The 137,733-nt window shown below is 45.5% G+C and overlaps 18 protein-coding genes and 1 non-coding gene across 31 annotated transcripts in view; 16 read left to right on the top strand and 3 right to left on the bottom strand.

Annotated features, from left to right (window-relative positions):
• Positions 1-5,960, top strand: part of Np (serine protease notopleural) — a 19,483-nt gene extending 13,523 nt beyond the window's left edge. Inside the window, exons 6-10 of the mRNA XM_031980096.2 lie at positions 36-112; positions 1,017-1,117; positions 2,101-2,372; positions 2,461-2,615; positions 3,583-5,960. Of these exons, the coding sequence (XP_031835956.2) occupies positions 36-112; positions 1,017-1,117; positions 2,101-2,372; positions 2,461-2,615; positions 3,583-3,747 (770 nt within the window). The 3' untranslated portion in view covers positions 3,748-5,960. The remainder of the gene's footprint in view (positions 1-35; positions 113-1,016; positions 1,118-2,100; positions 2,373-2,460; positions 2,616-3,582) is intronic.
• A 24,938-nt stretch (positions 5,961-30,898) lies between these two features.
• Positions 30,899-41,246, top strand: flz (transmembrane serine protease filzig). Its single transcript, XM_031980142.2, has 8 exons — positions 30,899-30,967; positions 31,870-31,957; positions 36,549-38,980; positions 39,049-39,490; positions 39,856-40,042; positions 40,128-40,393; positions 40,486-40,640; positions 41,070-41,246. Exons 2-8 carry the CDS (start codon positions 31,870-31,872, stop codon positions 41,244-41,246), a joined length of 3,747 nt encoding a protein of 1,248 aa, XP_031836002.2. The 5' UTR covers positions 30,899-30,967.
• A 2,776-nt stretch (positions 41,247-44,022) lies between these two features.
• spab (space blanket) lies at positions 44,023-49,217 on the top strand. Its single transcript, XM_031980095.2, has 6 exons — positions 44,023-44,192; positions 44,594-44,786; positions 45,539-45,674; positions 45,995-46,144; positions 46,319-46,407; positions 46,707-49,217. Exons 2-6 carry the CDS (start codon positions 44,622-44,624, stop codon positions 46,848-46,850), a joined length of 684 nt encoding a protein of 227 aa, XP_031835955.1. The 5' UTR covers positions 44,023-44,192; positions 44,594-44,621; the 3' UTR covers positions 46,851-49,217.
• A 437-nt stretch (positions 49,218-49,654) lies between these two features.
• Positions 49,655-53,271, top strand: CCT5 (chaperonin containing TCP1 subunit 5). Its single transcript, XM_031980151.2, has 7 exons — positions 49,655-49,918; positions 50,411-50,835; positions 50,906-51,098; positions 51,421-51,690; positions 52,001-52,186; positions 52,527-52,845; positions 52,922-53,271. Exons 1-7 carry the CDS (start codon positions 49,811-49,813, stop codon positions 53,053-53,055), a joined length of 1,635 nt encoding a protein of 544 aa, XP_031836011.1. The 5' UTR covers positions 49,655-49,810; the 3' UTR covers positions 53,056-53,271.
• Positions 53,272-53,549: 278 nt separating this feature from the next.
• On the bottom strand, positions 53,550-73,660 carry didum (dilute class unconventional myosin). Of its 7 annotated transcripts, none has more exons than XM_031980145.2 (21): positions 72,922-73,660; positions 63,168-63,592; positions 62,575-62,875; positions 62,178-62,495; positions 61,283-61,771; positions 60,998-61,204; positions 60,728-60,850; positions 60,257-60,555; positions 59,540-60,158; positions 59,285-59,476; positions 58,861-59,223; positions 58,475-58,774; positions 58,288-58,393; positions 57,302-57,488; positions 57,160-57,192; positions 56,693-56,891; positions 56,518-56,620; positions 56,328-56,384; positions 56,002-56,172; positions 54,776-55,731; positions 53,550-54,689 (listed from the first exon to the last, which is right to left on the bottom strand). In XM_031980145.2, exons 1-21 carry the CDS (start codon positions 72,946-72,948, stop codon positions 54,570-54,572), a joined length of 5,595 nt encoding a protein of 1,864 aa, XP_031836005.1. In that variant the 5' UTR covers positions 72,949-73,660; the 3' UTR covers positions 53,550-54,569. The 7 variants fall into 7 exon arrangements, with proteins under 7 accessions (XP_031836005.1, XP_031836007.1, XP_031836006.1 ...); XM_031980147.2 differs by having other exon boundaries at positions 56,527-56,620; XM_031980146.2 differs by having other exon boundaries at positions 57,160-57,189.
• A 64-nt stretch (positions 73,661-73,724) lies between these two features.
• Positions 73,725-82,897, top strand: LOC116428475 (uncharacterized). The gene is given in 18 exon segments (XM_076372161.1): positions 73,725-74,547; positions 74,706-75,351; positions 75,450-75,609; positions 75,839-76,102; positions 76,206-76,419; positions 76,670-76,985; positions 77,043-77,350; positions 77,469-77,840; positions 77,842-78,281; positions 78,335-78,432; positions 78,502-78,822; positions 79,013-79,338; positions 79,399-79,576; positions 79,670-81,216; positions 81,272-81,565; positions 81,638-81,959; positions 82,082-82,315; positions 82,392-82,897. Coding segments are annotated over 18 exon segments (6,342 nt in total). The 5' UTR covers positions 73,725-74,398; the 3' UTR covers positions 82,545-82,897.
• A 1,769-nt stretch (positions 82,898-84,666) lies between these two features.
• LOC143174751 (uncharacterized) lies at positions 84,667-85,892 on the top strand. Its single transcript, XM_076369604.1, has 3 exons — positions 84,667-84,941; positions 85,038-85,825; positions 85,879-85,892. Exons 2-3 carry the CDS (start codon positions 85,111-85,113, stop codon positions 85,890-85,892), a joined length of 729 nt encoding a protein of 242 aa, XP_076225719.1. The 5' UTR covers positions 84,667-84,941; positions 85,038-85,110.
• On the top strand, positions 85,777-88,953 carry LOC116428470 (uncharacterized). Its single transcript, XM_031980143.2, has 4 exons — positions 85,777-86,840; positions 87,024-87,587; positions 87,754-87,969; positions 88,122-88,953. The coding sequence occupies exons 1-4, from the start codon at positions 85,960-85,962 to the stop codon at positions 88,267-88,269; spliced, it is 1,809 nt and encodes a 602-aa protein (XP_031836003.2). The 5' UTR covers positions 85,777-85,959; the 3' UTR covers positions 88,270-88,953.
• Positions 88,954-89,109: 156 nt separating this feature from the next.
• On the top strand, positions 89,110-92,486 carry LOC116428445 (cysteine dioxygenase type 1). Its single transcript, XM_031980103.2, has 5 exons — positions 89,110-89,572; positions 91,517-91,658; positions 91,791-91,905; positions 91,969-92,138; positions 92,219-92,486. The coding sequence occupies exons 1-5, from the start codon at positions 89,340-89,342 to the stop codon at positions 92,252-92,254; spliced, it is 696 nt and encodes a 231-aa protein (XP_031835963.1). The 5' UTR covers positions 89,110-89,339; the 3' UTR covers positions 92,255-92,486.
• A 149-nt stretch (positions 92,487-92,635) lies between these two features.
• On the top strand, positions 92,636-93,557 carry Sdhaf3 (Succinate dehydrogenase assembly factor 3). The gene is made up of 2 exons (XM_031980104.2): positions 92,636-93,038; positions 93,199-93,557. The coding sequence occupies exons 1-2, from the start codon at positions 92,862-92,864 to the stop codon at positions 93,376-93,378; spliced, it is 357 nt and encodes a 118-aa protein (XP_031835964.1). The 5' UTR covers positions 92,636-92,861; the 3' UTR covers positions 93,379-93,557.
• A 372-nt stretch (positions 93,558-93,929) lies between these two features.
• On the top strand, positions 93,930-95,617 carry LOC116428444 (acyl-coenzyme A diphosphatase NUDT19). 2 transcript variants are annotated; one of them, XM_031980102.2, is made up of 5 exons: positions 93,930-94,073; positions 94,319-94,655; positions 94,736-94,971; positions 95,046-95,204; positions 95,273-95,617. In XM_031980102.2, the coding sequence occupies exons 1-5, from the start codon at positions 93,990-93,992 to the stop codon at positions 95,522-95,524; spliced, it is 1,068 nt and encodes a 355-aa protein (XP_031835962.1). In that variant the 5' UTR covers positions 93,930-93,989; the 3' UTR covers positions 95,525-95,617. The 2 variants fall into 2 exon arrangements, with proteins under 2 accessions (XP_031835962.1, XP_031835961.1); XM_031980101.2 differs by having other exon boundaries at positions 93,943-94,073; positions 94,292-94,655.
• Positions 95,618-95,708: 91 nt separating this feature from the next.
• Positions 95,709-98,119, top strand: LOC116428441 (DNA primase large subunit). Its single transcript, XM_031980099.2, has 7 exons — positions 95,709-95,822; positions 95,979-96,135; positions 96,229-96,566; positions 96,644-96,871; positions 96,948-97,085; positions 97,141-97,681; positions 97,763-98,119. The coding sequence occupies exons 2-7, from the start codon at positions 95,982-95,984 to the stop codon at positions 98,047-98,049; spliced, it is 1,686 nt and encodes a 561-aa protein (XP_031835959.1). The 5' UTR covers positions 95,709-95,822; positions 95,979-95,981; the 3' UTR covers positions 98,050-98,119.
• Positions 98,072-100,424, bottom strand: Tdh (L-threonine dehydrogenase). Its single transcript, XM_031980100.2, has 5 exons — positions 100,012-100,424; positions 99,522-99,785; positions 99,008-99,268; positions 98,387-98,653; positions 98,072-98,321 (listed from the first exon to the last, which is right to left on the bottom strand). The coding sequence occupies exons 1-5, from the start codon at positions 100,166-100,168 to the stop codon at positions 98,161-98,163; spliced, it is 1,110 nt and encodes a 369-aa protein (XP_031835960.1). The 5' UTR covers positions 100,169-100,424; the 3' UTR covers positions 98,072-98,160.
• On the top strand, positions 99,809-109,295 carry atk (artichoke). 6 transcript variants are annotated; one of them, XM_076373603.1, is made up of 10 exons: positions 99,809-100,052; positions 102,898-103,110; positions 103,182-105,059; positions 105,660-105,984; positions 106,073-106,339; positions 106,654-106,807; positions 106,972-107,184; positions 107,265-107,976; positions 108,026-108,375; positions 108,452-109,295. In XM_076373603.1, the coding sequence occupies exons 2-10, from the start codon at positions 102,947-102,949 to the stop codon at positions 108,934-108,936; spliced, it is 4,548 nt and encodes a 1,515-aa protein (XP_076229718.1). In that variant the 5' UTR covers positions 99,809-100,052; positions 102,898-102,946; the 3' UTR covers positions 108,937-109,295. The 6 variants fall into 6 exon arrangements, with proteins under 6 accessions (XP_076229718.1, XP_076229724.1, XP_076229716.1 ...); XM_076373609.1 differs by having other exon boundaries at positions 102,861-103,110; positions 108,041-108,375; XM_076373601.1 differs by having other exon boundaries at positions 102,861-103,110.
• Positions 109,080-111,177, bottom strand: Rpn8 (regulatory particle non-ATPase 8). Its single transcript, XM_031980110.2, has 4 exons — positions 110,912-111,177; positions 110,653-110,745; positions 110,399-110,577; positions 109,080-110,327 (listed from the first exon to the last, which is right to left on the bottom strand). Exons 1-4 carry the CDS (start codon positions 111,084-111,086, stop codon positions 109,812-109,814), a joined length of 963 nt encoding a protein of 320 aa, XP_031835970.1. The 5' UTR covers positions 111,087-111,177; the 3' UTR covers positions 109,080-109,811.
• A 333-nt stretch (positions 111,178-111,510) lies between these two features.
• Positions 111,511-112,635, top strand: LOC116428451 (inosine triphosphate pyrophosphatase). Its single transcript, XM_031980111.2, has 2 exons — positions 111,511-111,667; positions 111,970-112,635. Exons 1-2 carry the CDS (start codon positions 111,589-111,591, stop codon positions 112,551-112,553), a joined length of 663 nt encoding a protein of 220 aa, XP_031835971.1. The 5' UTR covers positions 111,511-111,588; the 3' UTR covers positions 112,554-112,635.
• A 1,219-nt stretch (positions 112,636-113,854) lies between these two features.
• Vhdl (larval-specific very high density lipoprotein) lies at positions 113,855-119,722 on the top strand. Its single transcript, XM_031980144.2, has 16 exons — positions 113,855-113,952; positions 114,098-114,136; positions 114,215-114,516; positions 114,600-114,740; positions 114,808-114,966; positions 115,053-115,195; positions 115,268-115,633; positions 115,701-116,020; positions 116,118-116,737; positions 116,813-117,684; positions 117,768-117,900; positions 117,975-118,205; positions 118,286-118,639; positions 118,725-118,992; positions 119,071-119,368; positions 119,449-119,722. Exons 1-16 carry the CDS (start codon positions 113,934-113,936, stop codon positions 119,639-119,641), a joined length of 4,458 nt encoding a protein of 1,485 aa, XP_031836004.1. The 5' UTR covers positions 113,855-113,933; the 3' UTR covers positions 119,642-119,722.
• Positions 119,723-120,037: 315 nt separating this feature from the next.
• Positions 120,038-120,111, top strand: TRNAN-GUU (transfer RNA asparagine (anticodon GUU)). The gene has a single exon. It is a non-coding gene; the product is annotated as a tRNA-Asn (tRNA).
• A 142-nt stretch (positions 120,112-120,253) lies between these two features.
• Positions 120,254-122,206, top strand: Phb1 (prohibitin 1). The gene is made up of 4 exons (XM_031980098.2): positions 120,254-120,415; positions 120,779-120,876; positions 120,960-121,381; positions 121,466-122,206. The coding sequence occupies exons 2-4, from the start codon at positions 120,792-120,794 to the stop codon at positions 121,772-121,774; spliced, it is 816 nt and encodes a 271-aa protein (XP_031835958.1). The 5' UTR covers positions 120,254-120,415; positions 120,779-120,791; the 3' UTR covers positions 121,775-122,206.
• Positions 122,207-137,733: the final 15,527 nt, after the last annotated feature.

Genomic DNA, 137,733 nt, shown 5'->3' with positions numbered 1-137,733 from the left:
GAAGACTCTGAATTCGACGATGCTTCTTCTTGCAGTGTGCGGAAGGAGATTGTTCCCGGAGTCCAGAATCGTCGGCGGCAGTCGGAGTTCCTTTGGAAAATGGCCCTGGCAGGTGAGTGATCGAAATCATCGAATAGAACACGTAGAAAGGAGACATACATTCGAAGATGTTGATTTACTCATGTGACTATCATTGGATATATTCACCAGTTAACTGCGTTTGACGAGTATACACGCCATCGTAAAGCTTGACATGATACTGATTCTTTCAGTGACGAATTCTTTATTCTTTCATATAAACATGTTGTTCTTTGTTTCGCTTTGATCTTTCATTGAAATATACTCTACGCGCATTCGTCCTGCATTCGATGAGTACACGCTCCATGTTATTTTATTGCGCGCAGAACGAGAGGTTTTTCCAACTAAATTCCACAGTTAACTGGTTAATAAAATACTGACGTCGTTAACGCTGGAACTACCGAGCAGTTGAATCAACTTTTCGAAATTCCTCTATAGAAGTTCCAAGCGTGCATCTATTGAGACTTCAATGGATTTGCAACTCCGTTTGCATATTGGTAAATCAGTTTCTTCAGCAGTTTCTCGGAGAAACATCTGTTGTCTTCATAATTGCAAAATGAAGAAATCGGGAATGGGCCATTTTAACCGTCTTTTGAACATTTATTTATGAAAACTACACGCCTGAATTTATTCAGAATTCAATTGGCTTATATTTCAGTTTAGGTATTGCTAAATCAGCTCCATTAATCGTTTCTTAAAGAAGTGTCAGTACCTTTGCAGTAATTCTAAAAGAAACTAGGAATCGGTCATTTTAATCCATCTAGTAGTTCTAGAGTTAACGAGACAATTACCGAGATTAGCGTTTTAGATTCGCCCGTAAAAACGTGCGTTTGCATAAACGCGACGATTAGAATAATTCATGTGTTCACGCTCGAAGCGCGTTTATTTCTATATCTCCTGTTCAACTTCGTTAACCGGGGCGAACGTTTTCTTTTCAGATCTCGTTGCGACAATGGAGAACGTCGACGTATCTGCACAAGTGCGGCGCAGCGTTGCTCAACGAGAATTGGGCTATAACCGCTGCGCATTGCGTCGAGAAGTGAGTACACCGTGTTTGCCGTCGCGATGATTCCCCGTCGATACGCACCGCCGCGACGAGACAATCCCATTATTAATTCCGGGAACGCGTAGCCGGCGGCGTCTTGAATCACGGAACGACTGCGTCGGCCACGACGATGTGTCTTTATTCGTTCCGCGGCGATGACTACGGCGAAACAGCTCGATCCAGTTAATAAGCCTAGCTCCAATCTGTTCCACGAATTTCAATTTTCCATAACCAGCGACGACATAATAGGAAACGTTCTACGAGACGCACGAAATCGATTCTTTAATCAACTTCTTGCCTTTCTTTCTTCGCCATTTCGATTACTTAGTCGTACCTATATTGCATTCGATATTCCATCGTGAAGCTTGCAATTAATTTATCCACCGGCGGCGCGAGTGAATTCGTAGAAACCGATCGGTTGGATTTACCATTTCAAGTTAGACATTACGATCGTAATTAATGTCAAATGCGAGGCCAGTTTCGATCAGTATATTATATAAATTCATTATTATCTGGAGTGTATTTAATTCAATTACTTAGTCGTACCTATATTGCATTCGATATTCCATCGTGAAGCTTGCAATTAATTTATCCACCGGCGACGCGAGTGAATTCGTAGAAACCGATCGGTTGGATTTACCATTTCAAGTTAGACATTACGATCGTAATTAATGTCAAATGCGAGGCCAGTTTCGATCAGTATATTATATAAATTCATTATTATCTGGAGTGTATTTAATTCAATTACTTAGTCGTACCTATATTGCATTCGATATTCCATCGTGAAGCTTGCAATTAATTTATCCACCGGCGGCGCGAGTGAATTCGTAGAAACCGATCGGTTGGATTTACCATTTCAAGTTAGACATTACGATCGTAATTAATGTCAAATACGAGGCCAGTTTCGATCAGTATATTATATAAATTCATTATTATCTGGAGTGTATTTAATAAGATCGTGTTATTGACGTTTCCAGTGTACCACCCAGCGATTTACTGTTAAGAATCGGCGAGCACGATCTGGCGAACGAAGACGAACCCTACGGCTACCAGGAGAGGAGGGTCCAGATCGTGGCGAGTCATCCGCAGTTCGATCCTCGTACTTTCGAATACGATCTCGCGTTGCTACGATTCTACGAGCCTCTGTTGCCTTTCCAGCCGAACGTCTTGCCGATCTGCCTGCCGGACGATGACGAGAGTTACGTCGGACGGACCGCTTACGTCACTGGCTGGGGCCGTCTCTATGACGGTACGTAAATGCACGGTACACCGTGATCGCCGTTTCGAGTCATTCTTGCGAGTAAACGAGACTCACCGGATCGGTATTCGATTTTCAGAGGGGCCGTTGCCGTCCACGTTGCAGGAAGTGGCGGTGCCGGTGATCAACAACACGATGTGCGAAGGCATGTACAGAAACGCCGGTTACATCGAGCACATACCGCATATCTTCATCTGCGCCGGATGGAAAAATGGCGGTTTCGATTCGTGCGAGGTATTTCGAATTCTCTGCTACAAGGAACCGCCCTTTATCGTCGATTTGGGCAATAACCGGATGATACCATCTGATAAAACGTTCGATTATTTTAGAAATGTCACGACAGTGGTGGAACGTATTAGTTCGTTTCAGAGTTCGCTCGTGGTATCTTTGGGAATTCTTCTTTCATTACACCACCGTCGGTTTTATCTGCGTTCGGAATTCAGTCGGTAGTAACCGTTAGATTGTATCTTTTCCTTCTTTCCGGTTGCGAATTTGTATTTTTCGATTGGAGATATAGCAAGCTCGATTTCCTGGCTTGAAGTATCTATTTCATTTTAACGCTAGGTTCACGGAACGCGTCGGTATATTTGTTAAATTTGGTCAATATTATTTGGTAAACGTTTATATCGATTTCGACGGATGCAATTATATGAGTAGCCTAATTGTCTGTTTCCAAACCTCTAATTTCCATGAACTAAATGAAGGAACCCTTTGCGACATCAGTTTCATTCACTGGTGTGCTTCTTTGTCAAGATATTTTTCAAATAGGTTACATTATTATATTACTGTCGATATTATTAGTAAGAAAAATCGTTTACACTGCTCTCTGCAAACTATCTAATTTATCAAATGCATTTCAAAAGAAATCCGGAGTGCAGAGGATTAACGTTAAATGTCATGTCAGTTACCGATGACTGCCACTGAATTACTCGAAAACAATCACAAATGTTTAATAACGCAAGTTGATAATAGTGTAATGCAAAGATTGTAACGCCAAACAGTGAATAATTGTCGCTACTGTTCTTTGTTAAGAATTTCTGTATAGTTATTCTTTTGCCATGAAAGTGCCATGAAAATCTTGATCACATTCTGTATAGTTAATGAGATCAAGATCTTCAATGCACTTAACGCGTTAAAAGAACAAGAGTACTACAGAAACGATTTATAATCCCGATTCTACAATGAAAAACCATGTTCGCAGGGCGACAGCGGAGGACCAATGGTGATCCAAAGGGCACGCGACAAGCGATGGATCCTCGCCGGAGTGATCAGCTGGGGGATCGGTTGCGCGGTGCCGAACCAACCGGGCGTGTACACTCGGATCTCCGAGTTCCGTGAATGGATCAACCAAATCCTCCAATTCTAATGATCGGGTCGGACCGGTCGTAGCCGATCGATTCACGAGATCACGCGAAGGGTCGCGATTCGATGGCGAACCGCGACTCACCCCACCGGTGTACATAATATATTATATACAAATCGATCGCGAGTATCGTTTCATCAAACTGCACAGGGAAACACGATCGAACGTAAGCCACGCGCGTGCAATATACTTTCGCCGGAGACGATTCCGTGTCGCACATGGCAATTGGACGCGCGACGCGTGTATATGATATATTAGGCGACACCGTGGTCACGCGTCAGGGGAGCCGAGTGCTATCAGTGGCTTATCAATCGAGCGAACTCCACGGACGCTCTGGCCCGGTCACTGATGCCACCACACGATACCGTGTCACAACCTCGTTGCAGCCGTTGCAGCTAGTCGACACGTCAGTGTTCTGCAGCGTCGCACCGAACGTTCAACGACGATGCACGCGACGCTGCCGTCGGAGGGGCGCGTTCGACGATCACATTATCGACGAGTCCTGGCGACCGACACGTCCCCTAGTGAAGAGTACCGTCTAAGTAGAACCGACGGACGATAACTTTGTCCTTCGATTCGTTTCGACGGACATGAAATTTCTTGCAGGATCACGCATCCTCTTTCTTTTATCGAATTGTTTATCGAATGAACGTTGAGTGGACGATTACCGTTGAGGTTTGTCGCGTTGGAGTTTAACCCTGGAAAGACTGAGAGAGTCGTGTACGTAGGGAAAGGGGTAGATGAATTAGACGTTCTTCGAGTTTCTATGGTTACTCGTCCATTGTTTTCGAATGTTTTGTAAATTGGATTGAGACTTCTTGGTCTTTCTAGGTTTAACGGTCAGCTGTTGAATACGCCAGAGGCTGACGAAAGGGGGATAACAATGATTTCTAGCCTTTTTCTAGCCCGCCATCACAAGTCTTCCGTCAGCTCTGAAGAGCCGATCAAACGCACGATCATCCCTCGTGACACGTTCCAGGTGTATCTTGCATCCTGATGTAACCGTTTCCACGCGAAAATCTGTTCGATAACTTGAACGCGTGTAGAGAAGTGTTTGTAGTAAAAACGATTCGAGTAATCGCCATTGAGTGATAACAAACGAGACACGTTCCGTATCACCTGTGATGCTTGAAATTCTTGACTAAACATCGCGGCTCGAGGTTGGGGAGCTCAATGGTCACAGAAAGAATTCGTTGCCGTTCAAAAGCGTTATCAGGCGAAATTCCTTTTGTGTTCACGGCTTGTTCGTTCCGTTTCTTTCATCGAAGTCGCGGCGGACGGGTCTATCAAGCGGTAACAAGAGATTCGTGTAAAGAAAAATTAGATTCCGATAAAAAAGCGACTTGGCATGCGATAACGAGCACGAGAACTCCGTCCCGCCCTCGATTAAAGGATCGTCGGATCGGAAAGAAGGTTTCACGCTTTCCCACGGATTTTTCCGGCGACTTTTTCCCGAGTTGTCTCTCGCCGTGATTCCCGCGTGAAATTCGACCGGGAAATCGCGGTTACTCGAACGATAATGAACGATAAACGAGCGAAAGCTCCGGGGCCATTCCGTCGCACACGATCGAGCGTCCTAACGACGGCGATCGTATGCAAAAGAATTAATCCGTTCGGGCCACACTTCGTTTCCTTCTTACAGCTCGAGCACCGTGAGACTGTTCCAGGTAAATTACTTGTACGGAAGAAGTGTCGTCGCGATTAACTGCTTGGGTTGGAGTTTAATCGACTGCTCGAGCCACGTGCGCCTGATTTCGCAATACTCAATGGAGAGCAATCTTCGATAAAGTATTCATCGCGGTTAGAGTACCATAACGCTGCATAGATTAAAGAAAACATTAGGAAAGAGATTTCATTAATGTTCAACGTCGTGTCGCAATTATGCGTGGGAGACGTCGTTCCAAGCCAAGTAATTAACGACGGAAGGAATGGCGACCGTGCTTGTCGCTCGCGCGAAATGATTTGAAATTCTTTGAATCTCTTTATTTAATTTAATTTATAAAAAGAGAAATTCATATATAAATATATAAATATATATATGTATACACACACATGTGCGTGTGCACACAGATATGTAGGCCACGTATGGATAGATCGATATATGCGAAACTAAATAATTTATTATTGTACGCGTTGCAGTCGGGGCTGCAAGCAATACGAAACTCCCCGAGCTTGTAAATACTCGATCGATTGGTGGTGCGTGTTGTACTCTATTACACTACTTGTTATTTTTTACTGTTTCGCTCTGATCCCGGCGTATCCCTCCTCCCCCCCCCCCCCTCCCACAACGACCGCCGTCCGCACGTCCAACCACATCGGTGTGTTCTTTTTTCTTTGTATTTACCAATCGAGCATTAAAACTGATGAAAAAGAGAAGGACAGTGAAGGAACAAAAAAGCGACACGGTCACCCGATTCAGATTGTTTGCTCGGCGAACCAATAACGTGGGTGACGATGCTTGCGAACCACTCCCCCGTCGAGGGTTCGAACGTTCGCCCACTCGGTACGCCCACGCCGTCACCTGTGACCAAGCGAACAATTTCAGCCACTCCACTTTTGCGGCTGAACGATCGTTATTGCGTATTGCGAATTTCAAAGCGACGGAGAATCAACCCCTATTCCCCCATGATTCGGGACGATTTTGTTCAACGTTTCCGGAAAGTTTTATGAAATAATCGTGTAGGGAGAAGAATGGTAATTAACATTAGCAAAGGCGGTTACTGATGAACGAACTTTACAAGATAGTTTAATTTACAAAAAATATTTTTCTTGGTTGACCTTTCAACCCCTATTCCCGATGATTCAGGACGATTTTGTTAAACGTTTCCGGAAATTTTTATGAAATAATCGTGTAGGGAGAAGAATGGTAATTAACATTAGCAAGTGGTTACCTATGAACAAACTTTACAAGATAGTTTAGTTTACAAAAAATATTTTTCTTGGTTGACTTTTCAACCCTTATTCCCGATGATTCGGGACGATTTTGTTCAACGTTTCCGGAAATTTTTATGGAACAATCATGTAGGGAGAAGAATGGTAATTAACATTAGCAAGATTGATTACCGATGAACGAACTTTACAAGATAGTTTAGTTTACAAAAAATATTTTTCTTGATTAACCTTTCAACCCCTATTTCCGATGATTCGAGACGATTTTGTTCAACGTTTCCGTAAATTTTTATGGAACAATCATGTTGGGAGAAGAATGGTAATTAACATTAGCAAGGGTGGTTATCGATGAACGAACTTTACAAGATAGTTTAATTTACAAAAAACAATTCTCTTGATTGATCTTCCAAACCCTATTTTCAATTCTTACGCAGAATGATAGTACTATTTTTAATTCGCCGTAATTAGTACCGGTAGATTCGTACATAATTCGAGGGTACATTTCCGAATGACTTCGATTCCCAGAGTGGATCGAAGATAGGAAATAATTAACAACGCTGCAGGCGTCCGGCCATTAATATTATATCTCACAGATGCTACGATCGCTCTGTGCGATGAAGCTGTCAGAGGAGTTGCTCGATTTTTCTGAATCGACTCCAGGAAGCGGAACGATTTTCTAAAACTTTCTAACCCGAGCGTGTGCCCGGCTCGTTAAAGGATTCATTATGAAATTCGCGAGCTCCCTCGGATGGTATGTTATTATTGCCACGAGGCTTGCATAAAGTGAACCGCGGAGATCGGTATCGGACGCAGTGTAACAGGAACGTGCATCGAGTATCCGTGATCCACTTCTAATTGGAATTCGAGTGGTTCGAGCCGCGGCTCCTGCGATGTTCCCAGTGAAACTCGGAGATTCCTGAACGCGACAGTTCGGTCGACTCGAGTCCGATCGCGGACGTCTTCGACCGACTCTAAACAAGTTTAAAACTCGAACGAGAGGATACAATGAACGAAAAGCTTCCTGTTTCTCGGCGTTAACCTGTTAATCGGGGATGACCGGTCTTCTCGTCTCATTCGATTTACGTGAAAACACTTCGTTATTTTCTCCGTTCGACCCGTAATTGCTACGCGTTATTACGTCAGACGATTCATGCGCCGGCGTAGACGAGCTCCGATCACGTTTATTGCGACAAATTCTTCGTCGCGTTAATTTTATTCGCCGCGTCCCCTCGCGTATTTACGATTAGAAAATACTCCCTGCGCGGCTCGTTAAGTGATCCTAATGGCAACAGTTCTGGCACCCGCGGGATGTTCCGGGAACGGCGCAGAAGTAATTGCCATGGATTCTGGTCGTTCGAATCGCCGTGGAAGAAGATATTCTCGCAGGATGTCAACAGGTTTCTCGTCTCGTCGGCGGAGACCACCAAAAGCAACGCGTTCTTAATTAGTGGAACGTAAAGACGGACATTATCGGCGCCCCCGGGGCGTCCGCTTAATCGTCCGCACCTCTTTTGGTAAGTCCGCTCGTGCATCAGCTGGCCGGCGAAGCGGAACTGCGAGGAACCGAGCGGCTGCCACTCCAGAACAGGTTGAACAGTTCGTTCCGTGGAATCCGCCGGCGCATCGGCTGCGTTTCCGTTCGATTTGCCGTTCGCTCGTGTCACCGGCGCACCGTTTCGCGAATAAATCATCCGACGGTTTCCCGTTCGGACCACCGGCCGAACGATACACAGATTTCTCGCCCGCGGAAGGCGAAACGTTCGTTTGAAAGTTAATAGAAACGTTCGAGATAAGTAAGCACCCGTGAACAGGAATCGATAGAGATTTAATGGGAACCTTAGATTATTTATTATCGTAGAGGATAATTATTGTAACAGAGGAAAAAGGAACGACGCTCCAGTTAGGACTGAATTACCGGTCCACCGTCGGCGAACGAGAAATCTAATACGCGCGAGGTGTGATTCAATGACTCCTTTTCGCCTCGAACAAACGCGATTTCTCTTTTGTTCCTACTCTGCCGGCACGTGCTGTCTGTAATACAATTCGAAATAGTACAATCGCTCGGAGAACAAGCCGAGAAAGCTGTGGGAAATAGATCCCGAGGGCTTCTTTCGTTCGTTTTACCCCTAGACGAGCGGCCGCTGGCCGCGAGCGCCCAGTTCTCCGGCTATCATTGCTCCGGGGGGTCTATCCGGCCAATAATTTTGATTGCACCGCATTCTGCAGTCTCGGAGCTGTACTACAAAGGCGTAAACAGCGGACTGATCGTTACCCGACAACACCTGGAATCCGCGGAATGTCTCTCGTAAATGCGGATAGCGATGATCTAGAAAATTTAGGCTGCGGTCATGTCGGACGTGTATTTGGACGAACGAAACTTCCGGCGAACCAGTCTATTCGTAAGTGAGAGATCGGCTAATATTGGAACTTGGATGCTAAACAACTTTTGTGGATATTTACCAAAACGGAAGTGATTAGGTGTGTACGCAAAAAAATTAATAAGAGTAGTTACCTAATGAGATCACAAATGTAGTGTTATTACAAAAAAATATCGAAAAATAACTATTGGAACTTGGATGCTAAACAACTTCCGTGGATATTTACCAAAAATGCGGAAGTGATTGTGTGTGTACGCAAAAAAATTAATAAGAGTAGTATGAGATCACAGATATTGTGTTATTACAAAAGAATATCGAAAAATAACATTTATTCAAATAAACTTACTTTGATTTATTTCTTGAAGAATATAGTAAGAAAATTATAATTGATACCGATAAACGGAAGCGCCTCCGCGTTCTCCGCAATTTTGGTACGACACAAGTAGAGCGCCGTAGCGCTTCAGCACTGAAACGGTTAAATAGGTTAAGCCACGAGAAGACTATTCATCTTATTTAAATAGGAGAAATCAATCAGTCCACATGTCTCGCGCTGACAGTCGGCGCAAACCTGAGATTAAATTAGAAGCGTAATGTTAGCATAGTGACGAGCTCCTGAATGTGTGCTGAAACGATTCCAAATTAGTCGTAATAACGTTGCAATTGCCCGTCGAAACGCAGCCTTGCGCGACGGCCACCTCGAATTCGTATTCCCTCGAAATCACGTGAATGGGAAGAGAGAGAGAGAGAGAGGGAGAACGAGCGGGGGGAAAAGAATTCCATTACCGGCGACACAATTGGGCGCGACGATCGGTTTGACCGGGTCTAAAAACCGTGATACTTTCTAGGCCAGGCTATCTATCTGAGAAAACGAGCGTCCATCATCCGCCGCGCTTCTTTTTTACTCGTGCCGGGGCCCGCGGACGACACGCGCGCCAGCAATTTCACTGGCGCATCGGTAATCGGCAAAAACCGGACGATCGACCTGATTATTTTGTTGTTGACCGCGCCGCGGGATCCATCGGAAGAAACGTGTGCACTCGAATCGAGCCGTCCTCGAAAACACGAGAGGCCCGAACGTCGATTTTTATCGGCGAAGTTGTCTTTCGTCGCCTGTATCGTGTGTTAATCGCAGGAAAAAGCTTGTATTCATTTGCGCCCAATCAATGCAAGTGCTTTCTCGCCTCGGTTTATCGGGAAGGATTACGATAGTATCAAAGTATCTTTCCAATTATGTTCACAGTTGATTATATTTGATTGTATTCACGTTACTCGACTTACAACGCCGTGGTGGACTCGTGATGGAAATTTTAAATTGAACGCGACAAATCTGAACGTCGTTTAGTTTCTTCGAATATAATTCCCTTATCAATCGTTAGCCTCTCGAGTGTGCGTAGACGTAGAGTCGGTATCAACTTCTATTCCGTTCCTAATCAATTATTGACGATAGTGGCTTTATCAAGCACAGTCGCGGAAGGAATCACGGGGCAAAGGTTAACATTTTTTAGATTCTATTCTCTAGACCGATGCTGTTTAGCACTCCAGATGGTTTTGTAATTTATCAGCAACTGCAACTAATTATTACAGTATCCCCAGCGAAAATGAAGAATGCAAATTAGTGCAAAATTTGGACGTGTGAAAAATCTAATAATTAGGGTAGTTCCTTTAAGATTCATTAAAATATTTAATATTATAACTGGTGCAATATTGGAGCCTACAGAGTTCAAAGAGTGAACCCTTGGCACTCGAGAGGTGCCTCTAGCTCACCAATTGATTTCATACAGTAAAATTATAAAATTTGATACTTAATATTAAACTTCGCACAATGCATCAATCTAAGAAATATTCGAACCAAACAGCTTTGTTCCTCGATGTGTGATTTCTCGTCTAGTTTCACAAAATGTCCTCTCTATCTCACGTTAAAATATTTCTAATGAAAAACTTCCGAGTGCAAAGGGTTAATGCTCGATTGTTATTTTACTTTGATTGTATTTCACGCGTTGCGATTCCTCTTCTAGATTCCTCGTCCAGTGCCAAAAACAGCGGATAGAATCTTTGAGAAAGCCGCAACGGAGGATAAGAAGATTCCGAGCGGCAAGAACACGGCTCTAGCCACCGGTAATCCTTATTGAACGCGTACCAAACGAAACGCGGGATCGATCCCTCCTCGTTCCATTATCCCCGGTCACGAACAATGTATGCCTCGTTCCGTACGCGGCCGGTCCGGTTGCCACGGTGGCGAGGAGGCAATTTATTTTAATCTCATGGAGAGAAGCGAGTGTAATTCAAGAGTGTCTGTGGCCCGAAGGCGTATCTCGCGCAACCCCCTAATTGGAACGGTAATAGAATGTAACTGTTACAAACCGCACGGAATACCGGTGTGTCCCGGTGAACAATAATCGTTTGCAATTCCTACGGTGAGGTTTATGTATCCCCGTGGCTGATCGTAAAATTACGTTTTCCCATCGGTATTCCGCGTTCCCAGGCGGAAGGGGGCGGCGAGAGGGTGCGTCGGTACAATTCAGTCGTTTAGAACGCGCGATGAATCTATTACTTTAGTATTGATTAATGCTTGCGGGACAATTAACCCTTTGAACTCTGTAGGCTCCAATATTGCACCAGTTGGAATATTAAATATTTTAATGAATTTTAAAGAAACCACCCTAAAATTATTAGATTTTTCACACGTCCAAATTTTGCACTAAGAAGGAAAATAAAGGAAAGAAATGTTATAGCATTTCTCATTTTCACTAGGAATATTACAAAAATTAGTTGCAGTTGCTGATAGATTACAAAACAATCTGGAGTGCTAAGGGTTAACACATTGCGTACTGGTAACGAGAAATCTCGTTTTTATATGAACACTCTTAGCTATATAACTTCGATAATTACGACAGCGTTTAAGGAAACATTAAATTTGATTAGAGCTAATTGTCCATTTAAAGTGTATTACATAACAATATGATACCTGAGTTTTTTTATAGATAGTGATATAAGTGGATCTCACTGAGAATCCGCAGAATTTAATTTTCTGATAATTAGCCGGTGCGCAATGTGTTAAGGCGATTAAGATGATTAAGACGTTTGCGATAGTTGATGACTGTGGTTTCCGAGAACGAATCGCGCAGCTGCTTTAGAAAGTACAGTATCGGTTTGGAAACTACGGTGTTGCTTTGGGAATTAAAATATTGCATTGAGTGTATACTAGTGTATTAATTTAGAAACTATAGTACTGCCTCGGGAAAACACTTGGAAGTTGGGATAACAAATTAATATTAAAGGTACCGTGACTGGTCGATCGGTCGGTTTAGAAATTTGATCTAACAGTAGAACTACCGACTTAAACTGACTGTAGAACATTTCCTTATGAAAACTACAAACGTGCATTTATTAAGATTCGAATTGATGTAAATTTCAGATTAGATATTACTTAGCTTCTTTAGTCACTTTTCAAAGAGGAATTCATACCTTTTCAGTAATCGTAAAAGAAAAGATCATTTTGACCTGGTAGCTAGTCTTGAAATTCTGCATTCTGCATTCTGCGATATTGTCCGAATTATTGGTTTTTAATTTTCCTTTTTCGTTCTGTTTCTATTTTCCATCGGAAACATTGATCGTCTGACCCGTCTACCTTCATTTATTAACCAGTTACTTAACTCTGCACTCGAAGCTTTTTCTCACTGACATTAGTAACTGGATGTAATTTTAATAGAGAACGCATATTAACATATAAATAAATGATACAGACACGAAAAGAGTCATATATGTATTTCACTGTCTTTTATCGGTTATAAATATTACAATACATTTAACGACAAAGTTGTACAGTTTGTAATGGCAAATTTTAAATGGCTCTGCTCCCTCGAGTGCAAAGGGTTAACTGGTCACAGTAGAAATTGGTATCCACCAACCGTCGGTACATTTAGTATTAACACACTATCGGCGGGTAACGTCATGAGCTTGACTCACACGTATAGCGGGCGAAAATTAGTAGAAGTACGAAAAAAGTGCACTTCTTAGAAAACATGTAGTATTTTCACATCTAATAGTAGGATTTCAATGAAATTTGTAAAATAGGTATCACATAGTATTTCGAAGGTGTAGATGAAATTTAAAAAAAAGATTCAATTTTTCATTTAGTTTTCTATTACTTCATTTAATGTATAACATGGACCAAATAATTGTTAATTTTTGAAAGTTTTAAAAGTTCATGTAGTAAGAGAAAAGCGTGACAATGTTTAGGAATATTTTATTATTCAGTTTCTTATATAGTAATTTCATTTACTTTGTAAGCACGAAACTTGCAGTGTCAAAATAGCACATTACATAAAATTATTAGTTTTTCTTAAAAACTAATAAATTTAGGACTACACACTGGCTTTACGAAAAACAATCAAAAACATCATTCCTGCCCAAAAATTAGTGACAATGAAAAAAAACAAGCATCGGTAAGTGTTTTACTAACACTCAGCGTACGTTCTGCATAAAAGGTATTAATACCCTTCCCGCCGATAGTGTGTTAATACGTTTGCTATGGAAGAATAATTAGGCGATATTATATTAAGCTGTACAGTACGAAATAAGTAATTGCATCGTTTCTTGAAAACACGCGTACCAACTTTCGTATAATTTTCTTATATGAATTCTACCTTGGAAACAACGATGGGAGAACCGGTGGAAGCATAAACGAAGCATTCGGAGTCAACACTGTGAAAAGCACAGCGTTGATTTGTAAAACGTGATGTTCCTTTGCAAAATGATCTGCGTAAGCCTATAAACTATCAACAGTTTACACCGATATCTTCAGGCTTTCTTCATCCTGAACATTCAGAATTCTTCAGGAAAGGAATATATCGATTAAGAATACGTTGACAGAAGCGTATCGAGTCGAATAGAAGATGATCGAACAAACGTCGTTTGAAACATTAAATAAGTATATAACTCGTACGTGTAATAAATTTAGGACTAAACACTGGCTTTACGAAAAACAACCAAACACATCATTCCTGCCCAAAAATTAGTGACAACGAAAAAAAAACAATCATCGGTAAGTGTTTTACTAACACTCAGCGTACGTTCTGCGTAAAAGGTATTAATACCCGACCCGCCGATAGCGTGTTAAGATTCGCTCACCGTGGAAGCTAACCTCCACCCACGTCCAATGACAAGGGCTGAAAGCTGCGGCAGGATCATCTCCGATCGGGGATGTCGAAAATGTCACAGGCGTGACGGCTTATGGATGGATGTTACTGGACCGGGTTAAGTGGCTTTGGAGAAAGCCAGAGAGCCTACCTCCGCCTTTTCCTTATGAAGTCACGAAACCGCGCCGCGCGGACGGCAGGCAGTAAACCATCCGCGGCCTTCACCTCGCCACTCCCCTCGTAAACGATGCAAATTTTCGAGTGAACCGCGGCCCGCCTCCGGTGACCCTAACCCATGGAAATTTACGGTACCTGGCGAACCACCTGTTCCCCGGCTCTCAATGGAGATCGCCGAAGCTGGGGTCAAAGATCTGCTAACCCTTCAGCTGCTGGTGTACACTCGCAGATGTGTGTTTAACCTGTTAACACACAGGAGGGAGATAACGAAGCACGGGAAACTTCGTACTCACATTTAAAAATAGCTCGGCAGAAATTTCGTAATGACACGTTGACAAACAAGTTCTCCGAGCGAGATACATATAATATGAATAATATATAATCGAATCACTCGATTCACTTCCTAAGATGTCAGAATACGCCTTTCGAAATTTTAGCTTATAATTATTTCCTCGGTTCAATCGTTTCTCGTCGATTGAGTTCTCTACGTTCCGTCAATTTCGTAACCGTCATTGGAAAAATCGAAAAGTCAATTCAGAATGTATAATTAATCTTGGAGAATAATATTAATTTAGAAGATGTCTGTTAACACCTTCGAGAGGTAGAAATAGTTTGAAATAGTATTAACACATTGAGGACCGGCTAATTTTCAGGAAATTGAATTTGTGCAATTTTCACTGAGGTCAACTTATGTCGCTATACATAGAAAAACTCAGGTATCATATTGTTGTGTAATATATTTTAACCCATTCACTGCCAATCACGAATATACTCGTAGCAAGAAATTGCCAGTTTGGTACAATCTTGGTTGTATTTGAAATCTATCGTAATATGAAGCAAAATAAATTGAATGAGTTGCTATAAGATTTGTCATTGTTATAAAAGAATAAGGAATATTGTATAGAATGCCTAAAATTCTCATGGCAGTGGACGTGTTAAATAGATAATCAATTTGAATTCAATTTTATATTTTTTCAATACTGTGGTAATTAGCGAAGTTGCATAGATAAGTGTCTTTATATAAGAACGAGATTTCTCGTTAGCGGTACGCAATGTGTTAACTGTGGAATTTAGTTTGAAAAACCTCTCTGCCTGCAATAAAATAAAATGGAGCCTGCACTCGTCGAACGCAGGACAAATGCACCTAGAGTATATTTTAATTTAAGACCAAAGCAAAACAAAGATTACACGTTTATCTGAAAAAATAAAGAATTAGTATCGTTTCAAGCTTTAAAATGACGCGTATACTCGTGAAACACAATTAACTGGTTAAACGCAAAACAAAAAAAAAGAAAAGTTGTACAAATGCTGATATATTAATTTATCTACACGTCATGATTTATGTACATAAGATACAAATATAAACATAAACACTGCGCACTTCTTTCATCAAAGAAATTTCGATAAAATAATATATAAATATTATGGGTCACCGATGACCAAGCAAATCGAATTACTATAATTCACTCAATCGAACGATGATTATTCGCAAACATTTCTATATTGTAAATAATAAATAATACTATCCATTGCGATGACATTCGGTTCGATGAACGCGCACTAACAATGCAATTCAGTCGAATGATTTAATAATACATTATTTCCATTTTCGTTCAACGTGGTAACTACCTTTCATCTACTCCCTCCCTGATTAGCTGATTTCTAGAATAAGGAATTGAACGCTCGACAAATGTATTTTTACACAGAACAATCGATTTCACTCGGCGGTTCTAGCACGAAGGAACGTATTTTTCAGGTTCGCCGGTGCAAAGTTGTACCCGCAAAAGTAGGGTTCCTCCGCGGCAGGAGATACCGCGGTATGACGTTTGTCCCGGGTCAAGTTGGTCCATATAAGGCTGAATGATTGATGAACGGGGTATCCTGTCTGCCTTTGCTCTTTCGACTCCGACGATAAGTCCGCCTCGATGAGCGCGGTTTCGAAAGAAATCGCGGGGCAACGAGCGAACGCCGAGAGCCGCGGTCGCGCCGGGATCCACGGGTCTGTACAGTTACCTCGGTAATGGTTTGAATCGATCGCTGAAAAGAATTGACGTGATCTCCCTCGCGGGGAATTAATGTTCCGCGCGATGGGAACCGACGCTTTTCCTTTTCTCCCCCCGGCCCCGGGTTGCCGGCTTGACGTGACGCACCGCGCAGGAACGCACGAATGTTGACCGTGATCGTGACTTTCGGTAAGTGGGTTAGAAACACCGTCCGTGATACAAACGGATTTACCTCGCCGCCGCCGCGGTGTTACGAGCACGCGTCTCGTAACATATTTCTTTTTCCGCGTTTCTCTTAATTAACGTTACGACGGCAATTAACCGTTCGCCGCGGCGTGTAACGGACGCCGGATAGAGTTACCTCCGTGTTACCTCACGAAATCGCGGAGCCGAGTGAAAAGACGCGGCCGCCGGTTACGTAAAAATAAACACCGCACGGGAAATTGGAAGTGAACTCTGGGAAACCCGGGGAAACCGTCGTCGCCTGTTAAGTTTCGGGATTTTCACGAATCAGAGTAATACGGGGATAGAGCGACGTTCGAGTGGAAGGATCTCTTGAATCATTTGAATGAGAATTTAGAAGTATAATAATTGAGAAACTTTCGTTTCGATAGATTGTATATTCTATGATTAATTGTATACTACGTAATTTTTTATTGTTCTTCTCTTTTTGCTATTCTTTTGTTTCAAGGATTTTAGTATCAAAGTATTAAGCACTATATAATAGTTCACTAGTATTTACGAAAACTACAGATCAATGAAATTGACTTTTCGAGATGTCTCTGTAGAAACTCGAGTATTGAGACTTTAATTGATTCAGAATTCAGTTTGTGTATTACTAAATAAATTTCTTTAATGAATTCTCAGAGAAATATATGTTGTCTCTAACACTAGAACTACTAGGTGGGTCAAATTGACCTGTTCCGTCGTTTGCCCAATTATTAAACAGATAACAGATGCTTTAATTGATCCACAATTCATTTTGCGTATTACTAAATCTGTTTCTTTAATGAATTCTCAGAGGAACATCTGTTGTCTCTAATACTAGAACTACTAGATGGATCAAATTGACCTGTTCCTTCGTTTTCCCAATTATTAAACAGATAACAGATGCTTCTCTGCGGAATTACTAAAGAAAATGATTTAGTAATAACCAAACTGAATCATAAATCAACTGAAACTTTAATAGTCTTATTCTTAGAGTTCCTATAGACAAGTTTCGAAATGTCGATTTGTCTGCTCCGTTCTAATGTTAATAATTGTAAAAAGAATAAATCAGACATAAGTAATTTCGACCTATCCGGTAGTTTGAACGTTAGCACCGAATCCACCGTAGAATAAATAATTGCCCAGGAAGATTCATCGTTTTCACTCGTCCTGTTCTTGCGCCACTTCCTCTTCCCTTTCCTTTTTCGCTTCCTGCGGGCGGATCCCCTGGATTTCACTTTTCCTACGTGGAACAGTGACGTCAGTCGGGAGAAGCAAGGTCAGACCATGACCCTGCCCGAGTCCGATGGCGAATTCGAATAAAATCCTTTGATCGATCTGGCCGGCGCCGCAGCGCCGACGCAACTCGTCCTCGCAACGGCCAACCCGGGACCCGAGGATCCTTGCAAAAGCTTCGCGTGTACCACTTTCCTGCGGGCCGGCTCGCACGGTGAACCGCGCGGCACCATAAGCCGCTCGACTGCCGCTTTCATTTTGCCGGACCAGATTTATAAAGCGAATCGCGGCGCGAGAATGCCAAACGATCGTCGCGATTGCAACTTCCCGAGATGGAGGACTTAACCGAGTGCCGAGCGATGCGATCGCGCTCCTCCGTTACACTGCCACTCTATCTTGGTTCGTAGAACCAAGTTGACTTCATTTATTTGTCTTTCAATTATTTACTTTTGTTGGTACCTGCTTAGAAACGGAGAAACGAAACGATCGCGCTGCAGTCTTCTTATGTAAAAATAGAAAAGCGTCATTCAGTTTCTCAACTGAAACGAAAGCGCCATCGCGCTTCTCCGTTCGTAGAATCAAGTTAACTTCATTTATTTGTCTTTCAATTATTTACTTTTGTTGTTACCTGCTTAGAAACGGAGAAACGAAACGATCGCGCTGCAATCTTCTTATGTAAAAATAGAAAAGCGTCATTCAGTCTGAACTGAAACGAAAGCGCGATCGGTGGCACTCAAACGGTTAACCGTGGAATTTTTAAAAACTCATGGGCGTGTAATACGATCAACCAATGAACGAAGAGCAAAAGGAACTTAATATATATTGAAACAAAAGATTAGAGAAAAATAAAATAAAAAATAAAAAATTACTGTTTATCCTGTCAATTTCCAAAAGTCCTTTCCGATTCGAAGAGCCCAAGCAAAATCTGCTAAACGTCAAAAACAAGATTTCTATCAGCATAATTTCCTTTGCTCGAGTTGAAAAGACCCTTCCTGAATCCTGAGCCCTTGTATGCTCGACGGATCGCGTCGGCGCAGGGCGGAAGCACTAAAGGTTCTTTTCCCCGTGTCAGCTGTACGGTACATGTTTTGCGACAAGAGGAATGGATGAATAATTAATTTCGAATTACAAGGTGCGCGGCTGTAATGGAACCGGGCATCAAGTCGAACTTATTAGAATCCATCCCCGAGGGAAATAAAGTTTCTTCCGCGCGGTGCTCGGAACACGTTCTTTAATCAGATTCCGAGGGAAATATTAAGGTGTCCTGTTTCCACTGGACGCAGCCGGCACCATTATTTCCGCGGCGTTACGAGCGACGGTGAACGTCGGCGCGTCGGTGCCGCTGTTCGCTGAAAAATCGCTGCGAATTTATGGGCCGACCTAATGCGCTCGCGATCAGCCTCGATCCGGTAATTCTGTCGTACAAGCGTCGTCGTCCAATTATAATCACGACCGACGGGGGGGGGGGGGCACCTCGAAATAAATAGGATGCCGCCACGCTCGAAGACGTGTTACGAGTGCGCGCTGAAAGGCGCAGGTCCTGACCCACTTGGGACGAGTCACGTTCCACGATCGAGGAATTGAACTTTGCCCACTTCCACGGCGTCGTGTGCGCATTACTGTCATCCGCGGACGCGTAATTATTCCGCGGGATGTGTACTACCGTGCGGCCGTAGATGTCCGACGAGATAACTCGTCGAAACGATTTCCTCGGCGGCGGACCAGAGTTCGCGAGCCGATTGAAGCCTGACACACTTCGGGGCCCCGCGCGATTTCGAATATTCCGGCCCGAGCAGATGCAAATTTCGTTCCAGTGAAAGGAGCCGGCGGAAATCTCGAGGTTCGCCGCCGATTCCGCGGCGCGTCCTTCCTCGTTCCTCGCGAAGAAATCGACACTTTCCATTCGGCGATCGCGACACGGAATAAGGAGCGTGTCGTCTCCGCGGCGTTCCGTTGGTCTCTTTGGCGGAGTCGCGGACCGATACATCATAGAGAACACGTAAACGAGGTCACCGACGAGTCCTGAATAATTCAGGCACCGAAACACCATGGAAATTTCTACGTAATTACACGGAGAGGAAATTGCTCGTCGTGTGCGAGCGTACCGGTTCGATAGGATCGAGTAATTATTGACGTTTCGACTCCCTTGTCGCCGCTGAGACGATAATCGGTGCCCGGAAACGGTATCTTCGGGTTGGAGATGTGTCTCTTTTATCCGTGAGGCGTTGGGACAGTTGTGTTAATCGTAACTCTGTCTCGCGGAAATATTGATGGGCAGGTTAGAAAGTTTTTCGCGGTTGTTCGGAGCTAGTTCCATCTGCCGCGGAGCTTGTTTGGATTCGACACGGGAGGAGGAAATGGGAGTTTCTAATTGAAATTTCATCGTTTCCCGATGGACACCCGTGTCGATGATGTTCATTCTGATTTTTATTTCTCGCGCGGCGATTGGAGTTGACGATGGGCATTCCTAGTCGGCGAACGCTAACGATATTTGTCATATGCGGCTGACACAGATAGACGCGGTGACTCCGAAATGAAGTGAAATTCGATCGATTGAGATTCCCGGTCGTGTCCCTCCGGCCGTTTTTGACCTACGTTTTCCTCGTTCCAGTTACGCGGATAAAATTCGTCAACGGGACTCGTGGAATAATAATAAGAGCGCAGCGACCTCGCGTTCGCCGCTCCGTTGACCGTTTATCGCGTCGAAACGATCGAGACACGCTCGCTGCGTCTCTCTCCGAAGATGTATCGACTGACAACGTTAGATAACGCGCAGTGAAAACTGCCCGGTTAATGGGAGATGTTCGCCGATTTCTCGGCGGGGTGGCTTCCTCTAAACATCCTCGTAATCTTCGGAGCCGATTCGTTGGCGAATCTCATTATCCCGAATTCGAGTAAACCACCTCCAGATTTCCGGCGTGAAAAGCATCGTCGAAAATCGCTGGAAGAAGATACTTAACGCTCCGACAAATAGAAATTCTCTCTGTGTACCGTAAAACTCACGGAAATGAGTCGTTCGAACTTTCATCCGTGTAAACTCCGTTATATTTAGAATCCGTGCCCCGTGATTTCTGGGTTGACCGACGAAACTTGTCGCAACCCGACGCGACGTTTGCTCGGTCGGACCCGACTCTCTCGAACCCCAATTCCACTTGCATCAATGAACCAGGGACTTTGTGCTCACGATGACCGTCGGAAAGTTGAATTATCGAGCTGAAACTAGACAGGAGGTTCAATTTACATCGACAATCAACGAAGTTCGACTTGCTTTCGACGACGCGCCAAACGTAGAAGCTCGACAATCTACCAAGAACTACAAACGTCACTTAAATCTCTAGAATCAAGTGAGTTCAGGAGTCTCGAAACAAGAAAGTAGGAAACTGAAAAATCATCCGAGAATATGGTCGAGTCCAACGACGAGACGACTCGTTGTCCCCAGTTCAAGGGTCAATCTCTCCATTAGCCTTAGAAGAAATCTCGAGTCTGGAGTCCGTCGACCTCGAAGTCCGTGGAACTTCGGAGAAGATACTCGGATACTGCGCACCCTAGCAAAATTACTTATTGTCTCGCACACTTTTATGAAGATTAACTTCGTTACATGGGACAATAATGAATCTCTGCAAGAATGCTAACGCCTAAAGCTCTCACGAGTTCGCTGAACTTCCTTCAGGAACTCTAGGGTCAAAACATCCATCCCTTCGTCAGCATTCCATCATCAGCGTCTGCTGACTTGCTACTTGTCAGCGGATCCGAGCGATCTGCGCAAGGATGTTTCGTCCCGTGACTCCTGGTCTCCTCTCATCCTGGAAAAATTCAGTACTCGAAGCTTTCGAATATACGTCGCGTCCCTCTGAATCGATCCGTGAAGTCGTATGTTCAAAGAGGGAGCCCGGATTCCTCGGAGATCGTCTTCGAGAGGTGCGCGTGGTATCGCGCGGCGGCATTTAATTCATTGCTTCCCTGGTTCGATATCGCTGCCGTCCCGTGTACCGCCCGGATCAAGTGAGTGGAGGCTGAACGCGTCGCGATACGTTTCCTGAATGGACAGATAGAAGCAGGAGCGGCGACGACGCCGATGAGTAGGACAGTGTGTCGCTGTCGTGCGCGTTGGGCCTCGTTCTTCTCCACGTGACCTGGTCACTGGCCCACTTTGATTTCTCCTGGTTCAGTCTCCCTCTCCCTCTCTCTCGCTCCGTCTTTCCCTCTTTCTCTCTCTCTCTCTCTCTCTCTCTCGCTCTTTCTTTCTCTCGGTCCTCTCTCCTTTCTCCTCTCTCCTCTCACGGTTCTTTCCTACCCTGACGACGGTGGCTCATCGTTCCTGGCTTTGACTTTGTCCCCACTTCTTCGACGGACGATCGGTCTTCCTGGCCACGACGCCGCTGCAAAGCTACCTCCACCATAAACGACCTCCACCACTGTTCCCTGTTCGTCCACCACCACTATCGGCCCCCGGCGGAACCCACGATCCTCTTCGAGAGGCGCCGCTTATGACTTAGCCATGCGATTCCAGCACATGCCGTGGCACGAGGTACAACAGCCAGACAGGTACCATCCAGTTGACTAACCGGATGGACGAACGGTGCGCGGAAGAGATCGGTATTAGGATCGCGTGAAAACACGTTCCAATCGGCACACAACCGTTCTGCCGGGTCCGTCGACTGAGAGTCCGAGTGCACCTCATCGGTGGATCGACGACGTCCGACAGCTAACTTCGTCCTGTCACGTACCGGTACCGGGGATCGTCGATTTCGAGGGTCGAGCAGATGGTCCAGGCTGCGCGATCGACTAACTGATCGCTCCTCGAAGTGTGTACGTGGACTGACGGGTCCGTCGATCGACGTTGTCTCGCTGTTGTTCCTGCTTGCCGATCGAATCGTACTGGCCGGTTGATCCGCAGTCGATTTGATGGTACACGGTTCGCAAGTCGGAACGGAAGTGGCGGAAGTTCAGTGAAGAAGTGCGACGACGGGCCGAGCAACTGGGGTGACCGACTGGTGTGAACTCCGGAGAGACAGTGCGCGTGACGGAGATCGCTCGTGGTTCTCTGCTGGAGCACGAACCGCGATTCTTCCGAGGATTTAACGCTGCGTTATGAGACGACTTTGAGGATCCGTAGGACGAGTCAGGGTTAATTCGTTGCACGGTGAGTGTCTCTAGAGTTGTTGCTATCTATCGATGATGGAACCGATTCGGTACTTGAGTCTTTATTACGATCGATCCGAAATGCAGTCGACTCTAGTCGCATTCAGTTTGATCGCGTCGAGTTGACGTGAATGATAGTCACCTGGATCGATATTGCACAGCCATTTATACTCCATCGATTAGAATGAATTAAACATCATCTTTAACATCGCGATCAGAATCATTCTCTCTGCAAAACCCATTAATCTTCAAGAACGCGCGCGTACGCAGCGAAAACACTCGTTGGATATCGAAGAGCATTAATCATGTACGTTGCCATTAGTATTTTTCCATTCAGAATGATTTTCATCTGTCCCCGAACTGCAGGCAGTATAATCGAGCAACGTTTAAAATCGCTTCTCCCTATCGCCAGGAAACACACGCTCGAAAGAGACTCATCCAGCAGCGAGCTCGCGGAGCCTTTTAATCCGACGGCGGCACTAATATGCCGCGTAATTAAATTATATTTTAATGCGTCGATTCAATAATGCATTCGCGATCTTTACGACCGCGATCTGCATACAACGTAACGCCGGCGGCGGCGATCAAATTAAACGATGATCGATGAACGAAGGTTTAATTGACCGGCGGCCAATTAAACTGGAGGCACCGGGGGTACCTGGATCGCGAAAAAATGAGCGCGGCGCCGGTTGCCGGGAACGGGTCTCTCGCTAAAATTACCGTCCATTAGTATGCACGGGTCGACGCGAAGGCCATTTCCAACTATGTCCCCCGGTTCTTGAATATACTGTTAGTCCATTCGGCTCGGCCGACTGGCAATCCGGTCGCCGGCGATATCGCGAAATGTAAAAACCGGTGGAGAATAAAAAGGGAAACAAAAGACCGCGGCGCGGGGTGAGGAAGGGAGGCTCCCGCGAGGAGCGGATCGCGGACAATACGATAAATTATTAATGTAGAAAGTTCGGCATGCGACAAAAAGGAAATCGGTCGGTTTCTGTGTCTAAGGATCGTTTTATCGGAACCAGGACGTGATCAGGAATCAGCGCGATCGTACGGAAGGTAATCTGACCGTGGAGCCGGGTGAAAGCTTGGGCTCTTTCCGACTTTGGCCCGTAGTAAACGAGGCGATATACATAGAAGATCATTTGGCATGCTCCGCTGCCTCGCCGCATCCTTCTTCCCTTTTCCTCTCCGCTCTCCCGCGTTCGTCGTCGTCCCGTTCGCGGCGAATCCGTCCGCGCGCCTCACCTTCGAGGCACGGTGCCGTTTCGTCGGCACCGGGTCCCCGAGTTGAACTGCATTCTTTAATCGGTCGCAGCTGATAACCGCCGCGTTGATCCATTAAACGCGGCTGATCCACTCGACGAGAGGTGGCAGATTTCTTTCTCACCTTGGTTTTATTGCGAACGATCTCAGGGGGAAATAAACTATTCCGATCGACCGATAACGCGAACGACATTGTGCGGAGATCGAAAAAGGAGAACCGGGAATCGAAAGTGAAGACCGATACGCGAAAGAGAACACGCGGATGAGAACGAGGACAAAAAGGAGCACGAGATTGAGGACTGGCGAACGAAGTAATGGTATGTTTATGCGACGATAAAGTACTCCAGTAAATTACCATTACTAAACGTATCGACGCCGTTACGTTTTTCTATCGCGTTAATTCTCATGTTCCATCTCCTTTCGATCGTTACCCTCGAAAGCGTCGGTAGTGCGAACAGGGGCGACACTTAATGCGCCATTACGATTTCCTCGTGGCACTTACACGAATCATTAGGCCCGGAGTCCTCGATTCAGATCGGACGGTGAACGCGCACACGCGGTGTTTCCACTCTGAAAAGGGTTAAACGCCAGGCGGTCTCAATGGGTAATTAATTAACCCATCGAATTTCAATGAGGTGGCGGCTTTACGTCCGTTCCGGTTAGCTGTGTACCAGGTTTCACCGGCTAATGCCCGGCGATAATAATTTTGACGGGGATCGATGACGCAAGCAGGCTACATTAACCTCAATTCTATCGAAACATAACCTTCGATACATCCCACGGATAAAGAGCGCGCCGGATTCCGTTATCCTAGAAAGTGCCGTCGCTTAATGAGCCTCGAATCGTGCCCGGCAGACGAAATTCACTCGTCCCACGCGTTCCTTCCACGGCGCAACTCTCCTCGACCTTATTTTTCCTTTATCCGAGATTCAAATCGTTCCTGTTCTTCAAGGATCTCGCGCGTCTCTTTGTATTTTCCATTCCTGCGCGCCGAACACGATAAGAGAACCTGATTTTTTAAGCGTAACGCCTGCACGCTGTTACGCGGAGCTCAAGAACGAACACAGTGCCATCGGAAATTCGCTGTTGCCTGGATTCCTGTAATTTTACAATGCGAAGACATGCAACATTCTGCCTCGGCTCATTACAAAGCGTGAAGCTTCCACTTTCGACTCCCGTAAACCGTTTTTTTCTACGATGTTTCCGCCTTGCGCAGCGGCCGGGAAAGTAAACGCACCTGCTCATTTTCGAAACGTTACGTTCGCCGCGCGGAGCGGTCGATCCGAAATTCGAGGCTTGGAAGTCGAAGATCCAGGCCCGCGAGGAATAAGATTTCCCGTATTGACCCCGAGCAACGTCTGACACGCAGGTAGGTACACCTGCACACGCTCGCCGCGTGTGTGCAGCGGAAAGTTAGGTATGCCACGGTACCGGGTAGTGGCAAGTCGGTAACGGTTGTCAGCGCGCACACGGCTCGTGTCACTTTTTCCAATCGCGCTGGTCGATTTGCGCGTTTAACGCACGCTCGCGATTCTTTCGCGTCGTTCAATTTCAGCCCGGCGACGAGCAGTCAAGCGTCCTTCACACTTTTCACCGAACGAAACGAGAAAAACAACCGATTCCGTCGGACGAGCGGAGTCGATCGTCGATTAATAACAGTCGTCGCGGGAGTAACGCGAATCGGACGCGAACGAAACATTCCGGAAATACGACGGAAAACGGAGCGAACAGAGTATGGAATTCTAATTGATCGTTGATGAGTATCCGCTGCGTATAATTATCGAACGCTCGGAGGCAGCACGATTTTCTAATGATCGACTTCTGTCAGCGTGACCGGGGCCGATTAGATGTTCAAACGCGTTCCGGCATGTTGCTCTCGTTGCCCCAGATCCGGGGACTACTTTTCGTCGGCTGCTTAAGATGCAGACGGCGCACTGTCCCTTTCAAGTCCCACTAAAAGGTATTGTCGCGGTGGATCCGTATTCGCGCATAGATAGAAAGTGTCCGTTCGTAACGTCCGCTACAGTCCCATTCACGACGCGAGCCTCTTGGGCTCTCTGTTTTTCCTGTTGTATGCCGTTAAGTCGCTTTATTTAGGAATCAAGTTCTTCGCCGCTCAAATGAGGCGCGGAATAATGATCAGCTACTGTTCGAGACTATCGTCTAGTTCAGTGAAGTCTAAAAATCACGATACACGGACTTCCTCGTTTTCTGTTCCACTCTTTTCGACTAGAATTGCATTCGTTCCTCTGGTTCATTATTAAATCGGAAAGACCGTTAAGACCTGTCACCGGTTATCGGGTCAGCAAACTCTACGTCGGAGAAACTAAGATAGCCCAAGTGAACAGCCGATCATCCGACACCCGATACGTGTATCGACTCTCTTTTTCGCCGATTTCGGCCCGCACCGTGAGGGAAACTATCACTTTCCGCAATTCGTACGGGAGAGACCGATAGGCGCGAGCCATTGATGTCGAACCGGCACAGCCGATCGTGCAAAACCGATCCGCTCGGGTTTTAAAGCGGATCGTTGCGCGCCCAAGTGAAAGCGCCCGCAAACGCGCGTTCCGCGGTCCGTCCCGTGCACGGAGCTTCCGTTGTCCGAGCCCTCGGCTTACTTTCCACCGGCGGTTTCGTCCCACGGAAACTGGTCTCTCGATCGGCCGGTGACCACCTACCGAATGACTCGACCGAAAAATATATCGGTCAACCGAGAGAACACACGTGCTGCCCGTAAACTACCAGATCCACCGGAGAACCTTCTCGAGCCTTAAACCCTTCGACTTCCACAGGTCCAACGAAGACTTTCAACTTTAATTTCGAATCCATTTAAATTCCAGATTGGTTAACGCTTATTCATCGCGCATACCATCTTCCGAAACGTAGCTACTATCTCTATCCCCTTTTGAAAGATTTATACAGAGAACAATGGCGAAACAGAAGAATCGAGGAAGAAAACGTTCGAAGGGAAGCTCGCTGAGTGGATCTAATCCTAGGATCAATCGGTCGGACAAAGGAGCATCACGGTTTCTCCTCGACCGCGGACGATTATAAAAGTAAACCTTGATCTTGGTCGGATCGCGGTTCGAAGACCGAGGATAAATTGGGGAACAACCGACGACGATAACGATGACGAGGTACCCGGCGTCTCTCGGTTGGCCGGCGAGGCCAAGCCAATCGGGTCACCCAGATCCAATAACGAAGAGGAGACGAACCGAAGCTTTCTCTCGCAGCTCCGCGTGTGCAAAGCGTGCGTGCGTGATCGCGCGCGCGCGCGCCGCAGGATCCTGTGCCGGTGTGTTTCACGCACCTGTATGTACCTGCACAAAGGTCCCCTCGTGCACTGACGGACGGCCAATGAACGCGGAAGAATTTTCGAGGCAGTCTCTACTCTTTGACTCTTTCCTCCCGGCGCGCGAGCCACGGGCACCGAGATCGTGACCGTGTCCGGGCCCCTCGTGAGCATACACGGTGTCCCCTTTCCGAACGCATCAGACCACCCGTTAAATATTGCACGGAATTCCTTTCCGCTTCTGCGATGCATTGTCCGCGGAACTGGACGGACGGACACGAGGAAACTCCGCGGATCTGCTTGAGCGGCGCGACGCTGAAGCATGGGCTCGACGAATGAGATCGTTGAGTTTGAGATCGATGTTTGATCGTGGTCGATGTTACGTCTTGGAAGTTCGATGCTTCTTTTGGTAGATTAGATAGAGCTGAGTGTTCTAACGTGTTGATAGATATTTTCTTTCTATGGTTTCGATTTTGAAAATTGGTGTTTGTGGATATTCATGTAGGGGTTCGATATTAATCAATGCATTCGGGTTCGTTTCTTAAGTGTGATCGATGAACTGTGTTGTGAATAATTTATTGAGAAACGAAGTGTGAATTGATAAGAGGAGAATAATATTTCATTGGAATCCACGGGAAGTTAGTAAAATTTCTGTTCGTTTAGTTCTATTTAGAATCTTCTGCGCGAGGTTCAAACGTTATAGCAAGGGGTTAAAAGAGTCGAGCAGACGTTTCGTTCCTTCGTTGGGGATTTCAATCGAATAGTAATTAGAATTCGAAGGAATTTCGTCAATGCGTAACATCTGCAGTCCAAGAATCGTCGAACAGGAGAAGAATGCGCGAGGTTACAGCTGCGTCATTCGAAGACGCGGCGATTCATCGAATACTCACGGGAGACGCGGCTCGAGAGGCTCCGCCATTGTTGCGGCGCGCTATATACTCCCGGCTCGAATAGATAACAGAAAAGGCTTCCATTCTTTCTGCTTAATGAAACGATTCATCGATAAATTCTATCTCTCTATCAGCGTTCAATCTCGCTGGCATGCCTCTCCGGCGTTCCTCGGATTTACGTCAGACATTTCCTCGCAATTTTCGGAATTCTGTCCCGTAAATACCGCTCTCGCCGTTCGTTTACAAGCGTCCGGTTATCCGCGGCCTTTAACTACCGACACGTACCGCGAACGGTTTTAGAGGAAACACGTAAAATTCGCGTCGAATAACGGGTAACCGGGGTCCGCGTGCACGCCGACCGGCTGGAAACCTCCCTCGAGCTTCAGTTTCAATTTATTACTACAGTGTTTCGCTTTATCCGCGCTTTCATACGCGGAACCCGTTTTACCTTTTAGATTTATCCGCGGAAGCGCGTTTGCGTGCTCCTATCCCCGTGAAATTCCACCAAGAGAGCCGTCTATCCGCTGCCTCGGAACCGATTATCCGAAAAACTGTAGCGCTCCACCCACGCGTCTATCAAACTTTCAACGCATCGATCGCGATGGTCGCCGGAGCTCTGAAATTGCTTAAGAACAATTACAACAAAAAGCCTGATATCGAATGAAAATATCTAGTCACCCAAGTAGATGATACTACAACTCAAGAACTATGGTATCAAATCATGATTAATTAATTCTACTATTATCGATGTTACAAAAGAATATGTAATATACAAAGCACTCCGAATTCTCGTGACAGTCAACGCGTCGAATCGTCAGAACACGACAGCGTCAATTCCCAATGTAAATCCACCTGGAAGATATTCCAGTAAATTAATCATCGAATTAACCCCTGAGTTCGTTCATCGAGATTCGACGCGCAATTTCTCTTCGGCGGAGGCTGCGACGGAAAAAGCGATGGAACTCACCGAAGGGTCGTTTCAGAATTTGGCTCAAGATGGAACAGTGGCAAGCAGCCGTCTCATTAGAGCTATTACCGCGCCGGCCGTGACTTCCTCCGCGTAGTAACTGCCATCCATTCCGCGAGCAACGAGCGGATCGTTCGCGATAATTACGATCGTCTTCAGCCGGCTCGGTTTTTGTCGCGATCGGAGCTGCCTGAAACCGAATGCCGCGGTGGTAAAGAGGGAAAGGGAGGAGGAAAAAGGGGAAAGAGAGGAGGAAAGAGAGGAACGGAATACACGGTCCGAAGGAAAGTGACTTCCGCGTGTTCGCGCGTGTGCGGCCCGCCTCGTATCGCGCGCGAAATGACAACCGAACGAAAGGGAAGGACGGCCGGCGCATTATCAACGGAGCGACGCTCCCACGATCCTCTTATCGATGATTCACCCATCGAACGGAACAAGGGAGTTTAATTAACTTCTGACCGTGTAACAGATAAACAGATACGGTCGGCCGTCCGCGCGAGTGTTGGAATCTCGATCGTCGCGGGTCTGGACGTTTGTTTTGTTAATAACCGATTAATAGACAGATTGCTGGCGTGTTAACGACAGATCGAACGACGCCGTGAAACGATGCTGTAACAGTAGATTTATTTTATTCGCTCGTTTTCCTTTTACCTCGTCCGCCGTGGTCACGGATATGTTCGCCGTAACAATCCGTCGTTATTACCGCCGGGAACAATGGACTTTCTATGGCGTTCGCGTGACACCAGCAACGATGAACGATTTTAAAGCGAATTTCATTTTTACTGCTCCATTGAACTGTCGCGGCCGACGCGCGTGTAGCGTCGCCCGTTGCGTGCGAGTAATAGCGTTTTGCTACCGAACGAGAAAGGAGAAGAGGAAAAACGCACGGCGAACGAGGAATTGATAATTAACGGTAACGGTACCTGCATCGGCCCGTGGATTCTGTGACGAGCTCCGGAGAGAACGAGTCGCTCAAGTACGCGAGCCCGTGAAAAAATCCGTGAATTGTTTAGCAAACACCAGATAATGGACAGTCAGTCTCGAGTCAGTTTTAACGTGCTCGCTGAACAGTGCCGAGCAACCTCTAAGTGAACGAGATTAAATAACAACCGTTCCTTCGAATATCAAGCCACCTTTTCCAATCAACCTCTCCTTTGTAAATTTCATCGAGCAACGGAAAGAGAAGATCTACCAATTCCCAAGGAACTCATGGAAAATGTCTGAAAAGTCTCTACGAAAGAATTCGCTTAATAGGCTTAATCACGCAATTACGTTCAATCGAATAAGGAGAGCCACAGAGAAAATGTAACTCCGTCGCTAATCACACCGGCGGCAAGAAAGGGAAGCACGTTCGAAGGATTGATTCGTTGATGGTTAGAGGATGATTCGAGCAGCTCATTCTTAAGAAGGTCAGGGGAACGGGGGAGGATAGAAGCGGCGACGGGGGAATTGGTAACTGGGTTACCGGTGTCTTCGTGAAGCAACGCTGATCAGCCACTCGCTCTCTTCGTCTTTCTCACGGCCGGCCGGCTTCCCCGCGGGTTAATGTTGCCCGGTCGTTCCACGCCGTCATCGTTCTCGCTCCTCTGTTTAGCATCGCGGAGCCGGCGAATCCGTGGAACGCCTCTGGACTGGCTGGTAACGGGATTTCGGTGCGCGTAGGGACACCGTGTGTAGCGTGTGCTCACCTTCGACGGGCACACGTGCGCGCGACCGCGTAAATCTCGCCAGGTATCGTGAGATAATCACGCCGGAGCCGCGGGACCGGTGAAACGCGCAGGTGGACCTCGATCGATTCCTCGAATCGCGCTTAGCATCTCTTCCCCCCCTAGTCTACGTGGGAGCCGGTTAATTAATGGACTCGCGCATCTCGTTTTCACGCGAATATTTACCCGTGAAACCAGATTTCGATCGAAGAAAAATTGATGAAGCTGCTTAACACCGATGTAACGACGCAGATCAGCTGTAACGATAGTTTATCTTGTTTCTAGGAGACTATTTCCAGAGCTAGATCATATCCGAGAAGTTTACACGTTTTATTGTAGATTATCGATGAGTGTAGATTGCTAGGTTTAGGGAAAAATTGAGGATTCGTTTTTCGATTGGTAGATAGTGTGTTTCGTTCGTTGAAGCTTGAGGAATAATTCGATACCAGGGTTGTTCCTATTACCGTGATTTCTCTGTACAATCAACGAGGAATTTTCCTCTTTCCTTTTCAACGATTCCTCGTCTGGATCACCTGGCGGCGGCACAAAGAATTGATTTGTAATTGAATCCCCGTGGCGCGGAGCCGAGATATTCCTGTACCGTTACCGAACATGGCGCATATAATATGAGCAGATTTGAAAGGACGATTAATGTACTCGCCATTCTCCTCGCCGCAGAATGCCGGCGGTCGCTGTAAAAGTAACGTCGAGCAACGTTCCAGCCTCCGTTCATTCAAATCGCTGCCGCGAAATGTAGGCTAATTACCCGGCGGGCGTTCGCGCGACCGACAATTTCCACCGGCGAACAATATCTCTGTTATTTTTTTGTTTCAGATGGCTGCCGGGAAGAGTGTCCAATTACTCCTCGTCATCCTTTCTTCGACGTCCGTCATTTCGCACTCTTACGTCGCCCAGGCTGCAGGTAACAATTACATTGCGTAACGGAGCGTGCCTCTCGATAACCCGCGCACCGTCTAGCCTCGCGCGGTTTTCCTTTTTAATCGGACAACTCCCTCGAATCGGCAAGAAACGATAAGTGGTGTACCGTGAAACGGCGAGGATATTCAAAGACGCAAGAAAGGTAACGAGTCCGCTCGTCTTCCTCGATTAACAATTGCACCAATGCCCCGGAGTAATGAAACCGAACCAGAACGCGTGACCTTTAACTTTTCCATTTCCGCGGCATGGAAAAAGTCCAATTCGTCGAGCAGATGAACTTTCCGCTCTTATTCAGCGGGATGAAATTGAACTCGCGCTCCTCGATCCTGATGAATACATTTTCTATGCGATGGAAAATGTCTAAAATAATACCATAAAAATTACAGCAGCTCTAAAACACTTCGATTCAATTCTCACGTCAACAGCTATTATCAAACACTAAAGCCTCGATTCACCTCGAAGAAAATCTAATTCGATACAAAGAGACAAACAGAATCCGATGCAAATGTATTTTATCGTAAATCTCGGCAGCCGCGTACAATAGTGCACGGCCACCATAGAAACGAAACCGTGAAAGTGGTGGCCGAGGCCTGTGACGCACGTCCCGCCGTAAACCCAGAAACGTCGATCATCGGGTTGATCATCTCGCGGTGGGATTCTTTCAGGATCATTAATGCTGCTCCCATTCGGTCGGCTCGGGTTCGTCCGTCCCGAAACCCGCGCTCGCGCGGAATTCCGCGAGCGTTTTCCTTCGAATTCAGTCCGCGGATCGGCCGATCCGAGCGCGGTATGTGTGTCAGCCGCGAGGGAATAATCAGAAATTTCCGCGTCGCGTCGCGTCGCGGCATTGGGAACGCGGGTTCAGGGCCTGCGAGACGGACGGACGGACGGCGCGACTGACTCGCTGCTGCTCGGCACCGCGATGGAATTCGCGACTTTCGAAAGGAAGTGAGACGTAAGTGGAATTCGGTGTCAGTGTTGGGTTCGCGCGGTCCTGAAAAGTCAAACCGCGTACGCGCGAGAGTTCAAGATCGTGTGCGTGACGCCGCCGCCGCCGCCGCCGCCGCCGCTTCCATTCTCAGTCGTGAAACCCGGCGACGACGACGAATCACGGCTCCGCGGATAATAATTCACGGAATCGCTCTGGGTGTTCCGGGGACGCTGGGAAAACTTTGGTCGAGCCGGCACGCGCGTGGGAACGCGCGTGTTGACACGCGCAATTACCGCCAGGGCAAACAATTCGCGCGCGATCCACGCGGAACCACCGTCGCGTCGCGTTGCACACACTCCGCGGGAAACGGGACTTTTCCTTGACCCGCGACATTTTCCTTCGATTTCCACGGCTGGGCGGCGGAAGCGTAGTTGCAACGCTAAGAGCTGCGCGGCTCGGTGCGAAATATAGTGATGTATTAAGGTTGATGCATATCGAAGTTGAAATGCAACGTGGTTACACGTTCCTGACGACGTTTCACTGGTTGCGAAGCGGCATAAAATGTTGCGGAAGGAGGACGGAATAAGGAAAAGAGATTAAGGGGGGGCGTTTCGTCTGGGATCTGCCAGTGGACTTATTGGCGAGGCTTTCTTGCGGTATATATACAAATAGGCGAATAACTGAACAGGAGCGAGGAAGACTGTTAGCCGGTAGCCCTCTATTAGGAGGGGAACAGTTGCGTGGGGAACGATTATCTTCATTTGAAATGGAGCAAGGAATTCTGGTTTCCGTGACGGTCGCTCGGATCGGCGACATCGGGAAATGTGTGAGCCAGTTTTCAGGGATGAGAATGTATAATTGAATGTAAATGTCCTCTCGTTGATGTCCTGACCCGTTGAACGAAGCTGACTGGTATTTCCGATCTCACCGATTGTATTGTTGCCGTCTTACAATTGCATTTGATATAATTGTAATTAACTAAAGGGTATATAATGAAATTGGTTGAGAGAAGTGCGTGGAGTCATGTGAAAATCACTTCGACCAATGGTAAAATGTACAATAAAAATTCTGTTACGATCGTTAGAGGTAAACACTTCTAATTGCAGTCAGGATTGGACAGAGCCTATGATTTGTCGAATCTAATCATCGAAATGCCACCGGCGACGGTGATTCGTTAAATAAATGAATTATCAAACTTTCCATTAACGATTTCCCGCGAGGAACGCGTTTCCTCCAGCGAGATTCATTAAAAAAGTTTCCCCGTCCCACACGGTGTTCGTAAACATGGTCGGATGATGGGGTTAGAAAATTCACGTGCGCTTTTCCAGGTAGCATGGGAATTTAACGAGATACTGGATACGCGGGCGAAACTTTTAATGAACACCGGCGGGCTCTCGATTATAACTCGCTTCCAGAGCGCCGCTGCTGGAACGTCGATCCGAGCGGCGTTCGACGAAATCCGCGGCCGTTTGTCAAACGTCACGCGATTCTCTTATTATTCTAATCGCGATAACGCGGCTCCAGACTTACTCAACACGCCTCGGAATCGATACAGGTGCGTTCGCGAACCTCTCGCGTCCGCCCACTCGGTTCAGCGATTAGAGCCCGTGGTTACACATTTTTCCGGCACGCAACACCTGTAACGAAATAACACACGAGCGAACCTTTCTGTCGGGCTGCTGTACGCGTTCCCCAGTTGACTCAGAACGATCGCGCCACTTTACGATTTTATTCAAACATGAACAAGCTAACAGCCGTTGTCGGAACCGCTGAATTTCTCGTTTCCAACGGGTAATAATTTTTTAATTTTCTCGCGCTCGAAGTATGATTGCCAGCAGTTAGAAAGATTCTATCTAATTCCAGCGAGAAAGTAAGACAATTAATGGTCCCGGTAAAATTTCACGGCTGTCATTAAAAAAAAAAGAAGAAAAATGGGATGTCGGATGTTCGAGGGAAACATCGTTAAGGAGCCGGACATGAAATCTGCATTAAAAAGTAACGCGAGCGCGTTACCGGGGGAAAAAAGCGGCATGAAGGCTAACCCAGGAACGGTTTCGCGGCCGGGTCAGCGGCCATGTTTCCTGAAAAATTGTTGGAGTTTACCAGTTGCGCTACTTCGTACTTCACGCAGCAACGACGATAACGGATCAGCTGACCGATTCTATTTAATTGCCAGTGATTTAATCGTTTCATTTGTAACCACGCTTTAAGGAACCTTTCCGATTCGATCTCGATCGGCTGGACGGATCCTAAGCGATATCCGCTCGGCGCTGGTGATCGCGATCTCCTCGGCCGAAACTTCGAGCGGCACGCGAAAATTGGGGGAACGAAAAAAGAGAGAAAAATTATGTGGAACACTGGAAGTACCCGTGTCAAGCGCTGCGTATACGATTCGCGGAGTAGGTCATTGTATCGGCAGTATGCAGGCATATAAGGAAGCACGTGCAGAGCCTACATGCTTGCTCGCGTATGCCTCGGTCACCTAACCAGAACCGATCACGGTAAATAGTCGACGTGGTGGCCGGCGAGAAAAAAGAAACATGTGCCTAAACGCTGGTAACATAGCGAGATCCCGGAGATATCTTGAAATTAGTCTTTGGGGATAGCTTTGCTGAATTCAACCATGGTGTCTGGAATATTCCAGAGTTTTATCGTATGAAACAATGAAGTTACAAAAGGTATTGGATGCAGAAAGTTTTCTTGCGTCGTTTTCGGATTATAGGAAAGTTCTTTTGCTAAGATGTTTGAAATTATCGAAAAAGATACATGAAAGTTGTTGAGTATATCCAGTGCAACATATTTGAAGAATATAAGAATCTTGGAATTCTCACAAATCCTAGTACTTTCGAGCCTCGAAATACCTTCGAAAGCCAACTGAGTAGATTCAATGCCTCGCACACCTTTACTAAACACATTCACGAAACGTGGAGGATTGACGATAATGAATCCCACGGTTTACGCTAATCAGCGATCGACGAAAGTTGAACAACCGATCCCCGCCGCGGGCCAGGCACGGAATTCGGGGCAAGCGTCCCCGATTCCTGTGTGAAACCACGCTTGACCGGCCGAATACCGGACTCGTCCAGTCAACTCGTTTCGTTTTCAACTCGTCCGACGTCGGACCGTTGTATGCAGGCTTGCTACTAATTGCCACTTTGCTCGGGATAACGAAGCCTTGTCTCCGCGGCGAACACCGCTATTCTTCGGAACGACATCGAATGCACGCGTCGGTCGAAGTTAATTAACACGCGTCGCGGCGCAAAATCAACACTGCGCGCTGATGAGCAGTCGTTGGGACACGGATGAACTGATCGCGGATGATCGAGTCCACATAGGCCGGGGAATATTATCAGAGTTAATCAAAGTATGCCGCTTCTCTCGTGTAGAGTATTGTTGAAACATTCTACCGCGATAGATGAATCAATTTTCGAAAGGCCGGGGAACAGTTCGAAAGTAGTACGCGTGGTACCCTGCTGCGAGGATCGAGGTTAAACCCGAATCGTGAATCAAACGTTATTCTCTATCCGCCTCTAGCCCTTTATACCTGAGAATTTTTATCCAACCTCTTTTCATGAATACCTCGCATCGATTATCCTGCTTCGTAAGAGACAAACAAGGTAAACCGATTTATTCTGCCCTGTAGGAAAAAGATTTTTCGGCGGCTACAGGATACTGCCAAAAGTCTGCCAGCCCACGTTACCGTCGCGCATCAAATCGAGCGACCCGGCGATATGCATGTTCAATTACGAGTGCTCGCAACGGAACGGGCAAGTGGTGGGCGCCTGCATGGACGGGTTCCTGTTCGGAGCGTGCTGTCAGTTGCCGTCGAAGAACTCGGCTCTGGGTAATACCCACGAGAAGATCCCAGGCGGCGATGAAATATTCAGCGTGCACGAAATCGATCACGTGCCAGATATTCCTATCCTGTTAAATTCGGACGGCACTCCGCTCGGGATGACGGTGTACCAGGACAACACTGTGAAGACCGAGACGCCTGGCAACTATCTCAGCCACGACGGCACCTCCTACACGAAGATCTCCACGTACAATGCACCGTCAACCACCGCGAGACCCTCCAGCTCGCACATCATGGACACCATTCAGAACGCGGAGAAGCCGCAGATACCTGTCCAACCGGACATCAGTCACCTGGAGGAGGACTTCTCGATTCTACTAGGTCAGCACAACATTTTGGACGAACTGTCGTTGCCCGGGTTGCTCAGTCATACCGACTCGAACAACGACATCCAGCATCACCAGGCCGGCGGCGCGGTTAATCCAGTCACTACCCTGCTCAGCCCTGATCAGATTCTGCAGATCGCCGATCCGGTTGACCAGCTGCCCGCGTTGTTCTCGCAAGGACTGGGTCAGAGCAATCACAGTTCCGCTGACACGATACTTTTGAACGAGAACGGCACCACTTTGAACGAGACTTATAATCCCGACGACTTGTTCAAGCCGAGCACCGAGTCCAGCACCGAGAGGAGGAGGGTGACCGAGACTACCCAGAGGCCGAAGGTGACCGAGGGCTTCACGGTTGCGACTACCAAAAAGAAGCCTTCGTACGGCGGTACGTATCAGGGCAATCCTGCGACTGAGTGGGTCAAGTTCCCTGATCAATACGGATCCTCCAGCTACGACCACAAGTTCGCCACGTCTTCCATGACGAAAGCACCGGCGATCACGCAGATGTACAGCAATACGCAGAGATTCACCACCACTCCTCCCTCGATGGAGACCGATGTCTTCGAGAAGGCTAGCACGATAGAGGAAAGAGTGTCCACGAAGAATGTTCAGGCGACTGGTTTCGGGAGCGAGAAGACTACCACGCCGATGACTACTCTGAGCGACTCGAAAGATGACCTGGTTAAAGTGCCGACGATAACTTACAACACTCCGTCGGGAATCAAGAAGGACGACTTGGCGGATAAAGAGGAAATAGCGATCAATCACATAATTTCCATTTTAAACAACACGAAGCCCGGCTCGGGCACCACGATTCAAACCCCGAATTCGTCTATCAACAAGTGGGTCAGCATAGACGAAACCTCGAAGCCGTCCTTGGTCAGAATCTCCACGACGAAGACCTCGACTCCTGCGCCGATCACTACCCAAACTTTCCCTTACATCTTTTACAAACCAGTGCACACATCGAATTATTACAACTACGAAACAGTTCCAACAGAGACGAGCTACTCCACGTATCCGACTACCAACACACACTATTCGAGGCCGTCTACCCAGTCCAGCAGCTTCAGCTACACTTCCAAGACGACGACCAACCCCCCAGCTCCTACAGTGATAGTCCTAGGACCATTCGAAACGGAAATCTCCACAGAGACTACTCAGAAACTGGTGACGAGGAAGCCTGAGACTATCAAACCCACTACTACGATAGTCAAGCCCACGACTGGATCGCTGAAGCCTCTGACTACGAAGAAGCCTAGCGTCTCTACGACTATAACTCACAACATCAGCACAGTGATTTCAAACGTGGCTACCAACAACGTCGTCTCGACGAGTTTCTTCAGCGTGAACCTGAAAGATGGAACCACTTCCAAGCCGACAGTCAGCAACAACTACAGCACCGAGCCTGTCACCGAAAACGAATTGATCTCCGTGAAAGTGACCAAAAGGCCGACCATTTGGACGACGCTGACTCCCTGGTCAGATAAACCAAGCTTCTCCTTGAAACCGTCCACGCAATCGCTGCTTTACCCCGAGGAGAATTTAACGCCAGTCAACACTGTGTTCGTGAAAGACACCAGCGTCTCAACGACGGTGAAAATCAAACCGACAACGCCAGTTCCCCATTGCGAGGACGACACGCCTGCCCCCGACGATCTGATCAACTTCCCGCCGGTTCGAAACCCGAACTTGAACATCTCCGCGCCCACTTCGCAGCAGGAGAAACCGACTATCGTCGAAACCTTTAACAACACGGGCTATCCCGAGATCGAGATAGTCGGCGAGAACGATATACCGACTCCGACGTTCATCGAGGACGACGTGCTGACGAACAAGGTGGACACGTTCGTGAACAAGATTGTGCAGAGTCTGCAAGGCAATTTTCAAGTACGTGAAACGATCTTTTAGTCTAGATAGATTTCAGGATGGAGATTAAGGTTTCTGTTCTTCCGCAGGATCTCAAGGATATCGTCTACAATCGCGCGAACACGACGTTGGCGGCTCCGTCGACTACTACCAAGAGGCCAGCGGCTACTACCAAGAAACCAGTGAGGAGACCAGCGTCCACGGCTAAGCCTTCGCTGAGTACGACAAGGAGACCAGCGACCACGAAGAGACCAACGAGCAGACCAACTCCAGCGAAACCGTCGGCGACTGAAAGGCCAGTTCGTCCCACGAAACTGACAACTCCGAGACCAAAGCCGACCACACTGTCCGGGGTTACCACGAAAAAGCCTCAGGTCACGACGAAACGCACCAGGCCGACCAGAAGACCTACCACAACCCCGGCTACCAGCACGGAAGCAGTTGTTCTGGAAGAGGAGGAAGCTAGTCCGTCCACTGCGGTCGAGACGACGACCACCTCGCAAACGCCATCTTCCACGGACCTACGCGCGCGTAAGTACCGTAGAATCTGTGTGAAAAGATTCTGTGATTAAGATACTCCGTGATTCCAAAAGGTAGCTCCGTTATGAAGCCTCTGACCCCTTGCCTTGTGAATTAATTTCATAGGTGCATTCGTTAGGACTATTTATCGTTAATGATGTACTAGTAAAAGATTCTATGCTCTTTCTAGATTTAGTATGAACCATACAAATTGTTGACAAGGACAATAATGTTGCATTTAAACTTAACTCAATGATATTTATGTTTGTTAAACTATATTAGAAATGTTCGCCTCTGACACGATATTGCAAGGCAAAGGATTAATATATATTCCACATCTAATTTCTGATTAATTATCGTCAACATTTGTTCTACAGAATGTGGAATAAGGCCTCTAGCTAGAGAAGGGAAAATCGTCGGAGGCAAAAGCGCGTATTTCGGAAAATGGCCGTGGCAAGTTCTGATCCGAGAAGCTACCTGGCTGGGCCTCTTCACGAAGAACAAGTGCGGAGGCGTTCTGATCACGGATAAATACGTCGTGACCGCTGCTCACTGTCAACCAGGGTATAAATTAGATTTCGATATACTCGGAGTGTTTCTCTATAGTATTTTGAAGGATGAAAATCAATTGTCGCTGAATTCTCTGCAGATTCCTAGCGACTCTAGTGGCCGTTTTCGGAGAGTACGATCTCTCCGGCGAGCTGGAAGACAAACGCAGCATGACAAGGAACGTTCGACGCGTGATCGTGAACAGGGGCTACGATCCGGCGACTTTCGAGAATGATCTGGCTCTTCTGGAGTTGGAATCGCCGATCGTGTTCGACGATCATATCGTGCCGATCTGTATGCCGGAAGACGGCATCGATTATACGGGCAGAATGGCCACTGTTACTGGCTGGGGACGATTGAAGTACAGTGAGTAGATCTCTTATTCCACGCTGGTAATAGCTATACAGAAGGGATTACTTAAAAGATCGGTGATTTTATGAAACGATATTAATTTACAGACGGCGGTGTACCATCGACTCTCCAAGAGGTCCAGGTGCCCATAATAAAGAATTCCGTTTGCCAGGAGATGTTCCAGACAGCCGGCCATTCCAAGCTGATCCTCGATAGCTTCCTCTGCGCAGGATACGCCACTGGGCAGAAGGACTCCTGCGAGGTATTTATAGAGTAATTAAATTTCCCGCCGGGAACCCCATTAGCTTATTACTTGGCCGCGGATTTTATGCGTTTATAGCGTGCGCGATGATCAAAATTCAGTGAATTCCGCGTTTACACCATGCTCGTGAAACGGTCACGTTCGCGTATCACGAACAACGAGGATTAAGATAGCCTCGCGAGTGAACGTTTCATCCGTTTTACACGCGACAGAGGATCTCGGGTGAACTCCTGATTAATTCCATTCTCAGGAAATTAGTCCGTAGAAATCTGCATTTGCATCGCGAACCGCACTCTACTTGCTACTTCTTCGTGTTATTAAGCGGCTTCGTAATTCATTCGTTCCTCGCTCGCGCGGCAAAGGAAATCGGGATGCCGTTATCCGTTTCTTGAAATTGAACGGTGCGTCAAGCCGCCTGTCGTTCCTCAGGGTGACAGCGGCGGTCCGTTGGTGATGCAGCGACCGGACGGACGATGGTTTTTGGTGGGCACGGTGTCGCACGGGATCAAATGCGCCGCGCCTTATCTGCCCGGCGTCTACATGAGGACCACCTACTTCAAGCCCTGGCTGCAGGGTGTTACCGGGACCAGAGGATTAGGGAACTGAGGGACGTCCCCGGCGGCGGGACGGTCGCGACGGCACCGACGACTCGAGTGCCGCTTGTATAAATTGTACAAAGGAAGACTAATTTATTTCCTTCGGGATCGATCGAGGACGCGTCGATCAATGGGACTAAAATCGAACGAGCACCGGACCGTTCTGAATACTATTTCCGACTTTAAATAACCAGTGCGAAGGGAGACGGCGTGCCGAGCAACCCGAGGGAATGGTCGTTTATTTGAATTTCGAAATAGTATCGTAACCCGTCAACGGATTCGCCGCACGGAAACGAGATGCACCTCTCACGTGCGCCCGAACCATCGAACGTGTCGTGTGTTCCGTGTACATATACGTACGTGGGTACCTGCGCACCAGCCGCCGAACAGGCGAGCTTCGTATGTGGATCAAAGATCTCGACGGAGATTTTCATGGGCTTAATTCTATTAATCTGTTAACTGTACAAATGACGAGAGTTCACTCCTCTGCCCCAGTTAACGGGTTAACGAGCTGAGACCTGTCCAGATAAACGAGGAGTTTAAATGGTAAACGACGGAACTGTTAAATAGAAAATCAAAAATTAGCTGGCGGCTACTGTAATTGCTGGGATAATTTGTCTTGGTTGCTGGAAGTATCGCATGGTGAACGTTCGGATCTTTCGTTAGTCCCGTTCCCGTTCGTTTATCGTTCGCACTCCTCGACGAATCGATCGATCGCGCAGAGGTCGAGAATAAATCCGAACGGATTGTCGGCCGGTTTGGTACTCAGCCGTACTATATGTATGCAATCACGTGTTGCGAGCCTTATTTATTTCGTTGTTAGCTGTTATTTATTAAACTCATTTTTATACAAGATAACGGTCTATTTTTACTCCTACCCCACTGTCGCGCGGCGATCACGCAGGCGAACCGTCGCTCGCTTGGAATATTAGATTAACGAAATCTCCGCGATTCACGCGAACAAGGGATGAAACGAGCGATCCGTGGCACGATAAAGATCATGTGACGACCTTACATACCTTTACGGTAATTACATTCGTGCCGACGTTCGATAGAAAATCAAGTTACTTCCACGTTTACTCTTCAAAGTAACGTTTCCCTGCGCTCGGCGCATTCTTCCTCTCGTTTACTTATCACAATTCCATTTTCTCCGAGACGTCCCCTTTGAGTTTAATCATAAAAGCTCGTCGTTATTCTCTTTGCTGGATATACATCCTACTTACTTTTCTGCATCGTCTCGTCTCATTTTCCTCGATCCCTTTGCTACATTTTCTCAGTTATGTCTGATCGTTTTCGCAGCTCATCCCGTTATTATAGTTATTAATTAGAGAGCGGCGCGTGTGAATGCCACCGAGTTCAAGCGATCGAGTTTCTCGGAAAGGCGAGAACCTGTCGCGTTCAGTTAATCCCAGGTATCGCAGCCATCCGGCGCGATGCACGCGCGCGTTTACGCGGGAAACTGACAAAAAGAACGGGTCGCGGCCGATTCGGCGCACCTGGACCGGTTGCGTGACACCGTGACACAGTCGAAGGGTATTATTCACCGGCACGCAACGAATTTTCCTTTATTTTCCCCTTTCCCAATTCGTCGGACCCTCCGTCGATCGCCGACCGTTTCGAGGTTTTCATTTCGATTCCAGCCCATTGAGGAACGCCGGCTGAATATAAATAGCCGTTTACAGGAGTAACGCGAGGCACTCTGGCATTTTCACGGACAGGTGGTCGTGTGCACACGCGTTCTGGATGCGTGTTGAACGTGCACCGTGATTTTATCTAGGTAAACACGATCAGCCTATTTGTAATCTTCCCGGAGAGATTTTCTCGAGGAATATCGAGTCTCGCGATCGGAAATGGATAAAAAACGGTTAAATCGTCGGATAGGCGAGGGTTGAACCGAGAGAGAGTCGTTCTATGTAAATTAATAGCGACACGTGTGGGTTATGTCCTTGCGCATCACGCGGACGGTTCGTTCGTCATTAAAAATTGCTAGAATTTAATGAATTATAGCGGCAGATCGATTTGTATCGTTCCCTCCCTCTTTTCTCCTCGCCTGTCCCGGCCGTCTGTTAAGAAACACCCTGTACACGGAGCAGGATCGACCGGCCAGTAGAACATCAGGACACCCCGGATCAATACGACCAAGAGAGACCGAAACAATGGCGGTGCGACAGGAACAACGAGGACGGAGCTGAACACCTACACGATCTTGCGCCCGTCGAACGGCGCTGCCGTGTCCTGGGAACAGGATGCGTTCTCCATGCCACCTCTTTTTAAACGACCGTAACCGGAAGACGTTCCGACGTACAGCTGGAATCTCTCTCGCCGGAACGAGGTGGAAAAGATCTGGGTTAAATCCTCAACGACGCAATTCTAGGACCTCTTCCAACGAACAAGCCGTCGAACAAAATGAACGAGAACCATTCGAGAATTCGTATGTAGCTTTTAACTGCGACGCAGATATATTCGCGGGATGTAAAGGAAATAAACGAGATTATTGTCCCGTCAATTAAACGGTGATAAGGGTTCGCCTGATCTGAAAGTGACAGGGGCGAAGCGTGAATGATCCGCTCGACAATGGACGCAGGGAAATTGCGTGTGCTACTTATCGGCTTTCATCGACAAAGGAGAAAAGGTTATCACGCGTCACGAATAAAACGTGCAATCGAAGGAATCTGAATGGAGAAAATGTCACCCAGGTCACATGTGTGTGCGTCGGGGAGAAAAAAAGTCAGGCGTCGCGCAAGCGCGGGCCGCTTTCCGCGAGCTTCTGCTAGGGAAACCGGAACGACGTAGAAGTATAGATTGCCAATGCTACCGCGGCCCGACTCAGTCCTCCAGCGAACTCCACCGAGGACTTGTTGATCCCTGGAACTGGCGAGGAACGCAGCTGGTCCTTACTGATCGTCCTAGAGGGAAAAACCGGCTGAGTTGCAGTAGGGTTTAGACGCGGAACGTTGTGAGTAGAATGATTATCATCGAATCACTGCCCCCGACTATTTCTATTCGGGATTACGCTCAACCTTGACTCGCTTTGAAGAAATAACCTGGTTCATGGTTCAGTCTTGAATCTTCTTCAAGGATCGAGTACTAATCTGTGTCATTTCAAATTTTGATATGTATCAATCTATATTTAATATATTTAAAAAAAAATACTGTGTTGATGAAGATCAGAGTTAGCAAAGGGTATTTAGAGATGACTTGAGAATCTATGGGATTTATAGCATCTTACAAAATTAATTGCAATTGGAAGCAGATTCGGTTCTCTTGAAACCTCTCCCTCGAAACCCTCTCGAGTTCAAGGGTTGTTCGAAATTTTCGATCGAAGACAATTTACAGATTTCTCTGTTTGTCTCGCAGAGGTCTTCGGTGTCAGTCCGTCACGAATATGCACACGTGCGTTGCATTAGCCTTCGTCGCACTAGCGTGCACGACGTACTTTGGAGTGGATGCATGGGGCGGTCTCTTCAACCGTTTCAGCCCGGAAATGGTGTCGAGCCTCGGCTACGGCAGCTATGGAGGCTCCAGCGATTACAAGTCGGGAGTGTACCAGGTAAGAAAGAGATCTTTGAGAACGATGACACAGCACCGCGTTCCTTATCGCAATGTTGCACTTTACCGCAGTACGGCCGGCGCTCGATCGATATATTATTTTCGCGTAACAGCTGCATGAAAACCGCCTCCCCGTCACGAACGATTCTCGCGGGAGAAGCTTTTGTTCGGATAGTTTCGATGTCAGCTGTGATCAAGATGAACATCGTTCGAGAATCGCTCGCGCTCTGACGTAACTGCTAGAAACGTTAATTATTTCTCATATTTTATCTCACTTCTCATTCGTGTAATCTTTAATACCATCGATTGGCAGATACAATCAAATTTCAGATAAATTCCCTCCCTTAAATAGACATCGAGTTTAATCCAATTTTAGCTTGCAGACCAAGCGAATGTTTGCCCGATATCAATCTTTATAAATTCACTCATAAAAATCTACATTCGATAAGCGCCTGCAATCCAATTACGTTGCTCGCGTGCATGTAAGCTATAGTGTCGCCAGCGAAGGGTTTAATTAGTCCAAAGGAGATTATCTCGTGAATCCTTGTAACTTTATCAACGCGAAACACCCTATCAAATAACTGCAGTGTTCACAAAACTTGCCAGCAACACGTACAACGGCCATTAAGCGCGAAGTTATGGCAGCCAAAGCATGACCTGCTCCACTTTCGCGCGTTCCCTTGCAAATACTGCGCTTCGCGCGTGTCTCGTTCTGGCCGTCGGGAATTCTAACGTTTCGCGTTTCGATTCAAGCGGCCGTTATCCGGTGCCTACGGGAATTCTTATGGGGAATCGTTGGAGGAGCTGGCGGACGTGCCGTGCTACGAGAGAACGTGCACGGCCAATCAGCACTGTTGCCCAGGTTCCATTTGCGTTAACGTTGACGGAGGTAATCATCCAACCCCTGTTTCCCACGATTAACGCTTTACCTCTGGAAGATCATTCGATGTTACTTCAACGACAAATCCCCGATAATCGCAATCGTAATAGAATTCTATTAAAATCAAAGATTAAGGATCTCTCGATCATTGTTCAATCTATCGAGTCGCAATCTCGTACAAGAAATCTTGAGTAAAAATTCCCGTGCTTCCTTTGAGCAAAGCACAAAGATCGAGAATATCCTATTAATAGACTTGCTGTAGGTAAAGGGTTAATTGTCTTGTCGCTCCCGATTTAAACGGTGTTCATACGAGTCGACGGGGTTTCCAGTTGTCGGACACTGCATGTTCGATTTCGGGCAGAAGCAGGGCGAGCTCTGCAGGAGGGACAACGACTGCGAAACTGGTTTGATGTGCGCCGAGGTGCCCGGCAGCGAATCCCGCTCGTGTCAACCACCGGTGACATCGAATAAACTCTACAGTGAGTATCCGCCCACGCTCGGTTCGACACCGTCCGCCACCTGAAGGGTACAACCGCGGTAGAAGGTCAACTCACAAACGATTACGTCAAAGGGATAATTATAAGCTCTTACGTAAAAGAGGATTATATATATAACTTTCGAGCGTGCTAATCGGCCACTGTGAATGATTCCAGACGAGGAGTGCAACATGTCCAGCGAGTGCGACATCGGCCGCGGTCTATGCTGTCAGCTGCAAAGACGTCACCGACAGACACCCAGAAAAGTACTGACGTCCATCTCGATCCCTCCCTGTCTGTCAATCCTATCGCTGCCTGTCCGCTCGTAAACGCGCGGATGTAATTAACAGTAAAGCAAATTTGACGCGGTTGCCGCGCCGGTAATAAACGTTACGATAAACGTTACGATAAACGTTGCGTTTCTGCTCGATTAACAGGTTAAGGTAATTGCATAGAACGCGCGGACAATCATCTTCCGATCGATCATCGGTTAATTCGAACGGACAGCGAATGGATTGATCGTGGTTTAGTGGAATTTATTAGAAGGTTGTCTTGTTCTCCCCAGGTTTGCTCCTACTTCAAGGACCCCCTGGTGTGCATCGGGCCCGTCGCGACGGACCAGATCAAATCCGTCGTTCAGTACACCTCCGGTGAGAAACGGATCACCGGGCAAGGGAACCGATACTTCAAGAGCGTCCCCTTCGCCTAAGACGCTCGCCGGTCGTTCCTTTTCAGCCGGCGTGAACGGAGGGAGCGTCGCATGAAATCAAACCCATCGCGTCTAATTGTCGCAGATATGATTTAGTATAATTTTTCCTATGATTCAAGAAGCCTGTCGACTCGGAAATCCTCTCGATTCGTTCGATGCTTCCCGACCCTGCCCCACCGGGATCATCCGCTCGGCTGGGGGAGGATCGGCGACGCAAAACACGCCTTCCGATCGGTTTTCTCCTAACATTGCGACTGAGAAGTATGATACATATCAGAGTAGCCTGTCTCTTAGTATCGTAAGAAGAAATACATATCACTGAGAAGATTCGCGGGGCGCGTTTCCAATAGTTAGGCTCGATCTTCGACGAGCTCCGTGTACAGGACGGTTCCAACCGTTCGTCCCTGTCGTCGGACATTCCTATCCGATCTTTCGTTTAATTGATCTAGTGGGCTAGATGTTCTCGGAGCAATTGAAACTGAAGTCACTCCATCGGGAAACGGTCCTGTTTGCTTTGCCCTGTACGCGGGAGAAACTGACAGATCCTCGAATCGAGTTTCCTGAATTTACTCGTAAGATGTCTCCTCGAATTACTCAAACGCACAGACAGAGTAAAAGAATATATATGGATATATATATATATATATATTTTCACTCGGCTGATTCTCGGTTAATGAAGAGGTCGGACAGATATCAGTGGTCAGATAGGAGGAATATTTTTCACGGGGAAGCGACGGATATTGGCGAACCATGGCGTGACCGTGGAACCACGGAATCGATGTCCAATTGATTGAACGTATTCTGTTTAAAAGAAAAAAGGGGGAAAACACTATGGGAACTTGACGGAACGAAGAAACGCTTCGTCGGTGTCTGCAGGAATGTTAATTCGCGTGACGGTTAACGTGATAATTACGCGAATTAAGTCGCACCGTGGATTTTCAGGACAAGCTGATCCGCTCGACGCGTGTCCGGGAGAAAATCTGGAAAACATACATATCAAAGAAGTTTTTGCTTCGCGTAGCGTATATTCCGAAATTCTCTAGATATACACGTAATACACGTATGTATACGTAGAGATCTGGTATTCTAGATTTTCCGTTTCAATGTGAAAGTCGCTCGATTTAAACGTTTATCGCGGAAATCGCTCTACACGTCAAGAAAATCGCGGGAATCGCTCCTTTGAATATTGAAATCTCGGAGGTCGCTTTGTTAAGTGTTAATTAAATACTTAGCGTTTAATGTAACGTAATTATCAGATACATACTTGTATATATATATACATATCTATATGTGTATATATATATACTTGTGGGAATCGCTACATTAACTAATGTCTGTCTGTAATTACTAACCGAAAAGTTCGATCATTCTGGGAATCGCAGGTGTTAATCGTAACTGTGGCTTTAAATGAATCCACTCGCGTCGTTGAGTCGACGACGGACAGAGCAAATGTTACAATTGTAATTATTATCAGAAGCCGCGGTGTTATCTTTTGGTTGTTTTATGAAAATGTGAAACATCATCGCGGACACTCTTTCTGATGCGTCAAGTACCTGCTGCGAAAATCTGGACAAACCCTCGTTTCTACGCCACTGATGCTAGTCATCGAGAGTCCAAGCACACGAATAAAAACCAAACCAACAAGAAAAAAAAAATGGAATCGTATTTCTAGTTACAAGGAAGAAAAGGATAATTATTATACTTCCAACGTTGATCGTTATCGTGTAAGGGAACTTTAACATATCATGAATGCCTAAATCCATTAAGGAGAGTTTTAATCTTGTGAATGTTATTACGCGAGATAATATGTATATCGTATTGAAATTATATTTTTATCTTCGATCGATATGTATACTTACATTATATATTTACATAATATTCATATATTTTCCGGAAACGTGTATATAAATATAAAGTAATTATAACTGTAACCCTCTGATGCGTCGCGCGTCACGTTGCTTGCAACTATAACCATTGTTTTCGTATTGGAAATTCTATTGAACGATTCAGCGAGTACCGATCCGATAATTTTTAAGTCAGAGATGGAATGATTATTTCGTTTGTGTAATCGTTGAATTGTTACCGTTTATAAATAGGAAAGGACTAACGTCTGATTACTAGACGACGCCGATGCACATCGTCGACTTGTTGATTGTCTGATTGAATAGTTTATGATAGAGTTCTGTAATATATTGTTTACGCGTGCGACTCATTAGGGGGCTATGGCCGCTTGGGCCCTGAGTCAAAGTACCTCTATCGAAAGAATTAATTCCATAATTATATGTGTATAACTATATGTACTGTTCGAAATTATAATGCAAAGTTATACTAGTTTAATGTGAAATACAATGTGGTGCATACAAAGATATTAAACCTGTTGCAATCATTTTCCTCAACCCAATTCTTCGTCCATTTGCCTTCGTGTAGTACGAGACACGATAAACATCTTTGTAAAGTAGACACGAAGTATGCGACAATAAGATTAATGGCAATTTAAAAAAAAATAGCCATCTTCCGAATAAATCGCTGATTTCATGCACCGATTATACACGCGATTTCTAAAGTTTTTCTTTCAACAATTCGCGAGCGTAAGAACTGAAACAAAATGGCCGGTTAATTGACCCGTATCCCATCTCAAAAATCAAACTTGTCGAACGACTTTTCGTGTAAAATGGACACATATTTTACTGAATGTTTGCCGTAGAAAAATCATGAAAAAGACTGGTCTCCGAGCCTCTGGATTTCCTTTTTAAATCTCCCTCCACAGTGATCAATACTGGTTGCCTGCCACATGGAACGTTCTAGAATAGATGGCAGGTCAGATTCGAGAACATCCGTTGCAGGCAGCAAAATGGTCGTGTAGCGTGACGACGGCCGAACGTAATTCTGTGTAAAGAGACGCACCCTAACTTCGAGAATTTTGTTAATAGTAAAGTGTCCGCGTTCATTTTGCTAGCAAAATGACCGCAATTCCGGGCACTGTGGCATTTGACGAGTATGGCCGGCCATTTCTCATTCTTCGTGATCAACACAAACAGAAACGACTAACCGGCAGCGATGCAATTAAGGTAAATTAATTTATTTAATTAATGTTCTTTCATCCTTCTTTCTAAAAAACACTGATTATATTTTAAACATCATTTTAAGCATGACTCTGTTAGGCCTAAAAGTCTGGATCTTTCTTAATCTATCCGAGGACCGACCACGTGAAGCATTAAGCAATGGCGACGTTTTGGACTTACAACTTATTTTAAAAACGTTACTCAAAAAATATAATTGTTGAAATACTAACAGTTAATATTCTTAAAATTATTTTCGGGCATTCTTTCCTCGTTCTTATTCTTTTTGAATGGATAAAAGAATATAATATAGTAAATATTAATGATTTCATTGATGTACATTTTGTTTACCATAAAAGGAGATCCATGACTTTATAGGAGACTCTAATGGAATTATGAAAATGTATCAGTTTTATATATGTTTAGGCCAAGATTAATTAAATAAACCAAAATAACTTATTAAAGCCTATTATATATTAATAAGTGACTTTTAATTTTTAGTCACACATCATGGCTGCCCGTAATGTGGCCAATATTCTTAAGACTTCTTTGGGTCCTAAAGGTTTGGACAAATTAATGGTCAGTTCTGATGGAGATGTTACTGTTACAAATGATGGAGCAACAATTCTTAAGAACATGGATGTAGATCATGAAATTGCCAAGTTGATGGTTCAGTTGTCTCAATCTCAAGATGATGAAATTGGCGATGGTACAACTGGAGTAGTCGTATTAGCCGGTGCTCTCTTAGAACAGGCTGAACAATTGTTGGATAAAGGAATTCATCCAATTAGAATAGCTGATGGTTTTGAAATGGCAGCAAACTGTGCTGCTGAACACCTTAAAACTATTGTGGATTACTTTGAAGGAAGCAGTGAAAACCGGGAAGCATACATCAACATTGCTATGACCAGTCTTGGTTCAAAAATGTAATGAAAAGTTCTATAATTGTAGTATTTGTTGTAAATACAACTTATCATATTTTTTTCATTTTTCCAGCATTAACAAGTGCCACAGACAAATGGCAGAAATAGCTGTGAATGCAGTCTTTGCAGTATTAGATCCTGAGGCACGCGATGTAAATTTTGAACTCATTAAAGTTGAAGGAAAGGTCGGTGGTAGATTGGAAGATACTATCTTAGTTCATGGTGTTGTTGTTGATAAGGACTTCAGTCATCCTCAAATGCCAAAGGTAAATGGCTATGATTTTTATATAGATTATTATGAAAAATTGTATTGCTTTTCTTAATGATGAAAAAATGCGACAGAGAAGGGTAAAGGTGTAGAAAATTTGTTCAGTTTACTTTTTCCTTGAGTTTAACACTGTTCCCCTAGTCTTCTGAAAACTATTGGAAAAGTGAAAACTCTATTAAAGTAACTATTCAATGATCTGGCCTTTGCAGTGGCTTCAATGATCATAAGATTATGAGAGCTGAAAGAAAAGTGATTATTTTTGTTACATAAATGATTTAAACTATAAAATGCATGACAGAAGAATATGCGTTATGTTACAGAAACTAGAAGACGTCAAGTTGGCCATTCTGACATGTCCATTCGAACCACCAAAACCAAAAACAAAACATAAGTTAGACGTTACCTCAGTTGATGATTATAGGGCGCTGCGTGAGTATGAACGGGAAAAGTTCACGGAAATGGTAAAGAAGGTGAAGGATGCAGGTGCAACACTTGCTATTTGCCAATGGGGATTTGATGATGAAGCCAACCACCTTCTTCTGCAAAATGAATTACCTGCTGTTAGATGGGTTGGTGGCCCAGAAATTGAGGTAAGTTGTTATTAGATTCAATATATATAAATCTTCTTTACCCTATGATGACAAAGCGCAATAGAAGAGAGTGAATGATTAGATAACTTGTTCATAGAATTTTAGGCATCTAAATATTATTTTCACACCAGGTTACTAGTGAGAAAATAAAAGTTGAGATCCTTTAAATCTAAAAACTAGTAATCTACCTTTCACGGTGGCTCTAATGATCATAAGATTATGAGATCTGAGGGGTTTATTTTTTGTAAATGGTTTAAAATAAACAAAAATGGTGGTGAAAATATAAAATAATATAAAATAACCTTTTCAGTTAATTGCTATTGCCACCGGTGGCCGTATCGTTCCGCGTTTCGAAGAATTAACACGGGAGAAACTTGGTCATGCCGGCGTTGTTAAGGAATTAACATTCGGAACCACCAAGGACCGAATGCTTGTCATCGAGGAGTGCAGGAACTCGCGAGCGGTCACCATTTTCATTCGTGGAGGCAACAAAATGGTGAGTCAAATTTTAAACTCTTAAAACGACCGGTAAGCAAGGAGAATTTCAGCGGTGTTAAAATATACCTTACTGACCAGACACCTTGCAAGATTAATGCATTATGATATTCATTTTACCGTTCAATGTCTCCAAATTAAATTGAACACAATCTGTTTTAATGCTACAACCATAATTCGATCGAACTTAAGGTAGCCCCTAGCGCCATCTTTCTTTTTGGTGGAAGACGTAGGAAGTACGTCACAAAGATACTCATAAGATACTAAATATTACAAAATACTATGAAAATATTATTAAAATATGATAATTTATTCTACGACGTGCATATTTTTTCTTCAAGATCATTGAGGAAGCAAAGAGAGCTATTCACGACGCTCTCTGCACTGTTCGTAACTTGATCAAGGATCAAAAGATCTTATATGGCGGCGGTGCTGCCGAAATATCTTGTGCGATTGCCTGCGCCAACCAAGCTAATAACATCAACACCGTGGAACAGTATGCCTTCCGAGCTTTCGCGGAAGCGTTGGAGGCTGTGCCACTGGCATTGGCCGAAAATTCTGGTCTTTCCCCAGTAGACACGTTGGCTGAAATAAAGGCACGTCAGGTGACCGAAAACAACCCCGCCCTCGGTATTGATTGCCTGAACCGCGGTACTGCTGGTACGTACCAACTTTCTACTAAAATTCGCGAATTTTCGCGGAATGGAAGTGCTTCAATTATTGTTTAATGTTGCAGACATGAAAGTTCAAAACGTGATCGAGACATTGACCAGCAAAACGCAGCAGATCTTGCTAGCCACCCAACTCGTCAAAATGATACTTAAGATCGACGACATTCGTTCGCCGAGCGACATCTCCGATGCGGCTTAATAAAAATATTATTGCTTTTAGAATGAAGCATTGTACGAGAAAAAAAAAATTAATTCTAATTAATTACACACTTCACTTTTGCTCTTCCGAGCTTCATTCACACTTCTAATTTGGACTTTAAATTTATTTGACTTCTTCCATCCGTTCGCTGTAACAATGATAATTTATATAATATTGTAATGCAACGCGAATAAATGATTTCACTTTTTACTAACACTCACGTCTCGATGTTCCCATATACATTCACTGATCCCCAGCATTCGTGCAGGCACACACACGCATGGGATAAATGGATACCATGTTCTCCTCAACGACCTTTTTTTTATTTTCATTGTAGGAACAAAGAAATTTGTCACATCGAGTCAAGGTATATTCGCGTAAACAGAGTCTTCTTTCTGTACACTTTTTTTCTTTTCCTGGATATGGGATTTCGTTTCGAAGGAGGGTTTCTCTTATGGAATGTACGTGTATATGCGTGTGTGTGAGAATTTCCCTTAAAGCATAAACGCAAACGCAGATCGACGAACGTAAGAAACAGAATTTTGTTAGAATCTCTACTAATAAAATGGCACAGAATACAATCGCTTGTACATATTTATAAATTATATCATAACAACAATATATACCTCTGTCTTTCTCTCTCCTGCTCGTATCTCTCGCGATCTCCTCCCTTCGGTCTGCGGGGAACCGACCACATAATTAATCTTTCTTTCGTATCACAAAATATACAATCTCTCTTTCTCCAACATAACGTTATAGATCTCTCTCTCACCTCCCCCCCTCACTCTCTGTGTTTCTCCTTTGCCATTCCCTTTTTACACATTAAGTACAGATCTCCAACGAATTGACCGGATGGTTCCGTGCAATAAAGTTCTCTGCTTGAAGTTCCAACATTCTTGGCCCGTAAACAACTGTTTCCGATAGACTTACAATATCGACGACAACAACGCGTAACCATTAAACTCTTTTAAATCTTGATAACAACGTTTCCGTATCTCACGGATACAGAATTCGGCACTTCTTGTCTCACTATATCCACGTTCACGAATAAACCGAATGATCCCCATCCGATTCCGATGTAACATTAAGCCCCGGCAGAGCGTTTCCATCGACGACCGTCCCACAAAATCACGACGAAATACCTCGAAATACCTGGCTACTACGAACAACGAAACGAAAAACATGGTCTCCTATTATTTTTCCTCTTTCTTTTGGTCACCCATCGGAACGTATTCTTTGAATCGACGTTGCATATCACCGCGGATAGGAATTATGCTTCGTAAAATACAAATTACTCGAGTAAAAAAAAATATATAAAACGTGATATCGATGACCCGCTCGATGCGTTTCCCTAATTCATCCCCTTTTTCTCTCCTTCCGTCTCCTCTTCTCTCTTATTGTTTTCTCATTTTTTTTTGGCTTCGTTAATAAATAGGCTATGCGAATTTGATTATTTGTTACTCAACTAAAAGTTACATGCGCAGCGGGGCCACTAAGTTTCTTCGCAGCTATGATTACACCTTCTTGAGCATGGGCAAATGAAGTACTTCCGGTATTTCGATGTCCTCTAATCGAATGTCCGACGGATTGAATGGGAACCTTACTGGGTACGAGTACATTAGGTCCATTAGCAACTGAAATGAAATATTTTCTCGTTATCGTTACGGTAGCAAAAGAATCTAGAAACCTATATAATCGGAAACTCGAAGTTTCCACCCACCTGTTCGTTGTTCTCGCCGCGCTCGCTCAGCTTAGCCTGAACCTTCCTGATAAACGAGACCGGGACTCGGCTCTCGAAGTCATCGGCAGGCGTGTACAGGTTCAGAATCTTGACGATCTGGTTCGCCGTCAGTTTGTTGCACATTTCGCAAACGGAGTTCACGTCCTCGTCCGACTTCCGAGCTTGCAACAGCTGGGCCGCTTGGATCAGAGGTTGAAGAGCCTCGGAGGCCTGTTCCAGTCGCCGGTCCCTTCCCCATTGCTCCAGATGGCTGAGGTTGTACCTGATCTGCATCCCCTTCGTCCACTGGCACAGTTCGTTCCTCAATAGCAAATTGTTCAAAGCGCTGGCGCACATGAAGTAGAATAACTGTTTGAAAAGTTGAACGATGATCTCGGGATCGACGCCGTGATACTGGAGGGTCTTGAACACTGAAGTGAGCTCAACCAGCAGTTTGTCCAGCTTCTGCTGCGTGGATTCTGGTTCCTCGCCCACCGATGAAGATCTTGGTCGACCAGGTTTCGGGTCCAAACCCGTTATAGCCTCGTGCTCGAGAAGAGCAGGCACTGTCAGCGCCTGGATCCTCTCCTTTAGGTTCGTCACGATGTTGTTGAGGATCCACAGCGCCATGTTGCTCAGGACAACCCTGTATTCGCCTAAATCGAAGTTCCTCAGGCACTGTTCGTTCTGCCTCGGCGTGTTCTCGATCTGGAACGGTTTGTCCCCGGAATACTGTTTCATATTGTGCAGCAACCTCAACGTGTTGCTCAGCCAGAGTACGCTCGAGTCGAAGTCCTCTCGTTTCTTCACCACTCGCTTCACGGCGTTCAGGTAACACGTGAGCAGCAAACGGACCTTCTGGTCGTCGTTTATGAAATCGGTGTGCCTGATGCACATGAACAAGATGTATGCTGGTAGACCGGGCAGCAATGTCACGGCAACTCTGGGCTTCAAATCTAAAAGAAGCAATTGTGGCTCAAGACACAGGGCGTTCCTCGTCGAGGAGACGAATGAGATGTTTTTCTAGGAGTAGAGTGATTCATAGGAGGCTTCGCAATTTCTTTTTACGTTTCTCAATGTAGAAATCGCGATTATAAGTCGATCATACGCGACAGAGGAGTATTTTCGTGCAATCGGTGCTGAAGAGTGGCAGGATTATGTGAACGATGACGAATATAATCCACTGTAGAAGGTTGATATCATAGTTGGATAATGATCGAACTCACCGATAACTAGATGACGTATTATAACATTGACATCCTCTTGCCTAAACTCGAACATGCCCTCGTAGTCCCTCTCCTTCTTCTTAATGGTCGGCATGTTGCTTCCGTTGTCTGCCGAATTGACGGTGGAAGACACTAACGAGCAATCTGTCGCAGGCTCCGAGGTATCCGGCACTGAGACAAAGATATTACATACTTGAGCGACATTCTGTCTACCTATAAAATCGATCATGAGTATCGTGAACTGAAGTAATTGTTGATTCATGAGGAAGGGTGAGTTATGGTCTGCGAGAAGTGCGATGACGATGAACGCTGGACCACAGACTCACCAGTGCCCCTCGTAACATAAGGGCGATCCCTATGTTCCTTAGAATCGTCTCCCTCATCTTCGGAAGCATTCAAATATCACAAAGTTTTAATACCGATTTCTAAACGCCCCCCGTTCGCTATAAGTTTCTTGGAAGTACGTTAAGTATCGTATATAAAAATTACAAATAATACATTTCTCTGTATTATTACCATACTCACAACCGGCATCCCGGAGACGTTTCGCCAGTATTTTACACTGTTTCTTGAACTTCCTGCATTCCTCCGCTATTTTATCGTACTTCTCCTGCAGCTCCTGTAGATTCGTTGAAAAGATGATGAAATATCGTAACCGAACAGCTATAAAGGAAGACAGATGAATCTTTACCAAATTCTCGGTAGTTAGCCTAGCAATCTCGTGTTGCATGTAAGCCTCGGTTTGAGTCTGCGGCGACTTGCTAAGGTTCACCGAGAGCAACTTCTGCTGCTTCTCGATCTCCTCCTGCAGCCGATCGATCTCCGCGCGCCATTCGTTCCTCTGATCCCGCCATCCCTTCTCCTTCATTTGCAGTTCATCTTCTAATTGCCTTTAAAACGAAGGATCGAAGAACAGAATGAATTTGCCGCTCTTCGATCGGCACAAGCACTACGATGTTCGTTCGATCGGAAGGGGATGATGCACAATCAAACTCAATCAACTATGATACAGCCTGTGATACCTATTCTCGAGACTAGCGATGAATAATTATTGCGAATGTTATCGTGAATCAGGATATACGCTGGCTTTCCACCGATTCTATGTTACGAAAGATCGGCTAAGCGGATTCGCGGGCAAAATTGTCTGCTGGAACTCACTCTCTTGAGGCCTTTGGCTTTGTCTTAAGTCTACTGAAAATCGAAGTGCATGCACAAACGACAAAAGGCACGATTAGACACACGTTTAGCTCCTCCTCCATCCGCGGCGAGCTACGCGAGCACGAAAGGCGTTACGATTTACCTGTTGATCTTCTTCTGCGTCTCGAAGGCGAGCACCAGCTCGCCGTCCTCGTTTATTATGTCCACGTCCCGGCCGTAATTCGAGCCCAGACTCTTCATCCTCCGCGTGTTGTCGGCCAGCACGCTGTGCAGCTGTATGCACTCCTCGCGCCGCCTCTCGAGTTCCTCCTGGAGCGCGTCGAATTGCCCTGGAATGGAAATTATTCAACCTACTCAGCCCCATTTTCTGCGGTTCCTGATGGATGATCGAAGCGACTTTGAAAGGCGTGAAATGAATGATTCATATCCGTGGAAACTGTTTATTTCTCATCGCGAGACTCGGAATCCTCGTTGTAAACGGATAATTGAAAGTTTCAAGGGGATTTAAGTATACTTGTAGAGATAGAAAGGTTGCGATTCATTTCCGATTCTTTTCTTGCGAATCTTCGCGAAGATCCACCTGTCTATTCGTAATGATATGAACAGCGATGGAGAAACGAAGCAACGGAGAATGCGTGAAACGTTATGTACAAGGTGGTTCGTGAATTTTCCTTTTTACTCACCCCTTGCCTGTCAAACCGGTACGGTGTATGTTCGTAAACAGACATGTGCAAATGCAATGAATGGCAAATAGAAAGGAGATCAAATAATTTATACCGTTTATCGATATTCTTATCATTCATCGATAAGTTTTATCAGTCTTCGATTGCATCTCCGAACGACGAAAAACCTTGTACAAAGTAGCAAAGATAAGCGAGGCGTGTGGAAGGCGAGGGGTGCGAAAGCAAAAGTCTGCGAGCTGTGAATGTGCACTATATTTGTACAAACCATAAACGAAGCATCGTTTCGTGAGATTACAACAAATGAATAGAATAAGAAACAAAGCGATCAGAGATTCCTTGCGATCTCGAATAAATGGAACTGAACGATTCTATCGCGACAGTTTTCTGAACAAGTAACGAAAAGAAAAATTGATGAACTCCTGAACGATTAAAATTGTGAATTTACCCATGAGAGTCTGTTGTGCACCCGTCAGGCCCACCGAGGATACGCTTTTCCTCAGCGTGCCTAAATCCTTCTTCAGCTGAGCGTTCTCCATTTCTAGTTCTTGGAGCTGTAAGCGACAAAACTCGTGGTCAACATTTCCCTCGAACGATTCCTCGAACCGATCGCTAACGTTCGAACACGAAATTACCCTGAACGTGTCCTGCATCCTCGAAGTTTCTTCAGGTGCGTCCTTCTCCAAATCCTCTACCATTCTGATTAATCTTCCCTTCTCTTTCTCGACGTCCTTCAACTTCTGCTGAAGTTTCAGCACCAGACCGATGTCCACTGGCGCGTGGGCCGGTCCGTTCGTCTCTGGAGGTGATTTATGAGTTTGCACCTCTCCGTCAGGCGGGCTGTCCGATCGCTGCTGGTTCCAGTCGATCGTCTCCACCCTTGAGTAAGGAGCCGAGGAGGAAGCCGTGGATCGCACCGATCCGTAACCCAGATCCTGAACACGCCGAACACACAAGAAACAAATGAGAAACAGGATTCTTCGATTTCTCAACGATCGAAGAGTACTGTCGACGATCTTACGAGATTCTGATCGTCCTGCGGAAGCTCCGTGGACACGATCTGCCCACTGCTGCTGGAAGCATTGCTGAGCGAACGTGAATGCGCCGGAGCGTGCATCGCTAACTTCTGCTCCAGCATCTCCGCGTGCTGCTCCAGCTCGTGGAACTCCTTCAGCAACCTCTGATAGGCGCCGCGATCCTGATCCTGATCCAGCAGGAGGAGATCCTTCTCTTGCTCTAATCGGTGCTTCAAATTCTCCTCAGCACCCCGCTGATTGTTCTTCAGCTTCTCCGAAGCTACCGACAAGTCCTTCCTCAGCTTCTCTATCTCGATCTGAAGCTTTCTGTTCTCTTCGTTCTTCTCCTGAGTACTTCTCTCCTTGTCCTAATCAGCATACAAACCGAATATCGAGACTGAACAAAAGAAATCAGACGATGAAGTTTACCTGCAAGATGTCCATCTTCTCGTCCCTCTCCGTCTTCACCGCGTCCAGCATCTTCTCCAATTCCTTCTCTTTCTCTACCAATATGAGATTCAGCTTCTTGTTCTCAGCGTCCACGGACTTCAGACTCTCCAGCTTGTGCTTCAAGTCTATCATCTCGTTCTGGACGTTCTTCAAGGATTGGTTCTCCTTCGACTAGAGGGCACGCCGTAAGCTCAGTACCGAAATCTATAATTTAATCATTCCTACGAAACGTACCAGCTCTGTGATCTTCTGCTGCAGCGTGATGATCTTCTTCTCTAATCCCTTGTTCAACGACTTCACGTGTTCCACGCTCCTGGCCTCGGCCTTCAGCCTCTTGAACAGCCTCTTCGCCAGGAACCTCCTGACACAGGCCTGGACGATTATAATATTCTCCAATCTCTTTTTACAAGCCATCCGCACGAGGTAACCCCTGCAGAATCGCTGGACCGTGATCGCGGCGGCGTTGTCCCTCATCAGCTTGTACCTCTCCCTCGCCATCTTGCCCCTGCCGTACTTCTGGATGCCGATGATTGTGCGCTTGATCTTGAGATACTGGCGCCTCTTCAGCCAGCCCTTCACGCGGGCTTGTATCTTTATCGCGGCCCTTTCCTCCCTCACCGCCTGAGCCTTTTGTCTGGCGATGTAACCTCTGCCGTGCCTCTGGAGACCCAGCACCGCGCGGCGGATCTTCCTGTACCTGTTACGATAGATCAGACCGCGGACCGTCTTCTGGATCATTATACAAGCGTCTCGCTGTCTCTCCGCTCGCAGCTTCTCCAAGTAGGCCACCTGACCAGCTCGGAAGAGGACCTTTGTCTTACCGAATTTGAACTTGTCGTCGTCTTGAATGTACCTAAAGCGTTTCAGGATTGTTTAGAGCGATCCCGTGGGATTCTTACGGAGGAATAAACGAGGAAAATATGTTCCAAGTGCAATCGGAAAGAATCGAACCTTGCCAGAATACGCCTGCAGGTTTCCTTCAGGTCGTCGCGACGTATATCCTTGAACTTGCACAGACACCTGTACCTAAGGAAGAACTCGCCGTACGTCCTCTGACTGGGGAATCCGGCCGCGGATATCCTAATGGTCTCGAGCACACCGCAAGCTCGCAATTGTTGCACCGCGCGCACGGGATTGTACTCGAAAGCCTCCTTTGTATCATTGGGCTTGATGCAGCGCACGTAGTGCGGCGTGGTCGCGTTTAATGTGGCCATTAACATGTTCAAGGAATCCCGGAACTGCGATCCCACCTGCGGATCCAACGGGAACGATATTAATCCCTGCTCTGGAATGCTAACCACTGAACTGCGGATCTTTATGCAGATGCAGAATAGATTTTCACGTGCTGATTCAAGGGAACTAGAACAGAAACGCATGAAATCTGCAGTTCGTCGGTTAGAAGCTACGAGACTGATTCCGTACCGTCTTCTTGTTCTGCTTAGGCGTGGGAGGCATCGGCTTGTGGGCAGACACCTTCACCCTCACGTTCGAGGGCACTGAGAGCTTCGGGTCTTCTTCGCTCAGAAGCTTTTTCAATAGTTTATTCTGAAATGTTCCAATAATTTATTCCTGCGTCCTCTTTATCAACTGTCAAATGGTTCGCTATATAGACTGAATCTTTAGTGTCCTTAGGACTTAATCTTAGTTCTCTGTACTTCATTCATTGAATTGATCAACGACGAATTTACGCACTTCTCCGTTTCGCAGGGCGTCGACCTGCTCCTCGATCACAGTGTCCCTGTTCTTCTCCAAGAAGCCAATTGTCTCGTACTGCACGCGATCGGCGAAGTGGTGGATGAGAAAAGCAGACGTGCCGAACCGTGGTTTCTCGAAGTGCTTCGACTTCCCGCACTTAGCGTAAAGCTTCTCCGTCCAGGAACTGTCCGAGCCTTTCGGCATCTGTCGTTCAACGGTGATCTCTTAATAGCGAGCTCGATAAAACCGGCCCGGGAAAACGCGTTAGAAGTTCTTACTGACTCTGCACTCCTCGTCCAGCAGGTCCAGTATGCCCAGCTTGGTCTCGATCAGATCGATGCAGGGTTGATTGTCGTAGAAGTCGATGAAGGTCCACTCGATCTCCTCCCGGAGGTACTCCTCTTGCTCCAGCTTGAACACGTGCTGATTGAACTGCTGCTGGAGCTTCTCGTTCGCGTAATTGATGCAGAACTGTTCGAACGAGTTCACCTCGAACGTCTCGAACCCGTAAATGTCGAGGACGCCGATGAAGCATTGCGGCTTGTTCTGGGACTGCAAAGAGTTGTTGATCCCAGCTACGATCCAATTGAACAACTCCGCGTAAATGTGCTTCGCCAGAGCGTCCCTGGCGCCGATCGCTTGCTCGACGTTCATCGGTTTCAGGAACACCTCCCTCATCGAGACGATCTTCCGGTGGCACAGCCACTTTCGCATCGCCTTCATGTCCGTGCCCAACAACTCGCAAATCGTCAAGAGATGCTTGTCCGTCGGCTGGAAGAAGAAGCAGCGTGGTGATATTGAAAGACAGGGGCGCGTACAGTTCGGTATCTGACGAAAGTATCTGACTCCCCTTGTGCCACAGACGCTGCATTGTTCGGACGAGTATTGGGATATTGACACGTTCGAAAGTGGAAGGTACAATAGGCTACAGAAAGGCGTTTGATGCGTAGACGAAGATTTGGCAGGAAGAAGAAGGTAAAGAGGAACAAGCAATAGCTCTTTCGCGGAGGAAATTGATCGCTCTCTCGTGGAGAAAACTGGCGGCACTCTCGTAGAGGAAGACGGAGAAGGACAAATGCAATTTTTTAATATACTGTGTATTTACGTGATACAAGGGTCGGCCAGTTACCATCTCGATCGACTGTACCATCGGTAAAAGCGAAGGCTGCATATTTACGGATATATAGCTGGCCTCGGTGTCGTTCTCATTGCCCGAACTCTGGGCGTCGGAACTCGTGATCTGAACGTTCCCTAAATGTATGATGGCGGCTAGAATACATAGCATGTCGTCCTGTTGCTTGGACGAGAAACCGAGCATGGTGAGCGCGGTGATGGTCTCGTCGAAGCACGTTAAATCGTCGACACCGTCGATCAACGGATTATTTCCTTGGTTCAAATAGTGAAACTTATTCTGATGACCTAGATGCAAGTGCGGGAGGCGGGACGCGGCTGCGCACATTTGGTAAAATACGTGATAATTCCTTTCCTCATTCGCCTAGAGAATTGCTCGTTTAAACATCGATTTCGGAGGAATGATCGCTGGAGTATCATTTCAATCCCATCTGTAATCATACCTGAAACACGACCCTGGACTTCTCGAGCAGATAGGTCCTCATGCTGGCCCCGGTTATGTGATAATGCTTGTTAAACTGGATCTCGATGAACTTGCCGAACCTCGATGAATTGTCGTTCCTCGTTGTCTTCGCGTTACCGATCGCCTCCATGATAGGCAACGAGGCGAGCACCTTCTTCTCCACCTGTGTCTCGGTCGTCGAACCGCCCACAGTCGCGAAATATCGCATCGTATACTTGGCAGACACGGTTTTACCCGCGCCGGACTCCCCGGAAACGATGATCGATTGATCGTGGCCCTCCCTAGGTTCACGTTGCAACGTTTAAGAATCCTCTAGAAGATTCTTCACAAATCTGTCAATCGACACATTTACTGTCTACGCATCTGAGCTTGAACTTTGCAGAAATTCCCGATGATTCTATTGTTCAGTAAAGAACGAGGTGAAAATTTCATTTGAATTCGATTTCCCTTCTACAACGATTCGACTTTCTATTAATGAACGTTTCAATACGTGTTTAGAATTGAAAGATGTTTTGATAAACAAGTTCAAGTTATGACGGGACAGTGAACGCGTCGACGAAGAGAATATCGAACCTTTCCAATTTCGTGTAAGCTTCTTCAGCAACTGCGAATATGTGGGGCTCCAAATCGCCCATCGCCTGCCCCCTGTACGCCCAGATCGTGTCATTCCCGTAGATTGGAAGCTCATTGTACGGATTGAACGCGACCAACACGATCCCGCAGTAAGTGTAAATGCAATGCCTTTGGAATCGTATCTGAAGATTGTAGAGGACAGCCGGCTCGTGGAGGAACGACAGTGACGTTAAATTGTTCTCCCCGATGAGAATATCCGGGTTCCGTAACGGCGGCAGATCGGTGCCCGATTTAATTTCCAAAATCTTTATCTGATTCGAGTCGTCCGTGCGGACCTTCAAGTTCCGTTGGTTTAGCTTGTAATCCTCGAGCAGCAATGCGCCTTCCCAGACCTTCTCCGGATGCGGCACCCACACCCTACCACCCTGAAGAATGCATAATCTTCAACCACTGCACCTTTGACCTTTACGCTCGACAGATTCTCTGAATACAAGTATGTATCACTTTCCGATGAAATGCCAAAAGTCTTTTCCGGAATAAAGAAAAATCATATAAATCGAGGAACAGAATTATTCTAGCTCAACGTTTATATTTACGCATTGTACAAACTTTGATATTGAATATTTAATTTTCTAATTTCACTGCATCGAATAAAACACCGACTAAAAGTTGCCTGTCGAGCGCAAAAGGTTGATTTCATCAAGAATTAACGGACTAAGATTAAAAAGGTTCCATTGGAAAGATGAATAAACTAGAACAGTTTCGAAATATTTTTCTAGGAGTAGAGTGATTCATAGGAGGCTTTGCAATTTCTTTTTACATTTCTCAATATAGAAATCGCGATTATAAGTCAATCATACGCGACAGAGGAGTATTTTCATGCAATCAGTGCTGAAGAGTGGCAGGATTATGTGAACGATGACAAATCCACTGTAGAAGGTTGATATTATAGTTGGATAATGATTGATGGATAATGATTAATTTCACTGCATCGAATTAAACACCGACTAAAAGTTGCCTGTCGAGCGCGAAAGGTTGATTTCATCAAGAATTAACGGACTAAGATTAAAAAGGTTCCATTGGAGAGATGAATAAACTAGAACAACAGTTTCGAAAGAAACTACCTGTGGACGTCGAGACTCACAGGTAGTTCGACGTTGAATCATCGACTAAAGATGGCTTCGCGAGGCACGTTGTTCAACCTCGCAAACGAGCTCGCACGGGTTAATTACTCAGCGTCTAATTTTCACCCGTTTCAAAAGATGACCCGTTTTTCTTCTCCATCTTTTTTTTCTCTACAAGTGGCACGTATGAAAATGAGGTCGACGATACAGCATATCGATTCCGACGCCGCGAGTGCGCCAAATCGGGATTGGTGATCGCGTTAACCGTAATATCACCGTGCCGCCGTCGTTTATGCGTTTGCGGCTTGCCCCAGTATAGGGAACGCGATGTGTACGATATTCTAAACACAGAAACGAAACGAGTACATTCTAAAGAAACTTCTACAATACCAAGAGAGAACGACAATCGACGTAAACTAATTCCCCAGCGAGCATCAACGATCGACAGCAAAGGATCTCTTAATCAATTCTGCAATTACAATCGCGGAGCAACAAGTCACGTCGAGCAGCGTAATCTAATTTCAATCGAGGTTACGATTCGAAGGAAAATTATTAAGCTACTCGACGATACAGCGGGGATACCGAAAAGCCTATTAGCAGGCTTCCTTCGGCGAGGTGTCAAGATCCAGAGTGCGTTCAAGATTATTGATCGCGGACGATCTCCGCATGCTCTATCTCGAACGGGACATTCAGGAATAGAATGGCCGGTGTCGTGTCACATTTTTCCATGGGAGCACAAAGAAATCGGTAACGGTACTCAACGGAGTCGCGCTTTGCGACACGAAACGCCGAAATGTACTGTTACCGCGGCGAAAGACGAGTTACGTGATCGGAAGGAATATCGAGCAACGGTAAAGTTCACTGCTACCATTTTCCCGGTTACCTTGGCGCGGTCCGACTCGCCACGGAGATTCGAGATATTTAGCGGGCCCGCGCTGTCTTCGCGGGACAACGTTACAACCGCCAGCGCTGGGCGAGGAAAGAAGTGAAAAGTAGCCGTGAACTCTCACGATCCAATCTTGTATGTCAACTGTTACGCAAGATACGGCACGAAGGACGCTCAGAAAGAAAGAAGCGACGAACGAGGGGATCAGCCTCGTGGACAAATTATGGGGCTACTTGATGCTTTTAGCCGCTAATGGAATATGAAGATTCCTTTAATCGTCGATGTGTCGTTTATATTTGAAGACGGAAAATATTGCATACCGTTGACGAGTTCGCTGCCAATAGCAGTCACGTATCCGTGACAACAGCAGTTATATGCTTCGCGCGAGGACAATGGAATTAATGCTGTAGATACTGTTATTTATAGCTGCGAGATACGACGTTATATTTAGAAATTCAGTGACTTCTTTTAGTTCCAGGTTTCCAACGTATTGTTTGGATTCGTCGGATTCGTTAACGCGTAGATACCGTTATTCATAGCTGTGACGTATTTTGTATTTATTCGGTAATTCCTTGTAGTTCCGTGTTCTCGATAATTCAGTTAGATTCGTCGGAGTCGAAAGCCGCAGTAAAGGTGTCAAACGAGGATATTTATTTCCGAGCGGTCGGCCGATCGCTGACTTCGCGATATCGAGTTGCGTAATGGCAAATTCAGGCGCGTCCCAGCGAAATGCGGCATTTCATAACGCGCCGCGGCCTCCCGTGGTAATCCACGATACGAGAAGAAATCGAGCAAGCAAACGCATTCGCGACGCCGCTTCATGACTCCCTGAGTCATGTTCGGCGAGCAGTTTAAGCCCCGTTTCCACCGGGGACCGGAGATAAATCTGTTCTCACAGTTTGCAAAACTAAACTTCTATTAATCACCGTTTAATCTATGGAAGTTCGCGCGTGGAGAGACGATTCCCAAGCTTTCTACGTTACACCGCGCGGAACGATTACCGTCGGAGTTATGGCCGGCTCGCGGAAAAAGCGGAACTCCGCGCAGGTTCCCACGCGACTTGTTAATTGAAAATGCGATCAGAACCGGCCCGCGACAATCCGTCTCCGCTCGCAGATGAGAACGCGCGGCTTTCCCTTTTTTCTTCCAGCGGGCGAATTAATTAATGCCTCCGAGGCCCTCGCGACGGCAACGGTTATTGCGTAAGGATGCATTAGCCATGCAAATTTCCAGGTACCATTCATGAACGCTCCTTTCCTCCGCTGGATGCTAATGCTCGCGGAACTTCGATGTAAAATTAGTATCAAGGTAACATTTCTGGGAATGAACCTTTCCAGCCGGGATTTTAACGTACTCTTGCTTCATGAAGATACTCTGGGAAGCTGGATCAATGGGTTATTATATTGTAATGGTATTTTCAATGGAACATTGTTGCGAGATTCGAGATAGCGATAGGGTAACTTCCAGTCTTAAGAAGAATATTATACACGTACATTCTTTCTGTTTAGATCGCGGGTTTAGAAAGTTCGAATATTAGACTATTTTCAGCGGAACGCCACCTTGAAATGGTACTTTCCAGTTCCCTTAAATATCAAGGCAGCCACGGCGCCTGTGTGAACGCAGTCCACTCGCGTGTTGTGTCTGAGCTTTGCGAACCGATCTACGGCTTCTGTCGCGTTTCACCCGTGGCTCGTCTCGATATTCACGCCGCCCGACTCTTTTTGCGGAAACTATTGAATAAAACGGTTCGCAGAATCGTTGAAAATACTCGGACACCATTTTCCCGCGACAGTTGCAATCCAATCAGTGTGACGGATAAAGGGAAGTGCTCGATTTCTCTTATCGAGCACTCGACTGCTCCGTCGATCGAGTAGCCGGTTAATAGAATTGGGATAAAAAATATTGTTCAGACTACCGAACCGCCGGCGATGGAACGAGATTAGATTCGGGTGTAGGAAACACTGGTAACCGAGTCCCCGTTTCGGTCTAGCCGGTGACATTCGCGCGAAAGTGGGAAGAGGATGGAAACCTGCAATCTTATCAACAGCTGCGAGGCCAGTACACGCGAGTGAATCACTACGCCACAGATTCCTCCCATCGAAACCGCGAATTGATAACGGCCAGACCCACCGTTCCAGACGCCGCCTCGCAATTACACGCATAAGTATTCCCCGGATCTGTTCCGTTTGCATATCGATCAAAGGTAGCGGCAAAACGGGACGGAAACCTTTCTCTTGAAAATTAAGACACTAACGTAATAAAGCAAGAGAACCGGGGGCAACATGAACGCAGAAATTGCCGCGTTCGGTCACCTTTAAAACGACACACACACGCGGCTTATCGCGTTGCTGGGATCGTTTACTCGTTACATTTTACATAACATTTGCATCCATTGTCGGACACGTAACGCTCGTCTATATTTGCAGCGGCCATGTGCGAACCTGCCATTCCTACGACTGTCTTTTCTGTGAGAAACAGCATTGTTTACTTTGACAAACGAAGAGGGAAACATTGAAGAGCATCTCGACCTGACTGAAAAACGTCCTATTCCATTCTAATCAACATTGTTTCTATTTTTTCGATTATCTGCTTCCTCCATTTTTGAACGCACATCGATGATATACGTTTCCGGAGGGAAGATAATACAATGTTGTATATCGTCCTCTTTCGTAACCGGTGAATCATAATTTTACTAAAGTCCCTGTCAGTCGAGCGATACGATGTGCACCGATAAAAATTCGAAAATACCTGTTCTATATAGGAGAGTGTATTGTTTTCAAATTGACAGTCGAAGCGTGACTCACTCTCCGCGTGTTTACGCGTTCACACTTGCGCCCCGTGTACGTCGTCCGATAAAGGTCGTTTGGCATTCGCGCGACGAATTCGAGGTGCACTCGGGACGAGACCGCTGCATTCGGAGGGACCGGCTGACGTCGTGTCCGTCGCCGCGAGATCGATCGCCGTGCCCCGGCAGCGTTGCTCCTGAGAAAGGCGCCGGGTTCGCCGTTATTGGGAATAACCAGGTCAAGTTTCCCGCCCACGCACGGGTTTTTTTCCACGTGCGTCGCGATCAGCGACGATCGACACCGGCCACGGGTTGCCTGGCTGCACCCTGCTCTCCCAATAGAATTTCCCTTTCATCGCGGTGACAATGAACGTGCAAAGACCTCTGGGAGCCAGGAAAGATCTATAGGCTGTCAAAAGAAGAATCCTCGCAGAAGTTACAGAGGAATGTCTCGAATTGACCTAAAGAAAAATTCGAGACTTTGTGTTTTAATTTCTTTATAGCTGACTATAAAAATGTTACAACGTTGGACCAAATTTTTTCTGTAAGGTTAAGTTAGAAACTTTTTCTAACGAGGGATTCTTTTATCGATTTATTTCTAGCTGAATGATTCTGTGAAAATGTTGGACCATCTTTCCATTATCACCCTGTATGTTCGGATACACGGCGGAACTTGTCAGATTTGACGAATTTCCGTGGCGCATTCGTGACCCACTCTCTCTATCATTATCTCGCGCAATTACGAAGTAGATAGTGACAGTGGTTCGCGTAGAGGACAGGCCAACGCGGAAACCACCGTGCAACGATCCTCATCCACCGAAGCCCGCGACCGTGAGAACGTTGGCTCATACTTTCAACGGTTGAGGTTGAGCAAGATCGCGAAACGGGCTCGCTTCGTGGGAGATTGCTGCGAGGAATCCTCCGTTTTCACGGGGACTGCACAAAAGGGCGGTCGTAACGCCATATTTAGCCGCGGTAGGGTTTGTCGTGCAGTGAATTGCAGCGTCGCCAGTGGAACCTAGAAATCTTGTCGCTCCGCGCAATTTCATCGAATCCTTTCGACTCGATTTAGAAAACTCGTCGCGTTTGACGCGAAGAAAACGGGTTCGCTCGTCGTGCGCGCCTAACTGCGTCCACCGGTAACATCCCTCCGACTCCGAACAATTCGTCTTCGTCATATTTATTAAAATCAGAGAGTCGGAGTCTCTTGCAGGAATTCTTAGCGGGGAATTGCTCGTCCTTCTAATCTTCGAAGGAATCTCCGCTGACCTTTAAGACGAAATCTCGCGCGAACAGGGAATAGAATCTCAAAGCGAATCCCTCCGTCTCGTTGCGACGAAGAAGCGAGGAGAACGACCTATTCCGAGACGTTTTGCTTCTCCGCTCCTCGGGAGAAAGGGAGCTAACTGCCTGCCGCTGAGCTAGCCTCTGCGGATCACGTTCCTCGAACCGATCGTGCGAGCAACAGTTTCGAATGGGGCTAGCTTACCTTTAAATGTAAAGGTGCGATCGGGACTTCGTTTCGAGTTTCAGCCGGTTGCATAAGGCAACTTTTATCGCCTTGCATCCGGGAGACGTTCGAGCATTTCTTGCACAACTCGAATCAGCAAAGATGAACGAGAATATTTCGACTCGAACGGTTCGAGTCCTCCGGTAAAAGTCCCAGGTCTCTTTGCTTTCAGACATCCCGTACACTCGAGTGACGCGGAATTCGAAAGGAACTCGGCGACTGAACCAATTTTCACAGAATTGGACTAATCAAGATAGCCGAAAGAAGAGAGACAAGGGAACAAAGAGCAGTGGAATGGAAGCTGGTCGCAGAAAAGAGAATACTCGAGAATAAAGGGCGAAGCAGAAATGGAAAGATTGCAGAGGAAATATTTAGTGGCGCGTACCAGGGAAAAACGTGATGCGGAGAGTGTGTTCCAGCTTTTGTTTCTTGCCTACAGGCCAACATCCATAAACATGGCGTCGGGGATAATAAATATTAGCTTAGAACGTCTTACATCTCTAACGAAACGAGCCACGCTTCACCGGTCCCAGATATGAATCGAAGCAAATTGAGGCAAACAAGGTCCCATCTCGGGATCAATGCGGACTGTAGAATGCGTGCTTCCATAAAATGCATGATACGACCTCGGACAACCCTCGCAGTTCACCTGCCCAAGGCAGTAAATCAGCCAAGATGGAGAGCTGCTATACGATCTTAAAGGGGCAGGTCCGAGGCGCGTTAAGCCTCGTTCTCACCGAGAGCATTGACTATCTTGAACCTGTATCGCGATTAGATCTCGTGTATACCAACCAGTGTTCCGTACGGGGCGTAATTATCTTCGGCAACCTTGTATGACGTTAATTACCGGGCTGCGGATTTTATGCGCGTATGCATGACCGTTTAAGATTCTGTATTATACAACGTTCGATCAAATTTAACCGCACCGTCCACCATTGGAACTCGACAGAAATAAAAATGCACTCTCGTTCCATCCCGATCCTTGTAAATTGGATCTTACTGGAGGAATCGCTATTTACATAAGCATCCATTCGTTAATTAAACTTGCAATTATCCGCGGGGTATGGTAATAGCTGAATTGTATTTTCTTCAATGGGCTCTTATGAGATTAACTCCTTTCGCATTTGCATTGAATTCCCCTGGCAGCCCGCGTTTTACACCCTACGGTTCAACGTTAGAAAACAAGTGGCCCGATGATTGAATTGTATAGAATATTAAGCGGAGTTTCTCTGTCCAATTTAACCGTCGCTTTCTAGCCTTTCTACGTTAAATGACCTTTAAACCGACCCGAATGAGGCGTTCGGTTCCGGCGCATTAATTCTATTAATTTCGCGACGCACAGCGGGACATTTGAACAGCAATAAATAGCCGCGATTATGGGCCGGTGTTTCATGTTCAGGGCCGATGAGTACGGTCCGCCGTGACGGTACACTGTCAAGAGGCACTTGGTCTCGCGCGGAATAAACGTTATCGTGCTCGTCGGCCTAGCTCGCGTCACAGTAATCGTGCCACCCGGTTCTAGAAGCAGAATTTAGGTCTCTAGGCGGCAGTGCTTCCCGTCGACAATTATTGATTTTTGTTTCGAAAAGAATCCCTGTTTTAGACTTGTTTTCACTGCGCTCGTTTTGTTCCCTGTTGTTACTCCTTAAACGCCCTATATATCAACCGCAGGGACGCCATTCGTTTCGCTGTAGCTATCAGACTGCACACGATCCTCCATTATTGAAAGTTAACTAAAACTACCGAGTAGTTAAACTGACTTTTTGAAATTTCTCTATACACTCCAATACATCCATTGAAACTTTAATTGAACAATTCAGTTTGCGCATCGCTAAATCAATTTCTATAATAATTTCTCAGAGGAACATTCGTCACCTTAATAATCGCAAAAGGAAGAAATCAGGAATGAGTCATTTTGAGCCGTCAGGTAGTTTTAGTGTTCACTCTAGATATTGTGGTTGACGAATGTTACGAAATTCAAGTGCCATGAGAAATAGACGACGTTTGCAGTAAATCTTTCGAAAGATGAACAGCTCGAGTTCACGTGTCTCTTTTTCCGTGGGTTCGTCGTCGAAATTCCGAACACGTCTGTTGGAACAACCGATAGAATGTAACTTTGCTCGGAACGCATGAATATTGCGAATCACTCGCGGAGAGGCCAAAGAATCAGCCGCCTCTCGTGAAAGTTGTTCATGGGTCTAGCCTGAGAAAGATACCTTCACTCGGGTCCGATGATGCATACCCGCCGACTAATTAGGGCAATATCCATCCAATTATTTTCCGAAACAATTAACCTTGCATCCGGCGGCGGTGGCTGATGAAAGTGCAAAAGAGCATCGCGCGTCGTTGGAACGGTGCAACGCGCCGGCGAGCGTAGAAGTAATTCGGTTCGCGTATCGCGAACAAACAGAAAATCGATAGGGGACTCGTTAAATCTACTTACGGCAGATATTTATATTAACCTGGCGGCCGGTCGCCTGCAACTTTCACGGAAACCACGGGAAAACGCGAGCCTTCCACTCGACGCATTCTCACCGTTCCCAGAAAAATCCCTGGCTTATTTACGGTGACCAAACCGAAAGCTATTGGACCTGTTCTCAACTTCCTGCGCGCTCGACTGGAGCCAAACTTTTCCACGAGGCTCGAAAATTTCAAGTGCTCCGCGATATTGCACACGCAGTCGCGGCAAAGTTCGAGGAATCGTCAATTCCCGGCGCATAATAATGTTTACGGTGCCCGAAAGTTTCTCATCGATCCTCGGAACGTATTGTCTCATTGGGAGATCCAGAACTCCCTTCAATTTCGGAGTAGACTGTTTACTCTCCGACAGCTACTGAATACCATTCGCTTCCGCCCGAAACAATATAAAATGAACAATACCGAGCAACATCCCAAAGCAGCCTAAACAACAAACTAACTCAGCTTCTTCGGCAAATTAATCCCTTCGGTAACAAGACGCGTCGACACTCGAAACACCAGCTCCTACACGATCGAACGTACTACCTGCGTACAAATACTACTTCCTTTAAACATCGTACAACAATATTTACCTTTTTTCCCTGCGCACGCAAAGAAACCGAGAAAGAAACGCCGAAGGACGACACCGACTCAACGGCTCGAGTACCTAAGTAACTGAACCTACTCGAATGTTCGCAGCACACCTTTCCTCCAAGTGCAACTGAAATACCCAGCAAATATCAAAGACAACGTCGCGACGAGACCACGATTCTGGAGCTATCCGGAAGTGGTGGCCGGGTACTCGTAAGATCGCACGCTAGAAATTCGCAGGGGGAACGGCGTGCGGCTCGGGTTTCGCGGGCAGGTGAGAAAAATGTCAACAGACGGGACTCGTCCCGCGGCTGGTCTAGCCTAGACCAGTTGCCATCGTGGAACTGGATCGCTCGGCGGTTGCTCGAGCCAGCGATTCAGGTGGAATCTGTTGCCCGTACCTTAACGTACAGCTCCCTCGTAGTCATCGCGGCTCGGTCCAGGTGGCCTGGGTCAGGTCAGGTACGGAGCGGAGGTGAGCAGCTCAGCGGCCGCCACGGGCACACACGACTTCACGCACGCACGCACACACCTGAGAGGCACCAGATAACGAGTACCCTACGACATTTGTCGCGTCGCGGTCTTGTGTACGCGCTACGATCGACGCGAACAACTTCCCTCGGCTGTACAGTACATCCTGGTGTCACCCGAGGCGCGGTCACGGCATGTTTCTGTTTTTATTTGAATTTTTTTCCTTTTCCTTCCTCTGGTCGTTTGTTCTCGTTTCTGTCTCTCTGTCCTCCCGACGGCTCCTCTCCCTTTCTCTCGGCCCAAGGTCCACGGAGATCCCAGGTACCGAATCCCGAAGTTAGCGAGACACTCTCCGCACGGTCGATCTTATTCCTCGGTCTTCCCTCCACGGACGACTCCTCGATCTTCGAAACGTTCTCCACGATCGACCCAACGAACCGCCGACCGTGGCCCACCGGGAAATGGATTTTCGCGAAGGTCGTACCTCCACGTAAACGTCGTACGACGGCACTGCCACCAGCTGGTTCGTTATCGGGTTTAGATTCGGCGCCCCTCTACGCCTACACGCTCGACCACTCTTCGCCTCTCTCCGGAGTCGACGCGACACGTCGCCTCCTCCTCGTCGCTCGGCCGCGGCGCGGTTCTCGCTGTCTCCGTCTAATGATCGAACCTCGAGTTACACGCCATCTCACCGGGCAACGGGCGAACGACGGTTCGAATTTGTTCCCGCGGCGGTTTCTCCGGGATGTTATTTGAATTCGAGGGATCTGCATCGTGATTTTTATTGTATTCTTTCGGTTTTCATTTTTTCGGAGAACTTTCCGTCTGATACTGGTGGGTTTTTGTTATTGCGACATGTTTTGAGAGGTCATTTTATTTTGTTGTGTAATCGAGAGGATGCTTGAGGCGAAGCTGGGATTAGTTGATGTTCGTTGATTATTGTTGGATCATCATTGTTAATGATGAACTGTGTTGAAGTATGAGAGGCGCCGGGAGTTATCAGTTCGCATAATGGACGGTAACTTCGAAGTTCCGATAACTTCATCCTTTGCTCCTTGGATACGTTATCGGCATTGTCGATAACGGGTCGCGGATATCGAGCTGCCGGGAAGTCGCCGAGGGAATGATAAGCTTTAATTGAACGATACCGTTTTTAATTCATTATTTCAGATTTTTTCATTGAACAAGGAATATACGAGTTCCTCGCGAATGGTACACAAACAGTCGATCAACTTCAGGGGCAATGTCGAATTCTTCGATTTCCGTGTGAGACGGAACTGTCATGGCTCGTTAATAAATCGCAGTGAAACGTTAACCGTAGATTCAGTGATAAAACCTGGAAGCAGCCAGAATTAATTTCAGTTGTAGTTAGCAGTATGATCTATTAGAGGGGCGGACGATCGGATCATGGCATTTTTCCAATTAGCTCTGAAAGCCAGGAAGCTGGAAAAAGCGAGGCTAAAGTACGAGGATGAAAAATTTCGATCGATCGAGATCTCGGAGGGTGCCAAGCCCCGATACACTTTGAAGCAGCGAATCCGCCGTCAGAAGTTGCGGTGAGATTCGAAATTCCTTGCGCTGCCAAATTGTAGTCGGAAACTTTCTTTTTTATTGCATTGATATCAATCGAGTAGCCTCGATCCTCTATAACCAATTGCATCGATAGAAGATCCATCCAATATTGAATTCAATAATATTAATTCACCTTTAATAGCATGAAGAAGAAGATTCGAAGGGTCTTCGACAAAGTCTTCGCGATCCCAAGACGTTCTTGGATCTACCGGAAGATCGTCGATGCGCGCACGGACGGGACCCTGGAGAATTACGTCGCGAAAAGTTTCCTGGGCTTTATCGGAGGGATATTCCTCACATACATCTTCTTCGGCTTCTTCGTTATTCAGCTGAAATATAAGCTGTCCTCTGCGACGTTCCTCTGCACCGCGATCGGAGTCCTCTTAACCCTTGGCCTTGCGTTTTCTCCCAGAGTTCGGTTAGAAAAATCAAATAGAAACTTTTCTATCGCACTGAAATCCCTAAGGGATGATTCTTTAAACTTCGAGCGAGATCTACTTATCTTGCGCGAAGAATCTGAAGATCGTCCGATTATTATTCGCTTAAAAAGTAGTGTAGAACCTCGGAGAATCCCGCGAAATTTCCTGAAGTTCCCTTCTGTTCTCGGTAATTCTTACTTTTCTACTTTTCTCCGTAGTTGTATAGTGTTCCTGTTATTACCCCAATTCTTCTCGAAGCGGGGACGGCAAGCGTTGGTCGCGTACGCTTTTATTCTAGCGTTAACCGGGCCGGTGAAGAACACTTTGCAAAACGTCGGCGTTCTTACCGAGTCGCTGGCCTGCGCGCAAGTACGCCTATAATTCACCGTCATTGAATGCCATCATTTGCGAACGCATCGTATCGGTGCACCGTTCATTAGACACCTGTCATGTATTTTATTTTCTAGGAGCAGCTGAAGGAGGCGGTGAAAACCGTGATAGATCTGGCGAAGCAGCCATTTTACGCTCTACGGGACGCGATATCGAAAGTCATAAAGTCGGTCAAAGCTGTCGTGAAAAGAATCAAGCAGACCCTGCTCGCGATCAAGAGGCTCGTCCTTAGTATATGTAAGCGTCGATTCAAATATCAAGCGTAGAGCCCCGACATTTATACGAACATCGATTTTCGTATCGATTTTCGCTTGAAAAGGGAGTTCTCTTATTTTGCCAAGTGTCCTATTAAATTTCAAAGACAATGAAAACCTTGTTAACAGATTGCAGACGTCGGTTGTATCGAAAAAAGAAATATTTAAAAGATAATATTCTTCAGGGGTTGAAAGCTATTTGTTTGTTCCAGTGAGAGTCATCACTTCAGTGTTCCAGTGGCTAGGCAGCGTGATAAATATGTGCAACAAAAAATTAGGCACACCGTTCGACAGGTGTCAGAGTGTCTTCGATGGCGCAGTGGCTGACTGCAAAGCGAAACTGGGGCCATTTTTCGGGGTGGTTTGCAATATAACCTACGTGGTCAGTACTCTCTGCTACATTGTGAAGCCTTTAGATTTCATCTGTATGCTGGTTTCCTACGTGGCTGACACTGTCGTCGGCGCGGTGAAGAGAAGTGAGTGGTCAAACGAATCTCGCGTCGTTACTCATTCCTGTTCCGTGTTACGGTGATAATTATCCGCTGCGCTCTTCCACGTATTGATCTTTACAATTTGCAGAAGTCAAACGGTTCACAATGCACATGAAGGCGATGTTTTACGTTAAGGTGAAGTTCTCTCACTCCTTTCACTTCGAGACGAACCAAAGCAAAACGATAGGGGACGTGTCCACTGGCATCGCGACCGAGATACGATCGAGGACAGACAAGTTGTTCGGTGTCTTCGACTCGATCACCTTCGTCACTTCTCTCTTCGTGTTCATTATCGTACTTAGGTAACGGCACAGCTTTCACGGCGCTGATCGGCTAAAGAAAAACTACCATTTATTTCCTCTGCCCCTTTCAAGCGATATCTTTCGCGAAACATCATTTTTCAACATACTTCGCGAACGATGAATTCCACCTCTAGCCTCTCCAGGATCGATACCCCAACGCAAAACACGTTTCTCCGAACTCCCGACACTTTTCCTTGCACCGACACCTTTCCAAAAAGTAGTGCAACGCTTTCGATGAATGCATTTCCAGAGTAATGCGTTACCGTTTCAAATGGCTGACCAGCGAGCGCTTCGACAACCGATACATAACTGACGACCTGCGCACTATCGACATAATAAGAGCTCGCCAAGATAAAGAAACCGTTCTACCGCTTAATCCGCGGGAGAGAAACAAATACGCGCCTCTATCTTCCGTCATACTGATCAAATCCGAGAGGATTAAGTTAGTCAGGTCTGCGGTGTTTCTGGGATTGGCTACGATCAAGTTGATCTCTTACATGGTCATAGACTATAGCCTCTATTGGGTATTGAACACTATTCAGACCCACGGTCGATTTCAGAGCAAGGTAAATCATCGAACGCTAGTGATAATAATTCGATAATGAAGTCCTGATGGTTCGCAGGTAGAGAAGCCAAGCGTGGTGACCATTCACGTAGCAGGGGAAGGGTACATGTCCGATCTCTACAGGAGCATCGTCAAAGCTTTCACGCCTCGCGAGAAGGAGACGGAAATGAACACGATGCTTTGCCTTCCGAGCCCCGTGCCGCCTAATTTCGACAAATACACCCAGATCGTCGCGTTGATCGTCCTCTGCTGGTTCGTAGCTGTCTTCGAGCCCTATGGACTGCGGCTGAGGCACGTGGTGCTTTGCCAGTATTATCCTGACAGGGCGAAGCAACGAGCTGCTTGGTTGTACAACCATATCATCAGGTAACAGGACCAATAAAGTTGTTAACCTTTCACCGCGGAGCTAGCTGGAATGCCAGCTTCGTGGATAACGTTGAAAGAAGTACACGGAAGCACCGTCGTTAACGGAGGATGTGGATAGATCGAGGGGAAACTTCCTGAAGTTCGCCAGACGACAGCTTCGCCGGAAGTTCGGTGTGACTGATGGAGAGAAAATGGAGAAAGTCACCTTGCAGGACAGATTGTGGGCGATATGTCCGTGTCTGAACGTTCTGTTCCCGCGAAAGCAGAAAATGTGCCTGTTGTGCGGCGCGGTGGAACGCTCCGACGATGACCCGCACATAAAGTGCCCGACTCCGGGTTGCGTAGGCCTGTACTGCTCCCAGTGCTTCGCGGATATGCAGAACATGTGCACGATTTGCCGGTCGCCGGTGGATTACGGTGATTTGTCGGATATCAGCGAAGAGAAGTACGAAAAGGCTTTAATGGCTGTCTCTGGAACGTAGGGGGTATTAACCCGTGATGAATTCTTGTGTCAGAGACTCTTCCGAGGAAGAGTATCCGATGGTAAAAGTAAAACCTGAAGAGACGCCTGAGGAAGAGGAGGAACCGAAATTGGAGGAGGAAGAAGAGAAACTTGAAGAGGAGGAGGAAGAGGAAGATGAATTTGAAGAACAGGAAGAAGAAGAACTTGAAGAAGAAGAAGTTGAAGAAGCTGAAGGAGAAGAAGAGGAAGAAGTTGAGGAAGAAATTGAAGAGGAAGAAGAAGAAGTAGCGCAAGAAGAGATAAAGGAAGAAACACCAGAGGAAAGAAGGGAAAAAGAGACAATGGAAGAGCTAGTGAAAACATCGAAGTCAAAGGAAGTTTCTCAAGAAGTTCTAACGATAGATAAACACGCGGCTCAGCAAACGGAAGAGAAATACGAGGAAGATTCTGATTCAGACTATAGTTACAGTAAGTATTCAGTATACAACTCCTGCAGTCTATTCAAACTAACGTTTTGTCAGCGTATCAAGACGAGTCACCAAAGGAAACGAAGATAATGAAGAGGGAACCGTTCAAAGACGTCGAAGCTCAAAAAATTAGAGACGACGTCACTATTCAAGTATGTCGAACAGAAATATTCTCTCTAAGTTTCTAATGTAACTGCAAGTACTTTCTATGTAATTTTCAGATATTCAACGAGCCACTTGTAAGAGAAACATGCTCGAGCAGCGAGTCCCTTACATCTTGTTTCGTAGTGAGGGCGCACAGAAAGGTCCGCGCCAGATTGAAAAAGAAGCAGGCTCCTAGCGAGAAGGATTCCGATTCATCATGTTCGATCGCTGATTCGTGGTCGACGGAGGAGGTCGACGAGGAGGAAGTAATACACGTAGAAATGGACGACGAACGCGAAGAACTACTAGCGAGGGATCGAAGGGATAAGGAGAAACGGGGTCGTATAAATAGAATCGTCGGCGCGGTCGCGAGAATTCCTTGGCTGGGCAAAGGAGAGGTACCGACTACTCTGAATCCTTCATTCCTTATCTTCCATCGATGTTTATTCACCCTAGAACTCTGAATTTTGTGGTATAGTAGTAAAAGATCGCTTGGTTGGTCTCCATGTAGAACACAAAAATTAGCCAGAGAAATGGAAATTTAATATAAATTAAACGGTGTTTAGTTGTGAACATTTATATTAATAGGATGATAGGAAAGTCTGCAAGGGACTGCAAACGAGACGACCATCCTTGATGGACAGGATCGTCGGCATGCTTCAGAGGAAGCAAAAGACACCGATACAGACGTACAAGGGGACCAGGAAAATAAAAGAGTCCTCGTCATCTTCTTCGTCCTCGTGTTCCGATGAAAATGAGACTCTTCTCAGAGCTAAAGACAAATCATCTGACGCTAGACACCTGACAAGGAGAAAATTCAGAAGACGAATGCTAGAGGACGAGTCTGATGAGACAGGAAATTTCGATTTTAAGCATCCTCGCGAGAAGAAATTCGCCACGAAAGAATTACCGAGGTAAATTAGTCAATTTCGCAAGTCTTTCAGATATTACTGTTTAATGGAATTGTTTATTAGGTATTTGGAGTCAGCTGTGAGGTGCACGTCCTATTACGAGGTAGACGAAACCGAAGATTCGCGGTCAGCAGGGAAATGTGTGCGGCAAGTGGAAGATGTCAACGAATCGTCGGACATTAAGTCAGCCATTGATCGAGGACAGAGATATGCGTGGAACATAAGAGAAGACGATGAATTGGTGATGATATTTTACACTAATTTATGAATTGAACTGCAAGGTGCACCTTCACTTTGTGAGAAGTTACTTTTATTTATTGAATTATGTTCACAGCCTCCTTGTTCTTGTACGTCGAACATCACACAAGACACGGTAGAAGACAGAGACTTTTATTCACTAGGAGTGAGCACTATATCCGAACAGACGGATACTTCGAAGACGGTCACTGGTACGGAGACTGAGAAAATGTCCTCGGTTACTAAAAGCGACACAGAATACACTGAGGAGACGGAATCATCGTCGATAGTTACGGGAAAAAGAGAAGCAAAGGATGTATTTGATGATTCTTCAGATTTCGAGGACGTGGAAGATGCGAAGGGAGATAGAGATGTGAGCGGAAGTACTCAGGAGGAAAGTGAGATGAAGGATGCATCTATGAGGGAAGATAAAAGGTCAGCAGTTCGCAAGGAAACTAAAAAAGTACCAGCATCCATGAAAGAATGTAGCAAATCAGCGGATCATAAAGAAATTAAGAAAGCGTCACTGTCAGTGAAGGAAGACAGGAAGAAATCTGTGACAGAGGAACGAGCTAGAGGAATTCTTACGCCTGCCAAGGAAGTTACAAAGACTTTAAGGTCAGAGAAACGAGGTGAACAAGATTCTATGCGTGCTCCAATACACGATCCCTTGGCAGATGTAGAATTATATGATGCTGACCATAAATCGAAGAAGAAAGGTAAACTTGAACGAGAAGCAGGTGGCGGAGATGAAATTATTGAAGCGAAGGATGAAGAAGTTAGACTAGAAGATACGGAGAAAGCTTCTAAAGATCAGAGTATTAAACGGAAGTCTGCTAAAAGTGAGAAGGAAGGGAAAGTGGTTGCGAAATTCAAAGGACTATATTTGAAGGGAAAAACCGCAGAATCTGCGGAGAAGAAATTAAAACCTCAAGTGGAAGATCGTAAAGAAACATCTGTAGAAGGCAAAGGTAAAAAGAGAAAGATGTCTGATAAGTTTAAAGTCCTATATTCGAAAGGGAAAGCTGCAAGGCGTAATAAGGAGGAAATGGGAGAAAAATCTGGAGAACTAAAAGAGAGTATTCCGAAAGGCAATGATAAGAAAAGTAAAATGATTGATAAGTTTAAAACACTGTATTCGAAAGCAAAATCTGCGCAGTCTGATAAAAAAGAGGAAGAGAGAGGGGATATTGAAGTACAAGATGTAAAAGAAGTATCTGAAGACGATACTAAAAGGGAAGAAGAAGCAAAGCAACCAGAGTTGCAGGATTTAAAGACAAAAGATAGGAAATCTGATGACAAGGAAGTAGAAAAGAAAGAAACACCTGAAGTGCCAGATCAAAAAGAAGAATCCATGGAAGATACCGATGAAAGAGAAGAAGTTACTGAGGAATCTAGGTTAGAGGACACGGAAGAACAAGCGACAGATGATACGGAAAAGAAAGAGTTCATCGATGTAAAAGCTGAAGCATTAAAGGTCGATAAAGCGACTGATCTACCTGACAGAAGCAGGCATACACAGACGAGAGACAAACGTTTTAGTATAATTACTGAACCAATCGCTAAAGTCCAAGAAATCGAGGATCCCGAGAAAGAAAAGGGAAAGAAAAGAAAGTGCCCCGAGAAGAAGGAACGAAGGAAGAGGTATAACAATTATAATTCGGTTCTGAAGTGTATAAAAATTACAGATCTCTTTCAGATGCAAGGAAGACAAATCTCCGAGACGAAGAAAATGGCGTTATTTAGAGAAAGTTGAAATACCATACGAAGAACCTAGATGTAAACCAAAGTACTCGAGGGACAGAGAATATAAAGGTGTTTCAGAAGATTTAAGTGGAAAGAGAAGAAAACCTTGTAAACCAGAGAAATCTTTTCGATATGGCGAAGAAGATCCACAGATTTGCCAGAGACAGTTTGCAGAGCCTTTTGAATGTTCCTGTGGAATGGATTACTATGAACGACACGTTTGTCAGCCTGCAATTGTCAATCAAAGGTGTTCTCCTAAATTAACAACAAAAAATACTTGCTATTTTAAGGCTTCAATTAATTAAATATTATATTTCAGGGTCTGCCATTGTCATCCACGAAATTATGAACTCCATGTTTGTCAGAGACCACATTCGGAACCTCATAGCAACGTCTACGGACCTTCACTGGATCATCCAGAGGAATTGGAGCAAAGATTCCAAATGCCTAAGCTAAAAAAATATTTGCCAATGTACCAGAATCCAGAATTGATCGAGGAATTAAAGGCACACGATCGAATGAGATTAATTCGAGAGAGAGAAGCGATGAATCGAAGACTCGAGAGTCCTCCGCGATCTCCCGGTCCTGTTTCAGTTCGCCCTAAAATGGCGGCCAGAACAGTGTGTCATTTTCCAGGAACCGTGAGTATTAACCTATTAACGTCTTATTAATTTTAACTCGTTCCTAATTAAGTGTTCATAGTGGGACAGTATCAAGTAATCCATTCACATGTATAAAAATTGTAAAAATCTTTCATTTTAAGAGCAAATCGACCGGCAAAGACGATAGACTCGCTTATCAAGAGACACAGGCTTATAAGAACGTGTTACGTGAATTTCAAAAACGCACAAGTTGCGGGAAACTCAAGGAAACCATACCGCTGATACATTTATCGAAGAAAGCGGACAGAACGAAGCGTGTGAAGCAGTTGTATCCGCCTGAAAAGAGATCTGATAAGGCGAGAAGGTTCGCGGACCGAGTAATCGGATCGTTTAAGGTAGCGCGAGATTATAAATAGAAAAATGAATTATCGGAGGCGCGTGCATTGCGTAATGATTAACATTCACGTGTAGCCGATCGCGTGCAAGAAGCATAAACGCAAGAACACGCGGAATTTATCGTTCGAGCGAATGGATTATTCCTTTGATCCAGAACTATTGAGCAACGTGTCTTGCAATTGCTCTTCCGCCGGAGAAACGACTGATAATGACGAGTCTTTGCAGTGAGGGAGTGAAAATGTTTGAAACTTGTTGCGTTAACGTGTCTGTTGTACAATTGATAGTAATACTAACAATAATAACTTTATAACATTATATAAAAGAAAGATGTAACATCTACTTGTTCCTTCTCGTAGAATTTGTATTAGAATCATGTCAATCGTTATCGAAATATTTCGTAGAAATATTGAAAATCTCGAAAAATCTTTGAAATTTGTAAATAGCAGCCATTAGCTCGGTATGATCCTCGATATCGAATACTTTATCGAGGGTAATACCGATTGCCCAGGTCTCACCACGTGGAGGTTGCTGCGAAGAGACCCATCGATCAACAGAGCGTCGATTGTTTCAAGTCTTCAAAGTTATCGAAATGTATAACCTTTAGATAGAATGTGTGAAATAAAAAGTTAATAATTATGCAACTGATATGAGAATGAAATAACACATATTCAATACTCCCCGGACCTCAATATGGTTAATAAATTGTTAAATGAAGGTAGCTAAAGTTAGCGGAGCATGATACAATTGTGGTTTAGAAACGTTATTGATACTCGACGTTAAAGTATCGAAAAATTCGGAATTAAGAGTACTTTGACTTCGAACTTTGGCGATGTCGACTGCAACGCACTTAGATTCGGTTAAAGATATTATAGAAAGTTCCTTGCCAATCGGGAAAACAAGGTTAAGCAAAGACAGGAGGAAAAGGAAAAAGCAGATAAGTATTCTCCAAAGAGTTTAAGATTTTTGTGAGACTGAAATGGTGCTTGCGGCGTTGTTCAGTACCAAAAAACCAAAAACTGATCCTGAAGAACCTCCCGAGGTAACCAAAGATCCTCCGTCCCCTGATCCTACAGAAGAAGTCCCAAGAATTAGCAATTCGAACGTTGTCTATCCATTCCACGATGTTAAAGCTACCAGTTTCCCTCCTCCTCTTTCCATCGACGCATCTGTGTACACGGAAGCTCGAAATCTACTCACAGAGGAGACCGAGATTGCCAGAGAGCAATCTCCTATCAGCAAGAATGTCAAAAGTAGAGGAGATTCAATTGTGGATGAGAGAAATGAAATCGAGCCGTGTGACTGGAAGACTTGTCCAAAAGACAGCTCCAGCCTTAAAACACGCGAAAAATCTACGGAAAAGCAGGATGAGACGAAGGATAGGATCAGCCACGACAGGCTGAAGGAAATGATCAACGTGTCGATCAAGGAAGCGATGCAGATTGTTGCGAAGCAGTGTAGAATGGTACCTAAGAAGCAAGTATCCAAGATACTTAAGTTCGCGTCTATTCAGCTTCTCGATAACTGTATCATTTTAAAAAGTAGTCAAACTTCATTCACTCTGTCAGTTAAGTAACTCTATGCTAGATATTCGTATTGGTAGTACATTCTATTATTTCCAGAAACAGGATGATGCAGAAGAGGATCCCGAAAAGAAGCCAAAACAGGCTTCTGCTAAATCCATATGTCATAAGGAAGGAACTTCAGGGAGAACTAAACACGACAGGCCACGTTCCGCTGAGGAATACTTCACTGCTCGTTCGAGACTCAGGAATGCTCAGAGATGTAATCGTCCTGAGGAAAAGAGCAACATTTCTCGCACGTGTCCAAGAAAGTTGCAGGAAGAGACCAAGAGTCACTACAAAAAGGTACCGTGCGAAGACACCAGAAGCAAAAGGCATTCAAAATCAGCGAGCAATGGGAAGACCGACAATCGTCGGATGACAGGGAACGTGAACATCTATATTTGCTCTGAAGCCACTGAGAATGCTCAAGTAAGAGTGTTTAATTATGAACTCTATCTAATTGCGTAGAAAAATATTGTTATTAAGAAGATTCGATAATTCTGCAGCCAGCAAACAAACAGAAGAAACCTCAACCATGCGCTGAGTCGAGTTCAGAGACGACGACGGAGCCTTCGAAGGTCTCGTCGAGTAAACTCGTGACACGAATCCGCAGCAAACGACGGAAACGGAAGGAGCAAGAGTCCTCTGATTTCCTGAGGAGCACAGAGGACAGCAGTGAACTCAGCAATCCCTGCAGTTGTGATTCAAAGTTCTCGAACATCGTTGCTGACTCTGAAAGCAGCGTCTGTGCGCAGCAGACTGACTCTACTTCGACAGATTGCCAGTGCAAGGATGACGAAACGAAATCGGATCAATCTATATGTAGACCGACGTACGTCATCTGCGACAAAGTTCAGGAACCTTGCTCCACGATCTATCCATCGAAGAAGTCGCCGATCTCTGACAGCGAGGAATGGTCTTCGAAATCAAATTACAGCGGAGAGACTGTCTTGTGCGATCAGAGTCGCAAAAATGATTGGCCCTTTGGATCTAAGTCTCCTTGTAACGAATACAACTTGGAAGGCTCGAAACGAGATCAGGATTCTGGGGAAGATGTTTGTAGGTAGGGCTGGAGTTAAGTTCAACGTGCATTTATAAATTAGATTCGGTAATCTTGCTTGTTTATCTTTAATTTGATTCAGCTTATTTCTGGTTGTAGGACGAATGACGAAAAGGAGGTTTGCAAATGCAGCGAGGGCAGCTTCAGAAGCAAGAGGAGACTTTCCAGGACTATGCAGAGGGAACCGTGGTCCACGTGCAGTTGCATCGTGGAGGAAGAAGAGGAGGGAGTCTGCGTCACAGCGAAAGATACTCCTGAGATTACAGTGTGTCAACAACCAACAGAACACGCTGAGGAAGAAATTACTGTTTGTCAGAGGGACTCAAAGAAAGATCGCTTAGAGGAGAATTCAGATGTTTCAACTAGGGACAGAATAGTTTCAGGAGATGAAGGAAAAGGCTCGAAGGAAGAGCAAGCCGATGTGGATTTGAAATTAGGGCGAGCGGCGGTGGATGAACAAAAAGAGAACGGAGATGCTTCCGCTTCTAAAAAGTTATTGAGACCCGAGACTCTAGCACTGCGGCAACTTCTGCAGCAAAGTAAGCCAATTGCGCACACTGTCGAGCAGAAAAGCATTGTCTCGACTCCAGCGAAAAACGATGATACAGAACAATTGAACGGAGAATCGCCTATCGTGAAAGCATCGGAGATAACTGTGCCACCATATTTAAAGAAGTTTAATATCCGTGAAAGGGATAGATTCATGAAGCATTTGACCTCTGAACGGAATCAAAAAGATGAAGAAGAATCTAAGGAAGCCAAAGCTGTTGAAGAGGCAGCAGAGAAGAAAATGGAAGACAACGCAGATGGAAAAGATACGGAGCAGAGAGAGAGTTTTCCGGGAAGGCTGAGGAACTCGTTGTTCAAGACCTTTAGGAAAGTGACAGGCAAGGAGAGAGATAAGATCACCGACGATTCTGATCACATCAACGATAAGAAGACAGAGATTTCTGAAGAAGTTGTCGAAGATCAATCGGCGAAGCCCGAGAATGAAGCGCAGGGGGCGCAAAAGGAGAAGAGGATGTCTTTGGTTCAAAGGCTGGATATAAATAAATTTTTTAAGAAGAGGGAAAAACCAGGGATCAATAATTCGAAGAATACGGAGCCAGGAAAAAATAATGAAAATTCTATTGTAGTTGATACACTGTCTAAATCTAATATGAATATTGAAATTAAAGACGACGCAAAGAAAGAGGAAAACATGGAGGAGGTGGTTGCTGACGTCGCTGAAGTGAGAAAAGACAAATCGTTAACTAATATTGCTATCAAGAATCTTGCTTCTAATCCTCCAAGTACTAACGTCGAAGAACCAAAAAAAACCATATCTCAAGAGCTCCCAAAAATGTTGAGTTCCCAAGGTATTATTAAAAAGGACAGTCCTCCTGTTCGAGGATTAAAGCCAAAGGAACAAAAGGACATCGGGAATCAAGAAAAGAAGAAGCCGGATGTGTCAAAGCCCAAAGTTCAAAAAGAGAAAGCTGCAAAAACGAGAGACACCGAGGAGTGCATAACTCTGAAGAAGGATTCAGCGACAGTCTGCACGCAATGCACTCGACAAAAACTACCAACGAAAGAGCCAAGGCAGCGAGAAGCTTCTCGATGCGTGTCCCGAGAAATCGAACCACAGACAGTGTGCACGAACTTAATCTTCCCAGTACGCACTAACGAGGAAAAGGAAAGAGCAGGAGACAGCAGATGCAATTGCCGTTGCCTGCCACCGTCGCCGAGATGCAGCAGAGTCAGTAATTACCCAAAAAGTTGCTTAAAGAAGGAGAGGCAATTTTATCGAATGGATTCTCAGGAAATCCCTGCTTCGTGCCAAGACAATAGAAGCTGGGAAGAATGCGGTTGCAGGAGGATAGTCTTCTGCGAAAATTGCTGCAGGCCGAGGAATGAGTGCAGGTGAAGTGATATCGGCGGAAGTGAAGCTACTTTTCTAAGTTAATGCTTCGTATCGTAACTTCCTGCTGAGCCTTTCTCTAACCTTCTTCGTCTTTCACCGATTTAATTCCACTGGAATATCTAGATCATCCTCTCTTTTCACGTTCACGACGAATTACAGGGATTCTAATCGCAATATTTCAGCTGCAGACCAGTGGTCCCTTGCGCGACCTGTTGCAAGCCGAAGCTCGAGTGCGTCTGCAACACGGTGTGCACCTCCAGCAATCATTACAGACACTTGAAGTCAATGGTCTGTCTCTACTGCGACAGACCTCGGGATAGTTGCGCATGCAGGTCACCGATGCGAAAGTGCTCGTGCTGCGAGTTAGCCGTGGATCTGTGCCGCTGCGATGAAAACCGGGAAACGTTCCGCGACGGAAGACAGGTCCCCACCGAGCCCGATAACGATCGCACCATGTACGTAACCGCGTGGAAGCCCAGGGAGGACGTTCGGCGTTACTTCTCGAGGAACCTCGAGGATCTCGGCCGCGACGCGATCAATGAGTGCCGCTGCCACGAGAAGCTGAGGGCGCAGAACTCCGATGACCTCCCTTATCAACGGCTCAGCTGCTTCTCGGACGTAATGAACGAGCTGCAGCAGAAGATGAGCGAGTCCGTGTGCTGCACACAGTGCCGGAAGATCCCCTGTTGCTGCGGCGTCAAGGTCGACGAGGGAAGGGACGAGAGAAAGATCAAGTATTGCGTTAGGTGTGTAAGCTTATAAAATGCAGCTGATTCATGGCAAGAATTACCTCGCGATTCTATCTTCGATCGGGATCCTCGGATTACGCGTTCGAAAGCCGTCTCGAAAGGGTTGCGCACTGATTCTCAGAATTCAGATTTTACACTTGTTTTGAATCCTGTGAATTATCAGTCCGAAATCAAGGCGCAAAGTGGTGGCGGTATGCGTGGAGAAGCCGAGGAGCAAATCTCCGACGATCTGCAAGTGCGATCCGCAATCGAGAGGCGACAGACAGAAGAAGATAGTGGTCTGCTGCCACTGCAAATCGTCCCCGTGCAGATGCAAGAGGACGCCGAAGCCGAAGAAGCCGAGGATGAAGTGCTACTACTGCAAGAACTCTCCCTGCGTGTAAGTTTACGATCCCGATGATCGGCCAATAAAAAATCAAAGTCGCTCGGGACCCGCTCGAAGTTAACGAGGCCAAGCTCCGTCGTTAACCGAGCCGAACGTAGAACTGGTACATCCAGTTGATGATTTTTTTCTTTCCTGGTGTACTACAGCTGCATTGCGAGCAGAGAACGCGGCAAGCCGAGGCCGTGCAGGTGCGCTGATTCACCTTGCCGCGCGAAAGAAAAGGAAATCACTGTGTGCGGAAAAACATCCACGAAACCGAAGAACAACGAGGAGAAGATCGTTTGTGTCCGTTAACGGGACACCTGCGATTAGGAGCGTATCCTTGTCACAAGCTAGTCAAGGCTTTGCCAAACGAAAAACAAAGAACTTGGCTTAACTGAACGAAAGCTTTCCGCTCCCGTAGAGAGAATGTTTTGTTGACCGTCGTCGTCGTTGTTATTGTTGTTGTTTTTGTGGAAATATTACAGACACTCCGTAAGTGTAGCTTCGATAACGATATTATGAAAGTGTTACATTTGTGTTCGTCTCACGTGGTAGAGCGAGAAATAGTTGAACGGCAGTCAGCTACTCCATCGTATATCATTTTTGTGACGACAAACAACGACGCCCGATAAAGAAACCGGGACTGGTGTTGAGTCGCTTCACGAGATCAGTGAGGGAGACGAATAAGAGCACGAGAATGATTCTCGAAGTTCTAAAATACCGGGATTAATACGAGAACAAAAACAAACTCTCAGAAACCTGTCAGAGGGTTAGTCCTGCGTTCTCGTGCCCCAAGGTTAACGCTGCTCGCGTTGATCAATCGTACAATAATTATTTCATTTATGGGAATAATATTATCGCACAATTAACAATCTCGAGTACCATTTATACGAACGTTCACGGTCAATCCAGTATCCGACGCGAAGATAAATTCCAGGCTCGATTAATCGCGTAATTGACGAGTTAGTTAACCCCTGATCGGCCGAGGTGGACGACAGAAAAACAAAAATAAAACAGGGTCAGCGATAGCGCTGTCCGTAAAAATGGTCGTTCAGAAAAGTCGTGCTCGTGGACGAAATGTTTGAAACTGCCCGACAGATCTCTGGCGGGAGTAGGGGCTCGTATCTTAGGCCTCGTATAAGACGCTGTCTCCCCTGTTTTACTAGACCGGTACGAGCCGTAGACCGGCAACGTGTTCCTCCATCGTGAATCGCGCGTTCGCTTTCAAACACCTCCGCGTCCGTTCCTCCATTCATCCCGAAACTTTCAACCACCGACCGTCTGCCGTTCTTCCGCGCGTCCATTCATCGCCACCATTCTTAAAGTTTGTACACGTGGCCCGATAGTTTGCGCGTAATAGACTATAAGTGACGAAACTGAAGATGCAAGTCTGTCCGGAGGATCCTGGTTTACATTGCGTTCCCAGCGGCAAACACTGGGATCAAAGGAGCACCAACCAAAGGAAGAAACCCTCGACGCTCCGCGAGCTCGTCGAAGCCCTCCACGAAGCCTTTAAGACCGACCACGTGAACATCGACGACGTTCAAGAGCTTATGGCGTCCTACCAGAGTAATCCTTCAGAATGGAAGAAATACGCGAAGTTTGACAGATACAGGTAACGCCGACAGAGATACGCCACCCCATAGAACTTTGCGATGGCTTACTCGCAGAGCGGGGAACTTGGAAAGTTCTCGGAGAACAATACGAACGAGTGTTTGAACTTTCTTACGCTCTTCGAATACATCTCGTCTCATTTGTAGAAGAAACACAACGTTACACGGTATCGTTTCATCCTCGGAACTAATGAGTTTTAGAAACCGTCTCGAATTTTCGAGTTGTAATTGTGCGCGCAATTAGAAGATACAAGGATCACGGTTAACAGTCCATTACATTCGATTCGCCGGTGTGTCTTCGAATAGGTGAAATCGATGAACAAGGTGCTTGCATTTCGAATAAACACGCGCAGCGTTCTCGATACTTCTACGGGTCTCGATTGCCACCGCTCGATGTATCGAACGTCTCGGAAAATATTTAATCGGTCTCGCCCGATGCAAACAAGAACGGCGTCCAGCTACGCCGGAATTGTGAAACAAGATTAATGCCACGAAGTTCACGATAGGTTATCGTTAGACCGGCGAAGTTTTATTGAACGAGTTCGCGAAACGATCGGTGCCGGCTGTTCCCGCGGCGTAGAGGAATTTAACAACCTTGCTGGGCCGCGCGCGGGTACGGGGGGGGTAAATGCAAACGACCTCAATGGGAAACGGTGACCGTAAAATCGCGCATGATCGGTCGTGCGTCGCGCGGGAATCGAGAAAAAGAATCGGCGGCGGGTGTCAACAGGCTTATCGTGCAGGAATCCCGTTACGAAAAATACCAGCGACACGCGCGCAATATGTAAGGGAAGTCCTGGAGCTCGGCTCGCGGTGTCAATCACGGGAACGATAACGCCGAAAGTTCAAGAATCGTTCCACTTGAGGACGTGAATAATGAGTTACACGATAATCTCCGTCGTAACTAATGATTCAACGTGTCCCGCGGTTTTACGCGTATAATTGAAAGCGAACGATAACGAGGGGAGAACAACTGGAGCATTTTCATTGAATGGGTTCCGTGAAATACGCTTCACCGATCGACCACGGCCGTCCCTTCCAAATTCGCGTTACTTAACTCGCTTTTTTGTTTCGGTCACGCGATAACTGAGATTGATCTAGAAAGGAAATCATTTCTAGAATTACAAACGTTACGGCTGCGCCGGGCGTAATGTGGAATTATGGTACGTAATTGCCGACGCGACCGATTTCCACACGACACGCGAAAGTATAGAGACCGCGGCGCGTGCAATTCTAGTGTGAAGTGGAACGTGTTGTAGCAACCGGAAGGGAAGACAATTATTTCGACTTAACCGAGATTTATGGACATCTTTGATCGATATCTATTTTACTATTCCCTCTCCGGTTATTTTATTTTCGTTCGATACATACGACTGAGGAATTTTAATTAATCGACTATTGCTTTGAGGGGATCGGCAGTTATCCTCTACTTTTTCTTTCGTTATTCAATGATGTACTAACGATAGACAAGATACTGATCGGCATCATTGCAATCTGAGCCTAAGTATGCGGAACACTTCAAAGTCTATGTGTATTGCACGCAAATCAGTGGTGTTTGTTCGGTGAACGGCTGGTTACCCACACTTTCCACGTTTGCCCCCTCGTCTGCCCCCCACTTTCGTTATGCACGAGCCAGAACATCAGTTATCCGACACGCGACACTTATCCGATCGAAAGCAATGATCAACCGGATCTTTTTCGCGCTGGTGGGAGAGGAATTTTCAAAATTCCTACGTGGATCATTGGTATTTTACGTTCTGATAGCTGAAGAAAGCATTCTTTAGCATTGTATCACCGTATGTAAGAACAATTCAGTGTCCTTACGTTGTTGCTGTCGATTAATTATGCAGTTTGGTGCAGCTAAATGTAACGCGCCATTAATCATCCCTGCTTAATCGAGTGACGAATGTACACAAACGAGAAGATAAATGAATCATTGTGTTCAGGTACACGAGAAACTTGGTCGACGAAGGAAACGGAAGGTTCAATCTTATGGTGTTGTGTTGGGGCGAAGGCCATGGATCAGCTATACACGATCACGCGGACGCGCATTGTATAATGAAGATTCTGCAGGGTGAACTTTGCGAGGTACCAAAAGTATTCTGACTATGGGAATTCATATCATTACGAATTACTTTGTAAACAATGCATTTATTAAGTGCATAGGATAAATAGTTTGTTTATAGCGAACACATCTTTGAGAATGATACCATTTTGTAGACACGATACGCGTGGCCCTCGAAAGCTGGAGTTAACAACGAGTCGAACGAACCAGAAGAACTGAAGGAATTGGATAGAACCACTCTCGATGTTAATGAAATATGCTACATAAATGGTAAATCGATACTACTAGAATTCGGAAAATAGTTCACAGTATCATGATACATCGATTCCACAGACTCAATGGGACTTCACCGTGTGGAGAACCCGAGTGCAGTGAATCCTGCTATCTCGCTACACCTATATTCGCCGCCATTTTCATCGTGTTCGGTCTTTAATAAGCAAACCGGCCAAAGAACCACGTGTAAAGTCACATTCTGGTCGAAGTACGGAGAGAAGAGAAGCCGAGTAAGATTTGATCTTTCTCCATGCAATTACACGAAGAAAAATAGAACGCTGAAACAGCTAATTGTTTGTTTAATTCGTAGGAAATTCAAGACGCCAGGTGTCCCGAAGACAATTAATGCAACGAAAATATTCGTCGCGACTGCAATTTGTTTTTTGAATCCTTAATGTGTTAAGCGAGACGAATGCAAAATTTTCAGACGATTTTAGTGTGTAATTGTGTAAAGTGTTTAGTACTTAAATATATTTATAAGGACATGCATGTTTATGCTGAAAGACGACGTTGCGGGGAATTTAAGGCGCCTTGTTATCTATACTGTGACTACAAAATAAAAAGCATTGTTTAGTGGAGATGGATCGACTGCAGTTAATTAACGCATTATCGTCCTATTTTAGTTAATCACTGATATTGATTAATGTTGATTAAACAATATTAAATTCCATAGACGACATTAGATTACATACCTCAGTGTATATTGTTTTCAACTGAAATTAATGTTTTCCATTGTATATTCTGTTAACAAGTATGAATTCAATTTAAATTTCCGTTAAAATTGCATATCTTTATAGTAAGTTTGTACGCAGTATGTGCCATTTGGCGCGAGATTTTATTGAATTTTCGTCTGCTACGGCCAATTTGATAATAAATTATTTTCTTCAAAACTGTTAAGTGTACATACAGAGTGTAATAATATGTATATATAAAACATCATAAATAAACGAATTATGACAAATTTATCACATGTGCAGCGCGTTAAAATGTTGTACAAGACAATTTTGAGGTTACACCGTGGTTTGCCAACAGAAATTCAGACTTTGGGTACGCCTTATGTACGAGATGAATTTAAGAGACATAAGAAATGCAATGAAACCGAAGCTGCTATTTTTATGAATGAATGGACAGTAAGTAATATTAATTATTTTAATCGAACAGATTCTTCAACGAAAAGTTAGGTTAGGTTTTCTTCAGTTTAGTTCGTCACTCAATGGAAATCATGTAAACTTTTGTCTCGAGAATTACTGTCTTTAAGTAATTTAATAGAAATAATATTTTTTATTATAGGAGTATGCATTAATGGTTGCTGAACAGCTTGGACTTAAAGGGCCACATACAGCTAAACCATTGGGTAAAGATCTGAATGAACAGGATTATGAAAAATTTAGAGAGGAACAGGTATATCAATTGTATGAGCTGATGGTTGCAGCAACTGGTAAAACAAATGAAAATACAGAGAATAAATAACTTAGTAGTGTCAATATTGCACAATATGTAACAATATTATTCTCAAAGAAATATTTGTAATACTCGTGTACATAAACTTTACTGAATATTTTACAATGAGACATTCGTTAACTAAAATTATGTAAAGTGAATTAATAGCTTATATTTATTTAATATAATAATAAAAGTAATGCTGTGGATATTCTCATAAATTAATTTCATAGAGAAATTTACATGTAACCTCCTTGCAACAGCCAGCAACAGAATAAATATGAATAATAAAGTAATATATATGTGTGAGAACGAACGAGTATCGCCACGTTGTTACTTTTTTATTATCTAATAAAAAAGTCTAATTCTAGAAAAAACTAAACAACTACTTATAAAGCCTTACAGGTCAAATTTTGTAAACAAGATTCTTAAACCTGTTGATTAGATTCGTTTAAAAAAACTGAATGACACATACAATCATTCGTTATCATCTAAGATCATTAAAATCGTATCGTAATTCGTCCAATCCAGTAGGTCCTCACATCCGTCCATAGAACGGTAACCTTAACATCTCATATTTTGCTAAATGTGATAGTAAATTTTACATCTTTACATACAATTGTACCTTTAAAACGAAAAGAATGAAAGCCTTTAAAGAATCTGCTAGTTTAATCTTAGCAGCGCGTCGCGCACAACAATATATACGTCAATCGTCACCTACAAACGTAAGTAATGCAATTTAATCACTTTTCTTTTAGTTATTTACAAACAAATATATCATAGTTATTTGAAACTATTATACGCATACATATGATGAAGCAATTCGATTAAAATATATATAATAAGTAAACTCGATATATCACAATTAAAAGACCATGACGTCACCTGTCGTGCTGACATTAAAAGAACGCGGAAAAATTCAATTGTTCGGGATTAACTCAAGAACGTGGGAAGTTACGTATACTTTCAGTATAATTACGATCTGCTGTCCCTAAAACGTCACCGGAACTCAAACTTTATGCCGAGCGCCTACGTATTCCCCGGAGGTGTAATCCATCCATCGGACACGGACCTTAAATGGCAAAATTTATTCTCCTCGTTCGGATTCGACAACAACAGCTTTGCCTCTTTGATACCCAATGCCGCAACGCGACCGCAGATCTTTAAACGACGATCGAACGAATTGCCTAGAGAAATTTCCCTAAGAATTAACGCAATTCGAGAGACTTTCGAAGAATGCGGTATACTGCTCTGCAACAGGATACAAAATGGCAGCAAGCGTTCTGATTGGGCGCAGCATCTTGAAAGTACCACGGTTATCGTAATAATTCGAATATTTAGTATGAAAATTTACCTGTCATTTAACTATAATATTATTGATATCTAGTGCCAGAAAATGAATTACACGAGTGGCAAGAGAAGGTACATCTCGATGCCACGAAATTTTATTCCATGTGTGAGAAATTTGAATGCTATCCTGATCTGTGGGCTCTTTATGAATGGAGCAATTGGCTGACACCCAGTTTTTTCCTCAATAGACGATATGATACGGTGTTTTATATGGCTTGTATGCAGAGCGTACCTCCGACCGTGTGCGAGTCAACGGAAATAGAAGACGTTAAAGTGAGAGATTACTTAATGTGTTAATAATATGATTTACCTAGGAAATATATGATTCATTTTTTTGTCCAATATAGTGGGATACACCTAGCAATCATCTATCGTCTACTTCCGTTAATACAGTACCGCCACCACAAGCGTACGAAATCACGAGAATAGCAAAGTTTGAAAGTATAGATGATTTGCTAGATTTTGCGGTTGATCGTACTAAAAAAGGCGTGCGGTTAACTTTTCCAGTAAGTAAGAGAATTATTACATTTCTACTAGAAACTGTAGAGTGATTTAATTAAATGTATATAATTAGATAAGGGTGAAGCTCCAAAATGGGAATGTGCATGTTCTGCCAGGGGATTCGATGTATCCAAAACTTGTGAGCTTATACGAGAAACAAGTAATCGACAGAACTGATATCACTATTGATGACTTTAAAAACATATCACCTATACTAAATAGAATCGAATTTATCACTGTTGAAGTAACAAATTTTATCGTTCAGAATTTCGATACTGAGGATGACAGTTTGTCACCAAAGAATTTAGATGTTCATATAAAATAGATACAGAAAAAAATAGAGCATATTTTTTCATGCCAGCGTGTATTAATTTTATTGTATAAATCTGACAATAAATCGACAATAATATATAATAAACGTCCATACGATGTTCTATTTTATACTCATTTACCTCTAATAATGGCGTATGCTTTTCTCGTATGTTTTTAAATAAGCGCGGGAAAAAAGCGCGCCAAACACAGTGAAGTTATTATGGCTGCTTAACTCTGGTGTGTGATCTTTAGTATTTTAACGTAGAATAAGTATTAAGAATGATTATTTACCGGAAATAAAATATCGTTTGGTAAGTGTATATGTTTTTTTCGCATGCCATAATTATATAATATAAATTTCTATTATTAATAGTTTTTAAAAAATAATGTAATAAAATGAAACTGCATATACTGTGTTCAACATATCCGAAGGTGAAGTATTACACTGTATATTCAATTTCCTTTAGAAAATGGAGTACACTAAACGAAGACGATATACAGTCAATGCTGAGGCAAATGATCTCCAAGAGATTTATAACCATGATCTACAAATGTATGACTTTCCTCCAAGTGGTGAAATTCCATTTGTGGAGTTTCAACAGTTGGGTATGGAAAGATTAAAATGTAAGTGTCCACTTAATAGGGAATTAACAATTGAAGTTAATTAATGAATGTGATTAGAATAAGTTTACTGAAGAAAGATGTGATTCTTTGTAGTATTACAACATGTAGAAAATACTGCAGTAAGAACAGATTTAAAGATACCAGAGGAACGTAAACAAAATCTCAGTACAGCTTTAGGGAAAGATGGGCTTAAATATTTTGTACATCTTTTATATGGAAAAGGGTGCAAGTCGCCAACAGAAACAGATTTACAATGTAGAAAAAAAGATCATTTTTCCCATTATATAATGAGATTGTCATATTGTCAAGAACCAGATCGTCAGATGTGGTTTATTAATCAGGAGGTAGAATTGTTTAAATTGAGATTTAGTTCATTAGATCCAACAGGAGTATTGAAATTGCTTAGCATTCATAACATTGAATGCCAACAAGTAAGAGATAAATTAATGGAATAAAGTTGACCCATTGAATGGTTAATGATATAACTGGCATACATTTTATTACACAGATTACTCGAGAAGAAAAAGATGAACTTAGGGAAGAGCTTCATTCATCTACATCAAAAGTTTCAAATATTGACACATCTGAATTTTATAAAGTACCTTTTCAAAAGGTCATTGACCTAATTAGATCACGTAGAGTATATGTAGCAAATGGAATAGCATACATTCCCCAAATAGATTTAGTCTCTTTATTTGTTTCTTATTTTAGAAAATCCTTGATTGATGGTATGGAGGTAAGTGTTCTGTTACATACATTATATAATTAAAAGTAAGTCCTTCAAAATCTATTAAATGCATTGTATTACACAGTATGCAAAGAATTATCTTGTAAATATATCCGATGATGAAAGATTAATGTCTTTCCTCAAATCTCTGCCTGGTTCTTTTTCTGGTATGACTCGTGTTGTTTGGACAACCAATAATACACCCGTAGATAAACTGGACGAGGTAATTCATTTATTCCACAAAGTTTTGCTTTTGTGTAATGCAAGATAATTTTTAGTTATCGAAAACATCCTATCCTTTGTGTATGAGAACATTACATGAAGCACTTAGGACTCATCATCATCTTAGAAATAGTGGGCGTATTCAGTACGGTTTATTCATAAAAGGTATAGGGGTAACAATGGAAGATACACTGCGTTTTTGGAGAACGGAGTTCACAAAAAAAATAGATCCAGACAAATTTGAAAAACAATACTCATATACGGTACGACACATGTTTGGTAAAGAGGGTAAACAAACGAATTACACTCCTCTGGGATGTACAAAAATTATAACATCGTCAGTAGGCCCTGGGGACTATCATGGTTGCCCGTACAGGCACATGGATACTGAATCGTTAAGACAAAAATTGTGTAGTTACGGTATACCCGCAACAAATATTAATGAAATAGCAGATCTATCGAAACATGGCCATTATCTTATTGCTTGCACCAAATACTTCGAAGTTTTACATACTCGCTTACCGGACAAGCCTATTATTCATCCTAATGGATACTTTGTAGAGAGTAGAGCCATATTGGCCAAAGATGAATCTACAGGTGAAAATCTAAAATGTCGCTTATCGACTCGAACTGTAGCGGTTAAATAAATAAATAAAATTACCTCTCCTTGTCTTGTAGAACACGATAGCCAAGAAAAATTCTCACAAAGTGGAAGATTCAGCGAGAGATTAGTGAGTAACACTCCCACGAGACGAGACCGAAACATCGCTACCCCGTCGAGGAATATCGATAGATCGATCGGTACGCCTTCAAGAATCGCAGACAAAAGTGGTAGTGGTACACCGCTAAGGAAAGTGGAAAGGACCAGCATGACACCGTCCAGGGCAACGAGAGCTACTCCGAAAAGACTAGATACTCTTGAAATTGATGAAATTACTGCCCAGTTAATGTGTGAAGACATGTAAATGAAAATAAGGATACCCTAGCAATTTTTGTAATCACGAATTTATTGTAAAATAAATAATATTTTTATAACTTGTCTACTCCAAGAGCGTCATTTCCTAAACGTTGTCGCATTATACGTAGCTATTGACCTCTTTCAATGCCTTTTTCGATAAAAAGTTCGCCTTCACGTCGCGTATCATTGACTCCACTAGTCTCTCTAAATTGTACTTGTGCCGCCACCCCCAATCCCGTCGCGCTTCGCTATCGTCGAACACTTGCGGCCAATTTTCAGCTAAAATTCAAGCGACAAAAACAGCTTCAGATAAATATATTATTATAAAACTATCAATCACTGACCGATGCATTGTCGTCCATCCGGTTTATACGTAATCTTTAAATCGGGAACGTGTTTCTTAAGCTCGCTGAACAGTTCTTCCGGCGTGAAGCTCATCGCGGTGACATTATAAACTCGTCTCTGCAATTTTTCGTTCGGAGTGTTCAAGAATTGAAACAACGCTGACAGACAATCCTCTATGTACATCATCGGCAGCCTAGTGTAAGGCTCCAAATAACACTCGTATCTTTTGGCAGTTAATCCCTCGTGGAACACCGCTACGGCGTAATCTGAAAGTCTCGTGTTTATTAATGAGTTTCTCCTGGAAATGTTCTACTCTGTACAATCTCATTCATAATTCCATGCAGTTACTCTTGGATTTACGCATCAGGAGATAACGGAAACGCAAGGAACGATCTCACGGCTCATGATCAAGAGACACTCAACAATTTACTAATACTATTGTCCTTGAGGAGCGATGGATTGCACTATTATGCAGTTACCCTAATCATGCCCGGGAACGTGCTCTACTTCGTGCCCCAAGGAGTTGGCTTTACAATAAAATTCGAACCGTTAACGACAACAAGAATAGAGGAAAATACATTCTTCATTACACAGTAAAAAAAAGAATAGATGACGAGTACCTGTGGTTCCACCACCGGGTGGGTCGCTGCTGATGACCCCCGGAAATCGAAGACACCGGAAGTCAAGACCGAATCTATGGTGATAGTACTCGCCCAATAGCTCGGCGTGTACTTTACTGACACCATAAATTGTCCTGGGCCTTTGGACAGTGACATTCGGGGTGGGATTCCTCGGTGAATCGGGACCGAACGCACCGATGGTCGACGGAATGAATATCCTCAGCTTGTACTGTTTCGCCAGCTCGATCACATTGTGCATACCTAACGAAAAATTACCTTCTCAACGACGATGAAACCACTTTGTATTACACGAAGAATTTCACTAACGAGGGCCAAAGGAAAAATCCACTTTCCCCGAGGCACTTTCCTATTCGTGCCGCGGTAACAATATAATTATTATCGTAACGACGAATTCGCTCGCCACTGCGTTCCATTTCACTCGAGCGCGGTCTTCGAAGGTAATGCGAATGCTTCTAGAAATGTCCCAGAACGTTCGCGAAATTGTCATTTTTACCTTCTATGTTAACTCTCACTGCGAGAGGGACGTTTTGCTCGCCGATAGCGCTGAGGAGAGCGCTGAAGTGTATCAACCAATCGATCCTGTAGTCCACCACGATCTTCTGGAGGCCCTTGAAGTCGAGAATGTCGGCGAAGATGAAGGGACCGGATGACAGACTTTCCTCGGTCGGTTTGATTATGTCGGAGAGTATCACGTTCTCGTTGCCATAATTTTTTCGGAGCAGTTTCGCGCACTCGGTGCCTAACTGCCCGAGACCACCTGGTGAGAATGTATGCGTAGAAATCAATGCAAAAAGCACTAGTTATCATCAATGATAATTTGCAAGTAAAATGAATCATTTTAAACAGTGTACCGCCATCGTTGAGTCATATCTTTGCGCGATAAAAAAAGTGGAAACGGCAAGAGAATTCTTACTATTCATGTTCAATTATTAAAAGACTACAGCTGACTTTGTAATAGAGATTGCAATTGTTTTTTTACATACCAGTAATCAATATCCTCGGCGGTTTCTTCACTGTGTCCAAGGTATTATCTTTATTTTCTTTAAGATTTTGGGAAGAAAAAGTACTACTAACGTGGAAATCTCTTAAAATGCTCGTCGACAAACGTCGGGGGGTATCTAAGAACTTCCGGCACCACATTGCAACGGAAAGATGCTGGTAATTGTTTGTCACGATATCGCTAAGAGATCAACGTGTCTTTTCTAGTCGAGGTGTCGATAAACAACTGGCGTAGGCACACTTGATTGTACGATATTATAGCTTAGTTCATTCTGAAAACCAGTTAGAACACAGATTTCCTTCATTCCCGTGTGTCTGTGAGACACTAGGTGCTGGACCTTCAGCGCAATGATGAATGTATCTAAAGAAAACATTCTGTAGACTTACATGCAGACGGAATAATTTATTGAATAATTATTGTAATTCTTGACTGATTAGATTCCTCGCGTTAAATACAGTAATAGGCGTAGTGAATATGTATATTATATTCGCGAAATACGTAAAAAATGAAAGAATATTTGCTGTAATTGAAATCTTATTTATTCAATACGATTACGATGCTGCTTTTATAATGAATCTCAGAAATTGAAATAATGTAGTTACATTTTTGTGACTTTCAAAAATTCGGCTCAAGCATCCAGACAGTCTCGAAGGTTTAGAACCGGTTATCGTCGAATACTTTGTTTTCATTCTACCATGCGAAACAACTTCAGTGTAGAACGAATGTTGAAAGGGGCCTCGAAATTTTACAAAAATTCACCCAGAGTGCAACAAAGCAACGTTCGTCTGGATGTCCACAACCCAAAGGATTCCTAATTTAATGAAACTTGTTAAGATTTAACAGTTTGCATTGCAAGTACCGTTGCCGGCTACCGTACATTTTCCACATCTCGCAAAAAGCGGATAAAGAAAGACGGAACTCGTGTCATCTGGACTGGAACCCATTTAACTGCACGTTCCTAAGAAAATCATGGGAATCGTCGTTGTCTCCAGCCAAAGAAACTGTAAATAATTTTACAAGACAAATCTCAGTATTACAAAATGAAATTCGAGGAAACAGGACTCCGGTATAAAAATGTAGCACAGGCCTCAACGTGCTGCTCGCACGAATGCTTTGCGAATTTTACGGCCACCGACTGTAATTATTTTGACAACCACGAAACACAAAGGTTCGGGCATGGCGGAACGACAAATTCGAAAATTGTCACCATCGCCGAATTATTCGGACGCGAAGATTCGGTGGAAAGGGAAGAATTTCCTGGAAGCGTGCCTTCACGGTAGCTGGACACAGCACTTCGCAATTCTCTTTTCGTCCCGCTCGCCATCGCCCACGCCACAGTCATCTTCTCCCCTCGACTTTGTGCATCAGCACGCTTTGCACAAAAGTTCTTCGTGTAGTTAGTCCGTGCCTGTCCGTAACGAGAGCACCGAGGCTCTTGCTTTTCCGTAACGTGTACGAAACGTGTTGCTCCCTGGTTTGTGAACAAACAGTGTTTCACGATCCCTTAGCTCGAGGAAGTGTCGCATCTCCAACGATCGCGGTACCTTCGATTCAGCCGAAATCAACGCGTCGCATTATTTCATCGAGGAGTAACTCGGAACCGTCGACAAGTACCGCGAGCTCGAAGGTAGGGGTGACTTTAAGCGTAAAGAGGGTGGCGATCTCGCGAGTTTCATAGTTTTCGAGATAAAATAAAGAATATTTCGCGTTCGATCGATCCCGTTCGTGTTCCTTTGAAAGGTATTCGACTTCATATCGAAGTTGCATAATTCCGTGACGCCTGGTGGGGTTCTGTACGAACGATAGTCACGGAGGAAAACTGAGGAAGTATATGTCACTTTCACTGGGATCATACGCGATCGTTGCGGTTCGATCGTGGCCGCTCGCGACGACGATGACAATGGAGATTGCCGCTGCACCTGTATCATTTGTTCGCGTCGTGAATGCGATGATGAATCGCATCACTGAATCGGCTCGAATCACGCGACGATCCGGGAAACGCGATTGATTACGATTGTAACGCAATTGGGGTTACCCTTACAGTTGGTCGAACGATGAGAAACGATTTTGTAACAATCAGACGGATCAGTTCAGCGCGATGCAAATGCAGTCACGTGAGTGCAGCGACCTGTATTCTCGCCACCTGACGCGCTCCTTTAAATTTACGGTAGCATTTCGATTGTAGACGCGCGATACTTGAAATCTTCGTTTCCTTTTTTACTAATGGTCACTTGCTATCGGCATTCTTCATGTTCGGCTGACTTTCCAGGCCGTCCAATTGTTCGTACTTACGGAAGACGCGTTATGAAACACACGTGGTCACCCGTGACAGCAGCCGCGGAGAATACCTTTGTCTTCGTTCTATCCGATAGAGCAAAGGGATTTTTCTCTTCCGCGTTAATCCGTTTAATCGAGTCCTCCCCCCTCCCTCTTCGATTCAGTTACAAAATTCGAGTTTCCAACGTTCGAAATCTTTTGTTAGCCTGATCCGTGTCGCGGCGGGTTCCAGGCGACAGCGATCGTTACGGGGAAGGATTGTCCTAGCGGTGTTTAGCTTTGCTTGCGGTACGAGGCATTAATTTTGTCGTCTAGTACCGTGACGTGTAAGCAACTAGTCTACACACGTGCGTTCCCCGATTTACGCACGGAAACCACCGTGACATCCATGGACACTTTAACGCCCGAAGTACGCGCCTACTTTCGTGATACTTAGGACCCGTTTCCCTTTCCAACAGTGGAAGGGAAAAAGCCGTTTCGTCGCCGCCGAACTCATGAATATTCTTCGGTAGATGGGATCAGCTTTCGAGAGAACTTTCTTTTTTCGAGTCGCAGAACGGCCGGCGCCACGCGGAAACGTGTTTTCTTCCAGAAAATGCGGGACTGGAATCTAAGGTCGTAGACCAAGGCACAAATGCGCGATGGTTAAACCACCGGAAGGTGGAGGCCTCTTTGTAGCCGGCTGGTTTCTGGCACTGTATTGCGCCAGTGTCGGTGGCCAGCTGAGCGCCGAGTACGGATGTCCTACTCAGGAGAGGATCCTACCTTGCAGATGCTCTACTCGCGACATGGAGATCCAAATCTGGCAAGTGTCGCGTGACGATCGGATCGCGAAAACCTTCTCCCGACCCTTAATCATTCATCTTCTACCAATAGGTGCAGTCACAGCGAGTTACCGAAGGTCCTAGAGGGTCTAAAAGCAGTGAGCCATTACCTAGACCGACCAGTAGATGAGTTGATCCTAGAAAACAATAATCTGCCCAGCCTGCCTGGCAAGGTTTTCGCCACTTTGCGCGTCCTCCGTTTGATGCTGCGGAACAATCGTCTCGAGAGAGTGTCCTCGGGCTGGTTGGAGGGTCTCCATGACTCCTTGTTGGAGCTCTTTGTCGTGGAACCTGATTTAAGATCCTTGCCGATAGATAGTCTCGAGAATCTTCAAGGTTTAGAGGCAGTCACCTTGCAGAGCCGAGTGATGAAGAAGCTTCCGAAGTTTTCCGGCCTGCCGAAGCTCAGATATCTTCAGATTAACTCCCCGGCTTTGCTGGAGCTTGCTCCCAGAAACTTTCGAGACTTGCCCGGCTTGGAGCAGCTTCACGTGTTCGGTAGCTCGCGTCTGATACGTTTAGAGGCTGGCCTGTTTCGAGACCTGCCGCGACTAGAACTGGTGAACATCACCGATTGCGGGATCCATTGGGTGCATCCTCGAACACTGATCGATCTGCCGGAGCTGAAGGAACTTTCGCTGATTGGGAATTCGATAGTCGACGCCGGGATGATCGGTCGTGCCAGCGTTGACCTGCCGTCTTTGTCGGTGATACGGCTCGATCGTAACCGGATAAATCGTCTCGAAGACGGAGCCTTCACGGACCTGCCGGTCCTCTCTCGCCTCTACTTATCGAGGAATCACATTACTGAGGTGTTCGCCGGAGCGTTTCAAAGAATGCCTGCCTTGAAAACCGTGGATCTTAATCACAATCTAATACATCGTATACATCCTGAATTCTTCCCACGCCGGCCTGGAAACAGCTTGGAAGAGTTCTGGCTGATCGACAACGACCTCAGCCACGTGACGGAGCTGAGGTCGATCATGGAAGCGCTGCCCAGACTGAAGCTCCTCGACGTCAGTCACAATCAAATCGAAGAGATACCATTCGGAGCGCTGAGAGGTCATCCGACGTTAGAAAGACTTCACCTTGATCACAACAGAGTGGCCTTTCTGCAAAGGGAGACCTTCACCGCGATGCCCGCTCTCAGGGAACTACGTTTAAAAAACAATTCTCTGTCGAACCTCCTGGAGACGCCATTTTGGAACTTGCCCGCGCTCAAGGGGCTCGATCTATCTGAGAACTACTTCCGCCACATTGAACCTCGGTTGCTGGCTAATTTGCCCAGCTTGAGACGATTAGATATGAGCGGGAACGCGATTGGACTCATCGAGCCTGAATCCTTTTTGGAAACGCCAGCCCTGGAACACGTCAACATCTCCGGAAATGCTCTCTCTGTTCTTCATCCTCTAACTTTCCATCAGTTGAACAACCTTTACGAGCTGGACGTCGGTTGGAATCGAATGTTAGAGATTGTCCCGGGTCTACCGAGGAATATAGAACACCTTTACATGCCCATGAACCGTATCGTTGTCCTGCCCGCAATGTCTTCTCAGGATCTTGCCCTTCCGGTACTGAGGTCTTTGGACCTCAGTGCGAACGGAATCGAGAGGATCTCGCCCGGCACTCTGGCCGATTTACCTAATCTGAGGAAACTGAACATGGGTTACAATGCACTTAGAATTATAGAAGATGGAACGTTCGATGGTTTATCTAGATTAGAACAATTGGACCTGAAATATAATCGGTTGGTCACTTTGCATGGCAGAAGCTTTAGGCCTCTGAGATCGCTGATGGATTTAAGCTTGCGGGGAAACCGGTTGGAAGTCCTCAGACCGGACATCTTTCAAGAAAACATCCGACTGCAGAGGCTCGATTTTAGCAGGAACAATCTTGCGCAGATCCCTCACGCTACCTTCTCCAACACCAGGTAAAGTCGAAATGACAACGTTGTAGCCCTGTCTCAGGCCTACGCGAGTCACGTTCCACAAAATGGCGCTACAAAGAAGCGTTTTTCTACGCGTTAACGCGCCCGTAGAAAAGCGGTTTCACTCGTGGTCATTTGGTTGCGTCACCGGCAAATTGGCACCTAGAAAGTTCGTGCTCGTATTTAAGTGTCCCCTTCTAGCTCTGAAGCGTCACCATCCTGCCGTGTCGCTGATTTTCTCGTGCCTTAATGTTGCCTTCACACGCGAATTATTCGGTTGTTAATTAACGGGTAGCAGTCCTTTGTGAAGACGTATGGAAAATTAAGATATACGAAAGAATACAATAATGACGAGGAATTTAAACGAACCCGAAGGATCAAGTTTCGGCTGTCAATATTGGATACGTGGTTGTCGTTAATGCGAAACGAGTGGTCGAAACTAGTTTCTTTCTTGGTTCACGCGTCCCCCTGAAATTTTCTTCAAAATTCTGCGCGGTGAAGGTTGCGCTTAGAAAGGTGTCGGTGGTCTGATCTGCCCGCGACGGAAACAGCCGTCTCTATTAATGGTTCGACGTCAAAGGGAGGAAACGACGTTAATTACAGAGACCTTCGTGAACTGTACGCGTCGCACAACACTTTGACCGAGTTACCCGGATCGTTGCACGGTTTAACAGCACTTCAGGTTCTCGACTTGAGCTTCAACAAGCTGAACATCCTGTCGCCGGAAACGCTGAGCAGCCTGTCGGCCTTGCTCGAATTGAAGCTCGTCCGAAATCGCATCCGCGAGCTTCGCGAAGGCGCCTTCGACGGACTGCCGCGTTTGTCGCTGATCGATTTGGAGAACAACGATCTCAGGATCATCGAGAGGAACGCCATCCGAGGATTGCCAGAATTACAGGCGATAAGACTCGGGAAAAATCGGTTGCAGGTGACGCAAAGATGATGTTCTGATAGATTGTTCCAATCAATTTAGAAATAAGATGGTTCCGTTGATTGATCGAGTGCTCGTCCATCAGATAATTCCGAGCGGAGCTTTCACCGAGCTGCCGTTGTTGCAAAGTGCGGAACTTCAGGAGAATCGGATTCAGGAAATCGCGAGCAACGCGTTCATTAACGTGCCTCACCTTCTCTTCCTCAATCTGAGCTACAATCACTTGCCGGCGTTGGATTATGTCGGCTTGGAGAGTCTTCGATCTTTGGAGGTTCTGGACTTGAGCAACAATCGATTGTCCAGGGTATCCAGCAACAGTTTGGCGTCGATGGAGTGGTTGGTCGAGTTGAAAGTAAGTGGGGAAACAAAATTGAAAGCGGAAAAATCATGCGAACCTATTTGCCCGTGTTTCATTGTTCGGAACGATGATAGTATGAATTTTCGTAACGACTGCGTTTAGCGATCGCGAAGAACGAAAGAAAAATGATGGTGGGGATCGGTCTTTAGTAATAACGGCGAATACTTTCTCGTCGAGAGTGAAACTTCTCCACGAACCGTGGTGCGAGGCCACGTTCGTTATGCTAGCGGAGCAATTATTCGTACAGCTGAATCGTTAATTAGGAAGATAGGGGATCGTTTTACATACGTTTCCCACTTTGCCCGCAGATGGATAACAATCGTATTTGCGCCATCCAAGGCTCCCCTTTCGATGAAATGCCGAGACTTCGGGTGCTCAGCCTGAGGAGTAACCGGATGGCTTCCGTTTCGGAAGCGGCGTTCAAACGTTTAAGATCGAATATCGCTGTCCTGGATATTGATGGTAATTAACGAGTTAACTGAGTACTCTATACTTCGTTGCACAAAAACGATTTTATATACTTTCACTTACAAAAAGCATGAATAAAAGTGTTTTCATGCAGCTGATTAAGAGAATATCTAAATACTTCAAACTGATATTGTCCAATTTAATCTAATTTCTAAAAGGCAATCCACTTTCCTGCTCTTGCGGAATGTTATGGCTCCGAGGGTGGCTTCAGCAAGCTTCTTCCGAGGGTCCAAGGTGCGCCGATGGCTCGTTATTTAAGGAAATTAGATTATCTCGACAGGATTGCCAAAGGGAAAGACAAATAGATCCGATTCACCCCGGCTGCGAGGCTGAAATGATCGACTTGGCGCCGTACCCTGTATCTTCCTCGCGTGAGTGCAATTAACCGAGATTAACGTGTAACAATCATAAAGCTTTCATTAATGAAACATTCCTTACTTTGCCACATTAGTATACGGAGCGACGGAAATGGTACCATTGCGGATGAACATCAAAGAATCATCAACCCGTCCCCCTTCGCAAGACTCTGATTATCTTTACGAGTATTCGGACTATCAAGAGCCTAGAAACGACACAACGAACGTAACAAGTCAATCGCAGATCACTGCACCAACGGATACCACGAAAATCATCGAGGCTGTAGAAAAAGTTCAAGTGCAGTTGAATAATACCGTTCCTGTGAAGAAGAACACCTTGATGCCTCCATCCCCCAGCAGCTCCGGCTTCACCTTCTTCGGAGTGCCATTGCCTAGTCTAAACTTCAACCTTTGGGGAAACTCGGGCAGGAAGTCCGAGCGCAAGAATTCATCGCCGAGACCCGGAAGGGGCCGTTACAGAACGTTCCCGCCCACGGAACCGGAAATCCACCGAGGTGGCTTCGTGCCTTTGCCCCGTGGACAGGGCGGCTTCGTGCCCAGCGTGGACCCTCGACTTGCTTACCAAAAACACGTGAAAAACGAAACGTCGATGCAGCAGAATTCGAGTGCTCCGCAGGAGGAGAAAAGAAGATGGAAAAATGGGAACGGCACGGTAGTGAAGATCGAGAGGACTCAGCTTAGAACGAGCAGGCCCAAAGTTGGATTCAAGGAAAGAGAAGAACTGTCCACGATGCCAACGAACGAGGCCGATTTTAGGAGGCAACCGTCCGAGCAGAAGAGAAACAGGTGAATATTCTGTGTCAAAGATAGTCAAATCGAAAGGTAGAGTTAATAGAATTGTTGCGTACAGCTCCAGCCATGTGAACTCAACGAAAACGTCCGATTCGAGTGCCGCGGCGGACGAATCGCCCCAAGAAGCGAACGAAACTTCTGTGGCAGATGATACTCAAAATGGCGACCGCCAGGAGGTAAATCGGAAGTCCAATAGAGCCAGCGAGAAGCCTCAGACTGAAGTATCGAGTAAAATCGTGTGGACAACGCCGAGGACGATGATAGAGACGACGAAAGAAACCAAAGGGACGTCGACGGAAATGGCGACGGCAGAGAAGAATATTTTCTGGGAAACAGAAGCGGCAGTGTTCCAAGAAACGTCCACATCGACGACTGTTCGAAACGAACCGATGGGTAGAATCGCAAAGTTTTAGTTATAACAGTTTTATACAGCCTCGGGTGGGTGTTGATACGTTATTGTTAATTTCAGATGTCTCTGATGTAGCTACGACTGAACGACCAGTCTCAACGTCACTGGAGAGCCGGAAGAACGCCTCTTTTGCATCTCAATTTCCCCGGGAAACGGAAGCTTCCGCTCTCTCAGCCTTTTTGGTCCCAGGTGGTCAAGTCCCGTCGTCTATGCCAGTACCCAACTTACGTCCCCTAGGTCGGCCGACTATAACGAAAGTCCCCTCGCCGCGTTTGGGACTGACTTCCGAGCCAGAGAAGCAAAAGTCCGTGGCTGAAGCTGTACAACGAAACGTGGAAACCGCGGAAGAGCAAATCTACGAGAAAGACGAATCCTCGAACGAGAATGCCGAAGTGATCGAGGATAGTTCTTTTAACTGGTATTTTCAGCATTACAACGATACCAATTTAGAGCCCTACGTGGGCACCGCGTACAGTGGAAGTGGAAAGATGTGTCGATGGACTTTACTGACTCCGATATGTCTCGTGTTGTATATTTTCATCTAATAACGCTACGAATGGAACGTTCTCAACGATCAGTCTATCGGCGTATCGATCGGAATTTCTATTTGGAAAGTACCTTTCTAGTTTCCTTTCTCTTTTTGTATAGAATGTGGTCGTTCAAAGGATAAAGTAAGGAGATAAGTCTATTAATGAAAAAACAGCGTGTATCTCAAATTATGTATCGTACAGGTACAAGCATGACGAAATGCTGTTTTACGGTACACAGTTTCAATGCCCCGCGCGTACGATTCGCGCGGTGCTCCGTATGATACAAAGTGAGCCGTTCATCATGGCCTTCGCAGAGTATTAACGAAGAATAAATAAAGTCATATGTACGAATGATCGATATTCTTTTTTTCGTTTCTTCCCTCTTTTTTTTGTCTCTTTTTATTAACAACGCAGTGTGTGTTACTTATGAAAGCTCAAGTTCTTTAGAAAAACATGTTTGCAATGGTGTTACACTGTCTATGGTGTGAGAATGTTATCTGGCGTCGTCAGATATGTGCATTACATAAAAGTTATGGGTAGTTTGAAGCAGTCGCTTATTCCTAACAGGGAGATAAGATGCTCGGCAAACATGTAATTTCGCGTAATTGCGGGCTGTTTACCAGATCGAAGTTGCGGGATCTGAATAACTGCGTTCCTACTATCATACCCTTTATCTAATGCAAGGTGAGATCCCTCGAAAGTTTACTATCCTGGAACACTTCAAGGGAGAATAATTCTTGTCTGTTTTCTTTTTGGTGTTAGCTCGAAATGTCGACCGTCTTAAAACACAGAATACATTTGTACATGTATAGACAAACTTCGCGAGTTTGGTGAACTTTCGTTTCGATCAACAGTCTCAATCGCGCGTATTAGTCCCGATTACGCTAGGCTCATTGGCTCTTGGTTTTAGCCTTCTCTTTCTCATCCTTCTTCTCCTCTTCTTTCTTCTCATCCTTTTTCGTCTCCTTCTTATCTGCTTCTTTCTTCTCGGCGTCACGATTGGTTAATTTATTATTGATCAAATTGTGAAGGGCCACTATGGATCTGACCAATGCGGCAAGATACACTACTAACATCTGATCGTTTGTTTTCACGTACAGTGAGTCAACAAATTTGCTCTGAGTCATATCAGGCAAAAGATTGAAAATGTCCTGAAGTTGGTAAACAATCTGATGATTTATTGGCAGTTTACCACTCCCAACTTGGAGCAAATAATCTCTAATCTCCCTAATTTGTTCGTGAAGACCCTTCAGACCTAATAATTGATTCGTAATTCTCTGGCTAAGGGTACCAACAGTGGTGTCCTTTATGTCTCTGAGCAAATGCTCTACACCTACCTCCTCAGCTTCCTCTGCACCAATTTCACTAGGTATGTGTTCAAAAGTTTTAGATGTTGGTGAACCATCCTGTAAAGAATGAAATATTGCAATACACCTAACATATATCTAACACTGTGCTTTATAAAATATATATTTACATCGTGAACTTCTTCAACAGCTTGATAAGCTTCAGTCGGTAAACCAAGATCTTTGGGTTTAGCATCAATAATAACCAGCACAGAGTTAGGACAATATCTCCTAATCAGTTCATTAATAGCAACATCATTCTGATGTAGTTTAGGCCCAGTGTGATACCAGCCCACTACCTTTTCACGGGCTAGAAAGTTACATAGTACAATTTCTGTTCCCTATTACCAAACATTTCATTTTTCAGTACACTGAGAATATTTACCATTAACTTTTTTGAACATCCCATACATGTTTTCCAAATAATCATGGTCGAGGAACCATACGCTTTTGTCTTTGTCATCCTCATCAAAGGGTACTGTAGAGAAGACAACAAAGACGTTTTTTAATTTAACCCCACCATTTTCATATATTTTCAGTACTTATTTGTAACTACAAATTACGAAGAGCTTATCGTAAAAGTATGAAGCAATAAAAGAATAAAATATAAGAAATATTAGCGTCATTATTGGAGTGATCCTAACCTGCAAAGCTGTTTGATACATCCAAGACACCTTTGGGCCTCCAACATCCAAGAAGTACACCAACAACCCTTTTCTGATTACCAATTTTTCCCATCCGATTATAATGATCCACTACACTGAGTAGTACCAAGGGATGTACCACTACTTTTGTTGTCACTACCTCTTGACTCGGCATTTTTGGGCTGCTACTTTACTTCCACACTGAATAAACTTCTCTGAATGATTCCTGGTTGTTACCAAGATAAAATCCCCAACCAATCATGAAAGGTACAGACTGTTTTAGATGTGATTCTAGTGACAATACTAATTCCAATCAATTTTCTTATAAATTTCTTTTTAATATGTCAGTAAAATTAAAAATAATAGTGTATAACTTACATAAAATATTAAATAAAAAATCTGCAGGATTGTTATTACTATTGATACAATTAATTTTCTTTCTGCTTGATAATAAGACACGTGGCGCTGTCTACAGTAAACCACGTAACTCCCTAGCCGCTAGATAGCAATCACTGTATTTTCTAAGAAGACAATTTAATTATTAAATCATCTATAAGAAATGCAAATTAATCATACGTTCTATTCTTTGAAGTCCCCTATACTGTTCTAACTAATCCCAGTTTCAAAATATCCATTTATTTCTTTAATAATTGTAAAAAAAATTCCGCAACCTTGGAATGGTCCATTGTTGGTCACACTGTAAAAGAAACACGTTGCAGCAAGTGCGTATTTTCCCCACTCACAAGGAAATAAGAGGTAATTTCTTCATTAAAAACTATGAATTTCTGAAATAATAGCAGTATTTATAAATAAGGATTTAAATGTGACAGTCTAGGATATATATTTAAATACAGTTTGATCAAATTTGTCCAAAAGAAAGCAATGGTACATATCATGAATTCCTCATAATCATTCCCGTTAACCGCAACAGGCGTACCAACCCTAACTACAGCCGCAAGGCGCGAAATTTAAAACTGTATTATGTATTTCGTTCTTCCATCCAATAAGACGCAGGATTTAATTAGCACAACAGAATCTAATTCCTGCGATGCTTTCAGCATTACACAGGATGTCGAAACCAATCGTGTTTGTAACCGGAAATGCAAAGAAACTGGAAGAGTTCGTGGCCATCCTCGGGAAGAAATTCCCTTTAGAGATCACTAGTAAAAAGATTGATCTTCCGGAATACCAGGGAGAAATGGACGACATTTGTCGCAATAAATGTCGTGCTGCAGCGGATTTAGTAAAAGGGCCAGTTATCATCGAGGACACCTGCTTATGTTTCAATGCAATGAAGGGCTTGCCGGGTCCCTACATTAAATGGTTCCTAGATAAATTAGGTCCAGAGGGTTTACATCGGATGCTTCACGGTTGGGAGGACAAAACAGCAGACGCGGTTTGCACTTTTGCCTACTGTGCCGGCGAACCGAAGGATCCTGTTTTACTGTTTCAAGGCCGAACACAAGGGACCATCGTGAGTCCTCGAGGACCACGGGACTTCGGTTGGGACGCTTGCTTCCAGCCTCTGGACAGGGACAAAACGTACGCGGAATTACCGAAAGAAGAGAAAAATCAGATCTCTCATCGCAGCAGAGCACTAGAGAAATTGAAGGACTATTTTCTGAAGGAAATTAAGCATTGATTAGACAGTTTGTTTTCAGACTGCGAGCAGTATTAATTTAATAATAATAATAATAAATATTCAGTTGTAAATAACAACAGTATATTCTTGATTATTTTTTCTTTCCCATCTGTAGACCCACCCTCTTCTCCTCCTGCTTAAAAGATTAATTACTTTTAGAAAAAGAGAACACTTTGACCCGATATTTTCACAATCATTCTACCCGGTGTACAAGAAAATATTACAATAAAATGACAGTTTCCTTGAGCGATTGATAATCACAGATTACCTCTGTTTATATTAACTCCATCAATGTTGGAGTTCTGGTGATAACGGACCAGAGGTTTGTCGGGAAATTTTCGAAATTATTTTCACACGGTAATAGCAAATACTTTCGGGGAATGAAATACTTCCCTGTTAGACTTCCGCTTGTAGGAGAGACAACGACTTTTAAAGGAAGAAAAGTATACGATTTCAGTAATTAAATTCCATAATTCCATAACCTAAACAAATTAAATTGTTGTTTCTGGAAATCAGTGTTAAACTAATCGGAAGCATTTGCGATACATTTATCGAAACGCTTGTATTACATTTTATACAGCTGCAATATCTCCACCAATGGGACGCGCGAATTTATGTTTACCATGTAGATTTACATTCCATTTATTTATATCTGCAGCGCTAAAGCAACATAATCGTTGCATATGTATACTCTTATTTTTATTATTTGTTGCACGAAATGGTAAACACGCTATCGTTTATTATTTGTCATTGCCAAGAGTATTAATCGATAACGTTATTTAAATCCGTCAATCGCATTTTGTATGCCCTTCGCGCATAGAATTGCAATTTCTGTCGATTGTTTCGTCATTAATTTATTGTTAGTTCCTCTAACACGTAGCGGTGAATTCTCATCTTATCACGCGTAGAAATTGTTTACGTCTTATCAACCCAATTCTTTGAATTATATAAACAATTACTAAATAGTGATTATTATTATAAGCAGGTGATTTTAAAAGTATGAGCGGAGCGGGAGATTTCAATGCCGAAAAGAAGTGAACAGGGAAAAGTAGGAAACCGGGGAAAATGTAAGCTTCATTATGAAGTCGGTTATCTATTGTTACGAAAACGATAACAAATTTAAGGCACATGTTTATTTGACAAAAGCGTAAACGGACACTTTCGGAGATACTCAAAACGAAAATAATGGACCACTGCAACGATACGCGGGCGGGTTATCTTCGCATTGATTACACCGGCACGGACAGTTTGTAGCACCCTTTCGCGAGGGGTTATCGTGTGCATTTGACTTTCCCCATATTGCGGAAATTCCCGGATTTTTGTCTTATAAAAGCAGAAAGTCGCGCTCCGTATTGTCAGTGTTTCTTCGAGTAGCCCGCTATGATGAACGCCCTAATAGGTAAGTGAGAGATGGAGGTCCTTAAATCTAGACTTGTAATTTATCCAGTGACAAATCAAAGATGAAAAACAGATGGCTAATTCTTTTGTACAGGAAACTATGAAATTTTAAACGTACTGAATATGTTTATCCTTTTACGTTTCAGCGTTGCTGGGGTTCCTGGCGGCAGTCCAGGCCGTACCATGTAAGTTAAACAAAATTAAGCAAAGAATCGCAACATCGGATTATCAAGTTTAAAGTACAACAATGCTTTTCCTTTCAGGGTACGTCCCGGAGGGGCAGGATGTAAATTACAAATTCAAAGTCGACATGAAAGCTGGAGTCATGTCTCCAGCGAATTTCGCGTCGCACGTCGGCATGGATTGTACGATGCGTATCAGCAGGTACACATTACACCCGAGGATGAAGAACGCCTATTATGTGAAATTGTCAGATATTAGGCATCAATTGTTCAACGGGGAAGTGCTACACTCCGAAATTCCGAACGTTAATCCGTTACCTTTGGTGGACGTGGCCAAAGTATTGGAAAATCCTTTCGTGATTGTCTTCGACGAGAACGGACACGTGAGTAATAAAGTTAATCCAATTGAAATGTTCAGCATGGTTTCCCGTGTTAACAGAACAGAGTTTGAACTTCTCACTTTCAGTTGCACGGTATGAAATGGATTGCTTCCGAGACAATCTGGTCGAAGAACATGAAGAAGTCTATTGCTTCCATGATCCAACTAGACATGGACAACATCTTCCATAACAAACTCATTGTACCAGGCAGTTTCATCACGGAGGAGGTAGGTAACGACTGATGGGAACATCCTGAGGATGTTGGTTAATGTTCTCTTTGGTTGTTACCACTAGAAAACTATTCATGGTTCCTGTCATGTCGTCTACAACGTTCAATCGATAAAAGGCAACCGTGGGATAGTCACAAAGTTGCACGAACCGTCAAACTGTACCAACTTCCATTACCATGAATTTAATAACATCGAACACGACAGGTGTCAAGTCCATACAGAGGTATTAGATACTCGAACGCGGTTTCGTCAAGTAACTACTTGCAAAATTGACCTTAATTCACCAAAGGTTCGTTGCATTTTATACAGGAATCCATGACTACTGTTAGTAGGAAATTTATCGACTTCGAAGTCCAGGACAACTCGATTCTTATAAAGAAACTCAATGCCCTAGGAGTCATTGATTATTTCCCCTGGTTAGCTAACGCAGAGGCTCACTATCTCCTGACCAAGTAAGATTGAAATCGTCTAACTTCAGTCATACGATTTCGAATGATCACTTACGATTCGTCTATTTTTTCCAGCCAAACTTTAACCTTCACTGGATCTTCCCCGCAACCTAGCCAACCAGTCACAGATGTAGACATTCCAGTCGACACGGAAATCACATACACCAAACCGACCGAGAACTATTTGGTCACCGCTGATCTGGACGTTACCCATGGCCGGCATTCGGTGGATCTTAAAGGAGTCAAAGATAAACTGATGAAACTATTACAAGAAGCAGTCAACTATCTCAAAGAGACTCAGGTGGACAAGCATCCGGAATGGAAGAGCGGCCAGACGATCAACAGGATCCTGTACATGATGAGTTACATGAACTTAGAATCGATGAACGGAGTCTATCGTGTCTTCAAACATCCCAAAACCGAGAAAGATGAAATGACGAAGTATGTGAACCGATTCTTCTTGACTTCAGGAACATCGGCGACAATATCTCTTGCTTTCGATTCTTAGGAACATCTTCCTCACGATGGTACCGAACGTTGGAACCACTGCTGCATGGCTCTTCACCCGAAACGCGATTCGCGAGAACACTGTGCCCCATCTCACCGCTATCTCCATGCTGGCGAGACTCCCCATGAGTCTGAAACATCCCACGGAATCGCTGGTTACGGAGATGCTCGAATTCCTCCGCCATGACGAGAACATCAACGTCGACGTGAAAAAGGCTCGCATACTTTGCTTCGCTAGTCTGCTTCACAGAGTGTACCCTAGTGAAAGCACGTCGCCAGATTTGGAGAAACATCTGCAGAGCTTCGTAGAATCTGTTCATAGTACGTATCCCTATCCCCTTATCGTAACATATAATATTTAGCTCATTCTATTTCGAGAAATTTAAGCGTCTATTATTTAACGCGCCTCGTTACGCAGATAATCCCAACTTGGATATGAAACTGGTGTACTTGATGGCCCTGAAGAACACTCGCTCGATCAAGATTATCGATCTTCTGAAGCCAATAATTAACGGCGAACAGAAGATTTCCGACAGCTGGGAAGTCATCCGTACGGAAGCGATCTGGTCCGTCGAACACGTGCTCGTCAATCACCCTGAAACAGCCCACAAACTGCTCTGGCCGATCCTCAGCAATGTTACTCTTCCGACAACCCTTAGGATTACCGCTTACGACGTTCTGATGAAGGCGACACCCAGCGAACGTCTTTTCTTGGAGATGTACTGGTTCATGGTGTACGAAAAGAACCCGCACCTGTACAACTACCATGTTGATACGTTAAAAGGACTCGCCTCCTCAACCGACGCTTGCCTCCTGCCTTCTCGCGAAATGGCGAACAAGATCCTGGCTTTCACGAGAATAAGGTCGTTCCACGGAATTCCTTCAGCGAAGCTGCACGTAGATTCTACGCAGGATACTTTCGGGTACACCAACAGCCTGCAATTCAGCCAAATACGCAACGAAATGCACAACTCGGAGGTTCTCGTCACGGTCAATTCCATCACGACTGTCGGTCGCAAAATGTCTCACCGTTGGGGAGTGAGTCTCAATGTTTGTTTGGTTGTTTGTAAACGGAACTGCTGATCTATTCATTCCTTTTTATCTTCTTCGTAGGTTCGCTGCCACGTGGACGGAATGTTCAACGTGGTCACTGACATAATCAACGAAATTTTCGGTAAAAGGACACAAGTGGTGGTCAATCCGAACGCTAAGGAGTTGCTCAAGGGGGTGACGAGAACCGCGAAGCTCATGAAGAATAGCAATGTAAATCTGATGCTGACTTTGAACGAGAAAGTCTACATGGTGTTCCACTGCAACTGGGCGACCTGTTCCAAACAGTTGATGGATCTGATCAAACTGGAGGATCTCATGGACAAATCATTCCATTTCGAGCACGTTCACTATCACGACCAGTACGAGCTCCACATACCCACTGACCTCGGTGTACCGGCCATTTTGAGTACGCAGGTGCCAGTTCTCGATGCTGCGGACGTCGCGTGGGAGAAGGACACGTCGAAGGTCCACGTGACGGCGAAGTACCAGGAATGGCGGCACGGGGAATACTACATGGCCATCTACAACCCCTTGGACGATATTTGGCACGCCATTCGTAGAACAGGAACACGCGACATATTTTTGCCGATCAATCAGACCATCTCCCACGATTCATCGTGGGAGACTGTCACTGTATCATCGGCCAGATTGCCCTTGACAGAATACTCTATCGCCGGATTACGGACCCAAGCCAGGAACTACGTTACTATCTCGGGTGACGAAACTGGAGTGCTGAACAAGAGCTGTCCCAAATGCATGTCTATCCAAAAGGTCTTAGGCGTCGCGAACCACAGGAGAAGCGAGCAAAGTATCGACTCGAAAGACACCGGGCTTCATTATTACTCCGGAGTAACAGACTGCGATGGTTACGTTACTCCGACGCCTCTTAGATCGTGGATGAACGCATTTAAGATTGACCATGACGAAACCATGTAAGTATCGCGAATTCGACGAATAAGCTGGCGATGGTTGAACTACGAAACAGTTGCTAACAAGGTCTGTCTTCCACGAATAGAAGCTGGAGGACAATCCTGAGGATTTTCTTGAGGTTACAACAGGTAGTACAGAACGACATGATCTCTTCCCAGCGAGCCAGTTGTACGAATAGGTTGTTAATCAAACCCAGCGAAGTGCATCCTGCTAAACAGGTAAGTGGCTTTCGTGTATACGACGTTAACTGCAGGATATCATTTATCTTATTGCGATTTGTCATTAATGTTAGGTCGACTTCTCCATTAAACGGACTACCGAGTATCCGAAATGCGACAAAGTAGAAGTCTTCGTTCCGATGAAAATGAACATTGTCGCGAGCATGGACGTTAAGTCGATATCAAATGATCAGACAGCATGTAGGTGGAACGCAGATGTTAATTATGAATTGTCCGCTGGACACACGAGACAGAACTTCAAAACCGTACTCACTCGAATGATTCCAGGAGAAAAGAACTTGAAGGTACGGGGACCTTGATATCACTGGATTAAATGTGTGCGATTTTCTGCTATAAGATAAGCGTTAAATTGTTTCTCTTTTAGGTCTGCGTCACTGGTCAGCAGGATTACCCGGTCGTTGACAACGAGGATTTATTCAATGTCAGAAACGTGAACCCGGAAACTAAGACGAAAGTAACGCTTCAAATGGGAAAAACGATAGAAGATCAGTGCGTGCGCGATGAAATGGATGTCACGATCAATGCCAAAGCTGAACTGGCGGAAAATAAAGATGAGTACAAAGTATACGATCATTTACATGACATCTGTGAGGAGAATGCCAAGAATCCGCTTTTACAAACCGACGAACACCACGTTCCTAAAACTTGGGCGTGCGTACGGAACGCTATTATTCGCACTACTTTGACAAAATACGGAATGGACATTGTTTCGAAGAAGGTATATGCTTGAAATTTTACACCCTAGTTTCCGTATTTCGTCCGTGTCATGCGATTTCATCGTACTTAATCTTTCTTGATCCTAGTTACCGTCGCGCATAGAAGCGAACTGGCATACAATTGAAGACTTCATCCGTGGCATTTCCTCTCACCACGTGGATTTCGATAAAGAAGTCAGTCCTGTCAATGTCACGAGAATCCACTTGAATCTCTTAGTTTCACCAGTTGTCAATCGCTATCACCATACCCATGAATTATGGCAATTGCCTTATGGTAACAGTATTTGGAACTCCCTCATGGACAACGTCCAGTTCTCCTGGAAAACTTTGAGAAACTACCTGAACGACAACCTCAGTGAGTTCCTGTTTACTTGGCAGCGGATCATCAATGAGAATCTGATTACTAATGTATTCTTATCAACAACTATTACAGAATTGTGCACGGTCCACCCTAAAGTGACGCTCACCTTCGATAATAAGACCGAGTTACACGAAGTTTCCCAAAATTGGGAACACGTTGCGACATCCTGGCATAGAATCGAATATGTTTATGTCATCTTGACCAGATCAGTATCCAAAAACAGAATAAGTCTTATGTTCGCGGTCGGTGAACATTTCATAAAAATTGAACCCATGGAAGACAAGGTGGTTGTTGAAGTTGACAACCACAGAATAGAGAAACCAGAGAATGGCGTCATGGTACCCGACGATCACACTTCCTTCGCTATTAAGTAAGTTTACACAGTAAATTTTCCTTTCCCTGTTAACGGATTAATATTTCGATGCCATAAAAATATCGTCTTTCGTACAGATTGGCTAGGAACTATAAGCACTGGATAATCCAATCGACTACAGTGCCAATTACCATCCTGTACACACCAAATAGCTTAACAGTAGCAATGACTGACATCAAAGGCCAAGTAAGTGGATTATGTGGAGAAATGGCTGCATCTTTAACACCCTCCATGTCAACTCTATTACAACAAATACCGATCAACGTTTAAAAATTCGAGACTCAACCTGCTACATCTTGTCATACAGTTTGAGGAGCACAATCATAAATGTTCAATAGCTTCATAATTTAAGGAAACCCTCCCCATTGCATACCTATGTAACAGAACGTTATAGACACTGTGAATGAAAGAATAAAGTTTTATTTTGGGTAATCTTCGGTCAATTATTTGCTACACCTATTGAACTTTATTAATCATTTTCTCATTTCGTGAACAAGCTGATGGTTTGATAAAACATGCTTCGGCTGAAGTATTAAAAGTTAGTGAATTCAATTTCTATGATAATCAATGGACTACTTAATTATTTATCATATAAATGATACTTTTTTTTATTTATTTTGTTTACTTCTAGTTATATTCGGTAAAATTTGCTAGCTACAGTACCTCGCCTCCGTGGCGCAATCGGCTAGCGCGTTCGGCTGTTAACCGAAAGGTTGGTGGTTCGAGCCCACCCGGGGGCGTTATTTTTTTTTATCATATTGAATTATTAAAAATTGTACTCGATATGATCAAACAGCATTCCAACCTGGGGAAAATATTCTGTATCTTTCTGGTTGTTCAATAAATTGAATTCTTATTGCTAATGGTGATCCATTTAAATTTGCCTCGTGAGAAGTGTCCGCTAAGAGGCGCTACTGTTCAGTTCCTCTTCAAGCCGGGCGCAGACTCCATTTTCCTTTCGTTAACGCATGTACTGCTACACGCGAGGTGAAAAGTGATAATTCCAACATTGAACTCAGAATTCGTTACGTAAGGATTAATTAAGTTAGTATAGAAATCACTTATTATTCTTTATTTTTATTAGTACATTGAATCTTTAAGTTGACAGAGATTTTGTCGTAATGGTGAATCCGATCGGGACCAGCACTCCTAGCCGGTTGTTTAGAAAATGATCAACTATTATAGTGGTTTCAATTGATCTTAATCGTATAGTTTAGCATTTAGTGTTTCATTCGTTTATTCAGGTAGAAGTTAAGTTTCTTCTTCGGCTGTCATACATGTAACTCGTACGGTAATCGTGAAGTTTAGGTTATGGTTGCTCGTCCATAGTTAAACAGTCGGTCTGTAGGATTGCATCAGTATAGGTTCAATAAGATTTTAACAGTGTTTTTTGACGCAATGTTCCAGATATTCTTAAAAAATGGCACAACTTCTGAATAGATTAGGACAGCTTGGCGTAGCCATGGCCCTGTCCGGAGTGGTTGTTAATTCAGCCCTTTACAATGGTCAGTCTTTCTCTATTTTTGGTAATATCCATTTGACAGGGTACAAGTCACATCTTAAAGAATTTGAACATTGTATATTTCAGTGGATGGTGGTCATAGGGCTGTTATATTCGATAGATTCACTGGTATAAAGAATCATGTTGTAGGGGAAGGAACACATTTCTACGTTCCCTGGGTACAGAAACCTATCATATTTGATATTCGATCTAGGCCAAGAAATGTTCCTGTTATAACTGGAAGCAAAGATCTGCAAAACGTAAATATTACACTTCGTATCCTCTTTAGACCAATAGCAGATTCCCTACCCAAGATCTATACTATTCTTGGTGTAGACTACGAGGATAGAGTGTTGCCATCTATTACCACTGAGGTATTGAAGGCAGTAGTTGCACAGTTTGACGCAGGAGAACTGATCACGCAAAGAGAACTCGTGTCTCAGAAAGTCAATGAGGACTTGACAGAGAGAGCTGCTCAGTTTGGAATAATCTTAGATGATATATCGCTCGTAAGTAATACTCTTAAGCAAAGTGGTTGTTCATACATTAATTTAGGATCTGGAATCAACTTAGGGACATTGTTTGTGTTTCAGACGCATTTAACTTTTGGAAAAGAGTTTACACAGGCTGTGGAATTGAAACAAGTAGCCCAGCAGGAAGCGGAGAAGGCTCGTTTCTTAGTAGAAAAGGCAGAACAACAGAAGAAGGCAGCAATCATCACAGCAGAGGGTGATGCACAGGCGGCTAGTTTACTTGCAAACTCCCTCGGCGAAGCCGGTGACGGTTTAGTCGAACTTAGAAGAATTGAAGCCGCGGAAGATATCGCCCATAATTTGTCTAGATCCCGTCAAGTCGCCTATCTGCCGCCAGGTCAAACTGTTTTGTTGAATTTGCCGCAGTAAAGAGATAAATTGGAATAAGAATTGTATGCTTAAATTGTGGCATTTATATCGTAACGAATGCATTTTGTCCTACATTGGTGTATGAGGAAATAGATGGTGGGAAATGATCTGTGAAAGTGTTGCATAGTAGGAATATACATAATTAATTCATAGTATTCGGATTCCAATTCAGGATTTGTATCATCCGTACGCAAATACGTTTCTTCACCTTGTACCTTATGCAAATCATTTTAAACAATTCTCCCAATTCCTTTGGACCTATAGTTTCGTACAGTTACGTAATAGTTACTTGATAAGCTGAGGGTTCATTCATCTATTGTCGTCATCCGATTGATTTCGTTTGTTTCGCGAAAAGAGGAGAGCATTTTCCTTGATGTTTCTCGATATTTCGGTGTTACAGTTTAGTATCTATTAAACTAGACGAGTTACTGATTTATTATGTTTCGGCTTTTTACCTCATCGCAAACATTCATTTGAATCAAGGAACAGTACAATGGTTGTTCGTTCCAGTTTTAAGTAGTCGGAGCTACGTTTTCACAGGGACCCTATAAACCTCCATTGCAACTTACGCATTTGTAATGATAGCATTGTACACGTTGATCTATCACCGATGCAATTCGCTTGTAAACGTCTCAGGTACTAAGCAGAGGGAAGCTAAGAAAAATAATATTATGGACGGAACCACAGATTCTAAAGAGTTGTTGCGTTGTCAAAGTTAACAACGCAGCACGTTCCTAATTTACATATAACGCTCGAGCTTAAATTGTCACGTTCGAGCAGGGAGAATCGAAACGTGTTTGTGGCGTAGTAATGTATACAAACACCTAGTGTGTAGTAACTACGAATGTAAACTATCCAATTTAAATCTTATTTTTTAAAGTGAAAAGCTCCCGTACATTTTATTTAGTTAGTTCACCTATAATATTAACCTAGACTAACTTCCAAATTTTTTATCGTTATGCATCGTGAGAGAAAGAGAGTGAGTGAGTGAGAAAGAAGGAGGAAAGATGTTTCGGGGGTGTGTTGTTCCACCGCGTTGATCCGTTCGCACGAATCGGCCGATGGATCACGACGATCAATCAGCGACTCGAAATTGGTGAAAGATTATCTCGGTCGGGGTGCTACGGAGCCACGTTTGTCGGCGTTGCCAGTTAACAGAGAAAACAATTCATCATAATTTGGCGAGCACCGCGGGGTTCCTCCCGAAGGTGGTCCGCAACGAATATTGGAAACACGCGTTGCTAACTCGAGCCTCCATTTTGTAAATTTAACTGGCGGTCTTTTTATTTTTCGTTGGAAATTTTAATTAATTCCCTTTAATTACTCTATAGTCGTGTAATATTAAATTAATTGATCCCTGGCGATGAAAAATCTTCAACCTTCGATTAAAGTATTCAGATTTATAAAGATAGAATTAGGTCTTAGCGTTTAGTTCAGCGAGTATCATGTACTTAGAAAAATGGCACTAAATTTTCATTCAACCACGCTATTGCAAGAAAATTGTTTTCCGTATAAATTTCGGTAAACTGTAGACCAACCGAGAGAGTTCCCAGACTGTAGGTGCGGAAGGGTGAGTTCGAGGCGGTAGGAGCGCGAGGCAAAAGCAGATTAGCGTGAATAATGAAGACACGACCCCGTGAAAGCCTAAGCGGGTCTCCTTAAGTCTGCTCCTTCGAGTAGAAGCCGAAGCCGGAAAGGAAGGATGCTGGCTGGGAGGTGGAGCGGACAGAAAGGAGGTAGAAGCAGTTAATTACTCCTCCCATCCAGGGGATAACGACTTCCCCTTATTTGTCGAGAGGCGCAAACAGCCAACCCTCGGTGAAATCCCTTGGCAAGACGCTTTCTCGGATATATATCTCACCGTGTCTTAGATCTGTCCCGTAGTTTAAGCATGGCCACCATTGGATCGAAAATCGTCGGTCACTATCACGACGATTTATCTGCCACTGGCGAGCAACGTCGTTAGACTCAACTTCGAAGAACGCTGCGATAGATACTTCCATGAACCAACTTGCATCGAAAGGTTTCCAAAATAAATAGCCTGAGTACCCCCATAACATACCCTCAGTTCAATCATCTTCAGTTTCAGATTTCTTCGAAACAGGCTGTCCACATTCAAACTATCAATTATTCTTTCCGTTATGGAACTCTTAAATCTGCGTTCATACAATGACCAGTAATTAACCTATTCAAACAACAAAATACGGTGACGAAAGTCGCTAGAAATCCGTGAACAATGCGCGTCTGTCGCAGGGGGATGAAATTTTCGGTGCACGTGAAGTAACGAGGTCGCGTAGAAGCGAATAGCGTTTCCTGCCGGATTATTCCGGTAGCGCACAAGAGGAGAGGTAATGACGGCGGGGTGGAGAAGTTCAAGGTCATCGTCATTAACGTCACCATTCCCGAAGATGCGGAGGAGCATGAATGACAAAAGGGCGGCACATGTTCCCTGGGCCATGCATGCGTGCGACGAAATAAATAATAGGTACACGCCCGAATAACGTTTCCAAGGGAGAGAAAGAGAGAAAGAGGGGCAGGAGAGGCGTAGAGGTGGAAGGGTGTTCGGGGAGAGGGACTAATTACGAAAGAAATCATAATAGGCGCACATGCACCGCGGGCTGTCGAGCTAACGATCGCTTCCTCTGCATCTGCACCTGTTACTGTGATCCTACCGTTGCATCGGTGCACGCGAGCCGCATATGCCGATGGCCTTCCCCGGAGACAGGCCCGCCTCAAGCGGCGCGGCGGTCTCTTTTCATTCTAGCCGGTCGAATATCCCGTGGACGATGCACGTCATTCCGTAGCTTTAGATACCTGCAGATTATTGGCGATCAAGCTAACGATCATCGATCGTTGTTTCACAGCATTATCTCTAATTTTCGAAGAATCCCGCGAGGTGATCAACGAGACCGAGATTGCTCGAGGTATTCGCAGTTAATTACGCTTACACGCGTGCCGGTAGTAAATCGATCGGCTAACAAGTCGAGGCGAATTAGAATAAACAGCGGATTCGAGCGGAACACCGCCGATAATATCCTGCAAGTAAGTTTAAGCCGAAATCGAGCGACGAAATGAACGCAGAAGCGTAGGTTCGCTCGGACGTAATCGCCGCTTTGAAGTGGCCAGCTTAATAAGGACGATGATCGGATGAACGTAAACGTCGTTAATTAAGCCAGAAAACACGGGAGCGAAAACAGCGGACAAGACTCCGGGGCATGTAACAAAACTGACTGACCACCGTCCGAATCAGAGGCTGGAAAATTGGATGGGTCGTGACATTAAACGGGTCGTGGTTCGTACTTTCTTTTGTTCCATCTCGTTGATTGCTCATTCCGGCGGTCGTTCGCGCGTGGAATAAGCTTCGCCGGTAAGAAAATTAACCGATCGTCAGGTTATATTCTCGCGTTGTCCGGGCACAAATGCGGCCCCGCCTCCTGGCCGCTTTTCAGTCGAAAATTTCGACCGCGTGGAAATACGAGAATTCCTATTTTCTTATTTTCACCGGTGAATTCGTAGGTATCGCCTGCGGTCGGGTTTCTGAACGATCGACGGTCAGGGTGTGAAGATATTGCTCTTTAAAGCGTTCGAACTCATTAAGGCGAGCGCCGTTCGGTTAGCCTAATCGTGGTGGATCCGCGTCATTTTCACCCTTGCCTTTCACATTCTCGGCTAGTCGAGCACGCGAGCAGTAATTTTCAATAAGTGCACCCTACCATCCATTATTGTTGCCTATCGTGATCTAATTTGGCGCACGGATGCGTAGTCTTGCCGTCCTCTTCCACTGTTCTTGTTTGGTCAACCGCATTCTGCATAAACGTAGTTCCTTCGGAACTTCGGTTCCCTTCGTATAATACTAAATTCCGAGATCGCGATACTTACACGGATCATTGCGCAATGATTGCAAGCCCATTGAGAAAAATGATCCCCAGTGACCGGCGCTCGGTACACGATTCATGCCATTCACCTTTCGTCTGGTTCAGCACCGAACCCCCGGGGGAAGCTGCGTGGCAGATTGATTTACATCGAAGTCAGCCCCAGCCGGCCTGTAATCTCGCGGCCGTGCCGGTCCCGTACACACGCGACCACCGTTTCATCCCTTTCACGGCCCCCGGGGGTGTATTAGGGGCTCTCTCGATTGTGTCCTGCCGTGAGGCGACTAACTTACGCTCGATATCGCGTGGATTAGTCGAACGGCCGCAACCAACGATAGCGCTCTCGTGGTTTCGGGAATTAGTTCTGCGGCCGGGCCGGGCACCGCATCCTAAGCTTTCGCGATTTCTTTCACGTGTCTAACGTTCTAATCCCCGGCGAGCAGACGGTTCACCGCCACGAGTGCTTCTTTCATTTTACTTCCCCCAAAATAAACGAGAGGCAACGCGAACACGCTTCTCTAATTCCACACCTACGAATCCTAAGGGATCGTGTTTTTCGGTTGCTAAGCAGGGATCAAAAAATAGATGAAGAAATTCGATTCGACTCCGCGAAACGGCGGGCTACCAGTTTCAGTTACTAAACAGTGGAACCTCAATCTCGTCTATCCTACGAACGACTAGACGCACATCGGTCTCCGAGCAGCACGCAACAAAGGGCGAGGCCTTCGCAAGAAAGCGGGGCCGCGCTCCCGTTAGACGCGTTTCCTCCTCGACTGTCCTCTCCCAGGAAGCGCGCGGGTCATCGCGTGTAGACCCCCGCGAGACGATCGCGGATCTCCATTGTCAACGGCACACGAGAAGACGAGGGTTCACGGCTACGGGGTCACCCGCTGTCCCCCGGGGGTCACCGTTATCCGACGATCGTCGCTCGTACGTACCGCCCGTCGCGAAACTGGAACGAGCCACGATTTCCACGCGGCTCGCGGAACGCGTGATCCACGCTTTATTCCGGCCGCTCGTAATTCGACCAGATTCCGCCCGTACTTGGAAGCAATTTTGCGGTTCGCGGCGCGACCAGCAGAAACCCCCGGGAATTTCTTGTTCTCGCGTGGACGCCACTCTCCCTCCCTCCCTCTCCCGCGAGCGCCATTCTCCGAGGTGCACAAAGCTGCGGCGCAGGGGAATTTATCACTTCGCGAGAGTAATTTCCGTAACTTCGCGTGGCAATTACAGTGTATATTGAGGGACATTTTGTCAAGGAACTGACGTGTTCCGATACCTCGAAACCTTGCCCCTGATTCCTTTTGCTCTCCCTGTAAAAGACAGAATGTTTCTCGATATTCTTACGATATTTTCGCAAGGGAAGGGGTCTTAGGAATGATTTACGTTACATCGTTTATCACATAGGCACAGAATATCCGCAGAGTATCCCATCTAGTTCTCGGACACCGAACGCTGGTCGTCCAAGTGGCACCGTCGTAACAACCGTGTCCCTTAGTTCCCACAGGAGCTTCTTTCGTGCTGATCGTGTACAGACATTAATTCGGTCAGGAAGGACCGAGGCGGTAAGGAGTGAGGAGCAGAATGGGATCAAGGGAAGAGGGACAGAAGGGAACTTGTAACATATGTGTAACGCAAGGGGCGTTCCGTGGCTGCGGTCCCGTCCATCTGTGGCAAAGAGTCCAGACGTAATTGCTACATCCTCTGATGCTGTTCTCGTACCTCTGTGCACGTTGTTCGATCCACGGGAACCGTCTTCGCGTGGCTGGTACGTCTATCCTTGCGGCGAAACGTAAATTAGTCTAATCCTAATTATAATAGGAATACAATGCTTCTTTAAATTGATCATCCTGTCTTCGATCAAACCTCCATCCTTTAAATCCAACAATACGAAACGTATTTCTAGAATTTTTCGAGTGCAATGGCGGTTCTAGTTCTCGTACGAAAGATTTTTCTTTCGTTCCAGGGTAACTCGGTTCTCCGCGCGAGTACGCATGCGAGTAAGATGCAAATACGCGTGTGCGTGTGCCCGCGATCACGGGCCCTTCCGTCACGCGACCTGCCGCGTCCGCCGGACCCCGTTTTCTTCTCCTTCTTCCTCCCCGCCTCTTCATCCGTCGACCGTCTCGCTCCTGCGGGCCAAGCTTTTTCGTGGATGGTCACCGGTTGCACGTGAGGACGGATTCCCGCGGGTGTACCGGGCCCTCGTGAAATTCCAGGAAACAACGCGCTGCCGAGGTACGCCGAAATTAAGGATTCATGAACTTCCTGGTTTCTCCTTTTGCTCTTTTGATTTGCCCGTCGGGCTCACGGTTTAACGAAAACGAGAAAAGCAACCGAACCGCGCCGGGATACTCATTTATTATCATGAATTAACATTAGGTAATATAAAACGTTGAAGCGTCGACTACCTTTTATTCGTTAAAAGAGCCGAGTCTATTTTTCACGAAGCGGATGATTAAATATTTTTTAATGGCAGCGCGGGTAATGTACGTTATTAATCGAAGCGAATAATTTCATCGTCGAGTTCATGAAATATCTCATTTCGATCCAGGCGAATTTTCAGTCTCGCTCGAAGATACAGTTTTCGAGAGGTACAGAGAGTTTGGCGTGTACCTCGAGCGTTACAGAATAAAATTTCATGGAACAGACTTGCTTCGACGCGGCTTCTTGCCCGCGAAAATATAACGATTCCGCCGTTCCGCAGTTTTTACGACGCCTAACGATACCGGCAAGATTAACCGCGCCCCGGCAAATAAAAGCGTGGGTGAAGATAACGTAATAAATCTTCATTAGGGTGAAAAAACCGGGGGTACATATACAGGCGGATAATGCGACGATAAATGGCCGGCGTCTTCCTTGAATTTTCCTTTACTTTTTGCCCCACTCTCGCCGAAGATCTTGTTACACGCTATCGGGCTCGAACAATCCCATTTATACGCGCGTTACCGCTTTATCGTCGCTTCCGGACGATTCGCGCAACATTCCCTTTTAAATTACCGATCAATGATTCGCGGATAATCGAGTGAAATCGACGTTATCTTCCATTCGGGGGACAACAGATTCCTGTGAACATAGTGTCGAGAACTGCAGAGCAGAGATTCGTTATTTTGTCGTTTGCCAAGCAAACAGATTCGCGGAGGGTGCGCCCGAACCTTCCCTGGCACTCTCCCCGCTCGAAATGAAGGGTTGCTCGTAAATGGCGGGTTAACCTGCTCCCGGGCCCGCCTCGAAAATCCTCGGGATCTTCTAATTCAATTAGGATTTCGCCGCGCGGAGACCTAAAATCAGCCGACGATTAGAGTTACCTTATCATTATGTCCCGTGACAAAGAGTACTTCTTACGCTACCCTCGGCGAGAATCGTCCGATCGAACGACGTAAGCGTGTCTCACGGGAATTCAGCCAACGATCGCGTGCCAAATTTATCAGCGATCGTAACAATAATTTTTATTAAGGAATCTACACATAGTTCCAAAAAGATTGATACATTCCCACGATTAAAGGAAAACGAACCACTGATTCGAATGCAACACACTGATTTCACGTGTCAATCATTGCTGATTACAGTTCGACCCCTGAGAACGGGACTCTTCGGCGGTTTCCGCTCGCGCCGGAAGTTGGACCCATAATTTTCCACGCAATTTCAAGCGAACTTCGTCAAATCCATGGCGCTAGTCGATCGGAGGCGACGTTTTCTCACTACGAAACTCTTATCCGCCGGAAGAGGAGGGAATGTACGCATAATGGAGCTGACCGGCGACTCGCGGAACTCGGGTGAGTGACATCAGAATAATAATCGTTCGAATCGAAACTGAAGGAAGCGCACGGACGATCGTAATTCGATAGAAATTATATAAATGCTGCAACTTAATTTCCATTCGAACAACTGCGGATTCGTTTCAATCCCGATAGCTCGTTACCAAGGCACAGATTTTCACGATACTCCGAGAAGAAGATCCCAACGATCTTTGCCGTTCGTTTCGGTCTATAGTGTAGCTTCCGGATTACCCGTTCGTGCGCCTAATAACTGCAAAGTGCACTCGACGTCGAGATTCCGGCAGGAAATTTGAAAGGCGTTCCGCATGGGCCGATAATTGAAACGAGTGTAGATTAATTCCGCGGCGAACGGAGAAAGAGAACACATGCGCGCAGCTCCTGAAAGGATCCCCGTGTCCCGGTGTGCGGTTGCCGCCCTTGCGCCTCGGTGGCAGAAGCAGACGTTGTAACGCCGAGATTTACAGTGGCGCTTGTAGGCAATAAGTCATGTCCGGTGAACATGTCGCCTACCGCAGACCTTCCACGCGTGGCCCGTCCGCATATATAAAGATGGCCGTGCCGTGAAACGCGATACGCGCATATACGAGCAGCAGCAGCCACTCCTTCTCGATAATATCGCCACGATACGCTCTGCCACGATTTCGGTGCATTCGATGCGTTCGCCATACCCGGGAGACGTGTCCAGCTTTCCTACGATTTATCGTCTTCGCGGCTCTCCCTCTGTTCCTTTTTTTCTTCGTTAAATACGCCCCGGCTGACAAAGAAGTTTGAAACCTTCTCTCCGTTCCGGCGCGTTCACCGGTAGCCTTGCGAATCGCTTTAACCCGAGGCTCGACGGACGAATTAATCCGTCGGTTTTGTTCGACTGCATCGTTCGAAAGCTTCACTTTCTTCTAGCATCGCGAGCCTAACGATTTTCGCTATGTTATTGGGTCTAGAGTAGCGTTAGTCCATTTGACTCCCGTAATGGAAGACTTTAAACGATACGACGTTTCATAACGAATCATTTCACTTCCGCAAAAACCCCGACGCGAACGAGTAATTTTCATGTTCGAAGCTCCCGTGTTTCGGGCGGTACGAAAAAATTCGCTTCGGAATCTGTGACTCCGGCCTCCGGTCCACCTCTTTCGTTGCGCGCCGTACGCGGCCGACATTGTATGGGGCAGAAGATTGCCCGGTTCTTCAGACATAACGATGATTGTTCGTAATAATTCTCGGTGGCGCGCCGGTCCTTTCACGTGTCACGCCATGCGTGGAACCGAAATCCCGGGATGTAAATTTCTGGCCGGTGCACCTCTTTCCCGTTTTCTTTGATCGCACGGGAGTCGTCGAACGCGACGACGAAATTGGTAATTCGTACGTCCGATCGTGGCGCGCGGACGATTTCGCGTCGGTTTCGCATCCGGTCCGTTCCCCGTTCCCGGCGCATTGAGCTGCTCAATTTCTGCTGCGGCCGAGGCGACCGGTAATGGCGGGAGCCGTTCTTTGATCCGCAGAAACCTGAAAAAAGTACCGTCGCTATCCCGAGTTTTGTGGAATGCGGTCACACCCGATAGCGCCCCAATTACGGGACGCCCGGCCGAAGTGAGACGTCCTCCACTGGATTCTATTCGCCATCCCACCCCTTTCTAATTCTCAAATCCATTCTTCCGCTAAACGATCTTCGAAAGTCTCACCCTTCTGTCGTGCTAGCTTCTATTATACTTCTATCACACGTTCCATTGCTTCGTCACTTTTGTTTCGAGTTCCTTTAACCAATTAACTGTTTCGACGGGTATACTCGTCACGAAGGAATGGCAAGGTTTCGTGTTACGACGAGCATACTCGCCCAAAAACAGCTAACTTGTCGCGACACACTGCAGGTGGCTTTACAAAGAGATAGCAACAGCTAACTGGATAAGAATATTACTCGATCGATTGAGATTGCATATCAGTTTGCAATTACATCACGTCGCGCGACGCTGATAACAGCGAAAACAGTGTTCGATGTTTTTTCGCTACGCGTCGGCTCCTCGTCGTCGGCAACAAAGTTAATCATTCGAGTGCGATACCTCGGCGGATTCCATCGAGGCGATCGAGCCTCGGCGTATCGATCAAGCCGGCGAAAAAGAACGAAAGAGGACACAGGAGGGAGGTTCGAGTGAAGACCTCAGCCGGAGTGTGACCTCCGACCCCGGCGGATCCCGAGCACGCATAATGCCTTATTGTAATTACAATAAAGGTTATCTCGCCGGGATTTCGAGGCTCCGGGGCCATTCAGTCATTCGCGTTATTGAGATGGTAAGCGAGTGTCAGGACGAAGACGGAGATAGAGAGGAAGATAGAAATAGAGGCGAAGGTTGGAGCGAGAACGAGCGAGGGGTACGAGGTCCGAACGCGTCGGTGTGGGAGGAGAAGGCGCGTGCGTGTGTTCTCGGGACGTAGACGAACCAGAAATCATGTGGGCGATAAGGTATCGGGATATTGTGTATCTGACCGGGGGCCGGAGAGGAAGATAGATAGCCCGATACCGGTGGTTCCGCGAGGAACGGAGAAAGATGGAGCGGTCGTGGAAGCAGGCCAGAAGTGGGATCAGCCGGAGGAGAGACGATCGGTTCCCCGATTCGAATTTCATCGTGCGGGATCAACCGTGGATCCCGTGTCGAGCAATTACAGTATTCTCTATCTCTCTATCTCTCTCTTTTGACCGCCTGTTTCTTAAAGTATTTAGCCTCCCGCATAAACACACTCGCGATGCGAAGCAGAAAATCGATGTAATTGAAAAATAAAGGATAAACAGCGAAATTAGTCCACAAATCCGACGGATGGTATTTGGAGTCAGTCGTCGATTCACGAGTTAATCGGCATTCATCGAATCCGAGCATTGTGTGATGTCTCGACGAGGGTCGGGGGGTGGGAAACGTTGACGTTCTTTCGGTTCTCCGAGCTGCGAAAGCGCGGAGCAGAGATAAACAGAGGGAAAGGGAGGAACAGAAGGGCAGAGAGAAGATCGAGTGGCGCGTTCGGGGTAACGGAAGGAGGCGAAACGATCGGGGAGGCACTAGCGAACGGGGAAAGGGAAGAAAGAGGACGGCGAGGGACCACGGTGCCTTTTCAATTAATTCGTTTGCGCGTAAACGCCTCTTCCTGCCGATGATTTACGGATTTCCAATCCGACGATCCACGCCGGCCGATCCTCGCGGCTGCGCGAGGTGCACGCGTGCACTTCGCTGCGAGGGAAAGTTACGAGTACCGTCGAGTACATTTCATATCGCGTCGAGGGTGTATCTATGAGATATAAGTTCGATAAACTTCTATTCGATTAATTTTTACTTTTTCGTCGGGTCTCTCTGCTCCGATATTCTTCCTACTATCGCCACATTTCTGCCTCGCGTGTTCACGACCTACCGTCGACGTTAAAAATCGCTGACAGAAATCTCTCTCCTCTCTTAACCTTTTGCGCTCGAAAGTTTTCCAGTAGGAATTCTCAACATTTTTCCGTGGGATGTAGACATTCTTAGAAACTAACTAACGAGAAACTATATCAATAAAATACATCGAAAGCTGAATCGAAGTCCGATCGAGTGCTGACTGAGAGTAACTACTTAGAATACGATTAATATAAAGATAACTGTACGCACGAAATAATTGAATCATTCGCGATTAACGAATGGTACCCTCTTGCATTCCTTCACGGGGTTGTCGGGCGATCAGGGGCGTTGCCGGCGACCACACGCAGTCGAGTGATTCACATACCCGCGATGCCGAAAAATACCGAGTGTACTTTATTGTTTATTGGACGTCTCTTAATCGCCGCCCTCGCGGCGGAGACCGATCCGGTTACCGCGTGCCCGTTTACCGAGCGCATCGCTACAATGTTATAAAGTGACGAAAGTGCCGGATAATTACCAGGCTGCGGCCGAACATTATCAGAAGGAACGATTGGCCGATTGGCAAGTATTACAGAAGCGACTCGAAATTGCCGCTCGCCGGGGACTCGCCGCGCCGGTTCCCTACGTGCGTTCTACCACCCGTTAGAGAGGCTGTTACCGCGGAGGGTGTGATTTACGTGTCCCCTGATTTACACTGATTACGGGCCCCGTCACGTCGCAAAGCAAATACTGCCTTCTTCCAGGTTCTCCTCCTTCGCACCCCCTTTCACCCCCCGCAGGCTCGGCCAGCCAGTCGGCACCCACTCACCGAACCAACATCAATTCGCGCTGATTGATTTTACTTGGGTATTAAATTAATCCTCTCCCCTCCTCTCGCCAGTAGATCGGCCGTTCACGACCGCTTTGCCGACCGCCGCGAAACCTATAACCCTTCGAGCGAGCTTTTGTCCGCGAATTACCGTTCCCCGTAGCTACCATTCGCATGGGAAATTCCTTCGATCAACTTTTCCTCGCGATCTTCGAACCTGTTAGTCGGGAAATTCCCATAACGCAACGTTCTTCTGTTTTCTCCCCTAATTCTCGGAGTTCCGACCGTGGATGTTGCTTTAATCTTACCTATTTCCGTGAACGCGTCCATCGAAAAAGGAGAATATACAGGTCAATCGGCAGAAATTGGATAATATCAAGCACATTAAAGGAAACAGTACATTGTAGCGCGCCAGTGGCATTCGTCTCCCCCGATAATTGCATCGCGTGTCACCGTCCGCCGGCCGATTTTCGCCCGGGCGCATCGGGGCATCGTCGAATTTCCAGAACGACCGGTTCTACGCGAACACGCGCTCTCTCCTAATTCCGTTCGGACCGGCTGGATACTCGTTAAAGGCGTTCGTGTCCCGTGTGAATAATGCCCGGTGAACGCTCTCGTACCCGGCTAACATTTACATCCGAATCCGCCTAGTGTTTATCAGCTCGTGGACACGCCGTGGCAAATTGGCCCGGGAGGTGTTTAAAATACCGGCCGTGCACGAGATCCTAGTCTGCCCGTCTCCTCCTTTTGCTCCCTTCCCTTTTTCTAGCCGCGACGGCGTGCCGCTTCGTCATTTTCTGATCCCTTTCACTCCTCCGCCTTGACACGTTTCGCGTCCGTGCTGATCGTCCCCCTTCCTCCCCCCGTCGAATTCGTTTCCCTCCCTCCCCGTCCCCCGGAGATAATAGAATATAACGCGGCGATTACACGAAACGCGACGGGGCCAGTAAATTCGTCTAATGTTTATCGTCTCGCGGACACGCCGTGGCAAATTGGCTCGCGGGACTGTTTAAGGGGCTGTCCCTCGTACCTGTTCCACCCCCCCTCCCCCTTCTCCTACGATTTTTTCATCACCTCGACCTCTTTCCCTCTTCGTCCGAGTTTGTTCTTCCACGCGGCCCGTCTCTGTTTAGCTTGAACGGCCGCTTCTTTTTTGCTCTCGCAGCGTCTTCGAGGAGGAGCCCTCCGGCAAACGTGGCCGGACGGGCCCGAATCATAAATTCCGCCGAGTAATGTAACGTCCGCCGCGATTATTTACTGATACTTACCCGATGCCCAGGCCCCGCCGGACCAACCTACCCAGTGTTCCCTGAAACTTTTCGTTGGCCGACCGGGGACAAACTTCGCTCCCGATTCGTTTAATGCACGGGTCGAATAAACGCTAACAGGGGGTCGGTTCGATAATCATTTATTATAACCAATATGAGGGTAATAATTAGCTGTTGCTCGAGGAAGAATATTCAACGCGCGAACGCTTCTTGATTTTGACTGAGCTACTTTGAATCCTAGTTCGTGCCTGGAATAAGGGTTGAGGGATGATCGATGGGATGATACGGATATGTTTAGTGTCACTGGTACCTAAGTAGAGGATTCAGTGGACAGTTCAAACGATTAAAGGTCAGCAGCAAGCAAATCTTTATTTTTAGTGAATTGGTCGAAATAATTGGTTATCCGATTCTTTTAACATTGTTGATTCACAATCTACGATGGACACTGATCATAGTTTACTAGTTGAATGCAAAATTATTCTACGAATGATTTCGACCGAACTCCGAGAAGAAGGAAAAGAAGTTTCCAAAGACGATCGCGAAGTTTTCCAGTTTCGAAAACTGTTGCGAATTATTGTCCCCGCGGATATTAACGGGCCACTCTTCCTCGGGCCGAGAATAAAGGAGGAAGTTTGGAGCGTATATTATCCGGTCGGCCACCCCCTCCGTCGAATTATTAAAAGCTAAACTGGCTTTGATTTATAAGAGGGCAGAGCCGTGCCGCGAGCCCGCCACCAAAATTCAACGGGTGGGTTAAAAGGAGACGCGGTTCCGCGGAGGGGGTGGAAACGCGGCAAGGCGGTGCCGAGATTAATTTTATTACTTCCGCTCGAGTAATTATCGCATTACTTGCCGGCGGAGAAAGTTGCTGGCTGCCGGCGTCTTTCTCTCTAATGCTTTTATCCCGTCGGATCTTCGTCTTGCTTCCCCAACCCTTCTTAAAACGAAAATCACGAATTACTCAAAAATAACCTGTGACGAGCACGAATTTATAAATTACTTTCTCCCTATTATCATGTGTATTAACGAATACACAGAAACATAGGATCCTTCACTCGGTAAATCATTAACGATACAGAATTTCCAGCGTGCTTGTCAAAGGAATCATAGATCCAGCCATCAATTCGGTTCCCGACGAGTAATGAAACGCGGCGAAAAAATCGGGTGCAATCCTGTTACACTTAACTATCTCGGTGTCTTAATTCCTCCGTAAATCGCGTCACAGTCCAAGCAGTGCTCGCGGGAAACCGCGCGGCCTGGGATGAAAGGTGCGAAGCCGGGAAACGCTGCGGGAGAAAGGGTTGAAGCGGGACAGAGAGATCGCGACCCTCCCGCGTTCGTATCTCGCGGATTGTACCTGTAAGAAGATCCTCGTTCAAGCTGCTCTCGAGCGTAACGCCGGCGGTTGGGTGGTCGGGCGGAAAAAAATGGGGGCTGGAGTCGAAAAAAATGCTGGCTACCGTTGGCGGAGGTGAGGGGTGTGGGGCGCGGAGCGAGGCTGAACTCATCTCGAGCTGAACTTCTCGCGCGATACACGCGTACACCTTTTTCCCCGAGCGCCGGTGATCCTTCGGCGCGAGCAAATATTTTAGCTCGGCGAAGAGATTGGGCGGAGTGCGCGGCGGGGTTGGTGAAGTCGTCGTTCACCATCCCCGCCGGCCCCCCGCAGCCGTTCGTTCTCTCCTCGCGGCGAGTCGCAGCTTCCCCGGGCCCACTCGTGGCGCGCAAATGAGGTGGAAAAGATAAAGGCCGTGGCGGGCGATCATTAACATGCGCGCTCCGCTTTCGAGGAGCCGCTCGAGGGGGTGGCGCGCGGTGTGCGCCGCGGCTCTCTCCTCCAACGCGGTGGTAGGCTTAGCTCGGCGAGTTTTAGACGCGCGCCCGCGTTTCGCTCGGGGTTTCTGTGTATCTCGCGCAGCACTCTACATAAACAGAAGAAGAAGAAGAAAAAAAGAATGTATATATAGTTGGATGGCATTATGTACTGATCCACCGTTACCCGTGGTAGAAAGGGAGCTGCACGTACGATGCAGTCGACTGGCACCGTGCGCGCGGGTATCTGTGTGCGAGCGAGCGCGCGCGCGCGCTACCGCTCGTGTATCTCTGTATTTATTATATAACCGTGCCCCATGTACTATCCCCGTCGCGGTTGCCAGCGAGGAGAAGAAGGTGGGAAAGACAGGAAAAAAGAAAGAGGCCAAACAGCCAGAACGAAAGACAGGGACGAAGGGAAGGAGGAATAAAGAGAGACAGTCAGAGGTAGCGCGGAAGGGAAAAGGATGGGATAAGGGGTGGTGGAAACTCGTGAGGAGATGCCAACCTAATGGCGGCAGCAATTAACAACAAACACCGCTCATTAATCGCGAGAGAGTCCTCTCGTTCTCTCTATCTTTCTTCATCTTCCCCTGCCATCCCCTTACCTCTCTCCACCAACCCCTTTTCGCCATCCGTTACCACGAGATTCGTCTCCCCCGCGCGCGCTCGCCCTCTCTCAGTCTCTCTCCCTCTCCCTCTCTCTCTCTTTCTTTCGCTTCCGTGGATCGGGGTTGCACCGGTGTCTTGTATTTTTCATCCTTCTCCGATCCCCTGAACGTGCTCCTTTCCCCGGGAGCATCGCTTACCCCTTTCACCCTTCAGCGAGCCTTCCAACCGTCCGCGAAGTTTCCTATTAAAAAGGAAGGTATGATAATAACGCCGCGGCTCTCGACGCGGTCTTTTCACTCGAACGACCAGCAGGTTGTTGTAGCTCGCTCCTACGCGCGCGGCTGTGTGCGAGCGCGCGCCCGCGATCCTCGTAGTGGCGGCGTTACTTTTACGGGGAACCGCGGCGTCGGCGTCTCTGTCTCTCTCTTCGTTTAGCC

Source organism: Nomia melanderi, chromosome 1 (genome assembly GCF_051020985.1).
Source record: "Nomia melanderi isolate GNS246 chromosome 1, iyNomMela1, whole genome shotgun sequence".
Classification (NCBI taxonomy): Eukaryota; Metazoa; Arthropoda; class Insecta; order Hymenoptera; family Halictidae; genus Nomia; species Nomia melanderi.
This window is presented reverse-complemented; position numbering and strand designations above follow the sequence as displayed.

Bases quoted from the DNA above. Each gene is read 5' to 3' on its own strand.
- flz (XM_031980142.2), top strand. From the start codon at position 31,870: ATGGCTGCCGGGAAGAGTGTCCAATTACTCCTCGTCATCCTTTCTTCG. The intron at 31,958-36,548 runs GTAACAATTACA...TCTGCCCTGTAG, and splicing joins TTACGTCGCCCAGGCTGCAG to GAAAAAGATTTTTCGGCGGC. The intron at 38,981-39,048 runs GTACGTGAAACG...GTTCTTCCGCAG, and splicing joins GTCTGCAAGGCAATTTTCAA to GATCTCAAGGATATCGTCTA.
- spab (XM_031980095.2), top strand. From the start codon at position 44,622: ATGCACACGTGCGTTGCATTAGCCTTCGTCGCACTAGCGTGCACGACG. The intron at 45,675-45,994 runs GTAATCATCCAA...CGGGGTTTCCAG, and splicing joins TTGCGTTAACGTTGACGGAG to TTGTCGGACACTGCATGTTC. The intron at 46,145-46,318 runs GTGAGTATCCGC...GAATGATTCCAG, and splicing joins GACATCGAATAAACTCTACA to ACGAGGAGTGCAACATGTCC.
- CCT5 (XM_031980151.2), top strand. From the start codon at position 49,811: ATGACCGCAATTCCGGGCACTGTGGCATTTGACGAGTATGGCCGGCCA. The intron at 49,919-50,410 runs GTAAATTAATTT...TTTAATTTTTAG, and splicing joins CCGGCAGCGATGCAATTAAG to TCACACATCATGGCTGCCCG. The intron at 51,691-52,000 runs GTAAGTTGTTAT...TAACCTTTTCAG, and splicing joins TTGGTGGCCCAGAAATTGAG to TTAATTGCTATTGCCACCGG.
- didum (XM_031980145.2), bottom strand. From the start codon at position 72,948: ATGACTACGAGGGAGCTGTACGTTAAG. The intron at 61,205-61,282 runs GTCAGTAAGAAC...GTTGAACGACAG, and splicing joins TGCTGGACGAGGAGTGCAGA to ATGCCGAAAGGCTCGGACAG. The intron at 60,159-60,256 runs GTTCGATTCTTT...GAAACGCTTTAG, and splicing joins TGCAGGCGTATTCTGGCAAG to GTACATTCAAGACGACGACA.
- LOC143174751 (XM_076369604.1), top strand. From the start codon at position 85,111: ATGCAGAGGGAACCGTGGTCCACGTGCAGTTGCATCGTGGAGGAAGAA.
- LOC116428470 (XM_031980143.2), top strand. From the start codon at position 85,960: ATGTCTTTGGTTCAAAGGCTGGATATAAATAAATTTTTTAAGAAGAGG. The intron at 86,841-87,023 runs GTGAAGTGATAT...GCAATATTTCAG, and splicing joins AGGCCGAGGAATGAGTGCAG to CTGCAGACCAGTGGTCCCTT. The intron at 87,588-87,753 runs GTGTGTAAGCTT...GTGAATTATCAG, and splicing joins AAGATCAAGTATTGCGTTAG to TCCGAAATCAAGGCGCAAAG.
- LOC116428445 (XM_031980103.2), top strand. From the start codon at position 89,340: ATGCAAGTCTGTCCGGAGGATCCTGGTTTACATTGCGTTCCCAGCGGC. The intron at 89,573-91,516 runs GTAACGCCGACA...CATTGTGTTCAG, and splicing joins GCGAAGTTTGACAGATACAG to GTACACGAGAAACTTGGTCG. The intron at 92,139-92,218 runs GTAAGATTTGAT...TTTAATTCGTAG, and splicing joins ACGGAGAGAAGAGAAGCCGA to GAAATTCAAGACGCCAGGTG.
- Sdhaf3 (XM_031980104.2), top strand. From the start codon at position 92,862: ATGACAAATTTATCACATGTGCAGCGCGTTAAAATGTTGTACAAGACA. The intron at 93,039-93,198 runs GTAAGTAATATT...TTTTTATTATAG, and splicing joins TTTTTATGAATGAATGGACA to GAGTATGCATTAATGGTTGC.
- LOC116428444 (XM_031980101.2), top strand. From the start codon at position 93,990: ATGAAAGCCTTTAAAGAATCTGCTAGTTTAATCTTAGCAGCGCGTCGC. The intron at 94,656-94,735 runs GTACCACGGTTA...ATTGATATCTAG, and splicing joins TTGGGCGCAGCATCTTGAAA to TGCCAGAAAATGAATTACAC. The intron at 94,972-95,045 runs GTGAGAGATTAC...TGTCCAATATAG, and splicing joins CGGAAATAGAAGACGTTAAA to TGGGATACACCTAGCAATCA.
- LOC116428441 (XM_031980099.2), top strand. From the start codon at position 95,982: ATGGAGTACACTAAACGAAGACGATATACAGTCAATGCTGAGGCAAAT. The intron at 96,136-96,228 runs GTAAGTGTCCAC...GATTCTTTGTAG, and splicing joins GGGTATGGAAAGATTAAAAT to TATTACAACATGTAGAAAAT. The intron at 96,872-96,947 runs GTAAGTGTTCTG...TGTATTACACAG, and splicing joins CCTTGATTGATGGTATGGAG to TATGCAAAGAATTATCTTGT.
- Tdh (XM_031980100.2), bottom strand. From the start codon at position 100,168: ATGTGGTGCCGGAAGTTCTTAGATACCCCCCGACGTTTGTCGACGAGC. The intron at 99,786-100,011 runs GTATGTAAAAAA...CATTCTCACCAG, and splicing joins GCCGAGGATATTGATTACTG to GTGGTCTCGGGCAGTTAGGC. The intron at 99,269-99,521 runs GTAAAAATGACA...ATTTTTCGTTAG, and splicing joins AGTGAGAGTTAACATAGAAG to GTATGCACAATGTGATCGAG.
- atk (XM_076373603.1), top strand. From the start codon at position 102,947: ATGGTTAAACCACCGGAAGGTGGAGGCCTCTTTGTAGCCGGCTGGTTT. The intron at 103,111-103,181 runs GCAAGTGTCGCG...TTCTACCAATAG, and splicing joins GACATGGAGATCCAAATCTG to GTGCAGTCACAGCGAGTTAC. The intron at 107,977-108,025 runs GTGAATATTCTG...TAGAGTTAATAG, and splicing joins TCCGAGCAGAAGAGAAACAG to AATTGTTGCGTACAGCTCCA.
- Rpn8 (XM_031980110.2), bottom strand. From the start codon at position 111,086: ATGCCGAGTCAAGAGGTAGTGACAACAAAAGTAGTGGTACATCCCTTG. The intron at 110,746-110,911 runs GTTAGGATCACT...TCTTCTCTACAG, and splicing joins TGTATCAAACAGCTTTGCAG to TACCCTTTGATGAGGATGAC. The intron at 110,328-110,398 runs GTAAATATATAT...CATTCTTTACAG, and splicing joins CTGTTGAAGAAGTTCACGAT to GATGGTTCACCAACATCTAA.
- LOC116428451 (XM_031980111.2), top strand. From the start codon at position 111,589: ATGGTCCATTGTTGGTCACACTGTAAAAGAAACACGTTGCAGCAAGTG. The intron at 111,668-111,969 runs GTAATTTCTTCA...CGATGCTTTCAG, and splicing joins CACTCACAAGGAAATAAGAG to CATTACACAGGATGTCGAAA.
- Vhdl (XM_031980144.2), top strand. The intron at 115,634-115,700 runs GTATGTGAACCG...TTCGATTCTTAG, and splicing joins GAGAAAGATGAAATGACGAA to GAACATCTTCCTCACGATGG. The intron at 117,685-117,767 runs GTAAGTATCGCG...TTCCACGAATAG, and splicing joins ATTGACCATGACGAAACCAT to AAGCTGGAGGACAATCCTGA.
- Phb1 (XM_031980098.2), top strand. From the start codon at position 120,792: ATGGCACAACTTCTGAATAGATTAGGACAGCTTGGCGTAGCCATGGCC. The intron at 120,877-120,959 runs GTCAGTCTTTCT...TGTATATTTCAG, and splicing joins TAATTCAGCCCTTTACAATG to TGGATGGTGGTCATAGGGCT. The intron at 121,382-121,465 runs GTAAGTAATACT...TTTGTGTTTCAG, and splicing joins TCTTAGATGATATATCGCTC to ACGCATTTAACTTTTGGAAA.